This window comes from Ascidiella aspersa, chromosome 1, assembly GCF_963924565.1.
Source record: "Ascidiella aspersa chromosome 1, kaAscAspe10.2, whole genome shotgun sequence".
Taxonomy (NCBI): domain Eukaryota; kingdom Metazoa; phylum Chordata; class Ascidiacea; order Phlebobranchia; family Ascidiidae; genus Ascidiella; species Ascidiella aspersa.
Genome location: NC_139447.1, coordinates 9,047,129 through 9,172,945, shown reverse-complemented (window position 1 = coordinate 9,172,945; position 125,817 = coordinate 9,047,129). Strand labels below are relative to the sequence as shown.

The window sequence follows — 125,817 nt, the reverse complement described above, 5'->3', positions numbered from 1 at the left end:
GAGGCCCTATCCAAATTATTTTTTTGTTCGAATTCGTTGTTTTATGTGATTTAAAAAATGTTCTCAGTACCTATACTGTAATGAGCGTAAAAAAGGCGTGAAACGCATTCAACCAGAATCAAGTTTTAAAAAAAATTAAGTTTTCTTTATTTTTTCCCTAAAAATCAAAGTTTCTTTGCAAGAATATGTCGTTTTTCTCCGAAAGTGTTTAAAGTTTTGTAGCACAAAAATATCACAGTCCATAAATAAAGAAGTGGCGTTTGGTGAACGTTGTATTATTTTTTTACACTTATGTTGATTTTTCATGGTGTTTAAAATGACTAAACATTTTTTGTTCGAAAACATTCTCGAAACGCTACCATTTACTTCTACATGAGCTTTGATATTCGATCTATGTCGAACTGCAACCTCCACCCATTATGCTCCAGCCATGTAAGTTGTATTTGCTACCAAACCAAAAAGAGGTTGATTGCGATTTCAGATCAGCAGTTCCACCAGAGGCAGGCGAATTGCTTCCGGGGACGGACTTGTTAGAGTGGAGCAAACCGGTGGAGGGAGACGCTTACGAATACAAGCTCGATGTGTTCACCTTTAACAACGAAAGCCAGCCATCGTTGCTCTACCGAGCCATTGTGGAAGGCGGTTCGCCAATCGTCGAGTATTTAGTCGGTAAGCTTTGGGGTACTTACAGGGATAACTTGGGTACTCTAGAAGTCCAGACCCGGGAATTTAAAAAAAAAAAATTTTTATAGTTATATGAATGCGTATTTTTTATTGTTTTAAACAGTGTTTCCTAAATAACTCACGAATGTTTTTTTCAAAAGAACAAGCAGGTTCTACATTACCTCACCTTCATAAACGAATTATAAGATGTGATGTAACATTGAAAAATATATCGAGAGTCTAATTACATTTAAACAATTGGAAGGCAAAATCAAGCGATTGAAAGTTATTTATTCTTGAAGATAACGTACAGTGTTCCCATGTAACTTGTTTTGTGAGTTTTCACTTTATTTAATTTTACTGGTACAAGCAAATCAAGTTTTGCTTCAAATGTAATATACTTTTTACAATAGTGTGTAACTATACCGGTACTCTTCTTTTTACTTTATAGACTCAGTCCTTAGTAATAACCTCACATTGTATATGGCTGATCCCTTTTTCCAAACTTTACCGATAGAATACCTTTTCAGCTTATACATTTTCGTTGAGTTCAAAAAACAAACATATTGAATAATTGATTTCATGACTTGACAATTAATTCCAAAGCCAAAAAAGTCAAGTAGTACAAGATGATGTCGTCTACTCGACCTTTTTGACTTTGCAATACAAGCTACTTTGCAGATCTGTGCATAGTGTACCCAAGTAATTAAATGACATTTAATAACCGTTTTCAGGCCTTGGCAATGCTTCCAGCCAAATCGAGCCAGGCCGACCGTATATGGCCGAAGTGCGGTCAGTGTTCCGTGGACTGGACGGTCCAGTAGCTCGGCTGCACTCCCAAGTGATGCCAGAAGCTCCTTTTATAGTAGCCCTGAGGAACCTGACCACTCAATCCAAAGTCACCACCGGCTTATCTGTTCAGTGGGCCATCGAAAACTACAAGTACCTGGACGCCATTTTTCTTAATATTCGCGGTAAGAGGGTCGCTTTGGACATTTGATCAAAATCGTCACCTGGGTTTGGGTATGATTCTCCACGAAGTTTATGGGTTTTTTTATTAAAAAGATAGTTTCAAACGAATTTATAAAGCTGTTAAAACCAGGTTCACACAACGGTACACTTAACAAAATGGTAAAAAAATGACGCTTCTCCTATTTTAATATACCGCTGTTACCTTATCAAATTAACTTATCAAATATTAAGGTGAACATCTTGTTTAAGATTACTATCTATTTCTGTTGATAATAATTATATTCGTGACTGCAATAGAAAATAGAAAACACTGTAATAATTTTGGAGCATAATGGTTGGAGGTTGTAGTAAGACGTAATAAGAATATCAAAGCCCATACAGAAGTAGGTATCATTTTGGACGTTTCGAATAACTCTTTACTTCCATCAGTGACTTCTCTCAATGAATAAAGAGTTATTCGAAACGTCCAAAATGATACCTACTTCTGTATGGGCTTTGATATTCTTATTACGACTGTAATAATTGGAACACCTTTTTTATACAAAGTCCACATAAGGATTAAAGGTTTTCCTTTCCGTAAATTTCCAGTTCACGACTTGTGTGAAATGCCCATAATTAACAATTAACAACAACCTTTTAAACAACATACTGTGTACACCGTTTTCAAGTATTTTTAACTAGAAACACCTTGAAAATTGAGAAACTCAAGTTCGACAACCTATCTTCACAACCTATCTTCACCGATTCATATCAGGGCCAGAGACCTTCGATGCTCAAGCTTGCAAAACGCTTATTTTTGCAGAGTCATCGTCGTTAGTGACGTCACAGCACAGAATGGACGCTCACGTGACCAATCACCATCTGCTTGATCTTGAGCCTCTGACCGAATACGTGCTGGAGTTGGTCAGTGTGGCTGGAGAAAAGAATTCGTCGGGTGGATACCAACGGACCTTGACTGGATTTTCTGGAAGCCTTACTCTGGCCGTTAAAAGGTATTTTTTAATATAAGAAAATTACATCCATGAGCTTATTCCTTGCCTTTTTTAATATAAAATTCTTTAATTTTAAATGACATTTATAAGCTAATTCCTTGCCTATACTGATTCCAGGAAGCCATTCCGAAGGTATCGTCGGTTAACGGCTTCAAAGGGGTTTAATTCTAAAATATACACATGTTGTATATAAATGCTTAAGTTGCAACATATGGGCGTTTAAACTCCTTAAAATGGGATTGATTGTACAAACATGATGAAGTAGGCAGCGGTGACATGGTCGTTTCTTGACCATCAGTCCCTTAAGCCTGCGTAGCTCAGTTGGTAGAGCGACTGTCCCTATTAGGCCGGGGTCGTGAGTTCAAACTCACCGCATGCTAGTTGTTTTTTAGCATTGCTTCCCTTGCATGTGAATCCTGATCAGGCCGACTGATTTCGTAAGCTATTTAGATGGCATTTGGTGTAAGCTCACACTTCAAGTATGCAAACAATAAAGCAAAGCATGATTATTCAAGTACAGTCGAGAAACAGCCATTGCGCCAATGCGTGCTACATTCCGGTAGTATACAGCCAACTTCACATTGTAGTGGATATACAGTACCATATTATTCAGAGAAAGATAGACAAACATTGGTATTTAACAACTGCAATCTAGCCCTTCTAAAGTCGCTTACCAACGATAACTAACTCGACTCGAAAGACTGCAAAACCTATAAACACGTAACGTTAAAATCTAATTCTTTAATAAACAAATCTAACCCAACAACCCCGAATTATTTTCACCCACAGAATCGCCCCCGAATCAGTTGAGATCACCTGGGAGGTGGACAGCGACTGCCACCAGTTCGTGGTCAGCAACCAAGTGACCGCAAGTATCCAGGGGTCACGCTCCACTGCCGCCTGCAGCGCTGCGTCGACGCGAGAAGCGCAGACCGTGACGAGGCTTTGTGACGTACACACCAGGCTCTTTGTTAAGGAGATGGCCGCCAATATGTCGGTGGCAGTAAAAGGTGCAGTCGTTGTTTGGTTTATGGAATGTTTTTTAGATGATAAGCATGTTTCAAAAAACCATATCCAATGATTTAACATTTACTTTTTGAAGAAAAAAAATTATTGCTTTTCATTTCCCCAACATTTTCCACTTTTGTTTGTTCATTTTGACCTGTTTTAATTTTTAGATAGCAATTTGTTAGATAAGTCTACATCTCTTCCGTTCTCAGAGACTTTACTATTTTCTGCTTTCACGCCTGGATTTGTTTATTGTGCTTTAATTCGCCTCCACATTCTGTTATTTGACTCGTTGTGTGAATTGCAATTGCGTAGAATCAACTGAAAGCAATGTTCAGCTTTATTGTGGGTGCCCTTTTCAAAAATCCGTATCCTTTTAAAATCGTTCTTTCTTAAGCAACGACAAATTTCTGTCACCTCGCTCAATATCATATTTTTTATATAAGTTTGTAATCCGGGAGTTGTCTTCAAAATTGCTTGATTTGCGTTCTTTCCCACTATATAGGATGCTTATATCATACAACTGTTCAACTGTACAAACTCGGTCACCCCGATTTCGTTGCATCGGAGACTGTCCACAAGTACGACGTCCCCGCACCGCTACTCGTTGTCGACGAGTTGCGAGTCGAGTCCCAGGGCGAGTCAGAATTGCAAGTTTCTTGGTCGGATCCGGATCCGGCCGAAAAAGCCGATCGATTCAAGGTATTTATAAGCTGCGGTCTCGATATTTAAACGCTAAGTGGTTAGTTGGAAGGCAGCATAAGTTGTACAGCAGCGTTTCGCAACCCATGGGTCACGACCCAAAGCCGTGTGGCTGTTTAAATGGGTTGGGTCGCCGACTACAGTAGTTCGCATTGTTACATTATTGTGATTGGTTCTGGGAAAGATTGCTCCAATATCGGAGATAATTGAGGTGCAATATGAACACATGGCCCATAATTTCTCATTTGGGTCGCCGCGTAAAAATGGTTGAACAACACTTTACAGCGTTATGTTACTTTCCTATTCAATTAAAGCCTTCAGATGCCAGTCATGTTTAGCAGTTTATACTACTATTGCGACGTAATATATAAATGGTGACAGTATTTTTTAATTTTGGAATGTGATTTGAGTGAACATTTTGAAGTCTATCCTGCACAAAAATTGCATTTAACTGTTTCCTGTAATTTAGCAGATTCCCAATAAACCCTAATTACACAGCTTTTTAAGATTTCCAAAACGCAAAACTTCAGTTAAAAGCAGTATTTGGAAAACATAGAGCAAATGGAAATTATCACTCTAAAGTCGGCAACGTTGTGTATATTTTGTAATTGGATTTGAATGCTGTCAGGTGTAGAAAAATAAAGCTAATGGGGAAGTAGGTTAGCATGTTTCTCTACACTGTCAAAGGAATGCAATTATAAAATTGAAAAAATCAGCAGCAATTTTAACCATTGTATAAGAAAACGATCAAACAAACCAATCTTACCCAACGGTGCAGGTTTCAATTTCAAGAGCGCAGCATAGCGACAAACCTATGGCAAGTCACTTCTGCACTAGTTCGCCTTTCGTCTTTACCGAGCTGACTCCAGCCACACTTTACAACATTACGGTTTCCAGCTTGCGGGCTTCGGAAGAGGGGCCTTCGTTGTCGGTTACATCCTGGACCTACCGAAACGGAATGAACAGCGCCTTCGCTCTGTCATCGTGGGGCGTTTTTGAAAAGGTGGGGCTTCGGTGTGGCGTTATATAAAAATTTATATTGGACAACATTAACATTTAGTTATTATTTACTAACAAATTATAGAATTAAATACGTTAAAAACCTTAAAGAATATTGCCATTTAAACTTGAAATGGTTAATAAATTGTTTGCCAATAATATTCAAAAGAATATCCATTGCAAATTGCCATAATCGGCATTATTAATCCAGTATTACATCAATATACAGGTACTCAACAAGTAATTGTCTAGTACTCATTACTCGATACAGTAGGACTGGATAATCTTTCCACTGTACATAGTAAATCGACGAAATATATAGAAATTGAACTACAAGACGAAAAAAGTTTCAAGTTTGTACACCACGCAATATAATATAATGCTTACTCAACCATCTTTTAATTTTACTAAAATACAACCTTCCAACATTTATTTATACCACTAATAGAAATGGAGATTTTAATGCCAATGTTGTAATTTTGCGGGATTTTTGCTTCTAGTGCTCTGCCTCGTGCGGTAACGCTACGATGAAGAGAAGGAGAATTTGCGAAGATCCCTCTGGTCTTCCGTCTCCAGGAAAGGATTGCAACGGAACATCCTTCACTGAAGAAACTGTGCCTTGTTCTGAACTTCCCATGTGTCCTGTGCACGGGGGTTGGACTCCGTGGAGCGAAAACACACCGGTTAGTAATATTTAAGTCTTTAACAGGGTGATTGAGGCTTACTTTAATAACCGGGATCACCTACAATTAATTTATAGCTTGAGCTCATGGGTCGTGCGTTAAATACTTTATGATTGTTAGATTTGCTTAGATTGGTTGGAATCTGTTTGGTAAAGTTGGATGAAATGTTATTTGATTACGCTGGTTGGAATGTTGTTTGGTAAATTAATTGGAATGTTTGTTGATTAAGTTGCTTGGAATGTCGTTTAGATAAGTTGATTTAAATGTCGTTTGGATAAGTTGGATGGAATGTTGAATGATTAAGTTGTTAGGAATGATATTTGGAAAAGTTGGTTTAAATATTGTTTGGTAAAGTTGGATGGAATCTTGTTTGATTAAGTTGTTTGCAATGTTATTCGAATAAGTTGGTTGAAATGTTTTTTGGTAAAGTTGGTTTGGAGTTTGTTTAGTAAACTTGCTTGAAATGTTTTTTGACTAAGTTGGTTATAATGTTGTTTCGTGAACATGGTTGAAGTGTTGTTTGGTAAATGGCTAGAGTTGATGATTGTTTATGCTTGACGGCATAACAGCTGATTGGCTCAAGTTGTATTTGATTGTTGCATTTTCTAACTTTTTTTCTTGCACGCCAATAAAATATGTTTGTATTTTTTAGTGTACGGAGACTTGCGGCTTTACCGGCTCGACTACGCGAAATAGAAGTTGCACCAATCCCGAACCTCTACACGGCGGTACTCCTTGCGCAGTTAACAAAACCTATGGGGTAAGTGATTTACAATTGTTGCTGATGGGCGTTTATCAAGCGCACAATAAATATCGAGGGCTGTTTAGAGTAGGCAACATTGTTCTAACGCTTCGAACAACAAATATTGGACAGTTTTACCGGAAATGTATGTTTTATTTGAAAAATAGTAAATCTTTGTGCGATCTAAAATTATTCCATGCATTAAATTTTAGAAATATTAACAACTTTTTAGATGAGTGTTTATTCTTTTTCCAACCATTGTTTGTTAAATCCTTTTTCCAACCATTGTTTATACTGTCCCTCACAAAACGCCGCTAGTTCTAAAACGAACCCAACTCGTCCCAGGTTGATGTGCAAACCTGCCCCAACACCGACTGCCCTGTCCTGGGCGTCTGGTCCACCTGGTCATCCCGCTACGCTTGCAGCGCCTCGTGCGGAAACGGCACCCTGCTGCGCACCAGGTCGTGTGAAAATAAAGGCACCGAACCGACGACCGGAAGTCCGCCATTTTGTCCCGGGGAAAATGAGAAGTTCGTCAACTGCTTTGAGCAAAAGGTAATTGTGTGCGGCTTAGTAAAATTTTAATTCGTTCCGTTTGGATTTTTAATTGTTTTTATTTATTCGCGGGTTTGAAAGTTTACTGTTTTGTTCATTTGAAGATTTACCGTGTTATTTCCAAGTGGGATTCAGTAACCTAAACAATTAGTTTGGGTAGTACTTCCTTTTAGTCATTCCAAACTTGAGAACATATCTTAACAAATTGTTGTTTTTTTGTTCTGGTGAACTTTGTATTGCTTTGGGCCTAATTTAAAGCTTTGCAATAAGTATACTTAATCGTAAGGTCAAGCTTCACAAACGACAATCTTGTAGATTGAAGAAAGCATTTTCGATTGTAAGTTTCCAACTAATAAAATTTTTAATATGTTTGCTTGATCTTAATTTTATCATCAGGCGCCGAAAAGTGAGAATAGATAAAAACAATATTTGTCTTCGAGAATGTTTCTACTTTTATTGGCACCGCTACTACCCTAGTATAGATACCATCACTTCGTTTTAGGTATCTTCCTAATCCGATATTGCATACATCAATTATTTTCAGTGTCCAGTGGACGGCCAGTGGTCAAAGTGGTCGCCATGGATACCAGCAGTGATCCCGTGCGGAGCCAGGAACTCGACAAGGGTCAGGACCTGCTCAAGTCCGCCACCCAGCGACGGAGGCAAGCTGTGTGGAACCAACTTGCAGGAAAAGGTATATTTATCTTACTTGATTTACTTTAGGCAACGAAAGGATTGTTTTGGTAGATTTCGCCACAGTTTACCACTTGAACAGGGAAGTTACGTGACTGTAGTTAACTTGGTTGACAAAACCTCCTTACTATGTTTATTCGTGCATTTTGACTGTTTAATGGCGTATAACAAAAAAACAGTTAGCCTATCAGATCCATGTTTGGGGCATACTGTTAAGTGTAGCAGCACACGCCTGACAAAACAATAGTAGACAATTGAATGTGTAATGAAAGACATATTATCCTACTGTGATCCAGTTGTATGTCCGATCAGGATGCGAAACGTCTGATTAGCTCACCGTCCCCGTATGGCCGAGGTCGTGAGTTTAAACCTCGTCTTAGGCAAGATTTTTTTTGTGAGGAATTCCTGTATTTTTAATGGATTTAAGTCTTATTATAATATATGCTTAAACATAACGAGTTCAGCCAAACTGACTTTTGTTTTTCAGCAGGGAGGTTACCTTAAACTTAAATAAACTAAAATGTGCCAAAGTGTTAGAGACAGTGTTTGAATGATCATGAGACAACCGACTTTTTCCTTTGCTATTGAGATGTCCTATACTTTACTTTTTATTCCGATACCGATACCCAATATTTTGGACATAATATCGCGATCTTGTCCGATACCAACTTAGGTCATTATAATGATAAAATTAAAATATAGTTTTTCCAGGTCTTTGCTTTATAGATTTGAAAAGTCTAGTTACACCCAGCAGTTAACCTAATATTTATTGATAAATTTATCTTTTAAAGTATAGAATCGATGCGTTAGACTCAACAATCATGCCTCAAAATTATATTTTAATCTGGTATCAAATTGGCACCGTTTTCACCCCTGTATCGCACGAGTACCGTCACTTGGCATCGGGTATCGGCTACGATCCGATGTTATTGGACATTCCTACCTCGCCATTGTGTTCGCATTTGAGCAACAAATCAACCGTTTTTTTTTTCCTGATTTTATCAAAATTCGCAGGAAACGGAGGAAAAGCGGCTTCTTGGTCTTCAGCCCTGCTCCAGCGATTGGGTCTGGGGCAAGTGGACCCTCTTCACCCAGTGCTCGGCCACATGTGGGGATTCCCCGGGTGTGAGGACCCGGGTGCGCCGGTGTCACTGGGTCGACCACGAGTTTGCCGGGAAAGTCCCCTGTACCGAGAGCGAGGAACAGACGGTTCAGTGCCCGAACCGGGAATGTCCGATTCACGGTGAACTTTTTTCTCTGTATAGTAACATGATACAAAGTTATTAATGTAAGCAGCAACGCCAGAAATAAAACAAGAAATACAAGAATAAAAATCGAACACCAGAAGCCAACATTAAACACCAAAGGATTCACAGAGAACCGACAACCAACAAATTGTAAAATCGAACAACCATTAGACGAATATTTACAAGGGAATTTTTTATTCACAAGTGAATCAGATAATTTGCCTGTTGCATCCCTAGTATTCTGTATGCCCCAAGTGAAAATCGAAAGTACGATTAAACCCTTAAAACATGTTACAGAGCTGTTGGCTTTTAGATGAATCAGATAACACTAGTCTTACAAAATTTGAACAGACGGCGAATGATTTAAAACTGCAAAGGGGTCTCCAACGAAGATTTATTGAAAGTTTAGGAAACACTGCCATTTGACCAACACCACACACCAAGTACTAGCTATTAACGCTGGACACTGTATGCCGTGTTCTAAACAAGTCATTTTGACATGGTAAACTGTTAAACTATTAAAATTCCTCCGATTATGAGCAACAATTCAACTAAAAATTAACTCAAACGCAATATAAAGCAACAAAACTGTTTAATGTGCGAAACTTGTGAAAACGAAAAACTCCTAATTTAATCCCAAGTCATTTTTCCAAAAGACTTAAGTCAAGTCAAGTCAAGTCATTTGAAAAAGTGACTTAAGTGCATTAAAGTCAAGTCAATGACTTAAGGCATTATAACACTGACTGTATGTTCTTAATTTTCCTCCAGGGAAATGGGGCTCGTGGCATCCTTGGTCCCCTTGCTCACAGAGCTGCGGCCGAGGGGTCCGCTTCCGCATCCGGATCTGCGACGATCCGGCTCCATGGGGAAACGGGAAGACTTGTGAAGAAGAAGATGAGAGAGAATCTTCGTTTCAAGAAGAGATCTGCGATCTGCACGAGTGTCCGCTTGATCGGTGAGAAGCTAATTGTCTAGTGTAGGGATGGCTAACCCTCTAGCGAAACAAATAGGCCTATAGTATATTATATATCCCTTAATAAACTTGCTTCTTGTGCACAAAAATATTTGTTGTTAACAAACTTTGGAAAATTTAAACGGAAATACAATTCATATTGTCTGTACTTATGCTAAACAGAGTTTGAGGCTTGAATTCGACGATTGATAAGTGTGCTTTTTAAACTTGTCATAAAGATTGGAAATATTGTAAACATTTTTTTGGGCATTTAATGCTTAAATTATGCCTTCCAATGCACGTTTTTAGTTGCACAATTTCCCACCTCAATAAAAAAAAACTAAATAAATTAGGTTAATAATGTATTATTCAATAATACATTGTGGTGAACGTACTTTGAAGTGAATCCTTGTTAGTCATATATACCAAAAATGTTGTAAAGTAAAAGCAGGTAGGTATACTGGTGCTTGAGGTCTCCCATGGTTTCGGTACTTCCAACTTTTCCAAATTAATCGAGCTTCCAATCATATCGTGTTGCTTGTTGCTTCAAATCGCCATTAGTTTTGCTCTTTATAACTTAACATGCTTTTCACATGCACTAACAGTTATCACTTTGATCTATAGAACAAGTTTAACAATGCAAACATACGACAAAAACCACGAAAGTTGTACTCTTATTGTTGCTCCAGATACCGGTCTTCGGAGTGGTCCGCTCCTCATTGTTCTGGAGAGAGGAGCGCAAGGACTAAGATATGGTGGACGCTGGAGCACTCCGGAAGGACGCAGAATCAGAGCTGTCCTCCCGGAAGCTCAGGGATCGTCTGGAGGAAGTGCTCTCAGAATCAGCAGTGGATGAAAGAGGACCTTAGCGATTGCGTGGTTGCTCCTATTCGGGTAAGCGCTTAAACCGATCTAACATTGAACTATAATAGTTGGTGGTTGTAGCTTAGTAAGAATACCAAAGACCATACTAAAGTAGGTATTATTTTGAACGTTTCCAGTATATATATATTTATTTATTTTCGATGTTGACGAACGTTCAAAATGCTGCCTACTATAGAATGGGCTTTGATATTTTTACTACCTCAAAACTAACATTCATTATGATTTTTTTATAGTTGCAAATTATAATTTAATTTATCTTATTTCTTACTTTAAATTTAATTTAACTCTTCAGGTTTCTGCAAATCATTCGTTCTATATTTGTTTCGTTTAATATGTTATATTGGTTAAATTGTAATTCAAGTTAAAAACGGCACTATAGCCTTTCTTTTATTTTATTCTTATTCTTAATGTTTCGTTAATATAATTCACTTTGTATTGAACTGAAAGTTACAACTGATTTTTGGAGTGTTATTTCAACTAGACCTTAAAGCACTCATGCCCCTTAACTATATAAAGCAAATAGACTTCACGCGGCAATTCAATAACTCTTGCAAACGTTTAATTTAAATTGTACCAAACATCCTTACAACCAATGTTAAAAATCACCAGGGAAAACTAGTCGTACTTTGGCTTTATTGTGGTTGCTAGGCGATCGCGGACTTCGTGGATGCAAGCTCTGCCTCTCCTAATGCTTTCGTGGAAGCAACTGATCGTCTTCTTCTTCTCTTGGCAGCGGATCACGAGGGAGAAGAGCTAAACTCTGCCGGGGATTTAGTTGCTCTCCAAGGTCTGTACTATTTAGTAGCCTACAGTTTGTAATTGTTGCTTGTAAAATAACCAATCGATCTGCCTTCATGCGCATCGTGAAAACTATTGATGCTTGGTAGAATTTACTGAAAATGTTTTTTTTTAAATTAAAAAATAATCTCGTTTCGTGCGAATTGCAAAAGCATATAGTCCACAAATAACGCTAAATTTGACAAACTCGCTTGGTTATACGTACTAAAAATAATGCTTTTTTGTCTAAAATAAATAGTTATAGTACGTTATATATTTTAAACTAACTGAAGTTCTGATTTCTTTAGTTTGAAGTTTTATCATCGAATTTTACTTTGAAATAGGTGACATTATTACAGCTAAAATTATAATTCTATAAACTAATCCTAGAATATTATATATTGTAAACAAATTGATGGGTTTCATTAATTTGTAATTGGTATATTCATAGCAGTTTAAAATAGGTAATGAATGACACCGTTCAAGCAAACCAACTACTCGAAACTTGGTTGTATTCAATTTCAGGAAAAAAGTAATTTACCAAAATATACTCATTCATTAAAGTAACATTTCAGTGAGCCTCATTTGCCTGCCAGAATTAATCACTACAAGAATAGCCATCAATAACCTTGTATCTCAGGCATACTCTCCAAACTTCTCTCCTGGCACCCATTTACGTTCCAAGGCGCCCTGCGCAACACAAAGTTCACGTACCTCGATCGGATGACGTCACTTGTACAGCACACCTTGCGGCTTAAGTACGCCCCCTTGTGGGACGACTTCGACGTGCCGTCTTTGCTTAATATGATGACGGTAAACGTTTGTATTTTGTTTTACTAGATCTTAAGCTAATACAGTTCGGGTCTTATGATTTATTATATTGTGTGAGTAAGTTTACGATATATTTTAGATACTGGCTACAAGATCTGTAGGGTCACAGGTTTTAAACTTCAATCTGCTGGTAGTAATTGGAATGACAGAAACAAATTTAATGCAATGTGGATGTGGATCAGAGATAGAAGGGGAAAAAAGATTGATTTGTTAAATGAATTATCTTATATTTCACCGCAAGAATAGTAACTTGACTTTACAAGCAGGAACAGGACCTAGTGTGGTGCAATATAACTTGGCTGTATTTTTCTAATTCCTATGCACCGGTTAAGTTTTGGCCTTATAACGCACGGCTGTACCAAAGCCTATTTTTTTGTTCAAAAGTGCAACCTGAATTTCCAATTTAGTATTGTAAAGTAACTATGATTATTTTACCGCCATAATCCAATACTGATCTGATTTCATTTACTACAGACGATGTTCTCCAACGTTGATAACGCTACAAGAGGTGCCCTCGGTCTCTTGGACCCTGCTTCATTCGATTCCTACCAAACCAGCTTCAGTTCAGAGATGCATCTCGCACTAAAAGCATTCAGCGACCAGCAATCCGCCGTGAGGTACCCGGGCACCGACAGCCCACATTTGAGGTACATTAAACCAGGGCTGCGGAGTCCGTTAAAAATAACCCGAGTCCGAGTCCCGAGTCCGACTCCGGCCAACTGTTCGATTTTTTGGAGTCTGGCTGTACAGCCTGTATTTTACCTATTTACGTAACTTGAAGGTTGATATACAGGCAATACACTCGTAGGGATGTCATATAATAATTCATCACCCACAACACATGATTGAAAAATATCCAACTATATATTCTATTCCACCTTTACAACTTACAGATTGCGGCACCATCGGTTTTGAAATTTCGTACTGCGCATGCGCACGTTGTATTCAGCACTCGGGTAGTCTTACGTGGTCTTACGCGATTCCCGAGTCCCGAGTCCGGCTCCAGCAAAATAAACCGACTCCGTCGAGTCTGCTTGTATACTGTATGGGGAGTTTAAAGTTTTAAGAGTAGCGCATACAGTTGTTCCTGTGATCAGTTACAAGGCGTTAATTTAAATGTACGTTGTCTACTGAGCTGAAGTGACTTGAACTGAAGTGAGAACACACACATCTATTTCAACATTGGGTAACATTTTGATTTGGGGCAAAACTTAACTGAGAGAAAATTGAGATTTAATAGTAGGCTTATCTAATCGAGAACGACTTTAGATCAGAAATGCTTCTGTATTTGCATTGATTTTTTGATATTGATTAAATTATATGAACTCTTGTTATAAACGTTTTTTTAATACTATGTTCAATCCAAGCTCATTTTTATTGCAAAATTCACCCAATCCTTGAATGTTTTCAGCCGCGACGGAAGCTTTATCGAAATCCCTGCTGAGGCTTTTTCCGAAATCAACAACAACAACAACATCATAGAAGATAAGGACGCCAGTACCAACTTTAGCTCCTCCTCTTCCTCCCACTACTCTTCCCTCCTCCAGGAGGAGTCCTACGTCAGCTTTGTGAAGTACGACGATCCGGAGGAAATCCTTTCTTCCCTACCGATCACGCTCTTCCCCTCGGACTCTCGGGAAGAGAGCTTTGAAGGCCGGAAGCTTAACAGCGCGTTGCTAGGCGCCCAGCTGTTGCATGGCAACGGACGCAAGGCCGCCCATCGGATCAACGGGCATGTCTACATCACGTTTTATCACAAGCGGTGAGTGCTTATATACAATATTGTAATATCTTATTTGTGATGTTTCCAGGGATGTCGGATACCACAACATCTTATATCCAATTTTTTTGACACAAAGTATCCCATCCGATTCCAAAACACTACTATTCTTAAACAAGCAAAAAACCTAAAATAAAACGTTATTTCAGGTTATTTGGCCAAAATGTGCATGTGCGTTACGAAGTTTGATAACATCTAGTTGTTATCTATAACCTTTTACCTTTCAAGGTTAAAATGGCTGCGTTTAGATCGCAAATCATTGCTGAAAAGCCTAAATCGAATTAGTATTGGATCGGCACCGATAGCACCCTGGTGTATGGTGGCTAATACCGATCCAATATTACTGGACATCCCCAGTTGTTTCTTACAACTGTGGCATAACTTGCACTCGGGTTGACACCAGGCATATTATTTCGTCTGTCGCAGGTCTGTCGTGCCGTCTGGTTCTCATTAAATCTATTAACTGCTAGGTGAGTTGTTGGGTTTGCCTAAAACGTTTTGCTGATCAGTGCTCGAAGTCGCTTAAAAACAATCCGAGTCCGCCTCGACTCTACAGCCTTTATGTCACCAATTTGCGCAACTAAAATAAGATGGTTATTCAACAATACACTTATAGGGGGTGTCATACAACTTATCCACCAATTATACATGGTTAGTAAATATTTTACTACATGCTATTCCATCTTTACGGTTTCCAGTTCGCTGCCTTATCAATTTATCGGTTGAATTCGACTTCATGTTTTACTAAAACACGCTTGAGCGCTAGAATTATTTGCCACAACAATCGACAGAATAAATTTATAGTAAGGAACACAACATACAGGGTTTTTCAGCAATATCAATAAATATATAAAAGCAAGAACGTTCAACAAAATCGAGAACTACCAATAAAATTACTCAATTTTATATATTAGAATTAGATGACATGAGTCATTGCGGAAGGGTGCTGAAAATTATGTCGATTTTATCAAAGATTATACTTACAAAAATGTTTCTCAACCCAACGACAACGACCTAAAAATTGGTCTCCGTCTTATTTAGTTGGGTAGCCGACTGCATTAGTTTCGTATTGTTAGATTTGTTAAAATTGGTTCTGAACAAGATTCTTGCTTTTGCGATCGCCCTATAAAGCTAACATCTATACCTTTATTAAAACAAATTTCCGTTTATTTCAGCAAACCGAAGAACCCGAAGTGCGTATTTGTTGACCTCAAGTCGACCTCGGGTCTCTTCAACGACGACGGCTGTTCTCTTTGGCGTCTTCGTGCGGAGAGGACGATCTGCCGCTGCAACCATCTCACCACCTTCGCTCTGCTGAGTCATGATTACGAGAACGACGAGTATTTGCGCCGACAGATCACAGCAGATTTCAGGTTTTCGCTTTGTATTTTTTTGTAGTTGGCAAACTCAATAAAGTTTAATGTAAGATAATGTGGATTTGGGCATGTGAAATTTACTCGTTTTTCTTTCACTTAGTAAAATGTTAAAAATACAATGCGAAATTAGGAGAAGTAAAATAAATAATTTGGCTACAAACTTTCTATAATGGAGGTAATTTTTCTCATTTTTTCGTATCTTAAAAAAATTGGTGCTTAAGATAAAAAATTCTCTATCGTTGTTTTAAGATTCCCCAAAGTTTTGTTTAATTCGATGACATTTCGTACTTTTTACATAGAACTCTGATGACGTACACCTGCTACGCGTGCCTTGCCATCTACGGTCTTTCCACGTTTCTCGTGTTTTATCCGACCACGATTCCAATTCAACGAACCTTTATCACACTCAACACCTTGTTCGCAGGTACAGAGCGATGTATACGTTTGAAGAGTGTTTTCATCCTCATTTTATTATGTTAAATATTTTTTTATTAATTTTTATTATGCTAAATTTTGTGCCATGCAGTGCGAGTGAGAGAACAATAATAAGGTTTGACTAAAAAAAGGAACATAGGGCCTAGGAATAGCGCCACCACCACGTAGCGAATAAGCATCGAGTTTTAAAGAAAATAATTCTAACACCACCCAGCCCCAAAAAACACGAACAAAAAAAGGCCAATAACGTTGAAGCATCACTGTTAGCGTCAACAGTTGGGCCTACACTATAATCCATCAGATCTTAAATTTATAAACATGACAAAGACAAACTACGTAAACTCTCGTGCCTATACCATTTATTGATCGAAATAGAAAAGTAAAAAAGTTAATATTTAACGAAAAGTGTTGTTTGTTAACTAAGTTTTTTTGTAGTCCTGTTTAGGTACGTTGTCCTTGCGGTCTCATTCCTGATGGAATCGAGCGACATAATCTGCCTGGCTACCCTGGCTCTGTACGTATACTTTTGCACGGTTGGCTGCACATGTGGATGTCTTCGCCTTCTTGACGTTTACGTAAAAATCAACACCCCGGAAGACAATAAGTAAGTTTTAGCGATGACAATATTACTTTTTAAGTGCGTTTCTATAGATATGTTCTATTACAACTATAATCTGCAGAATTTTGTTACAAATTCGTTTGCAAAATTTCGCTCAATCAGAAGCTTGTTTTAACATATAAAATATTTTAGCTGTATATATTGCATAGGGTTTTACGATAACACGGCTTTTCGTAGCATCAACCCACATTTTAGATAACGAACGGCCGTCTCGCATAATACTAACTGTCGTAAGGAAGGTCAAATAGCAACCTTTGATATTTATTCTACGTATTTCCATTTCGTTGCAGAAAACGACCGAATTTCAGCCTCATGAGCTGGGGACATTCGCTTCTAGCTCCGGCAAACGTTGCCGCCATCTATCTTCTCTACGACAGTCAGCACGGCGCCCACGACCGGTTCCAACTGGTTTGCGCCGACCTATTCTCACCTGGAGTGATCGCTGTGGCCATGACTTGCTACTTGTGCGTTGCAATCATAAGCCTGATGCTGCTGGCCTGCGACTGCCGCGGTTTTTACAGAAACGACTGGCTGATAAAGCCAAAGGACGCAATACGGTTTGTTTATTGTAGGGCACGTGTTTTATAAGGAATATTACTTATATTATTAGTTCCACTTTCCTATCGTATAATCCAGAGCTTCTCATGGGACCATAAAGGTCCATGTAAAATATTGCGGACCAATGGCCCGCGGGTCACAGAGTGACCCATTAGAGATTTTCAGTGACCCACTTGTCTTTTCAAAATAGCCTAATAAAATATAACTGAATATTTCGGAAAGAATTATGTTATTACTAAATATTTGTAATAAGGCACTAATGGTTAGCATGCATTTCATTATTGGTCTTTAATATTTGTGCGAATGCTGATTTCGGTTACTGAAATGAATCGTTTCAATAAACGTATGGATCAGGTACCAGCCAAGGATAATATTGTTTGTCAGTGTTGTAAACAAGTCATTTTGAAATGACTTAAGTCCCAGTCAAGTCATTTGTAAAATAACTTAAGTCCAAGTCAAGCCTTTTTTAATAAACAACAAGTCAAGCCCCAGACAAGTCATAATTAGAGCAAGTCAACTTCAAGTCACGTCTTCGTCGTAAAACACAAAACGTCAAACTATTGGAATTATAAAACTCGTACGATTATGAGCAATACCTGAACTAAAAAATAAGAAAAACGCTACATATAGCAAGCAAATTGTTTTATGTGCAAAAATTTGGATGAATAGCTCAATTTTATTGAAAAAAAAATACAGAAAAACACTTCATTTCAACAAGTCATTTGACCAAAAGACTTAAAGTCAAGTCAAGTCGTTTTGCCCAAATGACTCAAGTCAAGTCATTTGAAAACATTACAACACTAAGCCCGTTTATATGCACGTTTAAGCCGGATTCGAATCTGATTCGTTAATTCATTCTCTCTCGTTTTGACGCTGGAATGAATTTTCTCTCGTTTCCTAATCTGACAAAAGGAGTGGTTTTCAATCCGTTCTCCGCTTAATCTGTTCGTTTCGCTGACGGCCGGAATTGTTTGATGTTGAATGACCTGCTTTAACGCAGTAAACATCACGCCACTTTTGGGGCATTATGACGTAACACGAACGGCTAGTCGTAAACAAAACAAGTTTAGCGCATAAGGAAAGAACATTACATACACTAGTTAGAATCAGATACTAATTTGTGACATAGGCGCTGGTCTAGAATCCACAACATATAACATTATTTGGGTTAGGATGCGGGTTTGGGTAGGTTTAAATAGTAATAGTTGGTCCACCCTTTGCTTTAATAATTGTCTCAACGCTGTGGTAGGATTCTAGGCCAGCGCCAAATACAGTTTTCATTAATGTTTGGTACATCTTATCACCTTCTTTTGTCCACTTTGCCTTGTATATAGCGTTGGCCAGCACAAACAAGCTTAACTTTCCTGCACTTACATTCTGTGTGCCAGGTAAACTGAAGCACAATACAGACAGTCAAAAACGTTCTTAATCGGCAAACCTAACTCAAGTAATTCTTGTTTTTTTTTCAATGTTAGGTTAATAAAAACGAACAAGCAGCAATAAATTGCTACCGCAAGGAGTAGCCTAAGCCGAAAAATTGGTTGTGCGTTAGAGGTTTACTGGAATATTACGTAATAATGCATAGCAGTGCAGTTTGTACACTCAAGCTGGCTTGAATTTCGCGCCATGTAATTAAGACGCTGGAACGGATTACTTTTCAAGCCGGCTTGAACCTTAATCTAATCTGCCTGAGAAAGGTGCATATAAACAGGCTTACTGTTGTTTATAGAGTAGACGAAGCAGCAAGTTTCACATTGTCATAAAAATGTAATTTAATGTATGGCCCACGTGTGTATTTTTCATTAATAATGTCTTATTTGTAACCCACGCAATGAAAAGGATTGCCATCCCTGGTCTAGGTGCTCATCGAAGTGTCTTGTTGCTTTTTATACTTAAATTGCTGTTGGCATGGAAAACAATCTACGTAAATGGTTGTCCACTAATAGTTGGTCTGCCCGGTCACAACTTCTACATATAGTGTTGATAACATATGAAAGAGCAGCTGCATATTCATAAATTTAAATATTTATGTTTAGAATCGAGCGTCAGCTCTGGCTTGGAGGTTTTGGAGCGGTTTTCGATATTATTTCAGTCGCCATGTCCTTGCCGATTCTGGTCTACACCACAACGGCCCCTGACGTCATATATCAGGTTTGTATAACAGCAGGCGTCACAAAAAAGTGCGAAAATAAGAGTGAAATATAACCGAATAAATGGTGCTTTTAGGGTGCAACCGAATCAAGGATTTTTAACGGTTTTATATTCGGTTGAAACACAGCTACGCTTTAGGTTTAGGCGCAAAGACTGTAATTCGTAATGAGTTTACCGATCTACAAGCCTAAAACGCGATATTTCAAATCGGTAGCCTACAGGCTCTTCTGGTGCGTAAACTGAAGAAAATAGCCTTGATACCTTATGAATAAGCTATCGTAACCTTTCTGGTTAAATACCGATTAAAGTTTAAAGTAAAACGAAAAAATATTTTCATTTCAGACATGTTTTGTTGCTGCTGCTCTGTTCGCCTCTCTCTACACTTTCTTCAACGAAATTTGGATGAACCTAGAAATCCGTGCTTTCTACCGACGAAAAATCGGATTCCCGACACCTGTGCACCTGATTAGACCCGAATCCAAAAAATAACTCTACTTCACTTTCATAGACAGTAGTTCCTATGTTAAGCACGCACCCTTCTTGTATTTGTATTTTCACTGTGTAGGGTTAATGTCTACTAGGACAAAGTATGGTCAACGATTGACATAATTTGGACCCACATATGTTGGGCCTAAATTCCTATGTAGATAAAATGTTAAAATTGGAGCTTTTATTGTACATTTTTAAATACGTTAAAATAGAAATGCATCACTGGTTACAGATATATTGACTTCTGGGTTTGCACCATGAATAGTGTGGAACATTTTCAAAATTGATAAAAGCAAAAAATGTATGCTAATATTTAAAACTTTGAGCTCTTGTTTGTGGCGTTGTTTATAGGAATACAAGTTAATGGCGGCCAGTATGTGCATTCCTCTTTTGTTTAGGAACCGCTATACTAACAAAACTTGTAATCTCATCCTATTATAAGCAATAAATCACATAAAAATAACATACACTCAACATATAGCAAGCAAATTGCAAAATGCACAAAAAATAGGAAAACAACCCAATTTGGTGTAAAAAAGTGCTTAATGAAGACACTACTATTTCAATTAATAAAAGACTTAATTCAAGTCAATATTAACTGAGTAAAAAGACTGTCTACAATGCAAGGAGTTAAGGACAGGTATTTTAGCGGCTTGTTATTTGGAGTCGAGTATGTACAAGGAACGTGTAAGACAATTAGGAAGCCGTCGGCTCTTGTCTTAAGAGCCAGCGTATTCTTACCTGTCACCAAGGGCGCCCGCAGAAAATTTTCCAGGGGGGGATAATCAGGGGAAAATCAAAAAGGGGGGTCCTGAATTTTCAACTTAGGGAATCCCCCTATTTTCGTCTGACTTAATGAATAATGACGTCATAAAACAGTGACAGTATGACGTCATAAAATGGTGATTGCAAGACGTGATAAAAAAACTAATCAGAAACAGTCAAATACGTCCAGCAAGAGCGACCACGTGCTTCGTCAACAATCCTGTCAGGCGCCAGCTGCGAAACACGGTAACTTCAGGCAAAAAAAGAAACCAAGACCGTGAAATATGTGTGGTAGAATCACACATAATTCGACTATCAGCAGCGCAGTTTTCAAGTTCCATGAACGGAACGAGCGCTAAATTACAAGCACGTCTTTCACTTCCTGCGATACTAAACGAAAATCGTGACTTTGAAACGCGCACGACAGTCACCATTATACCTCCTTTTAAGAATGTGCTTCAGTTAAACAAATGTCAGTGTTACACCAACATCGGATATTAGCGCAGAGACTGAACAGCGAGGAACATACTGCGTATTACTTGACGTTTTTTAGCGAGAAAAAAAGAAAGAAAGTTTGACTTAGCGTTGTCAATTGTAGAATACACACTTGCTAATCAGTCAACCTAAAAAAATAACTAAAGAGAAAAACTTCCAGCGTTTACGGTCAACCAAACAAAAGACGAAAAACGGCGTTTTGCCCTCGATTTTGGTTTCGCATTAGATTAAGACGCGTGACCCAATTACTTTAAAAGCACGCCGCTTCGAACAGTTTGTTAAACCATGACAAAAACGAACAAAAAACGATAATATCACTTACAAAAGAGGGTAAGAACTCCCGCCCCCTGGATACGCCACTGGGGGCAATGGATAAAGTATAATATTTTTAACCTTCTTATACATATTACACATATTATAAATAATACTAATAATCGCATTTTGAAATTCCAAGGGGGGGGTGCAAGTGCCCCCCTTGCCCCCCGTGCGGGCGCCCATGCTTGTCACCAATACAGTCCTCATCGATGAAATAGGCTACCTGTCCCTAACTTGATGAACTCTTAGATACCTGACTGCATTCCATAATTCGTGGCCGCCAAAGATTTACGCCAAAATTTTTTTCGGTTGAAATCCTACGCCAAAATAGAACAATATGTAGCGGTTTGGGGATGTATGAGATGTTTATTGGGACTATGTTTAGTTCCCTATGACTCCTTATATCCGATTCCTATCAGAAGGTTAACATCTACCCAAAGACTACTAGTTTATCAGTCCGATGTATTAGCATTAGCAAAGGCGACTGCTCACGAAGGCGCCCCGGTCAGACTGCCGAGGGCGTAGCACGAAAAAGGCTCTATTCCACGCTAAATGACGTCACTGGCGTGATTTTCGCAAGCATTCCAAGCCCAAGATCTCCGGCGGGAAGGCAGTGGAATGCAATCAGGCTTAGATAGACAGAGTCACTTCACTCAGTTATATATTGCTCGTTGAGTATATATTCAATAATCTAGGCCTACCATATGTCCTCTTTTAGGAAGATTTGTCCTCTTTTCTCAAGAAAAGTGAATGGTCCTCCGAGGACGCTCAAAAATTTCGCATTTCAAGTTAGTTGCTTATACTTCCAACAAGACTTTTAGGCGAGAAGTTGCATTTATTTCAAAAAATAAAATACTGTCTTGGCGGTTGTATATAATTTCAGTTCAAAATGATGGCAAAAGTTAAGGAAACGGCAGTATTCATGGGCTGAATCTGAAAAATAAATTTGATTTTTTTGTCTGCAACTACCAAGGAAAAAAACATCATCAAACTCAAGCGTAACAATTCTACTTCCGTTCAACTTGCCGGCAAAAAAGTCCTCTTTTTAAGTGCAGAAAATATGGTAGCCCTACAAAAAAGTACGGTAACACGGGGAAGTAAGCCGCTAGTCTATAAGACATATTAAGTAGAATAGCATTAAGTAGAATCAAAAGGGAAAGGCCGACAGCAAGCAATTCGGTGCTAGCTCACGCGTCAGTGGACAACGGTCACATGCATAGTGACGTCAAATTAGGCAATACAGAGTAATAATGTTTAACCATAGATAGAAATACTAGTTACGCTCTCTAAACGACGCAGCCTCAAGTGATAGGTCATTGCAAATTTGCCTTATAAAAATGTTAATATTACGCATTTTAAATGCGCCAAACTAGAAAATATATAAAATTAAAAATATATATTAGGATAACATATGAAGGTAATTAAACTTTTTAACGCTAAAGCAATATTTAACGGAATAACCTAAAAAACTATCCTTTAAAAAGATTTTATTTTAACAAAGGCTACATTTACATACAAAAAGTAAATAAGTCGACAGGATACCAGAAACTACACGCGCAAAAATAGCAAATAAACTTACGTCAAGTTGGTAAGAAGTTAATTTGCTTTGTGTTTTACATCTGTTTAATTTAAAAAGTGTAAACTTTGTTGATGTGTGCAGTTAAAATGTTCGTTACAATTTATTGAAACTTTGTTCATTGTTTATTTATCTACGAACAATTAAATCTTAAAAGTGCGTAAAATGTATTTTTTTTTCAGAAATCTTGACGTACTAGGTCCACGCCAAAAACAAATCGATCCGCTGATTTATTTTCTCTTCAAGCTGCAAACGTTTAGTTAACGTTATTTTTACAATCGCCAAGTTGTTTTTGGCCCCTATTCTCCACCATGTCAATTGGTGTTCCAATTAAAGTGCTGCACGAAGCCGAAGGCCATGTGGTCACCTGCGAAACAGCAACCGGCGAAGTTTATCGCGGAAAGTTAATCGAAGCTGAAGATAACATGAACAGTCAGGTATAAAAGTCTCGTAAAATTAAACTGGCGCTTCATACTGTTAAATTCGGAGCTTGCGCTGATGTAATTCTCGACTGCCTTTTTTGGTGCTGGTTTAAATCCTATACCTTTTGATTTGTAAGAAAGAAATAAGGGGGTGCCGCGCTGGTCTAGAATCTTACCACATTTATTTAACACCAACAAAACGGGTTGGCAAAGTTAAAATTGCATGTAGGGCATAGTTATGTATAAATAAATATAATAATAATAGCACATTTTCGTCCAGGGGTTTAGGTGGGTCAAGTATTATTATTATATTTATACATATTTGAGCTTTTCATGCAATTTCAACTTTGACAACTCGTTTCGTAAATGCTACTTTCACCAGAAATGCTGTTTTTTTATTGTCACTAGGGTTTTACAGCAAGTCAAACACCATGTGTCCCAACTGCATTGTTTGATTTGGGGGCACCAAAGGTTCACCCCAAAATTCTGTCAATACCAGGTATATTGAAGGTCAAATGACATCACTGGTGCAACACAACTCAAAATTAAAACATATACTGGCAGCCTCTTTAGTGGGACGGGACTACAATGCCATAGGCCATTGTGGAAAGTATGGCAACTGTAGCCACAAGTGTTTTTCAGACTTTTAAAACTGCACCCCAAATATGTAAAACGCTTATACGGCATTTGTTTCTGTGAAATGTTTGCAATACAGAACGCATCGGAAAATCATAAAGTGCACCGGGAATTTTAAAAGGACACCCAAGGTGCACTTGCAATTTAATGGAAGTATGTTTTACCTAATATCTAATTTCAAAGATGCAAGATGTGACAGTGACATATCGTGATGGAAGAACTGCCCAACTTCAAAACATCTACATACGCGGAAGTCAGGTCCGCTTCATGATCCTTCCCGACATGTTAAAGAATGCTCCGATGTTGCGACAAATGAAGGGAGGAATTGCCGGCAGGGGAAAAGCAGCCATTTTGAAAGCACAGGTCAGAAAACTGTTTACATATTAATGTTTAAATGTGTAATTTTATCAATCAATGAGTGTAATATTCTAAACGCACGATACTTACTTTTCTCTTCATAGATGCTTTCTAATATTTCAAATATATTTTTGAAAAGTCAAACTGTTATATAAACTGACAACATAAACTTTACAGCTCTTTAAACAACTGTACAAAAAATGTTTGTTGTTTAGACCTGTATTCATGACCACACTGACCAGAATTATTTCTAAAATTTGGCTTTGGTAACTACTAAAAAATGTTAAATGACAACAACAATTTGATTTAGGATCCTACTAGTATGTCTGCTATAGTTCCAAGAAGTAGGCCGTGTTTTTGAAATTTAAGAAACCGTGTAGTTCCCCAAAACACTATTAACGTTAACAATGGAAGCTTATATATCTTAGACCAGTGGTTCTCAAAGTATGGGTTGCGACCCAAACATGGGTCGCACAGGGTTAAAATATGGGCCGCCTTAAGGTGATTCAATTCTGCACAAACGAACTTTTTTCATTTAATTTTTAAAATATTTTCAATTCAATCATAATTGAATTATTGCATCATAAGCTTTTCACGTGGCTTTCTATTTCATGCATATGAGAAAAAGTACATATTTTGATGTTTGAGGCTTGGGTCGTGAGATGCTCATAGAACTCAGATTTGGGTCGCTCTCAAAAAAGTTTGAGAACCACTGTCTTAGACGCTGAATAACATATTTTTATTCCAATACATGTCCCTCTTAAGTTACATCCACCTGATGCACAATAGGATATTACTACTGATAATTAAAACTACAGGTAAGAGGGCGTGGTCGAGGTCCAATGAGAGGAGGACCTTCAAGTTTCCGAGGAGGATACGACAGAGGTGGCTGGGGAAAGAACTGAGCAAACAAGTGTTGGTGGGAGAAGACAAGAAACAACTGTTCAACTGCATTGTGGCAGTCTGCCAGGACTTTTTTATACCTTTTCAGGCTTTCTTATCGTGACACACAGTTTGGCTATGTAAGACCAACTACTTTTTAGCTTTCTATGCTAATAAAGTCAAAAGATTTGTTCATTTGTTTGGTTTTATTGCACTTAATTATGGTAAGATAAAAAACAATTTACTATAAGGTATGTTGATCACCACTGTCATTTCAAAGTATTATATTTGGTTGCCTTTGGTAGCTTTTAGTTGTGCCACTATTTGCTCAAGTTCTTTAACAACCTGTTCAATATCATGTTTGGTTGTCGAACGTCCTGTAGATATTCTTAATGCATTAGCTGCAACATCATCTTGGATGTGAAAATTTAGTAAGACTTGAGAAGGCTGGCATTTGTCAGCGTGACAAGCAGACCCAGTGCTGCAGCAAAATCCTTTCGAGGCACTCACTATTTTATAACCTGAAAAACATTTTTAAGGGGTCTGTGGTTCATGAAACAATTGGAAAACATTTTCTTATTAAAGTTTAATTTTATTACCTTCCAATCCTTGCCCTAAAAAAGAAAAATTGCATGTATTGGGCAGTTGATTGGTTGATTTGCAATTAAATTGTAGATTGTCCTTTCCAAAACTTTCCTGCATTTGCAATACAAACAACAGTAGGCATACAATTTGATAGTTCCACAAAAATATTACTACCTACCAGAAGTCTAATTTTAAGGTGGTCCCTAGTTTCTTGCATTGTTTTACAATATTCTTTCAGATTTTCATGTGCTAGCTTTGCCGCTGTACCTAGGCCCACAATCATGGGGGTGTTTTCAGTTCCAGATCTCCAACCTGTTTCTTGACCCCCACCCCATATAAAAGGGGTGTATAGATCTCTTTGCTTCTCCAAATCTTTAATGTACAGTGCCCCTATCCTTGGTCCATAGAACTGAAAAACAAATGCCTAGGTAGCAAATATATACCAGTACAATTTGATGGTTTAATTATAAAGTTTGCATGATTAAAAACCAACCTTATGGCCGACTATTGTAACAAAATCAACATCCAGATCAATACAATCAACTGCAACTTTACCAATTGCTTGGGCTGCATCAGTGTGGAAAAATATACGGTGTCTAATCTCTTTCTCTTTTAATCTGACTTGCTTTCCAATTTCCTTAATTGGCTGTGTCACAAAAAGAAAAGCATTACATTAAACATAGATTTATAAATATTTTAACTTACATTAAACTTTTACCAAAATGGTTCCTGTTTCGTTGTTGGCCATCATCACTGTTACGAGGATTGTGTGAGAATTAATTGCCTCGACGATTGCAGATGGCAAAATGTTTCCAGATTCTTTGTCAATACCTACTCTTGTCACATCTACAGATTGGGTATGAAAGTGTTAGGTTGTCGTTGATTGTAAACATTTTTGCATGATTACGATAATAGTGCTCTGTCTAACATAAATAAAAAGAAGGGTTATATATATCAACAAAATCTACATGATGTGAAGAGTACAGTTCAACAGTTAAAAGGGCTGTTCTAGTTCACCCACCTATTTTTCCTGATTTTTCTAATTGTATCAAAGGCATCAACACTGAGGGGTGTTCAACAGTGGTTGTAACAACATGTGGTTTTGGACTTGGAGTGCTATCGCCACCAGCCAGCTTACAAGTATGGTAGTTGATTGCCGAATGAATTACCCAGTTGTTTGCTTCCGTACCACCAGATGTAAAAATCGTGTCCGACTCGGTTGGTGCATTTATGCACTTTGACAAGTCTCTTCTTGCTTGTTGAATAAGATGTTTAGCTTTGGAACCTATTTTGTTTAAATTGTATTTATTGTACTAATATATAAAACACTTTGAATTCATTGAAATAGTAGTGCAGAAAATACATGAAATAGTAGTGCACAAATACATGTTTGAATTGTAGAAAAGGGATTTAAAACAAAAACAAAACACATGTTGCAAAAATACGTTTTAGCACAAGCAAACAAATAGGAATGTTCAGTAGTAACATAGTACAAATACAGTTGTGATGGTGCTTTTACACATACATAATTAATATGAAACAATAGGTATCCACTAGCAGGTGATGCTGTTCAGTAATTTACCAGAAGGGTATGTGCTACTTGGATTTCCCCATGCTTCAGACAAAGCTTTTGTTACACTTGAGATTACTTCCGGTGCAAGAGGGGTTGTTGCATTGGAATCAAGGTAGACTCTTCAAATTAGAACAAGTTAGACGTAAAATAAAAAAATAGTGGTAGGTTTAACATAAATACCAAAACTGAACTTTAGTGGATGAAATTTCATTTTTATCAAATCGTAGTGACAAAAATACATTAAAATGTTAGTGTTGCATAAGAAAATCGATTGGAGTAGACAACTTACATGCCGTTTTTATCCTGATCCATGTTTCCGCAATGCGACTGGGTTGTTTGGTTTCAACGTTAAGGAATTAACCTGCTTTTACGTATTAACTAAACTGTATTAAAGCAAAAAAACATCCTATAATATTAGAGCAGAGGTACGTTTACAAATGTGTTCAAAATCAAAACATCAAAAAATAATAATTGTTGATCACGTGATTAGTTTTGCTAACAAGTTGTTGGTGAATTTTCACCATATAGATAAGTTGGTTATGCTATCAGTGCAATGGTTGCATTCAATAATATCGAGTCAGCTTGTTACAAGTTATAACCACTCTTTTTTAATTCATAAACGAGTTTTTAATGAAAAAGATATACAGCTAAGTTTCTTTATTGGGAAAGTCCCTAAGAGAAGAGTACTGCAGAACGTGTAAGATTATAAAACCATATTCTATGATAAAACACTTAATTAAAAAGTTTTAGGAAAGAACTTTTGTATAAAGCATATAACCTTTAGATGCCAGAAGCGTAATACAATTAGCAAACTTTAATTTATTAGAAATACATTGGAAAGAAAATGGAGTCAACAATTAAAGAAATGAAATGTGAACAAAATGTTTTAAAAAATACTGATGGTTCTGCAATGTATTCTGAAGGTAATTGTAGGCTGTACTTTACAATCTTTATAAGTTAAGAAGTACTAAATACATGTGCATGAGTTTAACAAACAGTTGTTTCCAGATTAAAATATATAATTTTTTTGACGCAAGACAAGAATCCTACCATAGCGTTAAAATAGTTGATAAATCAACACATATTATTTGAGTTAGCGTTTGGATTGAGTCAAGTATTATTATATTTACTATTTAATAATATTGCTTAAGCCACCCAAACATTAACCCAAATAATATGCACTGTGGTAGTACTGTAGACTGGCACCACTTTTTTTAAAACGGTTTGGTTTTTGTCACTTGGCATGTGTTTTGCAAATTGTTATTGCAAAATTAGGAGATTGATAGGCAATTTAATAATAAAACTCATTTTAAAGCTGGTAATAAACCTTTCACCTCCAAAACTATCTTTTGTTTTATGATGAAATCTTTTTAACCAGTTCTCTCCTAAAAATTGAATAAGCTAAGACAAATATTCATTTTTTTTTTTTTTTTTCATTTTTTTTCTGGCTTTGGTACTGTATTTCGGCTAAACCAATTTTTAAACAGAAATGATTACTTTACCCTGGTTGCTTGTTTGTGTGTGAAATGCGAGTCATTGTCACATTTACTTTCCTGCATGGGGTACATTTTTTACCATAAAATTTTACCCTGACTTGATGTTGTTCATATGTTTTGGTTTTAATATACATCCATAATTTTTCAAGGTGAAACAATTGTCCTGGCAGGAGTATACGGGCCAGCAGATTGCAAAGAGGCAAAACAAGACATAAAGCAAGCTATTGTTGATGTCAACTTTCGGCCGAAAATTGGGATTCCAGGAGTAGCCGAAAAATACAATGAACAGTTTGTTAAGGGAATTTGTGAAGCTTGCATACAGAGAAGTTTACATCCTAGAACTTTGTTCTCGGTCATTGTGCAAGTAATGCAAGACCGGGGATCTGTATCCTTTTGCAGGTTGATTTTAACTTCTTCTGATGTGAAATATTTCAGTTGAGCCTAACCTCAGATATATATACTAAGTACACATTTTTTGCCAAGAACCCAAGAGAGATATTACTTTGATTAATAAAGTCAACCAAAATCAAGCCTTGCATTTTCATTTAAAAAAATATTGTTTTTTTATATTATATTGATAAATTTCATTGTATACAGCAAAATGTAAGTGGTAAAGTATTCATTTTACAGTCCAACATTTTTACTGGATAACTGTTTAACAGTGACAACTTTCTTAACATGTGTTTGTATAGCTTTTGTCATGTGCATTAAATGGAGTCAGCATGGCATTACAGGTATGGTAAAAAAATTTCATGAAAAATAATTCTAAAATACCTACCTGCCAAGCTTTATTGTCATTTGTGTTACAGGACGCTGGAATAAGCATGAGTTTTATGCCAGTCGCCATTTCTATTGCGCTTATAACACCACTCAATGAACATGACGAAATGGAAACTGAATCACCAGCTGACAACTTGAAAATAGTATTCAACCCTTCACAGGAAGAAGAAGCAACTGCTGTTGCCAACTTAACATTTGTGTTTGACAGTGTCAAGTCAAACCTGATTTCCACTTATGCCAAGGGCCCAATGGACAGCGAGCAATACAGCCAATGCTTAAGCGCTGCCAAAACGGCAAGCGAAAAAGTTGTACGTTTTTTTAGATCTTCTGTTGCAAAAAAGATGTTAGCAGAAATAGACTGAGAGTATGCATATAACTCCCATTTTATTACCCTTAATAAACCATAGTGAAATTGTTTGCTTTCTTCTGCTATTTTGCAGAAATTAAACAAAGAGAAAAGTGTTGTAATGTGGCGATAGCATCTTGATTAACATGTTTCTCTCCTGAATACATATTATTCCAACTGGATACAAACCCACTCACTGTATTGCAGTTTAACATAAACCTTCACACATTTCACTTTGGCCATATGGCGATTGCTTATTCAATTTAGCCTAAATGTGAACAATGCCATTTGTATGTTTAACCTGAATATCTCTTTTATTCTTAAGATTATTGTCAAACGAAACTTGATTTTAGGTGAATACTAAAGATTACCTCTGCTGTGAAACTGTCATGAAAACCTGACAACTTGTCATACTCAAAAAGCTTATTATGTCGCATAATGATACATAATAATTGTAAAAACTTATTGCAATAAATCTCAAACAAGAAGTTTGGCACGATTAAATGAGGCAAGGTATAAATAGCATTACAACAATGTGGAAAATGTCCATTCTCCATTCCCCAGTAAGCGAAGTTCTCTGTCGTGGTGCTATGAGAAACACACAAAAAAATTACAACATGCAAAGGTATTTGGAATATATGTCAAGAAACATTTAAAATGACAAAACATATTTTTAAAGGAAAGTTGTTCTAAAGATTGCTTCATTTACAAATGTGTGTAAAAAAGAATAAATGCTTACCTTGCGTAGGTTGATTCCGTGTGCAACTGTTAAGCATGTAATTTTTCTGCTCATACAAGACAAAAACATTTGGTCTTCGGTGGTTTTGCTAAGGCCACTTGTTGGTTCGTCCATAACTATTAGATATTTGCAAAAGTTGTATGAAGGGAAAATCAAATTAAACAACTAATTAGACATATTACATTTTTTGACCTATAAATAAATTATGTTTTATAAATAAAATACAGTTTGTAAATTTTAACTTGAAAATATATGAATATTAGCTTCATAAGTTTATATTCAGAGTGCCCTATTACCCAATGCCGTTTTAAACCTCTGTCTATTTTAGATGGCAGTAATTAACATAAACATACATAGCTAAATCCTACTGCTGTGAAGCATAAAAACCAGAAAAACAAAATTAAAGAATAAATTATGTAAAAAAAAAGATATTAATAGCACTACAAAAACATGTTAAAAGGTAAAAATAAGATTTTTAGGTGAAATAGAAATTTATATTTAGTTTAACAAGCATTCAATCATAAAAAATATGCTGTTAGGTACAGTGATGCAAACCAGGGCTGGGCACTCAGGACTCCGCGGAGTCATTTTGTATTGCTAGAGTCGGACTTGAGTAAGACCACATAAAAGTACCAGAGTCCCGAGTCCGATGTGCGCAGTACCAATTCTTGAAACTGATAAGGCCGCCAACTTTAATTTGTAATTGTGTCATTTTTCAGGGATGACGTCACCAAGTTATGTAATTTAGCAAGAACCATCAGGTGTATTACTGAATATGAAGTTCGTACAAAGCGCAAAAAATGTGTTTATTTGGTTTATTCATCAAAGCTTTTAATTTAGAATTGGGCGCTAAGCAATAAGTACTTGACAAAGATTCTTACATTGCTTGCTCAACAGAGTTTACACTTCTAGTTTTTGCAAAGTGGAACTCATTACATACCTGCAATATCAGGATGATGGTAAAAGAGTCGGGCAAAAGAAAGGCGTTGCATTTCTCCGACCGAGAGTTTATTGCTCCAATCTAACTCTGTGCTGGTTTAAAAAAATATTTTGTGAGTAGGATTTAGATTTTGTGAAGTACTAATAAAACCAGAGCCAGAATTGCAAAAAGTGCCCCAAAATAAAAGGGCCATGCATTGCTAGATTTTATTGTACAATATGTTGGTGAAAAACTTGTTGTTGTTTAATAGTTTTGTGTATTTTTTGGTCTTAATGTTATGATATAAACCTATCATAAAATGTTTACAGCCATGCAACTCATATGTTGATATTAATTTAGGATCCTAATTATTTATTTTGATAAGTTCCAATTAGTATCAGTATTCTGAAACATTTGTTATAATAACATAAACAATTTGTTCAGGCTCAGAAAGGAGTTTGCACGTGGTTCACTGAAGTTATTTTCTTTACAAAATACCAACTTTCCATGCAGCCCTCCATTGTTTTCCACGAGGTCTTTCAGGCCGACTTCTTCAATTATGCTTTGGACTCTTTTGTCATTTTTGTCGCCTTCAAACTCTGGATAGCTTGTGATGCGAGGATACACAATCTGAAAGAGAGCACCATTTTAGCTAAACAGACCACAATAGTGGTTTTCAAAACTGAAGTATAGAAATTATCAACTACTTAAAAATACAAAGATTTATTTTTAGCCATGCAAACCTGTTTCCCTAACATAAGTTTGAGGTACTTTTTAACCTTAACCTTACAAATCACAATTTTAACCAAGCTACTTCAACAGTTCATATGAGCTCAATTTGTTGCCCTGCCCGTAATTTAAAATTTAAATACTTTCTTAATGAAGATTAATTTACAATCTTTAAGTTTTATGACTTTCTTACCTGATCAAATAAGGTCCCATCTGTCATGAGAGGTGTCTGTGGAAGGAACATAACACCCCTTGCACCATATTGCACAAACTGTTCAACAGTGCCTTTTTCTGCTGTCCAAATTTGGGCGAGAACGCGTAAAAGTGAAGTTTTCCCACAACCAGTAGCACCAGTCAGCAGAACATTTTGACCAGAACTCAATGAAAAGCTCAGGTTGTTTGCCAATGTGAAACGACCGTCCGGTGTGGTATATGTCAGCTGAACAACATTGTAAAATATAAAACAGGAAACAACTAAAGATACAAGACATTTCAAGTGGCATCAGCAGTTTAATGAAAGCATTTGTATCACTTTAGGCATGTTAAATCCCACTTTTAAAACTACAGATAATGGGCTTAACCAGTTCCCTGCAACCTTTTTTTCACTTGTGCACACTAACAGAGCAAAACAATTTGGCGGCACAACTACAATATTTGTAAATCAGTAATAGACTATATATGCAAGGCAAACAATAGAAAAGGGATTGTCTCATTATTAAAAGTGCCACTGGAGTACTTGGCTAGACTAAAGTTGTACACACCTGTATATAAAGATTTAGCATCATATATATTAATATCTTTAACTTACACTACTAATGTCAAAATAGGTCTTTGGTTCTTCTGGGATGCTTTCTAGTTCTATTTTGTCGCCTTTCAGTCTGTTTGTTATGAGGCTGCTATCCTCTGCGTTTTCTTCAAACGAAAAGTTTTCAAATGCGCATGAGTTGGACTCTTCTGCCGCATCATTTTCATCAATCAACTCAAGGAGCTGACCAAGTCTTAAGCATTAAATAATACTTGGAATTAGTTAAGTTTGCGTATAACTGACATAACTGTGTTGTTAAAAATGTTTAAAGGTACTTAAAAGCTATAAAATAGAAAATATGACAGTATCATAGTCTAAACATGCGTTTTAAAACTAAATGCTAGCTTAAATCATAAAAACAGGGTAAAAAACTTATCCATGATACTTACCGATGTGTATGTGCAGCAATGTCACCAATGGTACCAGACATATCGATCAGTTGAGAAAAAGAATGAATAAGATATATGCACACAAAGGCATTCTGAGAAACATAGTTATTAATAAACAACCTACTGTATTCAAGATAACACTAATGTAAGATGTCAAATTGGTTAGGTTTTAAATGAAGAAAGCTTTTAAAATATATGTTTTTTATAATTATTAATATTTATAAAATACAAACTAGCCTGAAATATAATGGCAAAATTAAAGTTTGTAGGCTTTTGAAGAAAAAAATATTCCAATGCTTTTGATCCAATTGTAAATAAATCTAATTCTCACCCTGCTGATTAAAGCACTCAGTTCTTCGGGTGCAAGATGGTCGTAAGTTCCGGCAAATATTGGAATGGCGATCACAAGATAGCTCAGTATTCCTCCAATGTAATCAAAAATGTTTACAGAGGAATTGAGCCAGAATGACCAGTTGAACAGGGACATTTGCTGCTTGAGAACTTTGCCCAATCGGTTTTCACTTTTATGGTACTCGGTAGCACCCGCTTGGTAAAATGCCATTGCCTCTGCATGAGTGCGTACATTTAGATGTTGGTACCTTAAAACCAAAAACGTATTTAAATTTGAAAGTAAAAATGAGCTGAAAAAAATAATGTTTAAAAAAGTGAATAAAAATAAATGAACCAAAAAAACAAGTAAGTTTTTTTATCTAAGAAAAACAACTGTTAATAAATAAAGGAAAGCAAAAAATAGGTTATAAGAACCCTACTAACATTATATCTCATTTTTATAAGTGTAAGTTACCTATATTTTGATGATTTACCTGAAATTGCCTTCACACACCTCCTGTGCTACATGCAGCCTTACAATGGGTGCCATTATGAGGCGATTTATGATTGTGCCGATTACAAAGTAGACATAGATGGTGACGGGGCCTATCCAAGTAGTGCTGATGAAACACTGGTACGAGTAGTAAACTATGGTGAACGGTATCACAACTAAACGGCTGATAAGAATGCTCCATTCCTGAGTGAACTTGTCAACGTCCTGAGTTATCCTCTGGTCACTGCAGAGCAATATAAGATATAATATTAAACAATAAAAAATAGTAAGTGTAGATTTTTACGTTTTTTATTACCACAATTTTAAATATTTACTTTAGGGAAGGAAACAAGTAAATCATTGCTCTATACCAGTGGTTCTCAACCATTTTGTACCCGTGGTCCTTTTTTGATGTCTTCAAATAGTCGCGGACCCCTTACATTTTCTGGTCTTATATGTGCGTTTAGTTCTTTTTAATATATCTGTGTAGTGCACCGTATGTTGAGTAAATTACCAGAAACACCAAATCACTTTATGACACGTTTAATTTATTGTGATTTCTGCTGCTACATCTACGAAGCAAGTCTTGAAATGCGTGGTTGTGTTTTGACAATGCTAGACTCATGTCATCTTTGCGAACGATAGCATAAAGTTAAACCAAAATCCAGTACATGTGAACTGTTGTAACTTGTAATGTTGCATTTCATTTTACAATCTATTTATGTTACATCACAATGGAAGTGTTACGTCATATTCTATATGATTTACAACATGTTACAGTGTGATTTTAACACTTACCAAGATTGTGATTAAGCATGTATCCCAGCATTTGTTATTTAAGTAAACGTATATTTAAAAGTTTTTGCGGACCTGAGGTTAAGAACCACTGCTCTATACTTTGTACCTTTGGATGTCTAGATTTTAACCAGTTTAATAAATTTTATAAAAAAATATTGCAATACATGTTTTTATGAGAATTTATAACTTTGATTTAAGGAAAACTAACATGTTGTCTAAAGTTTTGTCCAAGACGTTAACTTTATAGAAATTCATGCCAGAAAAATAGTTTCGGTGAATCTTCGAGCACAGTGATTGTCTCCAAGTTAGATACAACATCCTGGAAACATATCTTTGTGTGCTTCTCATCTGCAAAAGAAAAAATTTAAAAGATTGCATTATGGATTGAAAGCAGTTAGGATAGGAAACCTTTATAAAGTAATCTAAAAATATATTGTGTCGATTTCGTTAGGAGAAACACTTTATACCCACTAATTTAGGTGAAAGATCAATATTAGTTTCATCAAATAAAAGGCAGAGCAAGTTAAAAATTAATACATAAAGTTTTTTTAACTTACAACAGCGTTTAACACAATAATAAGAATGGAATATATTGCCAGATCTTTAAAGCCATCAAAATCTTTACTGCCGAGAACTTCAAAGTAGCGTGAGGGAACAAGACCCGAAGCATATATCACAAATTGCACTGCAAACAAATAAATTTGAATGAATAACAAATTGTTTTGTTTAATTGTTAAATGCAAGTGAATTTGTAAGATGTAAATTTAAATCTGTTAATATTCAGGGCTTTCAAATTAAAAACAGCAGGGTTAGTGTCTATCAATTAGCACTTGCCCCGACAAAATTATACTCTAAAAATATGCCGTCTGCCCATGTCTAGCCTACTAAATTATTTTCTTTAATGATTTAATTGCCTTTTCATTTTGGTGTGTTGGCTTAGTTGGTGTATGTATAATTGTTTACTGGAGACTATTGAATGTGTAAGACTCCTTTTTGAATGCATAGGACTGTTAAAATATAGTAGGTCGGGTGAAACAAATTACACTCGCATTGGTAAGCTTGATATATGTAAATATGTTTAATTTTTCCTGTGTGCTCAAGTTGAATAAAATGCACTTAAATTATACATATTGACAAACTAATTCAGAATAAAAACTTACACAAAAGAGCCAGTGCGGTCAGCACATAAAAGATTACAGATGCCCTTGACTTGAAGTTTCTAAATAGTATTTTAAAAAGCCTGAACAGTCGCCTGAAGAACAGAGGGTCTAGGCTGGGTGATCCCATGATTGCTCTTAAAACATGAACAAGTGTTAGACGGCATTCATAAGATGTGGAAATCTATTTGTTTCTGTGTAACATACAAAGTTACTATTATCCTGACTGGATTACTGAAAAAAGTCAGGCCTCTAAAAAACTTTTTCGTTGAAGCTAGGGGCTGCAATGATTCATTAATCCAAAGAAAATGTTTAAAACTACTATTTACATGTTTTTAAAATATTTATAATATGTGATTTAATTTGTATATTTGTTTCGTAAACAATAATATGCACTGTATAACTATGATAGCAAACACTTAAATATATTTTTCCTTTTTAATTATCCAAGTTAAGCTAACTTGGTAACGTTCTGTTGCCCAGTCATTTGTGTCAATGTTTTTCTTTGACTGCGTAATGCGCTTAACTGCTTGCAAAGAGCTTATAAATGGATAAACACTTGAACCAATCAGTAAACAAGTAACCTAAGTAACGCAAACTTCGGAAATTTAAAGTCCAAAGGTTATCTTCCCTTTGAGTTACAGACGTAAATAATATTGAAGCACTAATGACCCGTCGGAATAAGATATATCTAAGTAAACAAATAAATTACGATTTAAACCTTGGAGTCTAAACCATAAACTTTTTACTTTCAGGAATAGCGTTTGTTTACTCACGTGACAAATTTTACCGCACGTGCGCCGGTAATCCTATGAAATACATCATGCGAAGCACGGTATACAAAGTACAGATAGTATTAGCAAAGAGTACTCTTTGGTTAGTAGGCTGCATGTTTGTGGGGGCAAATTGTAGCTTTCTGTTTCTTCGCTGACTCGTGTTAATAGTTTTCTGAAGTCCAGTCTCTTTTAGTGAACAAAGTTTACCCAACGTGGTAGGTAGGCTGGTATTATAGCCTATGTACTTTTATAGTCTACTGCAGAACGTGTCTGCAGACTGCAGATGCAAGAAAGTTAAATACCCATTGCAGTGTTCCACTTTACGGAAACCTTTATTTGTATGGGTCATATTTAGCTAAGTAGGATGTAAGGCCGTACTGTACTTCGACAATGAATCGAGCAAAATACCTACCGTTTGGTGGGCGACGTACCGACATATTTGGAATGGGGCAGTTAATTTTTTGCATTTTTTCTAATATGGCGTGACAAACAACTTACGTCAAAGTGAGAAAAAACTGTGACGCCGCACCATTACGTCTAAACGTGGCGTCATATTGAAGTAATAGAAAGATCATGTATGCAGTGCATTTATCTTTTTTTAAAGTTAAAAAGTTGTACGTTGATAATTTTATCGTTTATCTACGTCAGAGGTCTTAAATTTTTTTCGTAAAGGGCAAAATTACTGTACGGTATATGCCTAGGGATTTTGGACCAGATACAAAACTTTGCGTGGACTTTATTTGACCTAATTATTATAAAAATTAGTAAATTAAACAAATAAAACTGATTAGACGGTAAATTTATAATCAATTAACAACAAATTTATATAGATTCGATCGTATATCTTTAAGCTTTCTAACGTTAAATTTAGATTTGGCTTTAATAGACCGTAAGTTTTTATATCTATACGAGGATATTTTTGAACAACAAAAAAACAAAATACTGTTCACGTTTTTTAGTAATTTCAATAAAAATACTAGCGAAAATGTCGCTTTCATCGAATATAAAGCTTTTGTATTTTTATTGAAATACGTATGAGGATAATATATATCAAGAACCGGACTTCCCTCTTAGAACGAAAAATTAATTTACCTAATAAAACGGCAGTTTTTCAGGCTATAGTAAAATTGTGGTTCTTTCCCCTATGCAGGGGCACCCGCAGAAAATTTTCCAGGGGGGGGCAACAAGGGGCGTAACCAAAAAATCAAAAAGGGGGTATCCTGGATTTTCAATTTAGGGAATTCCCCTATTTTCGTCTGACGTTAATGAATAGTGACGTCATAAAACAGTGACAGTATGACGTCATAGAATGGTGATTGCAAGACGTGATAAAAAAACTAATCAGAAACAGCCAAATACGTCCAGCAAAAGCGACCACGTGCGTCGTCGGCAATCCTGTCAGGCGCCAGCTGCGAAATCACGGTGTGCAATCGTTTACTTCAGGCGAAAAAACAAATCAAGACCGTGAAATATGTGCGATTAATTGTGGTAGAATCACACATAATTCGACTATCAGCAGCGCAGTTTTCAAGTTCCATGAACGGAACGAGCGATAAATTACAAGCACGTCTTTCACTACCTGCAACTTTCACCACCTACTAATCGAAGATGTTTTTTACCGGGTGTTATTATGCCACGATTAGCGCAACATCTGCGCCAACAGGGAAGACGGGGATGTCAACATTTTTTGCACAATGTGCGCAAAAATGTGCACGCCAAAATGTGCAAAAAATGTGCGCACATTTTAAAATAGCTTAAAAAAAGTGCGCACTTTTCTTTAACAATGTGCGCACATTTTAAACTGCCTTCGAAAATGTGCGCACTTTTTTAACAAATGTGACGTTTTTCAGCGAGAAATAATATCACTTACAAACAGAGGGTAAGAACTCGATCCCGTCCCCTGGATGCGCCACTGGGGGCAATGGATAATGTATAATATTTTTAACCTTCATAAGTAATACATATTACACTTATAAATAAACTAATAATCGCATTTTAAAATTCCAGGGGGGGAGGGGACAAGTGCCCCCCCCCCCTTGCCGCCCCCGTGCGGGCGCCCATGCCCCTATGATCCTTGGATTCACTATGCTTCGCATAAACATAATTTCTAATCATTTAAGAGAGAACTCAACGTTTACTTGCAGATTAAGCGGTATTAACTTACTTGAAATCAGAAAGTGCCAATCGAACAAAAAACAGATCTTTATAAAACGGTTTTGTTCTTATTTTACGCGAAATTAACTCTTCTGCACCGTTTTTAGCAAGATTTCAAGGAACAAGCCGGAATTAAACCGAATATTTTAAAAGATTCTGATCCTTAACCGAACCCAAAGAGATTATAACCTTATAATCTCTTTGACTGAACCCGAATCTTTCAAATAAGCGGTTCACCTACCCAAGCACGTCATAATTGATATTTTAATGTCAAATTATAGCCTCATAGGTTCACATTAAAAGTTTAAAACATGGAAAATTTGTTTAGTATAAACAACGTTAACCTATTTATTCTAAGCTAGTTAGTTATATCATAAATAGGAAGTCAGAAAAGAGATAATATTAAAAGAGTTATACTAGAAAGCTATTTGTGCGGTATGGTAGGCTGAATGTTCTTTAATTAGCTAGTGATTGTGATTCACAGAAATAGATTCGACTCTTATTAAGACAAGTTATAAGCTTTTTTGAATAAACAATGTCAGCAAAATATTGCAAAGCATTTGAGTCTTATGGCGGAAGAGCGGCTTTTTGCATTTGACGCGTCTTATGTCACAGGAAGCTACAATGACATACGTCAACACATTAAAAATGCTTCGCAGGGCCATCGTCGAACCGAAGCTGAACCGGCGCCTTTAAATTTATTTTCGCCAAAACCGCAAACAAACAAACCGAATCTAAAAACCTTCAACCCGAACCCAAAGAGATTATAACCTCCCGAACCGTACCGCGAACCGGACAAGTCAAACGGTTCGACTCCTAACAAGGTGCGCTTACAATAGGAACACTTTGTTCAAAAAGTTATAGCGAAATAGTTTTTCTCCAGGTTATTTGCCGTATTAGGCTATGTCGAATAATTTACTTATATGCTGTTTTCTCGACAGTGATAAGTATTCTATAGTGCAATGCGCCATTGCCGCGAAATGCATTGTGGGCTTTTCCGTTGCGCGTGTGACGTTTTTACTTCCAAGGAGATCAACAACTCCAACGTTAAAAGTGTTTTAACTTATGTTATATTGCATTATTAGGTTCGAATGTAAAATACCCACTGTTGTTGCGTTTATTTAAGCTTAGTAACATCCCAACAACCAACATGAACATTACACGACGCGGGTACTACAGCAGCGGCATTGCTAATACTTAGTGATCTGGGATCAGTATATTTAGAATTAATCATAGCATTCCCATGTTATAATTAATCACAATTAAAAATGTAATTTGCAATTTGTTTTTACTCCAACATAAAAACATTCTAAACGTGGTTAAAAAGTTGATCAGGGTGGGTAACTTATACAAAAGAATATAAAGCTATAGGATAATTTAATGTTTCAATTCTGTGAGCCAAAGGCATCAATTACTTTGAATTCATCTTTGTGAAACTTTACTTACAATTTTTTTCTTTTTGTGTCTCGTGCTTTGCTCAGTGTGTAAAATTTGCAAACTTTCCAATGCCACGCCAGTCATCTGGATTCACGGGCGCCAATGCCATTCCACTTGGGACGCGCAACAAGGCCATCGGATCCAAACGCCAGTTTTCATCATCTCCACCGAGAAGTTATAACGATGAACCAAGCCACAAAAAGCCGTCTGCTCCAGAAGCGAGTGGCAACAGCGCAACTATCGCTCTAAAGGCTGCACAGGCTGCTGCAGCTAATTTAGCTAAATTAGCTCAGCTTAAAAAAGGTAAACTTATTTAAGCTAACGTTCTGTCGCTGGTGTAGAATCCTACCACATATTTGTCCAGGCGTATATTACTAACATTATTTGGGTTAGGGTGTGAGTTCAGAGTTTGGATATATTAAATATAATTATTATTTGTTTCTCCCAGATTTATTTCTTCCTTGCAATTTCAATTTTGACATCTTGTTGTATTAGTGTAAAGACACAAGTGGTAAGATTATAGACCAGCGCCAACATTCTTTTCAAACAAAATTTTTACTCTGATTTATGTATGCCCCGAGCTGATTTCAGTTTCTAATTCTAATAGCTTCAGGAGGTGACAATGGAAGTGCAGGTGGTTGGAACGAAGTGCCACCCCCTCCCCCACAGCAACAAGCACCCCCCCAACAACAAAAGCCCCCTGCTCCCCCGCAGCAGCAACAGGCTCGCTCAGAAGATCGCGGAAGAACGAAAAAGAGACGAAGCCGTTGGGGAAACGAGAAGACGGAGATTCCTGGAATGCCGGCTGCCGTTTCGGCAAATTTGACGCCACAGCAGCAGAAAGCTTATATAGGTGAGGAAACTGAGATATACAGCTGTTTGTGTTGTTATTGTGTTTTAGGGCAGCAATAGGATGCTCTTAATAAGGTAAGTCTGTCTTTAGCGTCACTGGGAATGGCCTCCAGGACTTCACACTGGGCAGCGTTTAAATTGTGGCCAAATTTGGTCGACAAGAGTGACTTGACTTACAAAGACCTCTTAAAAGATATTTTGTATTTTCCCTAAGTTGTTAAGCAGTAGAGTACAAATTAGTCAGCCCATTTAAATCACTTGAACCTAAGTATAATATGTTCTTAGTTTTATCAAGTTTTTCTTTCTTAACATTTTGCTTTAAGGCTGATATCGCTTACAACATTTAAAATTCTATGATGTGTAAATTTTGTGTGCTCGTTTATTGACACCTGTTTTCCTCCTTTTTCCTTTTAACCCCAAAATAAACAGTCCAGCTACAGATAGAAGACATAACACGAAAACTCAAGTCTGGAGATCTAGGAATTCCACCGAATCCAGAGGACAGGTTTGAAGTGCAGTATTTTGAGGCAAACAATCACCACCCTGCCTTTAAAGAATGGAGGCGTTTGGTTTTGTCCAATCATTTTTAATTGTTCATTTTTATACAAAAAGGGTGGTCATAGAAATAACTTGCTTCTCTTTAAACAAATTATTGACTTGTCGTCAGAACTATTTTTTTTTGGTTCAAAGGTTCAAAAATTTCTGTGGTCACCCTAATACTTGTAAGTTATTATAGAAACTAATAGTACTTGTAATTTTAAATTAATTCAAAAAAAAGTTAAACATACGGTCAAATGGGTTACATTCTAATTTATTATTGGTGTTTCTATATCATATTTTAAAAGTTTAAAACCTCTGCAAATAGTTAAAACATTTCATGTAAGCATCTAAATGTCAATCTAATAGCATTAAATAATATCTATACTTGATGGGTTTTATTATTCATTAATAGTTTTTATATAACTGTAAACAGCTATGTTAGTGCATATATTTTAAGAACCAATTTGAAAAACACACAAAGTGCAGTTATTAAATACTATATTAAATGGTATTACGTTCAAATAGTCTATGGTATAGAGCTGTTATTAAAGTACATACTTATTTCAAGAAGTTAATAAAGCCCAAATATAATAATCCAATGGTAATCCCTGAAGCAAATTCCAAGACGATTAGATTATTTATCTGAGAACTGTCTTTCAAAACACCTTTTAATCTCTAACCCTAATCAAATTTTGTCCTCTTTGCAGCAACAGGCAAAAACTAACAAACAAATTTAATCAAGTTTCAGGCTTGACTTAATTCTGTTGCAGGCTCTTTTAACCATTTACCTAACTTTTTGCTTTTAAAGTATTTGTTAGTTAAAATGCGAAATGTTTGTGTGATATATGAAATGTATCTTATCATGCTTGTTCTCCCAAAATCATGCTCAAGACTTTATTTATGCCCAACCAAAAACCCTCCTTTTAGTAAACACTGCAGTGTGTATATGATACCCTCCCTCACCTATGTTTATCCCAACCATTGTGTTCACAATATGATGTCTAATATCATATTTGTCTAAAAAAATATTAGAAAGAGAGTTTATTGGTTCTGACAACTGTTGCACTTATCCAAAATGTTTGCGTTTTCACTGTGTTCAAAGTAAATGCCACTGCTTTTCAATCTCAAAGTCTTGTTTAGTTGTTAGATTGTTATTAACCTCTCAATTCTTTCTATTTCAGATCTCCATCACCAGAGCCGATTTACAATGGTGAGGGCAAAAGGATGAACACGCGAGAGTATCGTACGAGGAAGAGATTGGAAGAAGAGCGCCACAAACATATACAACACATGCAGGAAATCAATTCCGATTACAAACCACCAGTTGACTACAAGTATGTAGGGGTGTCTGATGCCTAATATTTGTTTTTTTCTTGAACTATATTTTTGACTTTAAAACAGCGGTCCGATCCTATTATACTAAATCAAGTCATGATTGAAATCTTTGCTTTTGTGTTTCAAAGCCGAGGTGTTTTACGACTGTTAATTTCTGATTTTCTTAAACATTTTCTTTTTGAGGAAGAAATATTGCAATAACTTGAATTCGCCAATAATAAATTTGATGTTGAACAAGAACACTATCTAGTTTCAGTTGTTTACCGATATAATATCACTTGATAACAGGTAATGCCTCTGATCCAATATTATGGGACATATCTTTGCTGCTGTTATGGGACATATCTTTGCTGAACTGTTGTGTCTAAAACATTTAACTGAAGACCAGTGCACAAACCTTATTTATTCTTTCTTCAGGCCGATGTTGCAGAGAATCAGTGAGCGAGTGATGATTCCCACAGAAATTAACCCCAACATAAACTTTGTCGGATTGCTTATCGGCCCAAGAGGAAATACCCTCAAGAAAATTGAAAAAGAGGTATATAATATATGTTGCTTCTGAGTGGTATCACAGCCTATCTGATGCTAAACTTATTTGTGAATAACGTAAGGTTCTGCGATCCAAGCTAGGGTTTTCTACATAAGACAAATTTCCAAGAAAATCTTACAGATAAATTTGAAGATTAAAAGTCTTAGCGCAAAAGCTAATTCGGTCTAATATCATTAAAGGCCTATTTACACTACAGTTGAGGTGACCAAAGTGTTATGTACATTTAATTTCTATTGTGCCTAGCGTTTCACAATTTATTAAACCTAAACTCCTTGCAGCTAAAAAAAATCCTAAGCTTTAGAGCTATTTTTATGCTTTGCTTAATTGCTATTGAAGCGTGAAAGTGAGTTTACTTAAACGGTTCTGCAGCCATAGTCCAATCACAATTTTACGCTCAACGCAGCTTAGGGTTGCAAAATTCCCAGGAATTTTCAGAGCCGAAACTTTCCATGAAAATTAGGGTAATTAACAAGAATTTTGCGAAATTTATGGAAACTTTTAAAACAATCTTAGTTTGAAATTGAAACAGAAAATAACGGCTTTATACTGTTCAGATTAAAAGTATTATGTATAACTAAAATACTTAAGAACACCCAAACACATGGTTTAGTTTATTAACTGCAAAAATGAATCATCACTAGAGAGATTATTTTTTGACCTAAAAATGATAAATTTTGACCTATTAGAAATATATTGATTTAAACAACATCTTTTTGCTTGGACTGCATTAGTGTCTTGACGTCGTCACTCGTCAACCACAAGTTTTAGATGTTTTAGTGATTATACCGGTCAAACACCAATCAAATATTTTTTTGAGTTTATGCAAAACTCATGAAAATGATTATTGTTATTTTGTCATTTTAACAAGACAAACAAACAATACACTGGTTATTATAGACAAAAGTTGTGTAAACAGTTGAAAAAGGCCCACAACGTAGAAAATAATTTCAAAAAATTAACAAAGATCTAGTTATTGAACTAGCAAATGGATAATTGCAAATCACAAGCGAAAAATACAGCAAATACTGTTTCATTCGTCCAAATCAGAGATGAACAACTATAATGCAAACAAAGGTCTAGATGAGCCTAATGCGATAAACTATTCTGCAAGCTCGCATATATCCTATATTGCTCTAATGAAGACACAATACAGTTAAAATGTTGTTAAATATAACTCAAAACTAAATTTTCGATAGATTTGAACAGTTGACAAGAGTTTTTTTCAATTTACTAAACAATATATGTGCATTTTTAATTGATTTTGACTTTTAACATCTTTGACAAATTTTGACCTAACGTGTCAATTTTGACATGTCAAAAAATAATCGCCTTAATCATTACCAATCTGTTTTTTTACCCTAGCTTACGATAGCTAAATCTTTTAAAATTTGTTGTAGTTACAAAGTTGTTGTACTAGTTGCTGCCGGTCAGCATCTCCTCCTGCTCGTCTAGAAATACTCAAGATAGGTTTTTAATATTTTTTTCTGGTTCATGAAATATTTAACAAAGGTTTTAAACATAATAAATGCCAAATTCGAAAATTCCCATTATTTCCGGGTCCTTCAAAATTCCCCACCCCTTTACAAGTTACAACCCTAGCGCAGCTGTAGTATAAACGGGCCTTTGATCATTATAATTGAACTTTGCAATTTAAGCAATTTTGCCTATTTGACCAATGACCATAGTAATGCCGTCACATTTTTATGCTCAAAATATCAGGTATTGGTATCAAAATGAAATATCAAGTATCGAACATATCCCTAATACTAAGCTTTGTATGCTTCTGCAATCCTGTGTGTTTTGTATGCTTTCTGCAATCTAATCCTGTGTCATAGAGCAACTGCAAGATCATGATCAGAGGCAAAGGATCAGTTAAGGAAGGCAAGATCGGCCGTAAAGACGGCCAACCTCTTCCTGGTGAAGATGAACCTCTCCATGCCCTGGTTTCTTCAACTTCAGTTGAAAATGTGCAGAGAGCTGTCCTGGAAATTCAGGCTATTATAAAGCAGGTAAGGATTTACTCAAACTACATGGAAAAAATACAGCCAGTTTAACAATATTTATATTTTAAACGCATTGCTACATAATGATTACAATATTTTGATTAATTTTCATAATCTGTTTTTGTTTTAGGGCATTGAACAACCAGAAGAAGACAATGACCTCAGAAAACTGCAACTCATGGAGCTGGCCAAGCTAAATGGAACATTAAGAGAGGATCTAATGCCAAAGTATGTTTTGTTTATTATAAATTTGCCTGTTAATACTACATTAGCATATTGACAATATTAATAGTGTTGAAATTTAAGACCAACTCTGCCTTGTAAATCTACAAACTTCATCTCTAAATGTAAGACCTGTAAAAACGAAAATTGAATTTATTTACAACTGGCAAGCAATGTGATTCTCTTATTTGTTGGTAACTGCTTCCATTGATAACGATTTAAAATCTCATGGAATTTAAAAAAATAAACGCACATTAAAAATACTAAAGTCATAATATTTGATAGAATCTACATTTTGTTGTTTACAGACTTTACATGGCATGAGATATTGCCAAAACGTTTGTAAACAACAAAGTGTTGATTTGATTTTAGTAAATAAAAGGACAGCCTATATATTTTGAACGTGCCTCGAAATTAAAGTCTTCTCTTTTAGGGAACGAGCCTGGCTGAAGCCGGAAAACCAGACGATCACAAACACAACAGTTTGCACCAAGTGCGGGGGTAGAGGTCATCTCGCCCAGGACTGCAGAGGAATGCATCCGAGTGAAAACCTCCAGCAAGGAATGGGAGGTCCTGGGGGTCCAGGAGTGGACCGAGCAAAAATGGATAGTGAGGTATTGTCTCTGAACATTGTTATTGTGTATAGGAATGCATGATAATACAGTATTTGATCGGAACTGATAGCCAATGTCAAGTGGTACTATCGGAATTTGGCTGGTGGTACCAGTGTCTATCCGATACCAAATTATTTAGCAATTCCAGCCATGATAAGGCTCCTATGCAGCGATTTCTACCTAGATAGATAATTTTTTGAAAAATTGTATAAAATTGGAGACAGTAAACTTCTCAACAATAATGCAAGTGGTGACGTAATTGCCTTAAAAATACCTCTAAACGCTTCAATTTCATCTATTTTGCCTGTAAACATAGTAATGACATCATTTGGCATCAGATTGCAATACTAATCAAAATTAATGGCAAATATTGAACATCCGTGGTTGGGTATTAGACAAGTTTTGTGTGACTTGTCTTTTAAATGTTTTTTGAAAGAAATATTTTGTTTTGTTTTAAATACAGCACAAGACAAGTATTAAATATTGTAGTTGTTTTCATTTAGATATTTTTGCTTTTTTTTTCATTAATAGTGTTTAAGTTTGCTGCTTAATTCCTTAATTCAATTATTTAGTGAATGTTTTTCTCATTCGGAATGATCTGACTGGTGTACTTTGAGCTTGGCAGTACTCCTTTGTGTGAGACATGGAAAAAGTGGATCAAAAGCCCTTTAAACAATTACACTTTTTAAACACATTAAACACAACAAAAATCAGCAGAAAAGCATCTTATTTTTTCTTTATTTTCTGCAGTACATGTCTCTGATGGCTGAACTGGGTGAGGGGCCTCCCCCATCTCACAACCAGGGAGGGGGCCCCGGTGCCAACCGAGGGGGCAGGGGTGGCTTTCAAGGAAACCCAAGCCGATTCGGCGGAGGGGGCAACCGCCCCTGGATGGGAGGTGGGCCAAGGGGTCCACCCAGATTCGGTGGACCGCCTGGACAACGTCCAAGATTTGGAGGACCCAGGGGTGGAGGGTAAGTACCATTGTTTTATTGTTTAAAATTCCTAATAATAAGCCTTTTTTATTTATTGGAAATAATACACCAGTTTAGCAATACCTCTTTTTCTTCAAAAAATCTAGTTTGGGGGGCCTCAAGCTTTTTTAATAAATTACTGGATAAGTGTAACGTTTAATGATTGCGCGTTTTTTTTAGAAATATGCCTGGTGGCCCTCCAATGATGAACCAAGGCGGCCCGCCTCCCCCATGGATGCAGCCCGGGCCTTTTGGACCACAAGGTGGTGGCCCCAACCAGTGGGGTCCCCCTCCACAGGGACCTTATGGCAACAACCCCGGGGGCTTTAACAACAACAACATGCCGGGACCCCCGGGTGCTGGGGGCAGCAACAGTGGAGGTGGTAATGGGGGTGATAACCCCCCTGGTGAAGGGAACATGCCTCAAAACTGGGGTGGACCCCCAGGCGATAGCAATAACATGATGGGTGGGGGTCCCATGGGTGGAAATATGTATGGCGGGGGTAGTGGTGGAGGTTCCGGCAATGGTGGTTACATGGATCAGAACTCTGGGGGCAACTTCTACAACCAACCACTCCCCCCACCCCCAGGCAGCGCCGCTCAACCCCCTCCCCCACCTTCTTCGGGGTCGTGGCAAGCCAGCTGGGGTCCCGACCCAGCCGCAAAGTCTGGAGATCAAAATGCGTCAAACAATCAAGGTTTGTCTTTTTCAGTAGAAACCCTCTTGTATATTTTTAAGAGTTACACGAAACTTTTGTAAAATTAATCACAAATCAAACAATTACTTGAAATGCTAAATGAAATCGGTTATCTAACCTGTGTATTTATTGGACGCCAGCGGTCCATCCAATCTCTTTGTAAATTCTCGAACCTATTTTTTTATAAAGTAGCTGAAATGCCTATAGCAGTTTTTTAGATGGACACATCTGTCTTTTCCTTGTAATGCAGTTTTAATGGTTAGATTTTTCTAAATAATGAGAAATTGTAAGACTAACATAATATCATCAAAAAGTGAAAAAATAATGCAATAATCAAATTATTTATTTTTTTTATTATCAGTGTATTTTTAAAAGGCTGTTTTTGTACCCCGAGCACTTTTTGTTGTCTACATAAAATTATTAAGTTGAAAATTGGTTACTTAGCTTAAAAATGTACTGTATTTACCCCTAGGTCCAGGAATGATGCCTGGTATGGATAACAGTGGTATGGGTGGTCCTGGAATGGGCTATGGCATGCCTGGCTACGGGGGTATGGGGATGTGGGGAATGCCCCCTGGACCTGTTCCGCCACCCATGCCGACCGGCCCTGGACCAGTGCCCCCTCCCCCACCTGGCGGACAAGACGGGAGCGGAATGGATTATGGAATGGGAATGATGGGCGGATATGGAATGGCACCGCCTGCTCCCCCACCACCTCCCCCACAATAGATGACAAGCAAACTTGGGATTGGCTTGTAGCCTATTGTCATATGTGACAGCAAAAACTGGTAGATGATTAAGGATTTTATGTATATCTACTATTGTCGAGAATGCATCTGCCACTTGTGTCGTTTCACTTTGAAATCGAGGTTGTTTTGCCAATTGGAGTAATCTAATTTTCTTTCTGCATGCTTTGGAAGACCTCAGCTGCACATTTCTGTAAATTTTATCTTGGACAACGGATTGATGCTGCAAATGCTTGCTTGACTAATTTGGGAGAAACTATTTCAACTCACGGTCAACCTAAAACTTTGTTTTTTCGCTAAAAATATAAGACACCAATGATAAACTTTGTTTTTTCGCTAAAAATATAAGACACCAATGATCAGACAGTTCTGTTTTAAACCGCACTACTATGTGTCAAAATTCTGTTGTGTTATCGAAAATAAACAATTGTGGATATTTTATTTCGTGGAGCAAACAAACTAAGAAACCAGAAAAATAAATAGAATGAATTTAAACAGCACAACTAGTCGGTTGAATCTAAAATAGTTTGTTAATTGCATTAAACTTAAAAAAATTTCGGTCTTCACATATACTACATAGGAGTGCGAAGAGGTTCATATAGCAAAATAACTTTAAGACAGTATTGAATATAACAGAAACTGTTATAAAAACAATTAAAAAAAATAAGGAGTCTTAAAACTTCCACAAGTTTTATGCAGTACAAAATTTGTTACCTATTGTCCTACTATGCTCCGCAGAAGTTTTCTGTATTTAGTGTGAACAAGACCAACCAATTAAGAAATTGTAATAACTGTTCCTGTTCATAGTTAAAATAATGTTGCCTGAGAAATTAATCATTTTTCATGAATGACAGAGATGACTAAACAAATTCGCAAAAACTGTTCGATTTTATTACAAACATAAAAGACAACAAAAAACAAAACAAAGGTAAAAGTGTGTTACTTTCCACTTTCGAGCATGTCTTTCGCTTGGTTTATCTTGGCCGCAATGTACGGCGAACCCCCTTTATCGGGGTGATTAAGCAACATAATATTTCTATGTGCAGTCCGAAACTTCTTCTGATTGGCACCGGGATTGACTCCGAGGATAAGGGCGGCTTCTCGCTTTGTCATTTTGGGTTCAAATCCTCCTCTGTAGTATTTGTAGTCCATTTTGCTGAGCTGTTTGAAAGATTCCTCCATTTGTCTTGCCATGGGTCCAGATGACCTTAAAACTGCTCTGGCTGCCATAGATGCACCAGCAATTCCTAGGCCAACGATTATCATCGTGGTTGCCATTTCAATAAATATATTTTCCTAAGAATGTTATTATTGATCGACACACCAGGCCAAACTTATTTGGTGTTTTTCTGTTAAAAAAATATAGTAAAAATAATTGCAGGTGCACGATGTGCAATCATGTATTTCTGCATACCTTATGTTGAAAATCCTACCTTTTTTCTATGTATAAGTGCGAAATATACCTATTTAGATGTGCACCTGCCACAGAATGCAGACTGGGGTAATGGGTGCTGGACAAGAATCCTACCATACCGAACATTATTTGGGTTAGGGTTTGGTGGCTAGTCTAGAATCATACCACAGCGTTGGAAGAATTCTTAAAGCAACGCACAATATTTGGATTAGGGTGTGGGGGGAGAGGGGAGTCAAGTATTATTATTTAATGATAATGCTTGACCTATACCCAAACTCTAACCGGGTAAAACTAATTTACGGAATGCTGAATGGTCGGAACACTCACTAATTTACGGATTGGTTGGAATGGAATGAATAGGGCCGAAACTAATTTGATGAATGGTCGGAACGGAATTAACTGTCGGAATGAAAAGAACGAAGCTGTAGGAACAGAATGAACTGTCGGAATGAAATGAACGAAGCTTTAGGAACAGAATGAACTGTCGGAATGAGATGAATGAAGCTGGTAGGGCTAGGGTTGGGGTTAGGTTAGGGTTTGGAATGATCTTTCGGAATGAAATGAACTAAGCTGTATGAACAGAATGAACTGTCGGAAAGCTTCGTTCATCTCATTCCGACAGTTCATTCTATTCCGACAGTTCATTCTGTTCCTGCAGCTTCGTTCATTTCATTCCGACAGTTCATTCTGCTCCTACAGCGTCATTCATTCCATTCCGACAGTTCATTCCGTTCCGACCATTCATCAAATTAGTTTCGGCCCTATTCATTCCACTCCGACAATTCCGACCATTCCGTAAATTAATGAGCGTTCCGACTATTCCGACCATTCATCATTCCGTAAATTAGTGTTACCCCTCTAACCCGCGCTCAACTCGAATAATGTTCGTTGTGGTAGGATTGTAAGAGTCTAGACCACCGCCAAATATAGTAATAATAGGGATGGAAAATTTTATTATAAGAATCACACGAGATTGAACTGTCCTACCTCAAAAAACAAAAAGTAAAACAACGTATAATATAGCCTACTAATAAAGTAAACACTTTGCAGCATATTTCGTCATGCTGCGAGTAAATCCTGGGCAGCCCCGTCAGAGAAACCCCTTTTTCGTATCGTCGACGGCAACACACGATCTACGTAGAATTTTTATTTCCTACATTAACCAGTATTACCTTTATTTTATAACTTAAAATGTCCTGAGATAAAACGTGATTTTTGAAATGTAAATCTACTTTGAGGTTTGACTATGGGACAGCTTAACATTTGGCCAACTTTTTGTTATTAAATTTATGTTTCCAATTTGATTGTTGTTGCGCAATGCGCACAGAAAAGAAAATAGCTGCGCAACCGTAACAGAGCAGAGTTTTTAATTATTTTTACCTTACGGCGCACCTGTACACCTTAAAAAATCTGGGCGGGCGAGCGAAGCCAGCTCTAATTTTTTTGATTAGACCGGTATTTCTTTTAAAATATTAAAAGCTTTCATTTTATAACTCTTTCTTAGAGTTGTTTTTCCCGCGGCGACCTGGCAACGCTCCATGGCCTTTGTAAAACATCCAACCAAGCAATGTTGGCTTGTGACTCCCGAGTATTTCTCATTTTTAACTTTTTTCAGCGTGCGTTTAAAGCTCGTTGTAATTGTTTCATACCTGAAATCATGAATTTTCGCTCGTCAGCTACCCAACCTCTCCTTTCCCCAAAAATAATCTAACCACAATGACTTCACCGCGATACCTAACCCTAACCTTACTGGAATTACACATCGCAATTTATTCTTCAGGTTTTTCTTTATTCTTAGACTTACTTTTAACCATTTTTTAAGCGTATTGTATAAATTCCCACCCTCTGTTACTTCACTAATATTTTCCTTAATCTATGCAACCTTCTGTTGTTCACTGTATTAAATACAAGCAATACATTACAACATTGGCTAACTAAGAGCTCGTATCACTACAACCTAAAACATTTTCCTTTACTTTCAACAAACACAAAAAAGCAATACAATTTTATTGGCGGTACTCGTAGGGCGATACGTTCGGTGTGCAGACGCCGGAAAAGACCTCATCAGGAAAATCGGTCACGCCGTCCGGGCCCATGAAGAGGTCATGGCTTGCAGCAAGTGGCATCGTGATGTCGAATTCGTTGTTGTCTGACAGTAGCATGGCGCAAAACGATTGCTGTTGGCCAGTGGCGTCTAGTTGGTTGTCCACGAGGGACGACAAAGGAGCCTGGCTAAGTGCTTCCACGCTGGGTAGTGATGGCAGATAACTGGCGGCCTCAAAAGCTTCGACAAGTGGGTCGCTTGTGTTCGTAGTTGGTCTAAAAATACAGTAGGACGGTTAAGGCGATTTTTTTTGTTGCGGCCACGATATAAAAGATTTTTTTGGTTTGTTGCTTCCGTTCGAAAAAAAGGTGGAATTGCTTATGCGTTGTAAGTTCTCAGCACGCGTAGTACTTCAATGTATCGTCTCATACAAAATGCGGTAGCCTATAGAAGCGTGCCAGCGGGATTTTTGAATTAACCACATGTACGAAATTCTTTCTAGTTATTAAAATAAAGTTTAAAGAAACTTCCGAAAATCTTTTCCCCAGTTAGTCGGTTTTGGTAAAAAAATTGATATTTTTAAAAATTGACGATTTCAAACTTTATTTAGTAATTAGGAAAAGTTGGTATACCGTATGTAAATAATTAGACGAGAACTGGTAAAACTAAAGTACTGCGACAAAGTAAAAAATCTCAACCGTATTTCAAAATTGATTTGTAATTATGGTGTGTTTTGACTATAAGTGAAACCTTATATTGTTTGTTTGTTTGTTTGTTATGCTTTGATTTCTATGCTGGGTTTACTCTTGCCGTAGAAAATCACTATAAGGATATTTCTTAAGTTACACTAAACAAGACTCGCGTTAATCTCTAAACCAAATTTGAGCCTTTGTGCAATAAAAAGCCGAAAATAAAAAATATTACAGATAATAGTGAACGTACAGTGGATAAGAAGAAGTTGTTTGTGCAACGGGCACCTTAGATTGTTGTACAGTTTCGTTAGATTGTAGCACCTGTAAAACAAAAACAAGTCTTACATTTTGCGCCCTTTTAGTTCAACGTAAAGATATTTTAAAGATTTTTTTTCTGTTTTCACCCACTTTTGCTTGTACTTTGGGCCTGCGATTTGTGCACAAACTTATACTACTCGTAAAACCTAGGCAAATTTGCGCTCTTTTAGTTCTAGTAACTCACACTATAAGCGTAATTAGGAAAAAAACGCACATTGTCTTCTTCAAACTCTTGATAACATCTGCTTTTCTAGGTAAAAACCTGAACACCGTTTTTTTTTACTAAATTAACTTACGAATAAACGCTGCCTATTAAATTGCATAAGTTTTAGTAGTCGTATAAGTTTGTGCACAAATTGCAGGTTCACCGTACGAGGAAACGTGAATGAAAACAAAAACAAATTAACAACTCTTTAAAAACGTAATAATCATAACATCAAAAAAATGAAATTGAACAATCCCAAAAATCCTAAAAAAAACTTGTGCACAGATCGCAGGTTTAAAGTACAAGCAAAAGTGTGTGAAAACATTAATTATCAAACTAACAACTCCTTTAAACAGTAATAACCTTAAAAAAATAATCCTAACCCCCCCCCCCCCCCAAAAAAAAAAGAAAGAAAAACCTATAAATTCAACCTTTATTCCGGGGTGGCGTCGCCTCTTGTGCGCCCCCAGCGTCCGGACCGACTTGGCCGCGTAGGGGCAGAGGGGACATCGGAAGGGCAGGGCTGCGAACTCCCTGAGATGGCGCCGGTGGTGGTTCTCGAAGTTGGTCGTCTCATCGCACCTGAACTTACAGAAGGGACAGCTGTGCGAGGGCACCCTCGCGTGGCTACGCTCGTGGTTGACGAGAACCTGGCGCGATTTGAAGCTGCGGAAGTAAAATAGAAGTAAAAACTAGAAAAATTGGAATGTTAGACTTCATACCTTGTGTCTATATTAGAAATAAACTGCATTTGAAATTGGTAAATAGCAACTTTACATTTTTGCTATACTAAATCATAAAACTTTGCAGTGTTGTGTTTTGAAATTATTACCTGCTGTTTTGTAAAAAAAAGTGCTTTTGATGAGGAAAAATCACATGTGGACCCCTTGGGATAGCTTTAGGGGGTACACGAAATCCTAATAAAATTGATGGTGTATAAAATGAAAGATGGAATGACTTTTTTTAAACAGTAAAATTGATAAAAATGGTTGGCGCCTTCTTTCACATAGTTGGACCGAAAACAGTAGGCTCTCTAAATCTACGTGTTTTATGACTTCATCTCTAAAAAATTAGTCCCAAGAAAATCAAACTATAATCCTTTAAACCAATACATTCCTATTTTGAAGGCACACTGATCAACAAAGTACCGCCACTTGTTTTAACAGACACTGAAACCAAAAACTTTGAGAATGCGGTGCGTTATAATCCTATAGGATTTAAACCGTGAATTGGCTGCAAGCCTTATAACTTACCTCTGATGTTTGTTGTTTTTGTAAACGATTTTGACTTAAATAATTTTTAACCTAACGAATTTCGAATATTTTTGACAAGTCAAAAAAACTTACCTCTTTCCACAAGTCTCGCACGTGTGCGGCCGCTCGCTCCGGTGCGACACCATGTGGATTCGCAGGGAGCGCTCGACCTTAGCGGCGAATCCGCACGTGGCGCACTTGTGCGGCCGGTCGTCGGAGTGACGTTGACTGAGGTGCGACCTCAAAACGTCAGACCTGAAAGGCGACCAATATTAGTACTTTAAAGCGTATTAATTGCGAATGATGTTTAACGATTAGCGATGCCGCTTTGGTGTCGATTTTTGCGAGATATTTGTTTTCAGGAAAGTGACTATTGTTTCGTTTAGTAATGTTTTCACCAACGTTTGACGTCACCATTCTCGGGTGCCTTGGTTGTCCATCCGCTTTTATTTTATTTTTTTTTATATGAGGTTAGGGTTGAAAGTAAAAAAACATCAAATAGATACAACACAAAAACCATAGACCATTTTTTACTCTAATTGCATACAACAATTATAACGATATTTCAAAATATAGTTTTGTGAAGGTAAAAACACTTGCCTTTGTTTTAAAACGACAAATGATCTGCCAATATCACTTCTTTAACCGACCTGTAACATGAATAGTCGCAGTGCGGACATCGGTGCATCTTCCGAACCGCGTGCGCTTTCATCACGTGGAGACGCAGCTGGTTGCGCCACCTTGCGGCAAAGGGGCACTTTGAGCACTTGAACTTGTGAGTGGTCACGTGCTTAAGGGCGTGTAAGCGAAGCTGGGGAGAAAAACAGGGAGTTCAAGTCACTAGAACACAGTGTTGTAAACAAGTCGTTTTAAAATGACTTGAATTTAACGTAAGTCATTCGTAACTCTTTTAAATAAGAAAGTCAAGTCCTAGTCAAGTATTTTGTCAAATAGCTTAATTCCAAGGAACGTCTTTCTAAATAAAACAAGTCAAGTCCCAGTCAAATGATAATTGGAGCTAGTCAACACTTAAAGTCAAGTCCTTGTCATAAAAACAAAACGTTAATCTTTTAAAATTTGCAAACTCGTCTGATTATAAGCAATTCCTAACATTTAACGATTAATTTGTTTTATGTGCCAAAAAAACAAAAAAAAAACATAATTCTCCAAAAAAAAGCTTATTTCAACACAAGTCATTAAAAATCAGCGATTTTGTGTCCCTGCTATTTATTAAGTTGAGCCAAATATAACAAGGAAAACACTTCTTAATTTTAAACAGTGAACAACAAAGGGGTGAAAACACATACTTCCGTCTAAAGCAGTGGTTCTTAACCTATGGATAGCAGGTGGGTAATCAGATGAACCAGAATATTTAGAGATGGTTGTAACGAACAATGTCACAGCTGTAAGTGGTAATTAAGTTGCTTTATTACTTTCACCTTTTTTGATGCTCTGAGTCCCTTTAAAACAACCAAACAAAGCACAAGGAAATTTTGTCATTTTTACAATTGTTTCGTCATAGTGATCATTTTTGTGACCGGATTTACGCATTTATTTTTATGTGACGTAATAGTAAGATTTTTCTTGTATCCGCTAACGACTAGCATACCTATTTTTTTCATAATCAGTTTGCTGTAAGTGTATATTTTTGAAGGTATTCTTAGTGGAGTTGTTTGGAGTAGTATACAGTAGCTATAAGTGTGCATTTAAAGTTAGTGTTGAGACGAGCGACCTATAATTTGTTGAACAACGCTGTTTTATATTTTTAGTATGGTAAAATAGCAAAATGGATAAAATTAGATTTTGGGTAATGGGACTTTGATCTGGACAGAAATGGGTAATAAGGGAAAAAAGGTTAAGAACCCCTGGCCTAAAGCCTGTTTTGATGTTACAAAGGCGCATTTTCGCGTTTAACCAGCAAGGATTAACTTATGCATTCCTTGAAAAAAAAATACTTTTAACGTCATTCATAAGCCTCACACTTTAACTTAAGTGAGTACAGAAGCTATATTCTCACCTGATAAGCCGTACAAGCGATATAATTACAGTTCTTTTCCGGGCAACACGGAAGAACGATTCCATTGTGGGATTGCCTACGAAAAAACAGCACAATAAAAGAACTAAAGGAGAAAATATTTTGTCAATAGGTTATATATATATATATATATACTGGCTGATAGCTATATGCTGTCAATGGAAAGGCAAAGTTGTTTTATAAGAACATAAATCCAACAGACTGTTTTCATAAATAAAATAAAACCTTTTAAAACATTTACCAATATTACTAGAGGTTGTAGTGTTATGCTGTGCTGCCTTTCAAATAAAATCTTTATATATTATTATCAACATTACGACAAAAACAATGATTTAATAGAAATACTGCTAATATCGACGCAGATTTTAAACCGTTCATACAATGGTACCCCTATTCCAATAATTTTTTCTGCGACTTCGACATTTTTCTAATTGTCATAAACCTCGAATTGTCATGAGGTTCGTTACTTTGTGAGTTAGATAATTCAGTTTACACATTGAAACATATACTTGTACCAAATAGTTTGATACTGTAAGGGACGACTCCATGTTCGACAGCCAATGAAAGTCCTACATGCTTTAACCAACTGACAAATAGTTGTATACTGTAATCAAGGGACGACTCAAAGTTCAAAAGTCATGAAAGCCCTATACATGATTTAACCAACTGACAAAGAAATAACTTGTGCATGATTTCATCCTGATTTGTGGCGTAATTCAAGAGCAACCGAAACGTAAAACAAATTTAACCGATCGATGATCACCTGTGCACGATGAACTGCGAGATCTTGCCGGTGGTGAAGCGACAGAGATCACAGGAGTAGGATTGCTGCCGGTGCTCCTTGCGTATGTGAAGGTAAAGCGAGTTGTTGGAGCTTGCCACGTGCGCGCAGAAGAAACAAGCCAAGGCAGAAGGTACACTTTGCTTCCCGTCGCTTGCTGTTTGGTCGTTTTCTACTTTGTCGTTCTCTGTAGGTGGTCGTTCTTCTTCTGTTACCGGGTTCTCGCTAAATGAATATTTTTTAGCTCATTTTTAATCGGTATTTCACGCTAATAGCGATATTTATATGTTGAGCAAACTTTACGGTTTACGATTCACAGAGGAAATTGTCATTACTAAGACCAAGCTATACAAAAATTAGTCAACTGAAAAAACTGTTCAATTTTGATGAAACAAAAGAAATTAGATCGCTTTAAAAAAACGCTAATTTTAGTTTGGCATTTATTTTATTACATAGGTCAAATTGAAAAAGCAGGTAAAAATGAGGAAGATGGGTCACTTTGAGTTTTTAAGTTTTAATTTTTCTGTAATGTTTAGAAAATTCTTCGCCTCCGGTATTATTTTTAAACGAAATATGGCAGAAATGCAATCACCTTAAAAATGAAAAATGTTTTTCACATTTTCAGTAAAACTGGCCTCTGTACCTTTCGGTATGCTTTTTCATTTCGGTATGCTTTGCACAACCACTGCACTGATCACCAAGCGTAAAACGTTTCTATTAAAATATGAAATGTCATCGGGTCAGCACTACCTTTACATCTAACATAAATGTATTACACGGCCTTATATCAGATATCGGCGCCGATGTAATTTTACTGTACAAGTCAGTGCTTCTTAAACTTTTTTAGTTTTGTTCACCCCTAGCATCTAACTCCAGATTTCATTCACCCTTGTCCCAAGATATGATAAAACTATCTCGTCTATATATAACAGCACAAAATGACTTAGGTTGTTTCACAAGCTCTCATCTATTTCTGATGGTTCACCCTTATTCACCCACCCTGGGTTGAACCATTCACCTGATTAAGAAACACTGCATTGAGTAACCTTTCAATTGACGTCCTTAATTTGACGACGCCTACCTTACAAACTGCTCGAAGGATTCGGGACTGTTGGCGTCAAACCGGGGCACAGGTTCTCCTTCATCGTTGTCCAAGAGACGGTCCAAGCAGCGGTCGATGTCGGTTGCAAGGCAGACTGTTGGCTGGTCGAGGTCGAGATGCTCAAGTTCTCTTGTCTCGTGGTCGGACGACGGAGTTTTGTCTGTACAACTTGTTACGCTGCTTGGCTCTGCTGTTGTGTTTGACTGAGGAGACTCCTGAAACGACAATGAACGGACGATAGGCGTTTACTGAAAAGCAGAAGTGTTGTTGAGTGATTTTGAAAATGAAAAAGTCCCATATGAGTTATTGTAAAAAACACATGTCCAAGTCAAGCCATAATTTGCACAAACTGGCAAGTCAAGTCCTAGTCCAAGTCATCAGTTGCCCAAGTCAAGTCCCAGTAACGTCCTTATGAGATTAAGTCAACGTTTGCGAATGTATGAGTGGAACTTGCAAGGTTGTAAAACAAACAGTGAGGCGACTCTTTTGGTTGAATTTCACAAAGCCTACTACCACCAATCGCGGAAAAGTTGAAGGAAACAAAAATAAATTACCTGTGTCTTAAGCGACGCCTCGCATTTCTCAAAGTCGACGTTTGCTCGTGATTGGTGATCGTCTGGCTCACGGGGAGTCACACGAGGAAATTCACGCGGGACGGGATGCTTGTTTCTCATGTGAAGCGTGACGCCTTCCGGACGAAACGACTCGTAGGGACACTTTGGGCACTTGTGCAGCTTTTTGCCTGTCCGAAAACTTCATTTTATTTTGTGTACTCAAAAGGGACAAAAAAAAAATTGCGAAGAATAAATGAGGTTGTATGTACAAACAGAATGCAGCAGGCAACGGTGTTATGGTCGTTTCTCGACTAGATTGCACTGTGCCTGCGTAGCTCAGTCGATAGAGCAACGGTCCCGGCTTGACCAGAGGCTGTGAGTCGGACCTCACTGCAGGCTAGTTTACCGAACAGGATGTAGCAGACCAAGGTTTTATGGTTGTTTCTCTACTAGCCCCCACTGAACCTGCGTAACCAGTCGGTAGAAAGTCGTTGGTTTAAAACTAACTGCAGGCTAGTTGTTTTTTTAACCTGGCCATGCTTTTTGTCCAATTGTTTTCATTAGGGTATTTCGTATTTTTTTCTCGCTTACCCCCATAGAAAAAGTTTTTCCTGAATAGGTCGACAAATTATGCAAGATTGAGTAGTCGATTTGCAGTTCCTTAGGGTTAGTTTCGTGCCAAAAATAGTGAAAAAATCGTCTTACATGTGTTTTCAATTTCGTACAATTGTGAAAATTTATTCATGACCATAAATTTTGTCAAATACTTTTGAGCCGAAATCAGTTACAATCGTTTGTCAACGAAGATACATGAATCCTATACAAAGTTATAACATCGGCAGAATACCGTCTCACCACATGCATTAAACACATGCAAGCTAACAAACGGGATAGTTTTTAAAAATAATTCACCGTTTTTTACGATTATCCCGGATTCACGGCTTACCCGCGTGCCGCAGTCGGTGCATCCTAATCTGGCTGGGCCACTTGCACGAGAAGCCGCACTCCTGGCACAGGTAGAGTCGGGCAGGGGCGTGCTTGCGTTCGTGAAGTGTGAGCTGGGCGCGTTCTTTGCACTTGTACGGGCATTGAGCGCACGAAAAGCTCTTCTGTGTCGTGTGCATTCGCCTGCGGGCAAAAAATGAAGGTTTGTGTTTTTGTGAGCAGTCGTATGATTTGTCAAGGCTACTAAGTTGTGAGCCGTGGTCGAATTTTCCGGTGGGGAAGGACAAAAGTCAACGATTTACATGTGCACACAAGCCGCTGTTTTGTAATGACTGAATTGATTTGAGTCTTAAATTACGTGATTTGACCTAAGTCTTTTTGAAATGAAGTTTGTAATTCAACAAACCTTTAACAAAATGAGTTATTTGGACCATTTTTTTAAGTGTTTTTAATTGATCAACCTTTCATCAAACTGGGTTATTTACATTTATTTTCAGACTTGAAACAGCCTGCTTTTTATTGGTTTTGTTTTAAATGTTTGCTGTATAAAAAACACTGTTCGAAGAGTGAGACATTTTTGATGCTCGCGACCTAACTTGGTCATACTTTAAAATCACTTGACTTTGACTCGAGTTATTTCAAAACAACACGTTTACAATTACTGTTATTTATCGCGGAGTCTCACCGATGGTGCTTTTTCAGCGAGAAGGCGGCGTTAGGTGGCGTGACGTAATCGCACAGCAGACACTTGTATCTGATTGCTTTGGAGATCTCTGTTGTTGTTCCAGAAACTTCTCGGGGGTCGATGACGCGATGCTGGGAGCGGTGACGTTCCAACTCGACCTTGGACGGCTTCGTTTCGCCGCACATCGGGCAGCGGTGCGTAACGCCGTTGGCGCTGTGCAGCTAAAAAAGGCCGTTTTTTTTATTTTGGCATTGGAAAATTTGTTACCTCGCAGCGGAAAACGAGGAAAAATGAATTTTCTATCTTCAACGGCAACCGAACCGATTTTTTTTTTAATTTCTAGACATATATTTTTCGTCTTTGAAAATAACCAGCTTAACCGTGGCCAAAGAAAAGTAAATATTGAAATCATGGTAATTGCCAGGTTTGAGAACTTGACAAATGAGAACAAATAGGTCGAGCAAACATGATAAAGACGTTTCGACGTATCACGACCTTTTTGGCTTTGAGATTCATAATTAAGCTATATTACATATCGGTGCACAGTGTAGGGAACTTGAAGATTCTAAAAAATAACAAACGTGCTATTAGAAATCTTAAAGATAAGGCCGGCCTTAGACTAGGTCGTAAATGATTGGCAAATGGCTGGTGGTATGTCGACAGCGTCGCATCTCTAGGGATTTACACATGAAGGCTGCGCGACGATTTCTCCCACCCGGGATTTAGCGCGGCATTAAGAGGCGTCCAACTTTCTGTTTCTACTTTGATCATAGAATAGCAACATCAAGGACCAGGTCAATTCAATGGCCAATGCATGCCGCACATATGTTCATCTGTGACCTGACCTTTTTAAATTTGTACTCACCAATCACAATGGCACACTCATTTACAGTGCGCCGTAAAATTAGAACTTTCCGCTTTTGCGTTCAAAAACATAACCAAAAATTTTAAGATCTTTAATTATTTCACTGCCCTTTTTATTTATGGTAACCTGTACATTTAATTTATGGTAACTTGCACATTTCATTTTTGGGGACGGCATTGGGTTATTTTGGTTTGATTTTTTTAAGTCAGACATAAAAAGTGTGTAATAGGTCTAGGGGTTTTGTCGAACTCAAAAAGCAGATTTTCGATATAAATATGCTACTCCACAATCAAACTTAATTTACTGATGTAATGGCAATTAAAGTATGTTAGCTGATAAACGCTCCTGACCGTTTTTATAAGCCTACTTTGCAAATTGTAATGTAATACATAGAGTAAAAACAAGCAGTCTAAAATCACCTGAAACATGTGCTTTAAGAAGACTATCTTTCTTTCGGTTACAAACGTGCAGATACAGCAGGCGTAGTTTTTGTGAAGTCTTGTGTGCTCTTTTAGCGTCATGGCATCAGAAAATACTGAAGGACAAATTGGGCAGCTCAGTGCTTTGTAACCATGTTCGTTCTGAAAAAAATCCAAATACAACATAGATACATATTCAAATTGTTCAGGTGACAATTCTTAAGAGCATAACTAGAGCATCTTACCGACAACTGGCCTATAACATTCCTCATTAGCCAGAAGGTTTAATGCAGACCACAATATATGCTCATATAATTGGATAATTCAGTTCATTATATTGTTTGCAGTTTTTAAGAGGTGTAATTTTATTGAAAAATGAACTGTTTTTTGCAGTTCACTAACAAACTACATTTTACTCTAAGCAATCAAAGTAGTGATTTCATCATTTAACCTTGACATGGCCAATCATAGTCTTCATTTCTTGACACTCAAACTTGCAAGCGCAGTTGACTTGACATTTAACCCAGCCTGGCTTGCTTCCACCGAGAATAGATTGGCATGTCTTGGTGTGATTAAGCTTGTCATCAAAGCTGGAAAACTTCTGTGTGCAAGCTTGGCACTGATACCTGGAAAGACAGAAAATAAGGATTTAATAGCAAAACAATTTTTGGGCCACACTTTCTTCACTGGTTATTTTTATAAAATATAGACTATTCTTGGTATGATAAAACATTGACTATTTCTTAGTAAAATTTTTTTCGAAAAATTAAATTAAATTTTTGGGCCACACTTTCTTCACTGGTTATTTTATAAAATACAGACTATTCTTGGTATAATAAAAAATAGACTATTTCTCAGTAACATTTTTTTCGAAAAATTAAATTAAATTTTTGGGCCACACTTTCTTCACTGGTTATTTTATAAAATACAGACTATTCTTGGTATAATAAAAAATAGACTATTTCTCAGTAACATTTTTTTCCAGAAAATTAAATTTTAATATGTTTACTTTGCCGTTATAATTGTGTGCTTGCTCTTGGTGGTCAAAAGGCGGCATTTCACTATAAGAAACAGATAAAACATGTTTGCTTTTGGAAATATAAAGTTTGGAAAGGCGCTAAATATGTATGTTAAGCCTAATAAGAACATGCAGTTTTACATTGTAGCAACAATACCCACCTTATGTTTGTGTTGTGCGTTTGTTCCTTGTGCCTTTGCAAACTTCCTTTGATGAAAGTCGAAAAGGAGCATTGATCACAGTGGAACTCTGGCACGCCTGAATGTTAAAAGGAAATCAACATGAGGACAAGAGGTAAAACTTTATAACATCTAAGGCAGTGGTTCCCAACCCGGATGCCATTTCTAATGCTCAAGGGCCCCAACTGCCAAATATATTTGGGATTCTCTAAATATTTGAATTTTGCTTTATTGGCACAAGCCTATTAGTCTTAATTTAACTGCTTGTGTGTGTGTGTGTGATTAGAGACAATAAATCGCATAATATTTTAATGCATTGTGAAAATTTGATGCGTGTTGTTCCTGTTTAGTTTATTATTACAATTCACAAAAGCACAAAAAAATAATGCTTGGAAACGTCGCAAACTATTATTTTTTTCATGGGTGCCGTGAGCCAGAAAAGGTTGGGAACCACTGATCCAAGGGAAACAGAGTTTTAACGCTGACCTGTATGCTTTTTTAAATGGACTTTAAAGTGAGCTTGTGTTGTGCATTTCGTACCACAAAACTTGCAAGTGTAGCAGAATTCCTAAGAAATAAGAAAATCAAATAGCGCCAAACCTTTAAATGTAATGCCACTTGTTAATAACTTACAGCAAAATCAAAACCCAAATGCAAGGTCCCAGATAGGCTAAAAACTTATAATTTAAACATTGCTTTTCTATGTAGTCAAGTTTATACAGTATAATCCCAACAAACCAAATTTCACAATTACTTCATAGTGATGAGCGATATGTTGCAACATGTGATCTTTCCGTGATGTTTTATGACTACATTGGTTACAGTAAATAGTTTTGTCATCATCTATGGTCACTAGCTTCTTTGTAAGCATTGAATCAAAATCAATAGCTGTATTGTTGCATTGCTCTATGCAGGATTGGACAAAGTCATTTACCTGGAAACCAAATACTGCAAAATTAACGAAACAGAGATGCAGAAACAAAGATGCAGTTGTAATCTTGTAATGACTTGACTGAAGTACACTTTTGCAAAATGACTTGAAGTATTTTGGACAAACAAAGTGACTTGGACAATCGGTCATTGTGTCAAACAACTTGGGTTGAAATTTAGGGTTTTCATGAAACATTTTAAAATAAATTTGGGTTATATATCTCAATTTTCACACGGAATACAATTTGCTTGCAATATGTTGCATTTTTGTTATTTTTTCGTTAAGATATTGCTTAACCATTTTTTTAATTTGATGACAATGATTTGATTTGAAGTTGACTTGCTTTAATAAAGACACAGCTGGAAATAGACTTGCAAAATTGATGACAATGACTAGGACTTGAGTTAGTTTTTACAACACTGTAATGATGTAGGTTACTTGGTTTATGCATTTAATTTTGTAAGCTTTTTCAAATTTATACAAATGAAAACTAAATAATATTTTTGGAATCACAACTCAAATTTCATTAAGCCCCGCATGTTAGTATAACTAAAGAAGACACTTACTTGCTTATTTTTTTCTTCATTTGTTTTTCCGGTAAAAGTCATGCCAATGTTTCCTATGTTTCTTCCATAGGTTCTGATAAAACAAAAAATATCTTTAAATGGCATTCACTAAAAAACAACTTGGTTAAAACACTTTGGAATAACTTATATGAGTAAAGTTGTTTAGAAATTTTTTTTAGGTAAATGCAAATTTAGGATGAGTGACCTTGTGTCAAGATTTTTTAAACTGTACTGTAGTATTTTTAAAATGATTTTACAGAACAAACATTAAGCAGGTTACCTGATTTAACTTAGGGTAATGAGATGCATTCTTAAAACAATTAAATAAAATAAGTCAAGTCTTTAATTCCTTATTTAAGACACCACCCACCTTCGTTTTTTCGACATTTGTGAAAATTTCTAAATGAGTTATGATGGCACCACAGTATAAAAAATATACCTGAATAAGCAGTTAAACTATCAAAAGTTTTAATAAAATTACAGTACTACATAACATTAAAATTGTACTTAATTAAACCATTTTTTAAATTTTTACTTATACATGCTCAATTTTTAATAATTAAAAAGTGAATAAAACAGATTCTTGTTTTACACACTTTTCCAAGACATTAGTAATTAGCTTTCTGACGTTTTTATGAAGGAAGGAAATATTTTGACCAATGTTGAGTTAAACGCAGGATAAGGTATGCCGAAATTCGCAATGCAGTTAATCGCAACGATAAAAAGAATGTTAAATAATATTACGTATTTTTAGTCATTTAGAAAAATAAATACATTAATACTTTACCCTGCCCAACACAAAAGCTAACCCGCACCTTAACGCAAATAAATACCTGCAGTAACATTTGGTCAGAGTATTTCCCATAAAGGAAGGAAGTTAAAGTGGGTACTCCCCTATTTAGACAACAACTTGTTAGGGACGAAAATAAATTAGAAAACGTTGAAAGTTAAATGGACATTGCATCTTTATTCGCCTGCGGGGAATAACATATAATAAGTCAACTTAAAATTCATTCTAAAACATAAATATTTTATATTTAGTAATTAAGGTTCCCTAAATGGATATTTGGTTTAAATTTAGTTAATCAAAGAAAAAGTTAGTTATCTACAATTAAGCTGCCTGAGGAATTTCCCGCCACAACATCACTCCATCAACGCAGATAGTAATTACACGCCGTGCAGTCGATTGTCAGCACTTGGTGAAAAAGAAGTGAAAAGCAGTTTGTTTTGTTCATCAGTAGTTAATTGAACTTATATTGTTATTTTAATAGAAGAGAAAGAAAAGTTCACAAGACTCTTGTGTGAACCCGTAAGTAGGCTAACTCTGTTGCTCTGTTGAGTCCCAAAAGAAAAAGAAAAGAAAAATGCTAATCACAAGTAAATCTGGCGTAGCACGTAACTTGCAAAATAATACAGATATCATAGCACGTAAGTACGAATGCAATTATACTTAAAAAAAGCAATTAGACACCCTGCACGTTGATAGACTGAAGGAGTGTTTGTGTTAGTTTATATTACAATTTAGAGTGTTTTTAAAGTTTTTAAAACGTACATTTTTTTCGGCTTTTGACATTTTGACTGGTTTGTATTTGTCCTATTTGGCTTACGGTTTTATTTAACATATATGCCTGACTATGCCTGTGTAAGACAATTTTAGATGCATACAACTTAAGATGCGGGTTTGTGATCAAAACAAGATTTTTTGGGGGGTATTACCCATTAAAAAGTTTAAGAGAACAGAAAATCTTCACGACGTGATTCTGTCAATTAAATTCGCCCTGTTTTTTTCTGACACTTTTGCTTTAGGTAGGCTACCGCCATTCGGATTCTTTAAAAAATACCAATTCTTTAATCGTGAAACTGCATTTGCAATGTAGGCTACTTTTTCGGCAAAATTGTCTCTTTTGGGGGAGATAAAAACATTTCCTCATTACACTTTAAATAGAAAACACTGTATTCATATTTATACATGAAATAAAAATGCAACCAACAGTGTGATTAAAAAGGCAACAGATTTTTTCATAGATAAAAACTAAAGTAAACAAAATGCCGATTAAACAATATAACTGTAGGCCTAAGTGATATTTTTGAGTTATTTGTCATTTAAAATGTTTTCCATATTCTGAATTTATATAGTTCTCTTCAAACTAATAAGGTCCTATACACTACACTTACAGCGTAATTCCTAAACTTTCACCGAATCTAAACCAAATTACATTCAGGAAAATGTTTAAATTTCTAGACAAATTGTTTCAAAATTTTGCAAGAATGTCTGGATTGACCAATAAGGTACTAAAAATTAAGGTTCAAGGTCTATTTGCGTCATTAAACTGAAAATAATTATTGTGCATTTATGACATAACTATAAAAATCGACTTCCGCAAACTCGTAAAAGAATAGTTGACGAACACAATAAGAATTGATCTACTTCATTTTTTTTAACTTCTGCTGTTTCCATAAAAAAGTGATCTTAATATGTTTAAATTGTTTTAGCAGAGAAAATGCTGTAATTACAGAGTTAGACCTAAACTTTGCTTCAAAAAGATGCCTCTAAACTTGTGTTGCGTAATCCGAACAAAAATGGTATCGCGTAATATTTATTATTCCATGTATAAAACTAAAATGCTTCATGAAAACTTGGTAAATAACCCATTTGGCCCAGGCAGCGTCTTATATTTCATCCAACCTAACATACCAACGTACTAATATAGATTTTTTCTTGTTAAAATTCGTTAGACTTTTTCTCTATTTTTTTTATAGTTGAACCGACAACATTCCGCCATTGTACTGATTCCTAGTGAGTAAACCCAGAGGTGTAAGTAGAATAAATTTCTTACCGCAAAGTTGAAAATGTTTTTGCCGGAACGCATGACACGTGTTATAGATGACGTCACAAAGTTACGTCATAACCGGACCTGCTAAAATATAACCTTCGGAAACGTAAGGTTATCGTTGGATGCAGTGCTCAAATACGCAACTCAAATCTTAGTTCAATTGCATTCAGGGAGAAAACAGGGTGGCTGAGTAAAAAGGCGTCCCTAATTTTTTATTTGGAACTATTGAGTGTATAGCATATTAAAACAATCAGGTCACTAATAACCAAAAAAACCTAGCGACTTGTTATGTTGCCATTTAGATACAAATGCTTTATTTTCAACTTATTTCTTCAAATTTACTGTGGGCCTGTGATTATCGTCTTAAAGGACAGTTTATGTCTAAAACATTTGCTTCAAAAGTACATTTTTTTACCTAATGACCTTTTTTGCAAGTTTACTTTTAACCGTTTTAATTTAGTTTGTCCTGCTCCAGGTGTTATGTTCTGAATTATTTTGAAGTATGTTCAAATCTATTTTTTGTATTTGACATCCTGCAAAACATCTTATTTTAATGATAAAGTAGCCAGTTTTTGTGCAGCTTTTATTCTGTTTTACCAACGAATCTTAGCGGATTTTTTTGGTGGTAGTAAATCTCCCTTTCCTTCAGGTTGGCATCTATGACATAAAAATATAATATCGTTTGACCAACATCAGTATATACAGTATTTGCTGTCGCTCTATTGCATTTTTTGAAATAATTTAAGTTAAAAGGATAGTAAATGCAAAAATGTATTAAAATCAAAGCCGAAAGGTATTAAAAGTAGAATGTTTACCTTTTTTACTGTTCTTGATCTTCTTCAACAAGGTCCACGAAGAAACCTATATGTAAAATAAGTTTAGGTGTAAGATTAATACAGACGATCCAGAATTTATTATTCATATGAATTAAAAACAATAATCGAACGACAAATGCCTTATAAAGCGGAATACGACACTACGTTATTGAAGGGGAAACAAACTACGGCCTGCGGGCCATATCTGGCCCCGCGCAATATTTCCTCAGTGAAGACGAAGTACAGTGAAAGCTCAATACAGTTTTTGTTGCATAGTCATTCATATTTACTCCGTTTAACGAGAATCAAGTAAACAAATTTCGACAAAAAATTTTATATCCGACCCGCGATCGTTTTCCTTCGCTTTATGAAACAAGTATATAGGGCCTCTTATAAAAAAGTTTGGTGCCACCTTATTCAAGGGTTAGTGTTTTGTTAGAAATGGTTACTTGCCCACTTCATCTTCCACCTCTCTACGGACTTCCTGGTCACCATATTGTCTATGACGGCGTTCGAAGCTAGGGCGGAACCAAACCGGCGCAGGGTAGAAGCGACGACGACGTTGAAAATAGATTCGAGCTTCGCCGGTCTCAGCTGCCAGGAGAAGGATTCCCAAAAGAAGCGCCAAAAGAATGAGCTTGTTCATCTGAAATCACGAAGTACCCAAAACTCTTAACAGGTAAATTAAGCAAAACGCCTGATGTCGTATTGTGCGGATTTTATAAATTATAGAAACCTTACGTTGATTCTAGATGGACCACAGTTCGCACTCATATCCGTTTTACTCAAAAAGCTTCTTATACTGAAACAAGTCCACAAAACCTTTACAAAGTGAACAGAGTTGTAATGTCTTACTTATTTACTTCAAATTATGTAGACCTTGGTTTAAAACGATATCTGATTATTAGTTTACTTCGTAAAAAAGAGTAATTTATAAAAGTAACGCAACTTTGCAAACACAGTTAAAATGTCATCTTACCTTGATGTATTTATTGTACTTTACAACAAATCAAGTGAAGAGATGTTCGTCCAACGCCACTATTTGGACAATTTCTTGTGGCGCATTTTTAGCACCCCTTTTTCTTATCACAAGCGTAAGATAACGTTTATGTTTCCGCTTGTGATATCGCACCAACGCACGATTAATTAAGCGTTGGCTAATATGCTATTATTTTTTGACTTTTTTTTAGGTCTAGACTCACATCCGCCATTTTGTTCGTAAATATCACAGACCTATACCCCCTAACAACATATTGACAAATTCAACCACGTCTAAAAAGAAACGAATACTACCAAAAAGTAAATGTTTAAAATATTTTGTTAATGCAGCTTTGTTTTTCATTCGTATAACACAGATAAAAGTTTATTATTATCTATGTTACCCGTCTGCAAAATGTCGGCCATATTTGGATACTGATATATACCAAATTCAATTTGTGTTACTTTTGTTTGTTGAGTGGTTGAATATGTTATTTTTAACATTTTATTGTAATTTTAATTTAATTAACCATAGTGACCCAAAGGCTGTTTAATGTTGCAGTATTAATGAATCATTTCCGCCCGTGGCATGTCTAATTAGTTTTCTGGTGCTAATAACATTATACGATCTCCAGTAAAAATCGCCATAAGCTTTCACGGCGGATGTTTTGAAATTAGTCAGAATGAAAAGTGAGTAATTTCTAATAAGTTTCACACTTTTTCAATCTCTTCTTTATCTTTATTGTATCCTAGTGTCCGCAATTCCTTTGCGGCACACGCACAGATAAAAAAAGTTCGGCGACACGTCTAAGAAACATATGACGATCGACAGTAGACAAAAACGCAAATATCCTGAGGCGCCAAGAGAAAAAGTAGTTAATTATGTTTAAACGCGGCGAAAGCGTCGGAAATTTAACGTTTTACATTGTTTTATATTCTGATTTTTCAGTTTTACGGTATTCCTAAAATATCTTCAGGCGACCAAAGGGACTTCAGCCATAAGACCGGAACTAAAACCAACCCCAAACCCCTAATTTAAATTTATCATTAACTATTACATTTCACCCCCTTGTAATCCCGGACAAAGAACATTGAAGGCTTTTACTAGCATATTTAAAAAGACCTGACAATTGTGCTTACTTCTTACTTTTTTGCTTACTTTTTTGCCTAATTTTCTTTCTAAGCATCCGCCAAAATTAATTTCACAAAAAAACAAAATGCCAATAATGCATATAATCTACCTTTACACTGTGGTGTAGAATTTGAAAATAATTGCTGTATATTTATATTCCTGACACCTCCGGGAACGTCGCGGCAAACCTGGCATGGTTTCGTCACACCGGCTGTTGTACACTGCCTAGTATACAGGCAACTCGGTTAAGAGTAGCTACTCTGGTGGTGTATTGATGTTAGTGCTGCATTTACCTTCGTTCTATGGTGTTTCACAGCCTTTTTCCCGGCCACCCAAATGCTTGCAGAAAATTTGTCAGCAAGCTTTGGAGTTCCAGTTCTTTTTACTTAACGTTTGAAAATCTTAAAGTGAACAGCTTACGCAAATTTTCTTTAATTTTGAAGAAGTCTTGATCCGAACCAATCTCAATAAATGTGATCATGACCAATAGTTTCTATTGCTGTCGGCAACCCAACGAATTCAAACAGCGACACATTTTTGGGTCGCAGCCGATGAGTTGAAAAACACTTTTTAAGGTATGTTTTTCAAATGGTCTGTTTTTCTCACATAGTCATCAAATTTATCAGTTGCAATGTTTCAGATATATCTAACGCTGGCTTTTAAAATACTTGCTCCTTTAACTGCTATTTTTTTGTGTTTTTTTTTACACGGCGACCCTCCGTACAAGTCATTCCTATACCCTGTTAGTCGCTTTTGGCAATATACTATTAGGTAAATGTTATGTTAATGTAACTCAATACCAACCCTGTTCGCTTTGATGTCATGAATTAAATTATTTAATGTGAACACTGAATAGACAAATTACCGAGCAGACATTGTCGTTTCAAAAGAGCAGTAATGGTTGCCTCAAACAATGTTAACAATAAAACTTTACAAAACCAAAACCCTATTAGCACTAGACATATTGTCTTAAAAGTTTATTTACTTTAGGCAATAAAATGTGAGCAATTTTGTTGATATTTTTGCTTTTTTGGTTGTAGACCAGAGGTCGGCAACCCCCGGCACGCGTGCCTTGTTGCACGCAAGATGATTTTGCATGGCACGCCAATTTGATTTAAAGAAAAATTAGATCACAGCAGGGCTGCTGAGTCGGACTCGGGAGTCGACTAAGACCAGGTAAAACTACCCGAGTCCGACGTGTGCGCATGCACAGTACCAAATTTCGAAACTGATAAGGCAGCAAACTGTAAATTGACGGTGGAATAGCATATGTCCGTGCATACTTTCCATGATCCTAGAGTGGATTGCGGAATATCCACCTTAATTTAGTTCCGTAAATTGGTGAAAAACAGAGGCTGAGTCGGACTCGGGACGTGATGAAATCTGATATTTAGCCGGAGTCGGACTCGGGTTGTTTTTGACGAACTCCGCAGCCCTGATTGCCAGTGCGAAGCCAAACATAGAAAAATGTTTGGCACGCGAGTTGTTAATATTTTGACAATATTCATAAACTGGCACACTGCGTACGAAAGGTTGCCCAACCCTGTTGTAGACTATTTTGGGTGTTTTATAGTGGTAAAAAATTGTAATGCATTTCTTGTACGGAAATTAAGGGCTACTTTAAAGTTTTCTCTTAACTACTGTAGATATACAGTAGGTTACTGAAAGCAGAATCGAAACCTACAATAGTTTGTTCCTACAAGTTAACAGTGAAAAACCCACGCATTGATTAATACGGTACTGTTGATCCCCTTCAATGTGAAGTTGCTGCTTGTACTAAAAAAATGTAGCAAGCATTGGCGTAGGGTTGTTTCTCGACTCGCTCCTATTTGAGCCTGTGTAGGCCTACCTCAGTTGGTAGAGCGACGGTCCCGATATGACCGGAGGTCGTAAGTTCGAACCTCATTGCAGGCTAGATATTCTGGCCTGCTCTGCTTGCATCATATAGATCGACAGAATCGGCGAGTGTGCGGTGGCGTTTCGGTGTATAAGTTAACAACGTCGACCTAAACCCAGTTTTCAGCAATTACTATTCGTGAAACGCAAGATACATGTTCAACACTTTTTTGTGTAGTTAAACGTTTTATTTGTGTAGTTTAACTTTATACTTTTGTTAAACGAAAAGAGGCTACGAACAGGGGCGCATCACTTGGGACACGTTGCCTTGTCCCTCCCAAACTGGGGTTTAGCCTATGGCCAAAGAAATCGCGTTTGGCGCAGATCTACATTGTGTTTCTATACAGCTTGGTCGATTTTTATAAAATGGTTTTAGCCAAGTCGTCATTCGTCTTATCGCACTAACGAACTTAACATTTTTGACAAACTTAAACAATATAAAGAGTTTTTTTCGATTGTTGCTTTTGTGTTGAAAGTAAAAACTCCCCAACTTCAATTTCAACAAAATACGCTTTTCTAGATCAGAATAATAATGGTGTTTTTGTCTTTCTAATCTTTGTAGAATATTTCTAAAGCGCCAATATGCTTGTTTAAGTTAGTTAATCTTTTAGTGATTTCTGATTAATGCTATTTTATCTAAATATCGATATCCGATATATTTGGTAAAAAAATGGGCGTATGGTCCTAATTTTATGCTGTTTAGCAGAAAGCGATTTTATAGTTTGTTCCTGGCGTCTTTTTAACTTTAGTTAGCCCTATTGTTAAAATATGGATTATTTATGTCCCTATCTTTTGCTTTGCAAATAAGGTTGTAGTTAACTCCTGTCACTCATATTTCTAGCTTACACAAATGTGACTACGAAAATCTTAAGTTTGCTTATTATTAAATACATTTAGGAAAGCTTTTTATTCCGTTTTTTTATTTATTTTTTATTTCAGTAGCAACTCAAAGCGAATAAGTTGACAAATCTTCATTCGCTATTTGTGAGTACCTGCAAGGTGAAAAAATAAACTTTAATTCGACCAACATTAGTACATATACTACAGCAAAACCTTACGCACGATTACACATAGTTTAAGCAAAGATGGACGACAGTAAAATAATAATATTTACCTTCTTTTACTGCTCTGCTTCAATGAGGTCCTCTGTAAAACAAAATGTGATTTAATTTCAGGCGATGTACTCTGGCTTACTAATACGCAAAATTTCAAACTAGGTATCATTTCTATAAATCGTTCTAAAAAGTTACGAGGACCAGACAAAACCCTGTTTTCAAAATTATTGTAAAATCATCGTTCCAAAGCATTGCCTTTAAAGGCCCGTTTACACTACAGCTGCACTGAGCTGAGCAAAGCGTAATTTGCATTTAAATTACATTGTGGCGTGCGTTTCACGCTTTGCTAAACTCAAGCCCCGTGCAGCAGCTGCAGCTAGCTTAAAGTTACGCTTTGGAGCGATTTTTACGCTTTGCTAAACTCAAGCCCGCAGTGCAGCTATTGAAACACGTTACGTTTTGGGGCGATTTTTACGCCCAGCGCAGCTCACTGCAGTTGTAGTAAAAATAATTTCACGCCCAGTGCAGCTCAGCTCCGCTCAGTGCAGCTGTATGTGTAAACGGGCCTTAAGTGAGAACATGTACTTTACCAGTAATCGATTTTTTGATGTAAATGTGATTACTTACCACCTTCATCTTCAACCTCTTCTGGGACTTCATCGCCATCACCATAGTAGTGACGACGACGACGGAAGAACCTCCGGCGTGACCAGAAGTGTCTCCTGCGATGGAACCTGTAGCGATAGCGATAACGATAGCGGAAGCGACGAGCATCGCCAGTCTCAGCTGTCAGGAGAAGGATTCCCAAAAGGAGCGCCAATAGAATGAGCTTGTTCATCTGTAAGTACACAAAAGCGTTAAGCATAAAAACCTTTACTATACAAAAACGAAGTCGAAACGTCTGCAGTTAATTCGTGGTGCAGATGCACCAATTGCAACTATACAGTTATTCAATTTAGATTATGCATGTGGTTGTAAAAATATTGGATTAATGACTAAAAACTATCACTTTAAAAAAATATGTTTAAAAAAAATCAAATGGCCAAACAAATTTCCTCCTAAAAAGTGCATTTCTTAGACATTGACAATTTAAACATTCGAAAAGTAGTTACTACTTTTTTGATATTCAGTGAATTGAAAGAAAGCATGTTATTTGATTTTCTAAACTATTCCCCGAAGGTGGCAGTTTACCCTTCGGGGGTAACTACTCGTATACATTTTAAACAGTTTAAAAAAACGCTAGATAAGACGCGAAACTCAATTTAAATGGAAGACTAACGCCTTTTTATAGCAAACTGCTTAACACAAATATAGCAATCACAACTAGCCGTCGGAGAAGTTATTATCGCCCATAATGAAAACCAAACTGCCTCACAAATTAACCGCCATTTTGCTGTTAATAGCTACACCTTGGTTAACGACAACATTTTCGCATCGCATTATAAAAACGGTTAAAATGTCATCTTACCTTGATGTCTTTGCTTTGCAACAAACCAAGTGAAGGGATGTTCCACCAACGCCGCTATTTATGCAATATATCGGGACGAACTTTGTTTATGTTTTTTTCTCACTTCAGAATTGTTAGGAAGTTTTAGTAATCCCTTATGTTTCCGCTTATAATCTTGCATACACGGGCGGCTAGTTTAGAAGAAGGTTTGGGCAATTTGCTGCTCATTACTCGTAAGAGCTTTCGAAAAATCGTCATAAATCTGTATTATTATTAATCACCATCTTTATTGATTGTAAACGTATAATATTAAATATCCTCAAATAAAAAAGAGTACCGGTATGTAAACTTTCTAAATAAATTTTTGATAAAAAGTTAAGAAAAACGTCATCTGGTAAAACTTTGTTTTGTGTAAAGGCAGAGTTGTTTTTTTATCGTTAACATGTAAAAATAAGATATACAGCGAAATTATTCGTCCTATAAATACGAAAAACATTGCGATATTAAATTGTAAAACGTAACACATCGCAAAGGTTGAACATTTTTATATATCAATATTCCTGGCACGAGTAAACTTGCGAAGCCCTATTTTTTATTCGCCATGGGAACACAATCTGAAATATCAAGCGATTCGCAAATGACTAAGATATAATTGTGTGTTTGAAGAATGATGGGTCTATACGTTTTTTTATTCGCGTAATGCGGTGTTTTAAACAAGTCGATTGAGTCCGGTCATTCATAAAAATAACTTAAGTTTAAGTCAAGTCTTTTTGAATAAATAACAAGTCAACTTCCAAGTCCTTGTCATAGAAAATAATTGTTAAGGCTGGTTCACACTAGACGCGTCTAGCGTTAACGTAAAACGTTTTTCAAAAACGCTTTCGGTTGCGGAAAAGTTGAAAAGCCAGACGCTAACGCTAGACGTCAACGCGTCTAGTGTGAAACAGCCTTAAAACTATTAAAATGGCAAACTCAACCGATTATAATTAATAAACTTAATTAATAAACAACACAACGCTACGTTTAGCAAGAAAATAGATTTATGTGCAAAATTAAAATAAACAGCCGAATTTTACGAAGAAAAACTTAATGAAAACATTTATTTCAACCCAAGTTTATAGTTCAAATGAAGGAATTAAAGTCAAGTCATTTGAAAACAGTGACTCAAGTGCACTAAAGTCAAGTCATTGAGTGAAGTCATTGCAGCATTGGCGAAAAGATAAAATAAAATAAATTAGCAATATAACTAAACGTCTTCCCCCTTTAATTTGCGTCTGTAAGAACGCTCATGTTTAGTCATCTGAAAGGGCTGGAAGATTTTGTATATTAATGATCTGAATCATGTCTTACCGGAGGTAGGTTTTGGTATAACTTCCTATAATAGAATCAACTCACGATAAGTAAGTCGCCATACGTTTTATCAGGAAGTTATGGAATTTAGACAAAAGCGCAAAGTTGTTTGTTTACACACGTAACCCTGCACTAAAAATCTTAGTGGCGTATGTGAACACGATCTGAAATGACTAAGCTATAATTGTGTGTTTAAAGAATAATGGGTCTATACGGTTTATTATACGGTTGACCTTAGACCCAGTCCAGTCGTTTATAGAAATTACTCAATTTCACGTCAATTTTTTGTGAATAAATAACAAGTCAATTCCAATTCAAGTCATTGTGGTACAAAGTCAAATGTTAAACTATTAAAATTGGTTAATTATGAGTAATAAACGATTATGAGTAATAAACTTAACAACAAAACGCGACATTTAGCAAAAAAATGGTTTTACTTGCAAAAATAAAATAAACAACCCAATTTTACAAAATAATGTCAATAGTTTAAAAGACCTAAGTCAAGTTAAGTCATTTTGCCCTAAACACTTAAGTCAAGTTATGTCAATTGTCATTCGCAAACAATGACTTCAGTGCACTTAAATCAAGTCATCAGTCAAGCATTCAATTAAGTCATTACAAGTACAACACTGGCGAAATGATAAAATTAATATAAATTAGCCGTAACACTAAACGCCATCCACCGATAATTTGTGTCTTAAAAAGCGCCGATCATATAAAGTCATCTAAAGGTCATCTAACGGGCATCTAAAGGGCTGGAGGATTTTGTATATCAATAATGTGAATCATGTTCCTTGCCGGAGGTTACTTTTGGTATAACTTCCTATAATATAATCAACTCACGATTAGTAATTGCCATACGTTGTATTCAGGAAGTTATTGATTGGAATTTAAACAAAAGCGAAAAAGTTGTTTGTTTTTTCTCCTCTGAGTGAAGTAGGAGGCTCTCCACTGACTCTCAAAACAATGTAAATTGTCAACTAGGAAACAGCTATGTTACGGACTTGTAACGTGAAAATTAGTAATTCGGACATATAAATCTTTGACCTCCTAATTCAACCTTTATCTTGTGACATAATTTAGTTTAGTGGTTTCGTAGTAAATAAACAACCTTTCATTTCCGAAGCGTATTTACTAGTTACGTTGTGACAACTAAGAATTTTTTTTTAATTTCTCTTTACGTTCAAGGATCAGAAGATTTATAAATATATTTGAAAAGTCAATTTTAATGTTTCGATTAATGTATGTTAAAAACAACTTATTACTATCGTTAGTGGTAAGCGACCAATAGAGCCGATCTGTCTACATTATATTATGTTAAGTTTTCTAAACAATAGAAAGTTGTGTTCTATCCATAATGTATCCTATCTTGACCGAGCTAACCTTTTATGCAATTTTCTGTATTTTATAAAAGGGCGTATCCTGATGGATTCCGAAATCGTTGGCAGCAGGTTTCGTCTATCGCTGTTTCGCTAAGGCGTACATAAACAATAAAACACTTTTCACTAGGGTTTCAAAAAGTTTTATTGTTTATTGTTTCTGTGCTATAGTTATGGCACGACAAACAGATTGCCATACGGAGCAAGTACTTATAAAACTCCGCAGTTCAAAATGACAAAAAATGTAAACAAAATGACAAAATGTATGTTTAGTTTTCTAAAGTGTAGAACGATTTTTCTATCCATGATGCGTGCTATCTTCAAGGGAATTCATCTTATATTACTTCCTGTGGTATAGTTTGGGCAGGATAGGATATTTGCCATGCGGATTATCCGGGGTGTTATTAAAATGTGCAGGCGAAGTAAACGAATTAACATTTTTTTAATCAAACTGTAAAACACAACGCATACCAAAGGTCCAATATTATTATCGATGGCGATATTGTTGCTCCAAATAATCTTTCGAACTTGTTTGTCTGCTGATATACCAGAGTGTAGGATTTGTTGCTAAATACGTTATAACGTTAGGTCAATACAAAAAAATGATTCCAAAATCAGTTTTATGTTTTTTACTTGGATTTGTCTATTTATTTTGATCATGTGAATAGAAGCATACTAACAACCTATTCAAAATCTACATAAGCTGGTACTGGGATACGTTAAATTTAGATGTCTTTGGGATGGAAAGATTTCCATATAACGATAACAAGGCCCAGTGGCGATTTATTTGACATTTGTTTTAGTTTGTTGAACATTCTGACACAACTATTAGCATTGTTGATCATCAATGTTGCCTGCGAATACTGTTTCGTTATTTTCAAGATCAATATAATCGTGGGTTGAAAAACATTCTGTCATGAGCGGAAAGATATAGTTTTTAAATTTGTCAAGAAGGGGTTTATTTCCGTGTCTCCGTGATGCGTCATATATCTTGCACACATCATAAAAAGACACATATTTCCAGAATATTTGTATTTGAGAAGCTTTGTTTAATTTTGTAATTCGAAAAACACGTTTGTTTTGCGAAACACTTTTCAACACGTGGGGCATTCGAGATTCTTACAGAAACCACAAGCCGCTTTTTAAACGAAGCATTAATTACCTTTTAGCTTGACTTACTTATGTAATGTCAATAACAATCATATTGTTTTTCCACAGTGTCTTGCTCGAAGATGGCTAAACTTAGGTCTTTGGTTAACCCCCTAAAAAGGATTTGGGCAATATTACTAAATGATTTTAAGTTTTTTAATCATAGGACTTTTGTTGAATTTCTGAAAAAGCTGATGAGTGCTGTCATAGGACTTTTTCTGAATCCTTAAAAAGGCTCCCCATGGGTTAAATACAAGCCAGTTTAAGAAACTTTGTTAAATATAATCTCGGTTTTATACCAAAGGTCAAAAGAGCTGCATATTTTTTTGTTGTTGGCGACATTCGGAAAGCAAAAGTAGCCTAAGACATGTGACGAACACATAAGATTAGTTTAGTGATTAAACGTATAATATCAAAAAGCTTGCTGGGCTTTTAAACGAACGACAAAAACAGAACACTAGTTATGGATCTGTGCTGCTGTCATTTTAAAACAAATGAAGCTGACTTTTGAATGGCTGATTAATTCTCTGTTTGCGAAATAGGTCGTTAACTTAATCGCCTTTCTAAGCAAGACTTTAATTGATATACTCATACAATTGGCCGAATAACGACTATGCTTATATTTTGGACAGTTCAGACATGCAGGTTTGATGTTTTTTGTTTTCTTTGTAAGACAAATTAAAGTGGAAAGTTTGAAGGTGATAAATCTTCATTTGCTACTGATTTTTTTCTGCAACGTGAAGAATAAATTGATCAATATTAGTAAATACCGTATTTAACAACAAACACAAAAAACAACATGCGTGACGTTTTGTTAAATTTTATTTTTCGACTGGATACGCCCCTGTCTCTCTTTATTGTGATTCATGTCTGGCGATAAAGTCTTCTGTCATAACATCCTATCATAATCGCAACACTAAGGAGCCGTAGCATAAATCGCCATATGACTTGTGAGGATGTAATTAACTTAATCTAAGAAGAGTGTAGGAGGTGCAGGCCTATTTTTTTCTTCCTTATTTCGTGGATCATTTCCTGCGTATCTACACTTAGCATATTGATTTAGCATCACATATTGCCTGGCTTATTTTGCTTTGTTTTAGTTTTAGTTTTGTTTATCACATTTACACAGCAAAGTATTTTGGTCCACTGTTAGATTTCGCGTGCCTTCAGGAAGCATAGCATTACATATATATTTTCTTCGTTTTTGTTTCGTTTGTTGTTACAAAAGCACATTTATATTAATGGTCACATTTGTTTACACTTTTTTTCGAAGCTAGCATTCATATATTCTATTCCGTACTACTTGTATGCAAAGTTATAACAACCAACAACTTCTTATACATAGACATGCAGTTATTAATATCTCATGGTTTACGGCAGGGGTCCGCAACCCCGGCACAGGTGCCACTTGTGGCACGCAAGATGATTTTGCATGGCACGCCAAATGATTTAACGCGCACGACATATCACCTTAAGAAAGTGCAAGCATTACATCACTACCACATCATTAACATTACTATTACATCACTAACACTAGCGCTAACTAAATGGTTGCACACACTGCCAGTTCGTGTCACAAATAAGTGTCTTAACTGTGTTGTACTTAATATTATTTTTTGTGGGCGTTATACTTTACCTTACCAATAACCGTTCGTATTACGTCACAATGCCCAATTTTGGCGTAACGTTTACCACGTTAAAGCAGGTCATTCTACATCAGTGATTCTCAACCGCCCGTTCGCGTCTTTCCCGCCGGTCCGCCAAATTTAGTACAAATTTATATCTCAATTGCAAAAACAAGATGTTGAAGGCTTGTCCATCAAATTTAGAACTTATATATAGTTCCGTAATTTGTAGTATTGTGACGTAACATAGAGTTAATGGTCTACTTTGGACTTTATCGTCAATAGAACCACGTATAACACGTGTTATATCAATAAGACAGCAGCAAATTTCTCATTACATTGAAGTTTTCATTATTTGCTTTTAAGTTGCATACTTTTGTGATAATTTTGGGTTGATTTTAATTTTTTAAGGTCCATCGGTCCGCAAAAATTGGTTTAATATTTTACCGGTCCGTAAGCAAAAAGGTTGAGAAGAAGTCTACATTTCGAGTTATCCCGTAAACCAGGGGTCGGCAACCTTTTGTACGCAGTGTGCCAGTTTATCAATAATGTCAAGATATCAACAACTCGCGTGCCATACATTTTCCTATGTTTGGTTTTGCACTGGCAACAAGGGCTGCGGAGTAGGTTAGAATCAACAGGAATCCGAGTCCGGCCAAATGTGCGAGATTTCGCCGAGACCTTAATCTGTGTCCGACTCTACAGCCTGTGTATCACCCATTTACGTAACTAAAATAAGATGGATATTCAGCAATCCACTAATAAGACCCATGGAAAAACGAACGAACTGTAAGGAACACAATGCTGTGCCCGCTGTTTTAGATTATACTTCGACGCTTTTAGCCGATATAAGTGTTAACTCTAACTCTAACTCTAGCTCTAGCTCTAGCTCTAGCTCTAGCTCTAGCTCTAGCTCTAGCTCTAGCTCTAGCTCTAGCTCTAGCTCTAGCTCTAGCTCTAGCTCTAGCTCTAGCTCTAGCTCTAGCTCTAGCTCTAGCTCTAGCTCTAGCTCTAGCTCTAGCTCTAGCTCTAGCTCTAGCTCTAGCTCTAGCTCTAGCTCTAGCTCTAGCTCTAGCTCTAGCGCTAGCTCTAGCTCTAGCTCTAGCTCTAGCTCTAGCTCTAGCTCTAGCTCTAGCTCTAGCTCTAGCTCTAGCTCTAGAACGGTCTATACACGTTTAAAGTCTAAACACTTAAACACCTAATTTAAACACCTTTGTGTTTAATTTTAGTTTTGGTGTTTAAATTATGAACACCTGAACGATTTTATGTTAAACACCTGATATTTTAACGTGTTTAACAACGATTATTGGGTGATTTTAAGCACAATTGACGAATTTAAACATGTTTACGATTAAACACTTCATAATTTAACACGTCAATTATTAGACATGTTTATAGCTCAAGTCATTTATGTTGACGTTATAAGATGTTGATTAGGGGTATTGGTATTTTAAAGCACTGAACAGTTGTTTTATGTACGATTTCGTCAAATATTTAACTATACAAGTTTGCATGTATGATCGATTGATCGTACCAGATCACAATAAACGGAATGACTTAATTCATGGTTTCACTTAACATCTGTACGGCTTATTAGGCGTCATTTCATTTTTTAAATATAACGACAATCATAAAAATACGGGTTTGTGTTCTTGACGTGCCATTAAATCCAATATTTGATTTCATTATGTAGCTTGCGAATAACTTTGTACCACCCAAGTAAAAAGCGAAGCTGTGCGGTCTTGCGCCGCCATGACCTACTTAAATTGCGCCAGCAATAAAATGCGTGACGAACACAATCTTTGGGAAGGACTTTTTTCTAGGGCAATGCTGTATCGCCGTGAAGCTTATATATTTTTCAAGTTTAAATTGTTTAACGTATGACGAACAGTAAGTATTATTTATTAAATGTTTGATTTACGATATATTTTAGCTATTTATAGTAAATTTTGTTTTGTTATAAAACAAGTTTTTGTCATATTGTACATATTAAGTACATTCAATAAATCAACTCATGATTGAAATTATTTGAAATTGATTCGGTCGGATGAACATCAACAAAGCATATCCACTGGTCTGTGACTGTGACCAACGCGGGAATTCAAAATGCCGAAAAAAAGTTTAACTTTTAACCAGTACAAGTTATACATTACAGTTAAAGACGGTTTTGCGTATTTTTGGCTTTCGAGTTACTAAGATTGAGGTAAAACAAATACTAATGTGTATAGTGGTGATTTATATATATATTATTTATTTTAATTTGCTTTTTCATAAATGTGTAGTGATAATGTTTTGTTAGCTGTGCAAGACGCTTGAAGACGGGCAGGTCTAGAGTGTGAAATTTATGTTTAAAAAAAGTTTTCCAAGCGAAAACGAAATGTCTGAAATTGGATTTTTGTTTCAGAATTTTAGGTATTTCATTCATAAATCCAAAAGCAATGAAAGTTGTAAGACTACTTCATAATAGTTTGGTGCCATACACATGTAGACATGGAAAATTAAACGAAACAGGTTTGTAAGATATTTCTTGTCTAAAGTAGCACTTTAATTATTCTGTTAACAATCAAGTATGCTTTTATTAAATCATTATTATTAAAGGTATTTAGATTACACTGCTTTGTTTCAGGGCAATCAATGACAGCAAACCATTTGCTCTTTTCAACTTCAGAAAAACTTGGTTCACAGGAGATTAGGTTAAAAATGTAAGTAAATTTTACTTTCATGTTTTACATTAATATAGTTTATTCCCATTTGGCTTTTATTTTGTTAGTAGCAGCCAGCAAATTATTTTTTTTTTATCTCTGTAAAATTTCTGAAGTACTTTAATATGTGTTTTAGTTTCAATTTATCATTTCCATAGTTTAAATCTTACATTGAAGCTTTAAATGTAAAATTTAATATGTAGTACTTTTGGTATGCTACTGACGCTTTAATAAAATGATATAGTTTACATAATTAGAGTTTTTATTTATTTACAGGAATTTTAACTGCAGTGTAAGATGGTAAAATAAAAGTCTGTGACAAAGTTCAAGTGGAAAACAACAAAAGAGTGTAGATCTACTAAAATTGATACACAAGGTAAACAAACTAAAATTTTCTTCTTCCCAAGTTCATTTATCGAACCTTAAAATTTGTGGTAAATACATATAATTAAATAGATATTTAATTTATGTGTTGTGTTCCATAACTTGTGTATAATGTTTGATCTGCATGTCCCAGTAATGGGCGACTTTTTTTGGTCAGATTGTTTATCACTAGTTTAAGCAATTATTTTGATAAAACATAATGGTCAATGCAATATTCTGGCTCACATATTTACTTTTTATCTGAAATTATTTAAAGATTTAATTGGGTTTTTATAGTAGGGTGAACCTTTTTTTAATTTTAGTGGGTCATAAAGATATTAATACAATAAAAATGAACTTGTTTTGTAATCATTGCGATGTCTTTAGGTTACAGTGTAACATAAATAATACATTTTCTAATGCTATGCTCAAAGAGTACATTGCCACCAAACCTAGTACATGTCATAATAATATGCTTTTGTAGTGATTGGTGACAAACTAAAACATATTTTTATGACATGACATGTAGTGGTTCTGGTGAATAACTTGAAAAATTTACTATGAGCAAATGAATAAAGAGTTGTTCAGTGATAGTGTATAATTTAATCACTGCAGTGTATTATATTGATCTAAATTTTATTTCTTAGGCAGCCATGCTTAACTCGTCTTCTAAAAAGAAAAACTCTTCGAGGCCTTTATTGGGCAAACCTTTGGAGTGGACGGCACAGCAGCTTTTCTGCATTGGTATATTAGTGGATGGAATGGACATTAAATTTGTGGAAGAACAACACTTGTTGAACAAATTGTTAAATTATATTTCATTGATATTCGAGCCTGTTAATATACACGGGATTTAAGTTATCCATCCTACTGCTCTGTGTTTTTATATGTTTTCAAACAATGTACGAAAGGCCCCACCTTGAAAATTTGCCAAACATAACAATTATAAATATTAAAAAAAGGTTTCAAATTTGTAAAATATCTTCTTTTTCTCTGTTTTTCTTTTTATCACATACGCATTTTGTTTGCATAAACACCTGCATTGTATTAAAAATGCGATATTTATATTATTATTCGTTTTGTTTGGTATAATAAAATTGTATACCTCATAATATATTGTAAAATTTGTTTGGAAACACTGAATACTAGCATTAAACACCTGGCAGAATAAACGGCAAAAGCCTAAACACCTGGAATTTAAACATGTTGAATTTTAAACGTGCTGACATTTCGCCCCTTTCAGGTGTTTAATTTTGGTGTTTAACCGAATGACAGTGTAGCTCTAGCTCTAGCTCTAGCTCTAGCTCTAGCTCTAGCTCTAGCTCTAGCTCTAGCTCTAGCTCTAGCTCTAGCTCTAGCTCTAGCTCTAGCTCTAGCTCTAGCTCTAGCTCTAGCTCTAGCTCTAGCTCTAGCTCTAGCTCTAGCTCTAGCAAGGCAGTTCAAAATGTGTGTTTTAGCGTGCACATTTTTGCGCACATTGTGCAAAATAACGCCACGTGTCCCCTGTTGCCCCTAGGGGTTGCCAGCCAATTCTTACGGGTGCGCTAGTAATGATAAAATATCTCTTACTTTTTGTGTAGTCATTTCATTGGTAGGCCTACATGTTACGCTTTGTGTGAACTCTGCCTATATGCTTTCCTATGCTTTACATTAAAATTGCACACGTGTGTAGTTTTGTAGCTGCGAACTACGGTTGGCCATTTTCCAATTTCCAAGCTTGAGAAATAAACCGGATTTTCAAAGTTCCACGTGTCTAGGCCCCTTTGGGATAAGCTATATTTGCTGCTTTCACGGCCGATTTAGGCTACGTTTTATCTGAAAAATATAGCACAGTTGACAAGGATCTAAGTTTTGCATAGGGGTTGAACACAATGAACTGTCTCTGAAATAAAATATTTTACTTACATCTTCCATTTTACAGTTTTGTTTTGTTATAACTTGTATATATATTTTAGCTCAAAGTCCCGATGCATAACGTTGTATGTTTATGTATTAATGAATATAATATCGAAAATATAAAAATCCCATTCAAATTACAATTTTTCAAATAAGATGAAATTATTCAACCTTCCGCAAATGTTTATCTTAAATGTATTCTTTTTGACAACAAGCTTTCGCCAGAGGTCTGTGGTTCCATATGCGCGGGTCTATAAAGTGTTTGCAATATAACAATATTGTAAGTAACGCCATTTGACTCAAGATAAATGCAATATATAATGTTTTTCTCTGCTCGCGAATTTTGTTACATTTTTTTAATACAGCCTGACAGCAATGGAGTCAAATCACATAAAACATTTTGATAAAGGGCAAAAAGATAATCTTTATAACTTGTAATCTATGACAACAGCAATGTGTATAATAGTTGTGTGCTCACAGCGTCATGTTTCCAAAATTTAATTTTAACCAAACTAAGCCAAATAAAACGCATTTTTTGTGCTTTACGCGATAAGGATGACGCGATAAGGATGGGCTATTTTAATGTTACCCTACTGAGATGTAATCGACAAATACTAAACGCTTTTCTTATGATTATTTTTATATCCGAGGGGGCTTAAGGCACAGAACATTCACAAAAGGTTTAGAGAAAACGTTTAGAACCACGGGTCTAATGTAACAAAACTAATTGCTGAAAAAAAAGGACATTTGTTTTTTAATTTAATGTATAAAACTAATCACGATTGTTTAATCTAAATGCTTTTCTAGGATTTTATCTTGTATATTTTATACTAATTTGTTTCTAATAGACAGTCTGAATAAAACAGCATCAATGACGTTTTGTTAAATTTTATTTTTTGACGAATCAAAGCGAAATGTTTAAAGATGGTGAATCCCAAATCGCTGATTTCTTTTTCGTCTGTGAGTTGAAAAAATACAATTAGGTTGACATTATTAACTCCAATGATTACGCTACATTAAATTACTCCAGTTTAATAAATATGAATTGCACTAAAATGTATATTTACCTGCTTTTATTACTCTTCGATCATATCATCTAAAAACGCAAACAAGTATAAATTAGGCAACACTTATTTTATCGAACAGTTAAAACTAAACAGTTGAATATTATTGCTAGAGATAAAATAATTATTAAAAAAGAAAAACAAATTAGAAAATAAAAGTCTACAAATCGTGAACCAAAGAGTTTAATACAATGTTGATAAAGATTTTAGCATATATCGTTTCTATCAGATTTTGTTTATTCATACATTTTGAATTAACGGTGTGTATTGCACTTTTAGAACTTACCCTCCTGATCCTCTTCCGGAGCTTCATCGTCATCTTCTACTTCATCACCAAAATACCTACGTCTCCTGAATCTCCTCCTTCTCCAGACAGACCGGCGGCACGAACGGCGCAACCAGCATCGACGGCGACGACGGAACCTACTGTAAAGTGCGTCGCTGCTATCAGTTGTGAGGAGAAGGATTCCCAAAAGAAGTGCCAAGAGAAGGAACTTGTTCATCTAAAAATGTGACATTATTGGTGCAAAACAAATACGATAAACTGTTTAGCTCGTCGATATAGAGCTTCCACGTTATTACATCACAGCTTTGAAATTAGGTAGGCCCACAGCTATACGCGTTAGTTTGATAGAATATAAATTAAGGAGCATCGTTTTGAATTGGGTTAGCAAAAGCAAGTAAATGAGGATGTCATCTTTCCTGCGATGTAAGCTTAACTTATGAAAAACTGTAACTACAGCCGAAAAGTATAACTTATGCTACGCACGCTTTGACAGAACAAGCTGACAAAACGTGTATATGCACTTGAGAGTGCTTTTAATGAAGACTGTAGGACTCGAAAGCCTTCCCAGCCGTCGTACAACTAACTACGTTAGCAGTTTTAAGTTACTTTCATTTTCGTTTTTTAAGTTACTTTCATTTTCGCATCGCATTACAACAACGGTTGAGATTTCATCTTACCTTGATGTCTTTGCTTTGCAACAAATCAAGTGATTGGATGTTCGACCAACGCCGCTATTTATGCAATGTTAGGCATAAACATCCCGTCGATCTTCCTCACGTTTATTAGAGTGAGAGGAAGTCATAGTCATCCCAATTGCCGATCCTGGCTTGCAAAAACATATGGTGAACAAAGGGTGTTAGTTTATCACCCTTTTATACTGATCTGAAAACCAGCACATTGTGAGTGCAAATATACTGGTAATATTATAGTACAATTACAACGGAAGAACCCAAAATAACTTCAACACCAAAGTATCAGGAGTTGCACGAATTCCTGGCAACAAACTGGCCCGTTAACAATAACACAGAAATATTGCGTTTACGATTTTAACACATTTAGAATAGAATTAGGATTTGTATAACTTTGCGAAGTAAATAAGGCGGAATGTTTGTCAACAGAAAATTATTATGTATTTGTCTTTAATGGCATCCCTACAGATTTCGTGAAATGTGCGTAAAAGTCCACAGTTACCTAAAAGTAAAAAATGTACGTCAGTGGCAAAATAACTGTAGCGACTTCCATCGCTTAGCTTCGTTTTGTTTTTTCGTGCCTTTGCACATTATGCTTCGCTCCTTCCTAATTTTTCTTCTAAGAAAGAAAGATAATATCATCTCTTTATTTGTGATTCATGTCTGGCGAAAGTCTTCCGTCATAACATCCTATCATAATCGCAACACAAAGGAGCCGTAGCATAAATCGCCATATGACTTGTGAGGATGTAACTAACTTAATGTAAAAAGAGCGCAGGGGTTTATTTGTTTCTTCTTATTTTCTGGACTGCTTCCTGAAAAACTACACTAAGCACATTGCTTTAGCATCACATATTGCCTGGCTTATTTTGATTTGTTTTAGTTTTGTTTATCACATTTACACAGTAAAGTATTTTGGTCCACTGTTAGATTTCGCGTGCCTTCAGGAAGCATAGCATTACATATATATTTTCAGTTTCGTTTGTTGTTACGAAAACAAATTTATAATAATGGTCACATTTGTTTACACTTTTTTTCGAAGCTAGCATTCAAATATTGTATTCCGTATCACTTCTATGCAAAGTTATAACATCCAACAACTTCTTATACATAGACATATGCAGTTAAATAATATCTCATGGTTTACGGGATAACTCGAAATGTGGACTTGGTTTTGAGCTACTAAATATGACAATACTGCTCAGCTTTTATGTTTATCTTGTTTTGGACCATTATCATAAGATAAGCAGGAAGACTCTGTTTTAATGGAGGAACAATATAATTGGTACATTTTTATGGTGATATAAAAGCATAACAACAAGACAATACCGAAAGACTGCTCCAAATTGTATATTTGCCACAAAAATGATCAACGTATAGAAGACTAATATATTGCTTTGCGCCCTACTGAATGTAACAACTAGGCTACAGCAAAAAAGTGCATCGAAAATATTGGGCTTGAATCTTTCAAAATCATACCTTTTTCAATTTATTCTACCAAAACAGAATTGATTTTTTGATTAATTACTCACTTACTGAGTAACAAATCTATTTTGATGCAAAAAAATGTCAAGTGCTGTGTTAAAACCTGTGCGAATAAGTGAAAAGTGATTTCGAGTTTTAAGGACTGTCTGGTAAAAGTTTTTTATTAATGTAAGTATTGTTTTAGAAGTGTTTTCATTTTAGTATCACCTTCAAGGCGATCTAAGACGGAAATTAGATACATAATAATCTTTTAAGTGAAAATAATGTTAAAACCTTTCAAAAACAACTATTGTAAAAAAGCCCACTTATAAATACTTAAAAATCTGTGTAGAAACTTAGATAACTAAGCGTGTTGATTACGATGATGACATTTACAGTTCAGCAATTGCTAAAAAAAGTTTGTAAAGTATAGTGTTCGAGCCTTTGCACATATGGCGCTTAGATCAGGGGTCGGCAACCTTTCGTATGCAGTGTGCCAGTTTATGAATAATGTCAAAAGATTCACAACTCGCGTGCCAAACATTTTCCGTTGTTTGGTTTTGCATTGGCAACAAGGGCTGCGGAGTAGATTAGAATCAACAGGAATCCGAATCCGGCCAAATGTGCGAAATTTCGTCGAGTTCCTCATCTGGGTCCGGCTCTACAGCCTGTAGGCTATATTTCACCCATTTACGTAACTAAAATAAGATGGATATGGAGCAATCCACTTATAAGGCTCATTAAAAATAGAACAAAGTGTCAGAAACACAATACTGTGCCCGCTATTTCGGATTATACTTCGACGCTTTTCAGCCGATACCAAGAAGTGTTAACTATCAGTTTCGCTTTTAGCTTGGTTTCTCAGTCGCACAAAAACCCTGGTGCCTACTTTTAAGTTTTAACGTAGAATGCCCTGCTTTGACAACTGATATTTATGAAAGTTTTCCTCGTAACTTTTAATGTGGAATGACGTACTTCAACGCAGTAAACATCACGCCCCTTTTGGGTCATTGTAAAGTCGTAAACAACAAATTTGGCGCCCATAGAAAATATTGTTAAATACAAGAGTTAAGACACTATAATCACATCAAACTGGAAATGTGTGCAGCCATTTAGTTAACGCTAGTGATGTAATAATATTGTTAATGATGTGGCAGTGGTGTAATGGTTGCACTTTCTTTAGGTTATATAACGTGCGCGTTAGTTCAATTGGCGTGCACTGAAAAAATCATCTCAAAATCAAAAATCAGCGTGCCAGGGGTTTCCGGCCCCTGGCTTAGATTCTGCAGATTATTTGTCTTTATCGGAATAAAGACTATCCCTTTCTTTATTATGATTAATATCCTACTGAGGGAGCTTTCTGTTATAACTTCCCGTAATAATCAAAACATTAGATAACCAAGTAAAATTGCCATATGGCTTTTGAAGGATGTTATTGCCCTAATCCATAGGTTTTCAACCCTTTATTTCTCATGGCCCACTAAAATTAGTAAAAAAATGGCGTTGGCCTATTATTAACTTTTAATGAAAAACACCAAGTTTCAACAACGCAATAATTTATTAAAGCCTGTACATGATTTCAAATGTGTTATGTCCCCAATACTTAAATGGCGAGCCCCATGCGAGTAGCTCAATAAATAAAGTGGGGAAGCAAATATCAAGGGCAGCCATTAGAAAAGGATCAGTACATAATAAAATGCGCCGAAGTCGCCGAAAATTTTACATATTACATTCCTTTATATTCTGATTTTGCGGTTTTACAGATTTTATGAAAACTTTGAAGCCAGTCAAATTCCTAAAAATTGTACATTTCTCGCGTTAATTCGACTGATTAAAAAGTAAAAATTGAAACACAAGTAACACGGCACACCGGTTGCAGAGCAGTGGGAGCACTGTCCTAAACCAGGCAAAATTACTGTTCGCAAACAAAACAATAAACGTAACAAAGAATAATACGTTAGCAAGGCGCTTGCTACGTTTGAACAACCTTCCCGGCATCCGTACCACACGTTGGGTGGCGAGAAATCTAACATATTGTAAAAAGAAATGATGTCACAAAGATAACAATAGGTCGCGGTGTTTGGTATTTATCTTTTGTGTTCATAGTGACACGATTTCTGATGTCGATTTATGCCAAGCTCTGTGGCCCACTGAAAACAGGGCCATGGCCCATAGGTTGAAAACCTCTGCCCTAATGATTTAAGAGTAAAAGAGGTTTATTGCTCAAATTCCACATGGAGGAGAAATTTTCTTCATTTTGCCCGTTTAGGATATTTCGAGACTATAGTTTGCTTTCTTGTTGTTAAACATTATTCGCATTCACTTTGTGAAGCATGTTGGACCACAATTGGAAATCACCTTAGCATTAAGACCAACTTTTAAATTTCCTTGTTTTTAAAGCCACGAGTTTAACTTATCTTATTTTTTGGGCTACTGGCGCAAAACGCAAGTATGACAAATATAATAGTTTCTTACATTATTTGTATATTCCACTCCCATCATTATTCAGACAGGCTAGCATTCTATAGCATTATTAAATACCACATACCACAAGTAGAAAAAAAACAACCTACCAATCCAATATCTTTGTTATGCATTTTGTTTCGACTATTGTTGACTGGCGAGTTTTTTAACAAGACGGAAATTTGTGTAAGATTTGAGACAATAAAACGATTTTTGAGGCAAAAAAGTAAAACTTCATATCTAATAGAATTTGTATTTTGTAATAGAGCAAAGTGCTTGTGGAATGTGGTTTAATAGGAAAAATACTCGTTGCATTTTATTTAGGTGATGGCAAATAGTACACCTGAAAACTTAGTCTAAGTTCAAATTCAGGCCATGCCAAGTGCAAATGGCCGCCATGGTGGTCTTCAGGTAGTTTTTCGTCATCTTCCACTTCATTACCATAATACTCGAGCCTCCTGAATCTCCTCTTCCCGCGAGTAGGATTTAACATATTAATATAGGTAATTACTTATAAAAAATACACAAATACATGAAGATGGGGGTAAACTTTTTGTTTCTCATTGACCTCGTATAGATTCGGGTGGAAATCAATTCATTTCCTCATGGTCAAAAGGTCTAATGCAGTGGATGTTAACCGATGCGTAACCCCTACGTGTCGCCAGCCAATTCTTACGGGTGCGCGAGTAATGATAAAATATCTCTGACTTTATGTGTTAGGCCTACATGTTACGCTTGGTGTGAACTCTGCCTATATGCTTTCCTAAGCTTTACATTAAAATTGCACGTGTGTAGTTTAGTAGCTGAGAACTACGGTTCGCCATTTTCCAATTTCCAAGCTAGAGAAATAAACCGGATTTTTTAAGTTCCACGTATCAAATCCCCTTTGGGATAAGCTATATTTGCTGCTTTCACGGCCGATTAATGCTGAGTTTGATCTGAAAAATATAGCAAAGTTGACAAGGATCTAAGTTGTTCATAGGGTTTGACTCTAAAAAAACTATTTTACTTGAATCTTCCGTTTTACAGTTTTGTTTTGTTATAACTTAGATTTTAGCTCAAAGTCTCTATGTAGTGGGGGCGCTATCTGCACTGGCATGCATACGATAGGTAGACGTGGGATTTTTGTCACAGATGTTCATTTTGGCGTTTTATTTTAAATGTTGCCCGGACCCAACTTGATTTCGGTGTACTTCCCCCCCGTATAACCCCCTAAACCCCTAAATTTTAGTTTCAGCAAAATTAGCCGTGATTGGTCTCAAACAAACCAGAATGAAAAACTATTTTTAAAAATATATATTTTTTAATTTTATGACGTATAATTTTAAAGTTATTGCTATTTAACGTTTTGATGACATCATCGTTAGAAGTCGTAAATACGATAAATTTGTTTTTTAACCTTCATTTCAGCTTATTATAATCACTTTTTAATTGATTTAAAATAGCACTTTTTTTTCAGAATAAGAAAAATATTCCACTCAAGCCATGACGTCATAATGACGTCACATTTTTTTTCGTATTTTGCTTATTTAGGAAAAAATGAATTCATTACAGTGTAGACATCTTAATATGAAAAGTAAAATGCAATATAATGCAGTATAATTACCGTTATGACGTCACAAATCAATCAATTACGAAACAATTAAAAATGCATTTGACAGTCAAGCTTAAAATTAAATTGCAAAAAAAGAGGTGTCTTTTTAGGAAAGTTTTACTACAGGTAAGGTTGTTATTAACAACAGGTTAAAGTGAAAATTATATTTTTACTATAATAAAATAATAATATATCATGGTTTACGGGATAATTCGAAATGTGGACTTGGTTTTGAGCTACTAAATATGACAATACTGCTCAGCTTTTATGTTTATCTTGTTTTGGACCATTATCACAAGATAAACAGGAAGGCTCTGTTGGAGGAGCAATATAATTGGTACATTTTTATGGTGATATAAATGCATAACAGCAAGACAATACCGGAAGACTGCTCCAAATTGTATATTTGCCACAAAAATGATTTTATACTGTGGGCCTCTAACAAGTCAACGTAGAAGACTAATATACTGCTCTACGCCCTACGGAATGTCACAACTACAGCAAAAAATTACATCGAAAATTATGGGGCTTGAGAATCGTTCAAAATCATACCTTTTACAATTTATTCTACCAAAACAGAATTGATTTTTTGATTAATTACTCACTGACTGAGTAACAAATCGATTTTGATGCTAAAACATGTTAAGTGGTGTGTTAAAACCTGTGCGAATAAGTAAAAAGGGATTTCGAGTTTTTAGGACTGTCATGGTAAAAGTTTTTTATTAATGTAAGTATTGTTTTAGAAGGGTTTTCATTTTAGTATCACTTTAAGCAGATCTAAGACGGAAATTAGATACATCACAAACTTTTAAGTGAAAATAATGCTGAAACCTTTCAAAAACAACTATTGTGAAAACGCCCACTAAAAAAAATACATACAAATCTGTGTAAACTTAGATAACTAAGCGTGTTGCTTACGATAATGACATTTACAGTTCAGCCATTGATAAAAAAAGTTTGTAAAGTATGGCCTTTGCACATATAGTGCTTAGATCAGGGGTCGGCAACCTTTCGTATGCAGTGTGCCAGTTTATCAATAATGTCAAAATATCAACAACTCGCGTGCCAAACATTTTTCTATTTTTGGTTTTGCACTGGCTATAAGGGCTGCGCGAGTCGGGAAAATCAACCCAAGTCCGACTCCGGCCAAATGTGCGAGATTTCGTCGAGTTCCTAATCTGGGTCCGGCTCTACAGCCTGTGTATATTTCAACCATTTACATAACTAAAATAAAAAAAGGATGTGTAGCAATCCACTTATAAGGCTCATTGAAAATAGAACGAAGTGTCAGAAACACAATACTGAGCCCGCTATTTTGGATTATACTTCGACGCCTTTCAGACGATACCTAGAAGTGTTAACTATCAGTTTCGCTTTTAGCTTGGTTTCTCAGTCTCACAAAAACCCTGGTGCCTACTTTTAAGTTTTAATGTAGAATGCCCTGCTTTAACAACTGATATTTATGAAAGTTTTCCTCGCAACTTTTAATGTGGCATGACGTACTACAACGCAGTAAACATCACCTCACTTTGGGGCATTGTGAAGTCGTAAACAACAAATTTAACGCCAAATAGAAAATATTGTTAAATACAACAATTAAGACACTAATTTGTGACACGAATACTGCACATCAAACTGGAAATATGTGCAGCCATTTATTTAACGCTATATTTCTGGATATAAGTAATTACCTACAAATATTTTAAATGCTAATCGCGGGACAGCTATATTTAGAAAGGTAGAGATGAAAATCAAGAGATAAAGGGGGCGTAAGCTCACTTATGGTGATGAAGTAAAATTTATAGCTATCTTTCAAATAAATCACGCTTTGAATGATGTTCATTTCACATCCCCTTTTTGATCCGGTCATTTTTCGTCGCTAATGCGGCCCCTTGTTAAAAATAAATTGGCGACCCCTGGCCTAGAGCAGGGTTGCCAGACTGCGTAAAAGGCGAAAATAGTAGAAAAAAAGCCAAAAATGGCCAAATATGCATTTACCTGTTTGTACTAAAAATAATAAAATATCCCGATAAATAAGGGGTGAAATTATCTCAGGAGGCGAAGAAATTGTCCAACAGAAAATGGCCCTAGTGTCGAACAGAGCTGAGCGCTTTTCAAAAAAAAAGTCAAATAAGAAAGAAATCTATACTAAAATGTCGCCAAATCATGTAAATTACTACACTAATTAAAAGACTTACTTACACCATAACAAAGCATCACAATAACGGTAATTTAAAAAGCACTCAATTGCACAACCACAAATCACTTGTATTGCTCAACAACTGCATTTCTGAATGCATGCTCAACAGGTAAGTTGTGTTAGACCAGTGCTTCTTAAACTTTTTTCGTTTTGTTCACCCCTAGCATCTATTTCCAGATTTCATTCACCCTTGTCTCATGATATAATAAAACGATCTCTTCTATATTAACAGTACACCCGAAATATCCGCTCACAAGTTATCATCCATTTCTGACGGTTCACCCTTATTCACCCCTTTGTTGGTTTAACCCTGCTTGATTAAAAAGTGCCTAGTTTGAGCATTTACATTAAAATCTCAAATTAATGTCTATAATATTTATATTTATCGATATTTTATGACTTCTACTTTGTCACATTACGAGCATTAAACAAGTATAGACAATGGTAAATATGGTTTCAACTGGCAAAAGAGAAGATATACGAGAAATCTTGATTAATTATGCATTTTGAAAAGTAAATAAAAAAAAAGCAAAATTTAAAAAGGCCAAATCCGTAAAATGGCCAAATGTACAATTTCTAAGGCCAACCGCCTTAAAAAGACCAATCTGGCAACCCTGCCCTAGAGGTTTTGTAATTCATGTTGCCACATAAAAGTCACAAGCAAATGATAGAGAACAACCGTCATAGAAACGATATGCATATGTTATCGTTATAGGATATTGTGAAGCCCAATGAATACGATGGAACTACAATTGTATAGTGTTCGATTTTTACGTGCTGAGTGCAAAACGCAGCCAACTAAAGCACAACCAAATTTCGTGAAAACGCCAATAAACAATAGTCGAAACAAAATGCATATGTTTTCTACATGCGGTATGTGGTATTTAATAATGCTTAAGAATGGCCAGTCAGAACAATGATGGGAGTGGAATATACAAAAAATGTAAGAAACATTTATTATCTGTCATACTTTCATTTTGCGACAGTAGCCCATAAAATAAAATTTATGCTAAAGTGAAATCCAATTGTGGTTCAACATGCTTCACAAATTAATACGATAAAATTTTAACAAAAAGAAAGCACACTAGTCTAGCAATATCCTATACTGGGAAAATAAAGAGAAGAAAATCTCTCCTCCTTGCAGAATTTGAGCGATAAACCTCTTTTTCTCTAAACTGGTTAAGGCAATAACATCCTTAAAAAAGCCATATGGCGATTTTACTTGGCGATCTAGTGTTTTGATTATTACGGGAAGTTATAACAGAATACTCCCTCAGTAGGATATTAATCATAATAAAGAAAGGGATAGTCTTTCTTCCGATTAAGACAAACTTTCTACAAGGATCTAAGCCAGGGGCCGTCAACCACAAGTGGCATGCGAGAGGATTTTTCAGTGCACGCCAATTGATTTAACGCGGATGTGATATAAATCTAAGAAAGTGCAACCATTACATCACTGCCTCATAATTAACAATATTATTACATCACTATAACTTACAATATATCAAAAAATTGGCTAAAATGTCATGTGTTTTAATTTTAAACGTATACTCACCTTAAAGTTCAATATAATTTCATGCAAGCCATGTTTATAAACTAGCCTATGTCCCATAATGAAATAATTTACTGTTTTGATATTTAGGCAGAAAAGGTTTCCAAAAAACGTATGTTATTAATTAGTTTTAGCCTCTATAGTTTTGGACTCTATAAAAATGACGAAAAAGCCAAAAAGCCTAATGATTTTTCTGACATCAACCACGGTAAAAAATGATTTTTGTTGTCAAAAAAGCCATTCTACTTTTTCATGTATAGCCATTTTTGTCGTTTGTATATTACGTAGGCTAACTATTGAAAGTGTCGTGTAGAGCCTGGTCAGAAATGGAATCATACATTATTATATGTTATACGAAAGTGTGACTTATTTTGTAAGAATGCTTTAACTATCCTTATTTTGACAAGCTGGTAAGAATATAGCCTAGGAATTGGTAATAATGGTATACAAGTGTAATTTAGGAAAAAATGAGCCTAAACGTTTTATTAAAAAAGGCCTAAAAGTTTTATTAAAATGAGCCGAGGGCTGGGTTCAATTAAACTGTTTGGCTGGCCGGATGCCGCCTGTGGGTTTCAGTAAGTTCAATAATTCCTAGATGGGAGCATCTTTTTGCGGCAAAACAAACATAAAATTCGCATTGAAAGTTGTATTAAATTTCCTTTCCTAAACATTTGTTGTTTCTTAGGGCCGGTCCGCGATGAAATTTTAGTTTTAAACCGGTCCGCAGTGCCAAAAAGGTTGCCTACCCCTGGTCTAATGTTACGCTTGGTGTGAATCCTGCCTACAAGTTTTCCTATGCTTTACATCAGTGGTCTGAAAACTGTGGGCCGCGGCCTAAATGTGGGCCGCAGAGCCATTTTTTGTGGGTCGTAGGTTACTTTTGAATAGCCTAGTGTTATCATGTAGTTTTGGGCCACGTAATAGTCGTATGGCATACATTTATTGCACTTTATTTTAAAAGTTGGTGGTGCATGGAATTTTTAATTTGGCTCAGCTTGCAAAGGCCCAGGTACAAAATGTGATCCTGGGAGCCTGTCGAACTATATTTTTGCCAACTTAAACTTTATGTAATTGAAGCTTCGCGCGTTTATTCTTATTTTATTGCATGTTTCAAATTAGCATAGCAGTGTTTTGGCCATCAAGGCGCCGAGTAATATATCATCTTAAAAATAAATGAATCCGCCACTGTTTTCGTAGTGTTTTTTTCGTACTGGGCCTTCAATAGCAGTGCGAATACTACTTTGGTCCGCGACAAAAAAGTTTGCCGACCACTGCTTTGCATTAAAGAAGAAATTATGTTTTTAATATAATATATAAAACTCATCACGATTGTTCAATCTAAATGTTTTTTATTTGTAAGTTGTTGGAGATTTTTTTTCTTATTTGCTACGATTTTATATTATATATTTTATACTAATTTGTTTCTAATAGACAGTCTGAATAAAACAGCATATATGACGTTTTATTAAATTTTATTTTTCGACAAATCAAAGCGAAATGTTTAAAGATGGTGAATCCCAAATCGCTGATTTATTTTTCGCCTGAAAAAAAAATATATACAATTAGGTTGACATTATCAACTCCAATGACTACGCTACATTAAATTACTCCAGTTTAATAAATATGAATTGCACTAAAATGTATATTTACCTGCTTTTATTACTCTTCGGTCAAATCATCTGAAAACGCAAAAACGTATAAATTAGGCAACACTTATTTTATCAAACATGTAAAACTAAACAGTTAAATATTATTGTTAGAGATATAATTATTACAAAAGAAAAACAAATTAGAAAATAAAAGTCTATAATCAGGTGACAATCGTGAACCAAAGACTGTAAAACAATTTTGATAAAGATTTTAGGATATATCGTTTCTAGAAAAGTCAAACTATCATAAACATAGTAAGAACGGTCAGATTTTGTTTATTCATACATTTTAAAAAAACGGCGTTTATTGCACTTTAAGAACTAACCCTCTTGATCCTCTTCCGGAACTTCATCGTCATCTTCTACTTCATCACCAAAATACCTACGTCTCCTGAATCTCCTCCTTCTCCAGATAGACCGGCGGCAGTGGCGGGTCCAGCATCGACGGCGACGACGGAACCTACGGTAAAGTGCGTCGCTGCTGTCAGCTGTGAGGAGGAGGATTCCCAAAAGAAGAGCCAAGAGAAGGAACTTGTTCATCTGAAAATATCACATTATTGGTGCAAAACAATTAGGATGATTTGTTTAGCTTGTCGATATAGAGCTTTCACGTTATTGCATCACAGCTTTAACACCATAGCTACATACGCGTTAGTTTGAAGGAAAATCAATTAAGGAACACGTCGTCTTTCCTGCGATTGTAAACTTAACTTATGACAAACTATTGCGTTTAGGAGGAGTACAGCCAATGCTACGCACGCTTTGACAGTAAAAGCTGGTAAAACGTGCATGCTGTTGGAAGTGCTTTTAATAAAGAGCGATATATGGCCCAAAAGCCTTCCCAGCCATCGTACAACTAACTACGTTAGCAGTTCTCATTGACTTTCATTTTCGCATCGCATTACAACAACGTTTAAGATTCCATCTTACCTTGATGTCTTTGCTTTGCAACAAATCAAGTGATTGGATGCTCGACCAACGCCGCTATTTATGCAATGTTAGGCATAAACATCCCGTGGATGTTCCTCACGTTTATCAGAGTGAGAGGAAGTTTTAGTCATCCCAATTGTCGATCATGGCTTGCAAAAACATATGATGAACAAAGGGTGTTAGTTTATCACCCTTTTATACTGATCTGAAACCAGCAAATGGCGAGTGTAATTATACTGGTAATACAATTACAAAGGAAGGATCCAAAATAACCTCACACAACACCAAAGTATCAGGAGTTGCCCTAATTCCTGGCAACAAACTGGTCCGTTAACAATAACCCAGAAATATTGCGTTCATGAATTTAACCCATTTAGAATAGAAATAGGATTTGTATAGCTTCGGGAGGTAATTAAGACGAAATGTTTGACAACAGAAAATTATTGTGTATTTGTCTTTAATGGCATCCCTACAGATTTCGTGAAAGTTCCGTAAAAGTCCACAGTTAACTAAAGGTAAAAATTGTGCGCGAGTGACGAAATAACTGTAGCCACTTCAGCCATCGCTTACTTTCGTTTTGTTAGGGTATAGAGGTCGTTCCGTTGCACTTTAGCCTACGCTTCGCTCCTTACAAATTTCTCCTCTAAGGAAGAAAGATACTGTCATGTCTTTCTTTATTGTGATTCATTTCTGGCGATAAAGTCGTCTGTCATAACTTCCAATCATAAACGCAACAAAAGCGCCCTAGCAAAAATCGCCATATGATGGTGAGGATGTAATTATCTTATTCAAAAAAGAGCGCAGGGGCTTTATTTGTTTCTTCCTTATTTTCTGGATCGTTTCCTGCAAAACTACACTAAGCACATTGCTTTAGCATCACATATTGCCTGGCTTATTTTGCTTTATTTTAATTTTGTTAATTTTTATCACATTTACACAGCAAAGTATTTTGGTCCACTGTTAGATTTCACTTATGTGCCTTCAGGAGGTATAGCATCCCATATTTTCAGTTTCGTTTGTTGGTAAAAAACAAATTTAATCTAATAACTATTTGTTTATACTATTCTTTGAAGCAACCATTCAAATCTGCTATTCCATATTACTTGTATACAAATTTAACAAACATACCTGCCTTGACATAGACGTATATTTACGAAATTCTCATGAAGTTTACGGTATAACTCGAATGCAATGTAGACTTTGTTTTGAGCGCCTTAATATTATAATCTTACTCAGCTTTCATTTCCATCTTGTTTTATACGATTATCACAAGATAGACAACAAGGCTATGTTTTAGTGGAAGAATAACATAATTGCTATATTTTTATGCGTTGTTTTGAATAGTAACATTTAAGTCATAAGCTACCAGAGACGCACGAAGTGAGCAGGCCTACTTTAGTTTGGCTTTGGCTAAAACGGTGTTTAAAAGATTCGTTTTTAAACATTAAACCAGTGGTGAAGTAATTCGGAACGCTCTGGGAACGTCGCTCATGTAAAATAATTTTTGATGCACCGTATCGTTAAAAAAAAGTAAATTTTTATTAATTTTAATAAACTAAAAATATATTTTAACTAATTAAAAAAAAAAATACAAAAGCTATTATACTCGATAAAATCGCTATTTCGGTGTTTATAAACGTTGTGGCAACACCTCCTTCCATCATCAGTGAAAAATACAAGTCAAGATGAAACAATAACACATAAAAACGGACAAAATACTGCAAAAGAAGACTTGTATTGGTCAGTAACTACCACTCGGTGGTAAAATGCTACAAAGGTGCCCAGATGGTTTCGTTGTTTAGCTCTGCTTTGTGATGTTGAATCATCAGAGACTCCAGATAATATAGACGGCATATGTCATGCCCTGAGCCCAATATTGCCGGAAGCTGCATCGCAGTCGGAACACCACGTTGGTTTGTGGAGCAGAGCTGGTGAGTCATTAAGGGTTAACCAGAAGCTCAGCCTTACAGTTCCATGTACAAACCTTTAACTTAGGTTTGTCTCGTTTTGGCTTTGCCATTTACTATCAAGCTACATTACCGTTCCGTGCATAGTGTACCCAAGTAATAAGTATATTGGTACAAACAGCTTGCTTTGGCAAAATTTAAAAACATCTTGCTTTGGTAAAATTTTTTAAAATTTTTTTTTTTAAACTTTTTTAAGTCATTCATTACCTGGAAGATATAAGTATTAATAATTAGCATATAGCGGGTCTCCCTTTTTTCATCTAATAGGAAGAAACAGTATCGCTATATGTTTCATATGATTAATATCTTACTGAGGGCATCTTCTGGTATAACTTCCTGTAATAATCAAAACACTAGAGCGCCAAGCAAAATTGCCATATGATTTTTAAGGATGTTATTGCCTTAATCATTCAAGAGCGAAAGAGCTTTGTTGCTCGATAAAATCCTGGCAGTCTTTGCTCGTTCAGGATATTGCCGGGCTTGTTTTGCTTTCTTGTTAAAATTTGATCGCATTCACTCTGTAAAGCATGCTGAACCAAAATTGGATACAACTTTAGCATTGAGACCAACTTTTATATTTCCTTGTTTTTAAGCCACGAGTTTTACTTATCTTATTTTTTGTGCTACTGTCGTAAAAAGTATATAAAATATTATTATTGCACTATTTGTATGTTTCATTCACTTCATTGTTCAGACAGGCTAGCATTCCTAAGCACTATTTACATACCACATACTACAATGTACAAGAAAACAACTTACCAATTCTTATTTGGTTTCGACAATTGTTTATTGGTGTTTTTCACAAAACTTGAGTATGTCTTTAGTCGGCTGTATAGTTTTGCACTCGGCACGTAAAAATCGCAGCACTACAATTTATTTTCATCGTATTGATTGGTAATCACATTATCCTATAACAATAAAATAATTATGCATATTGTTCCTATCGTCCTTTCCTATAGTCTTTATTTTTAATTTGCGTGCGAAACTCATGCAGCAACATAAAATACAAAACCTTTAAATCAGAGGGTGTTTTTTTTAAAGGAAAGTTAAAAGATTAGGCATTTCTAGCGAGTATGATGCCGCTGCAAGTATAGATCCAATAACATCTACTTTTAGTTTTTGTAAAAGTTAAAGTGTTAAATGTTAAGTTAAAACAAATACGAAACGTTGTAATAATATCAAAGCCCACATAAGTAGGTAGCATTTTGACCGGTTTAAATATTTCCTTATTTATTTCACCATTTTAAAAATTGTCTAAAAAATCACGAAACCTTTAGTTCTTAAAGGTCCGTATAAGTTTTAACTATACTGGCGAGCGGGGCCAGATAACTTTAAAGATAAAAAATCGCTGGCTGAAAATAAAACTATGTATTGACGTTAAAGACCTAACTATAATAGAACACCGCAAAGATAAAAAAAATATATGTATCACATACATAGTCAACTTAAGGAAATTATTGCTTAGTTCAAAATTCCATCAAACTTTAGCTTAGTTTTGAATTTTACCAATCTGTTGTTAAATATCAATAACCGTGTTTCATGATAATTAGGGAAATATGTCGGGGGCTGGAAAAATTAAATATATCCGGCCCCAGGTTCGTAGTTTGGTGACCGCTGAGTGTTACATCTAGGGTCGTATAATTAAACGACGTAGCGCTTTATTATTAGTAAACTCTAAGTCTTATTACATAGGAAGTATAAACAATAATAAATAGATAATCTTGAAAGAATTATCTGCTTAGAATGACTTGATGCAAAATCATCTGATTTCTTCTAAACCGTTCGGCAACTTATGTTTTCTACGAGATAACATTTTTAGTGCTGGCGATGTTATTGTAAGCCCTGAGTAAAAGAGCGGTAGCTAAATTCCGTTCATAGATAAAGGTGATAAAACTGAATCAGATGGCATAAATATCCGAGCAAGTCGGTTTACGGAAAACTTTCGTTAGTAAACCTCGAATACCGCTGTGTAAAAATATAGGCCCTCGTACATACAACCTCAATTAAAGGAGATAAACAACCCGTATTCAGAAACTCAAACGTACATATACACACTGTGTGTTGTGTTACCAAGCCCTTTGTGTGTCGTACTATCCAACGATATATGCTATGGTTGTTCGACGACGACCATAGTAAATTGCGTCACCGGACTCAACTGTGAAGAGGTCACAAATTAATTATTGTTGACATTTTGTTTCGACTAATGCGTTTGGCCGCGGGAACCACCTTTCGGATACCAGCCGACTCGGTTTTCCTGGGGGGATGTCACTTTGTGTGTATTTTGCAGCCTTCGTTTGCTCAGCGCAGCATGCTTTTTTGTGCTGATTTTATTTGTATTGCGTTATATTGGGTCATTCGTCGGGTGGATACTGAGAGAATCGTACGCATTTTAAGCACGGTTTGCAATCTTGTGGTTAGAGACAAGCTGTAGCTGAATGCGGAAATTACTTTACAGAATTACTATGTTGGGATATTACTCGATCACCCAATAAAAAATGTATCTTAATAAAAAAATATAACTTGTTAATTGCACTGTTAGATACTTCTAAGTGCAAGTATAAGATAAATTTGAACCAAAGTGTTTAACAAAAATGTACGTCCTGTTCGTCAAAATTGGTGGTTTTTAGCAAAAATTTAATTTTTAGGAACGTCTGGTTAAGGTTAACTAGTTGAAGTAGCAAGATTTTTAATATTTATTATTGTAGGTATTATTTCAGAAAGGTTTTGCTTTAGTATTATCTTAAGAAGATTTAAGACAGTTGTTAGGTGCAATGACTTTTAAATAATTTTGAACCCTTTTAAAACCAACTATTGTGAAAACGCCCAGTAATCAAATACATAAATCTGTGAAAAAACCTAGATAACTACAAACATCTTGATAATAAATTGCAAAGCCAAAAAGGTCGAGTAAATCGACAGCATCTTGATTAAGACGTTTCGATACGAGCTTGTACCATCTTCAGTTAATGTGTCTTAAATGATACTAGCTCGTATCGAAACGTCTTAATTAAGATGCAAGATGCTGTCGATTTACTCGACCCTTTTGGCTTTGCAATTTATTATCAAGCTACATTACCGTTCCGTGCATAGTGTACCCAAGTATATTGGTACAAACATCTTGCTTTGGTAAAATTTAAAGCCAGTCATTACTTGGAAGATATTGGTATTAATAATTAGCATACGGCGCGTCTTCCTTTGCAGATTTTTCTCCTAATAGGAAGAAACAGTATTGCTATATGTTTAATATGATTAATCTTACGGAGGGCATCTTCTGGTATAACTTCCTGTAATAATCAAAACACTAGAGCGCCAAGCAAAATTGCCATATGATTTTTAAGGATGTTATTGCCTTAATTACTTAAGAGCGAAAGAGCTTTGTTGCTCGAAATCTGCAAGGAGGAAATATTTTCTTTTTTCAATAATCTTCAAGTAGTCTGTACGCTCAGGATACTGCCAGCTTTGTTCTGCTTTCCTGTTGTATACATTTGATCGCATGCGTGAAGCATTTTACATCACAGTTAGATATAACTTTGAAATTGAGACCAACTTTTAAATTTCCTTGATTTAAGCCACGAGTTTTACGTATCTTATTTTTTGTGCTGTTGTCGCAAAAAGCAAGTATAAAATGTGATTAATGCTTTGCAGTATTTGTATGTTCAACTCCCTTCATTGTTCAGACAGGCTAGAATTCCTAAACAATAATTACATACCACATACCATAAATACAACAATACAACCTGCCATCCAATATTTTTTTTATTCGCATTTAGTTTCGACTATTGTTATTGGTGTTTTTCACATAACTTAAGTATGTCTTTACTCGGCTGCATAGTTTTGCACTTAGGAAGCACTTAGTATTTAGTAGGCATCACACTATTCTATAACGATCGTTTCTATAGCCTTTATTTGCATTTGCGTGCGGTACTCGTGTAGCAACATGGAATACAAAACCTATAGGGCAGACCTGGACAACATACAACCCGCGGGCTGCATCCGCACGCCAAGCAATTATTTTCTCTTCGCGCAAATCTCTTCTGTCTTTCTCGTATGTCCCACGCACTTTTTGACATCTTTACAGACAAAAAGGGTGCTCTGCACTGTGGCACAAAGTTTACAAAACTTAGCCTAATATTTCTACAATTTTGCGCTGCGGTCGAAAGTATTCCGTATTTAAATATGAATGAAATACCGATTTGTATAGTCTGCAATGTGGCCGTTGTATCGCAAGTAACACTTTGGTAAGTTAAAGTCTCAAAAAGAAAAAAAAAACCTTGAAAGTGTTGTGTGCGATTTTTTTACGTATTTTAATCTTAACTTTTGGGTCAATGAGTCCCAATACTAGATAAAAGCCAATACATCAAGAAATACACATTTTTTTATTATTTGTGCTCAGTGCGTCACACCACCCATTTAAATCTAAATTAACGTTTGCATTTTAAAACAAATATAGCCGCAATTTTTTCGCGCTTCGCGCGACGTCTTTCAGCCTTCTTTAAATTCGACTTAAATTGCACATTTTAGCACAACTCCCAACGTAATAACAGTTCGTTAGTTTATTTGTTTTACACCGTCAGAGTATGACATTATATTTCGTGTATTTGAGATCCTATTTTTGACCCGGCCCGCCACAAAATTGTAAGTTTCTCATGCGGCCCGCGGTTAAAAATAATTGGCCACTCCTGCTCTAGGGGGTGTTTTTTTAAAGAAAAGTTAGAAAATGAAGCATTCCATGCGAATATTCTGCCGCTGCAAGGATAGACACAATTACCTTTTCTTTTTTGTTAAAAGTTAGCAATCGCTTTGCTATTAGTAAACTCTTGTCTTATCACATAACAAGTAAAATATAATTAATATATGGGTAATCTTGAAAGAATTATCCGCTGAGAATGACTTTACATGATATCTTTCAAACCGTTACTAGTAAAGTCGTAACAGTTGTGTTTTCTTTGACATAACCCATTTTTCAACAGCATGTATCAGTGTTCTCAACCGTTTTACACTAGTGCCCCCTTGGGCTCCATATTATTTCATATCACACACCCCCCCCCCCCATCTTGCTTTACAGTAAAGTATTATATTAATCGTTGTCTAACATGATATTGTCTGCACTTTTGTTTCGATAAGCTGTCAGTCATATTTTAGGTTTTCTAACATACATTCGCTATAGGAATTGAGAATGTTGTATAAATTGAACTAAATTAATGACGTAGGTGCCTATTAAAAAACTAAGGCATGTAGTCTGTTACATATAATTTACATACAACAGTAATTGCGTTAAGGTTTAAACACACTTGTACAAACTAATTTGCGCTACTGCAATTAAAATATCTGACGATTCAATATATTGTTTCATAATGAAATCCAGTTTTGTCGTTAACTCAACATAAAATATTAATGTCTAATATACATAGCCTACATTATTTTACAAGGTTATGTCATTACCAGGTAAATCAGGGGTCGCAACATTTTCTAGTCGCGGGCACCAACTGAACTCTCTGCGGGCCGCACAAAATGTTAACTATAATAATTGTGTTATTAAAATGTTAGAACAATTGTTAATCAGGCGAGCCTGGGTTGTTTTTTGTTTGCACTAAAAAACGAGTTTAATTACATTTTAGGAGGCAGTAACAAAGTGTTGGCGCGAAGCGCGAAAAAAACACGTTTGTTTGGTTTAAAATTCGAGTCCACAAGTCGTCATCGCGATATTTTTGGGTATATCGACATTTCTTGTTAGTTTTTATTACATTGCCGAAAAAAATATAAAAAAATGTTAAAAATGTATGTCCAATATTTTTGTATACGTTTTTCGTTTGTCCACGACGCACTTCCACGGCGCAAACGAAACAGAAGCGCTTATTTAGGTGAAAAACGGAGCTTCAAACCATAAACAAACCGGACGTAGAAAGATGATTCGCGCGATGCGCAAAAATTCTTTCCACGTACGTAGTTAAAATAGTCAAAAAGTATTTGAAATAGACTCGTGTCTAGTTGCCAGAGAGGCGGCGGGCCGTAGGTTTCCGACCTCTGCCTTAAATATTTTTGCCGCGAATAAAATGGTGAAAAGTAACAAAAACCAACAACTTTAAGTAAGAAAGCCAATTGTTACGCCAGAAGTTGTCAATTGGCGTAAAACTACTACAAGTTCGTACTACGAAAGTTGCCATTTAAGCTTAAATGCTACCAACAGTGCTGTTTGTTACGATTTTTTATGTGAACTTTTTATAAAATTTTGCGAAGATTACCTTTATGTAACGCCCCGTTACGTGCGTTTAGCGCCAAAAAAAAATCGCGTAGGACATATGAAAAAAACAGAAGAGATTTGCGCGAAGAGAAAATAAGCCGCGGGCCGGATTAAATTGATTGGCGGGGCAGATGCGGCCCGCGGGCCGTATGTGTAATATATTGAGCACAGCAATGTGTATAATAGTTGTGTGCTTACAGCGTCATGTCTCCCAAATTTGATTTTGACCAAATTAAGCCAAATAAAACGCATTTTTTTGCGCTTTACGCGATAAGGATGACTTTGCTGTTTTAATGTTACCCTTCTGAGATATAAGCGACAAATACCAAACTGCTTTTCTTATGATTATGTTTATGTCTGAGAGGGCTTAAGGCACAGAACATTTACTACGATTTTATTTTATATATTTTGTACTAATTTGTTCCTAATAGACAGTCTGAACAAAACAGCATATATGACGTTTTGTTAAATTTTATTTTTTGACGAATCAAAGCGAAATGTTTGAAGATGGTGAATCCCAAATCGCTGATTACTTTTTCGTCTGATAAAAAGAAATATAATTAGGTTGACATTATTAACTCCAATGATCACGCTACAATAAATTACTCCAGTTTAATAAATATGAATTGCATTAAAATTTATATTTACCTGCTTTTATTACTCTTCGGTCAAATCATCTGAAAACGCAAACAAGTATAAATTAGGCAACACTTATTTTATCGAACATGTAAAACTAAACAGTTAAATATTATAGTCAGCGATATAATTATTAAAAAAGAAAAACGAATTGGAAAATAAAAGTCTATAATCAGGTGACAATCGTGAACCAAAGACATTAATACAATTTTGATAAAGATTTTTAGGATATATCGTTTCTACAAAAGTCAAACTATCATAAACATAGTAAGAACGGTCAGATTTTGTTTTTTAATACATTTTGAATAAACGGCGTTTATTGCACTTTAGAACTAACCCTCTTGGTCCTCTTCCGGAACTTCATCGTCATCTTCTACTTCATCACCAAAATACCTACGTCTCCTGAATCTCCTCCTTCTCCAGATAGACCGGCGGCAGTGGCGGGTCCAGCATCGACGGCGACGACGGAACCTACGGTAAAGTGCGTCGCTGCTGTCAGCTGTGAGGAGGAGGATTCCCAAAAGAAGTGCCAAGAGAAGGAACTTGTTCATCTGAAAATATCACATTATTGGTGCAAAACAATTAGGATGATTTGTTTAGCTTGTCGATATAGAGCTTTCACGTTATTGCATCACAGCTTTAACACCATAGCTACATACGCGTTAGTTTGAAGGAAAAACAATTAAGGAACACGTCGTCTTTCCTGCGATTGTAAACTTAACTTATGACAAACTATTGCGTTCAGGAGGAGTACAGCCAATGCTACCCACGCTTTGACAGTAAAAGCTGGTAAAACGTGCATGCAGTTGGAAGTGCTTTTAATTAAGAGCGGTATATGGCCCAAAAGCCTTCCCAGCCATCGTACAACTAACTCCGTTAGCAGTTCTCAGTGACTTTCATTTTCGCATGGCATTACAACAACGTTTAAGATTCCATCTTACCTTGATGTCTTTGCTTTGCAACAAATCAAGTGATTGGATGTTCGGCCAACGTCGCTATTTATGCAACGTTAGGCATAAACATCCCGTCGATGTTCCTCACGTTTATCAGAGTAAAGATAAATCTTAGTCATCCCAATTGTCGATCCTGGCTTGCAAAAACATATGATGAACAAAGGGTGTTAGTTTATCACCCTTTTATACTGATCTGAAACCAGCAAATGGCGAGTGTAATTATACTGGTAATATATAAGTACAATTACAAAGGAAGAACCCAAAATAACCTCACACAATACCAAAGTATCAGGAGTTGCCCGAAGTCCTGGCAACAAACTGGTCCGTTAACAATAACCCAGAAATATTGCGTTCGTGAATTTAACACGTTTAGAATAGAAATAGGATTTGTATAGCTTCGGGAGGTAATTTAGACGGAATGTTTGACAACAGAAAATTATTGTGTATTTGTCTTTAATGGCATCCCTACAGATTTCGTGAAATGTTCGTAAAAGTCCACAGTTAACTAAAGGTAAAAATTGTGCGCGAGTGACGAAATAACTGTAGCCACTTCAGCCATCGCTTACTTTCGTTTTGTTAGGGTATAGAGGTCGTTCCGTTGCACTTTAGCCTACGCTTCGCTCCTTACAAATTTCTCCTCTAAGGAAGAAAGATACTGTCATGTCTTTCTTTATTGTGATTCATTTCTGGCGATAAAGTCGTCTGTCATAACTTCCCATCTTAAACGCAACAAAAGTGCTGTAGCAAAAATCGCCATATGATGGTGAGGATGTAATTATCTTATTCAAAAAAGAGCGCAGGGGCTTTATTTGTTTCTTCCTTATTTTCTGGATCGTTTCCTGCAAAACTACACTAAGCACATTGCTTGAGCATCACATATTGCCTGGCTCATTTTGCTTTATTTTAATTTTGTTAAATTTTATCACATTTACACAGCAAAGTATTTTGGTCCACTGTTAGATTTCACTTATGTGCCTTCAGGAGGCATAGCATCCCATATTTCCAGTTTCGTTTGTTGGTAAAAAACAAATTTAATTTAATAACTTGTATTTGTTTATACTTTTCTTTGAAGCAACCATTCAAATCTGCTATTCCATATCACTTGTATACAAATTTAACAAACATACCTGCCTTGACATAGACGTATATTTACGAAATTCTCATGAAGTTTACGATATAACTCGAATGCAATGTAGACTTTGTTTTGAGCGCCTTAATATGATAATCTTACTCAGCTTTCATTTCCATATTGTTTTACACGATTATCACAAGATAGACAACAAGGCTATATTTTAGTGGGAGAATAACATAATTGCTATATTTTTATGCGTTGTTTTGAATAGTAACATTTATGTCATAAGCTACTAGGGACGCACCAAGTGAGTAGGCTTACTTTAGTTTGGCTATGGCTAAAACGGTGTTTAAGAGATTCGTTTTTAAACATGAAACCAGTGGTGAAGTAATCCTGAACGCTCTGGGTACGTCGCTCATGTAAAATAATTTTTGATACACCGTATCGTTAAAAAAAGTAAATTTTTGTTTAGCCCATATATATATCTGATTGGTACACCACGTTGGTTTTGTGGAGCAGAGCTGGTGAGTCATTTAGGGTTAACCAGAAGCCCAGCCTTAAAGTTCCATGAACAAACCTTAACTTAGGTTTGTCTTTTTAGCTTGGTTGTATAAAATGTTGTAGTTCTCGTCTTATGTGCTGCGAATTAACAAATTAATGTCATTACGGTAAAGCGCACAGCTGTAACAGGCGTAATATGGAAATCTTTTTTAGGGTGGCGATTATTACGGCATTAGAAAATCGCACGGTCCACACATGTATATCCATCGGTAGACTCAGCGTGCATGGTTGGGCGATTTCTTTTGTGCAAGATTTTATTTGTATTGCGTTATATTGGGTCGCCATTCGTCGGGTGGATACTGAGAGATTCATGCGCATTTTAAGCACGGTTTGCAATCTTGTGGTTGCAGACAAGCTGTAGCCTAATGCGGAAATTACTTTATAGAATTACTATTTCGGTTTATCAGTTTATTACTCGCTTACCAAGTAAACAATGTATTTTAATAAAAAAATATAACTTGTTCGTTGCACTGTATACATGTAAATGCAAGTAAAAGAGGAATTTAAGCCGAAGTGTTTAAAAAAACTGTACATTCTGTTTGTGAAAACTAGTATTTTTTAGCAGAACTTAAAGTTTTTGGAATATCTTTTAAAAGTTAATCGTAAAGACGCAAGCTTTGTTTTTAATTAGTAATCTAAGTTATTTCGGAAAGGTTTTGTTTTAGTATCATTTTAGGAAGATCTAAAATAAATTTTAGGTACATCATTCATTTTTAGGTTAAATAATTTTGAATCCTTTTAAAAACAACCATTGTGGAAACGCCCAGTAATCAAATACATGTAAATCTGTGAAAAAACCTAGATAACTATAAACATCTTTCTTGCGATGGTTAAATTTAAAGTCAGTCATTACTGGGAAGATATAGTTATTAATAATTTGCACACGGCGCGTCCCCATTTGCATATTTTTGTCCTAATAGGAAGAAACATTATTGCTATATGTTCAATATGATTAATATCTTACGGAGGGCATCTTCTTGTATAACTTCCTGTAATAATCAAAACACTAGAGCGCCACGCAAAATTGCCATATGATTTTTAAGGCCTTAATCATTTAAGAGCGAAAGAGCTTTGCTGCTAGAAATCTGCAAGGAGGATATATTTTATTTTCTTAATAAACTTTAAGTTGTCTGTACGCTCAGGATACTGCCAGGCTTGTTCTGCTTTCCTGTTGTTTACATTTGATCGCATGCGTGAAGCATTTGAAATCACAGTTATTATAACTTTGAAATTGAGACCAACTTTTAAATTTCCTTGATTTTAAGCCACGAGTTTTACGTATCTTATTTTTTGTGCTGTTGTCGCAAAAAGCAAGGATAAAATGTGATTAATGCTTTGCAGTATTTGTATGTTCAACTCCCTTCATTGTTCAGACAGGCTAGAATTCCTAAACAATAATTACATACCACATACCATAAATACAAGAAAACAACCTACCATTCAATATCTTTTTTATTTGCATTTGGTTTGGACTGTTGTTATTGGTGTTTTTCACAACACTTAAGTATATCTTTACTCGGCTGCATAGTTTTGCACTTAGGACGTTATAACCGCAACACTACAATTGTATTTCCGTCGTATTTACTAGGCATCACACTATCCTATAACGATCGTTTCTATAGCCTTTATTTTCATTTGCGTGCGCTACTCGTGTAGCAACATGAAATGCAAAACAGATAGGGCAGACCTGGGCAACATACGACCGCGGACCGCATCCGCCCCGCCAAGCAATTTAATCCGGCCCGCGGCTTATTTTCTCTTCGCGCAAATCTCTTCTGTCTTTCTCGTATGTTCCATGCAATTTTTGACATCTTTACAGACAAAAAGGGTGCTCTGCACTGTGGCACAAAGTTTACAAAACTTAGCCTAATATTTATACAATTTTGCGCTGCGGTCGAAAGTATTCCGTATTTAAATATGAATGAAATACCGATTTATATAGTCTGCAATATGGCCGTTGTATCGCAAGTAACACTTTGGTAAGTTAAAGTCTCAAAAAAAAAATCTTGAAAGTGTTGTGTGCGATTTTTTTTACGTATTTTAATCTTACCTTTTGGGTCAATGAGTCCCACTACTAGATAAAAGCCAAATCAAGAAATACACATTTTTGTTATTTGTGCTCAGTGCGTCACACCACCCATTTAAATCTAAATTAACGTTTGCATTTTAAAACAAATATAGCCGCAATTTTTTCGCGCTTCGCGCGACGTCTTTCAGCCTTCTTTAAATTCGACTTAAATTGAACATTTTAGCACAACTCCCAACGAAATAACAGTTCGTTAGTTTATTTGTTTTACACCGTCAGAGTATGACATTATATTTCGTGTATTTGAGATCCTATTTTTGACCCGGCCCACCACAAAATTGTAAGTTTCTCATGCGGCCCGCGGTTAAAAATAATTGGCCACTCCTGCTCCAGGGGGTGTTTTTTTAAAGAAAAGTTAGAAAATGAAGCATTCCATGCGAATATTCTGCCGCTGCAAGGATAGAGACAATTATCTTTCCTTTTTTTGTTAAAAGTTAGCAATCGCTTTGCTATTAGTAAACTCTTGTCTTATCACATAACAAGTAAAATATAATTAATATATGAGTAATCTTGAAAGAATTATCCGCTGAGAATGACTTTACATGATATCTTTCAAACCGTTAGGCAAGTTGTGTTTTCTTTGACATAACCCATTTTTCGACAGCATGTATCAGTGTTCTCAAGCTTTTTACACTATAGTGCCCCTTGGGCTCCATATTATTTCATATCACACCCCCCCCCCCCATCTTGCTTTACAGTAAAGTATTATATTAATCGTTGTCTAACATGATATTGTCTGCACTTTTGTTTCGATAAGCTGTCAGTCATATTTTAGGTTTTCTAACATACATTCGCTATAGGAATTGAGAATGTTGTATAAATTGAACTAAATTAATGACGTAGGTGCCTATTAAAAAACTAAGGCATGTAGTCTGTTACATATAATTTACATACACCAGTAATTGCGTTAAGGTTTAAACACACTTGTACAAACTACTTTGCGCTACTGCAATTAAAATATCTGACGATTCAATATATTGTTTCATAATGAAGTCCAGTTTTGTCGTTAGCTCAACATAAAATATTAATGTCTAATATACATAGCCTACATTATTTTACAAGGTTATGTCATTACCAGGAAAAATGTAACTTTCTGCACCAAGGTTTTAAATCAGGGGTCGGCAACTTTATGAAGGAAAATGTATACTTATTTTTATTTTTTTATTTCCCGGCAGGTAAATTAAACTTGGACTAACTTTTACTTACTGCGACAACAAACGCGATATTTTGCGAACTCTGCCAAAATTTGGCATTGTTAAACTTAAGTCTTTACTTGAAGCGTTGCACACGCTTGTTAGCATAGTTTATAATAGTGGTTCTTAACCGGGGGTCCACAAAAACTTCTCAATATACCTATATTAAATTAACTAACGCTGGGGCTTGGGATACATGCTTAAACACAATCTTGGTAACATTGTACCATGTTGTAAATCGCATTGAGTGTGACGTAACATTTCCATTGGAATGTAACACAAATATATTGTAAAATGAATGGGCGAACATCTTGCCACACACATACACACATCTCACAAACTTTCTCTTTTATTATGTAGAATGTAGATGATGTGCCAGTGATGTAACGGTTGTACTTTCTTTAGGTTATATAACGTGCGCGTTAAATTAATTATCGTGCACTGAAAAATCGTCTCAAAATAAAAAATCAGCGTGCCAGGGGTTGCCAGACCCTGGCTTAGATCCTTACAGTTTGTTTGTCTTAATCGGAAGTTAGAGTATCCCTTTCTTTATTATGATTAATATCCTACTGAGGAAGTATTCTGTTATAACTTCCCGTAATAATCAAAACACTAGATCGCCAAGTAAAATTGCCATATGGCTTTTTAAGGATGTTATTGCCCTAATCATTTTACATAAAAGAGGTTTATTGCTCAAATTCTGCAAGGAGGAGATATTTTCTTCTCTTCATTTTGCCCGTTCAGGGTATTTCGAGACTAGTTGCTTTCTTGTTGTTAATATTTTATCGCATTTACTTTGTGAAGCATGTTGGACCACAATTGGATTTCATTTCGACATTAAGACCAACTTTTAAATTTTTAATTTAACTTATCTTATTTATTGGGCTGCTGTCGCATTATGCAAGTATGACAGATACTCATAATTTCTTACAGTATTTGTATATTCCACTCCCATCATTGTTCAGACAGGTTAGCATTCCTAAGCATTATTACATACCACATGTACCTAAAAAAACAACCTACAGATCCAATATCTTTGTTGTATGCATTTTGTTTCGATTATTGTTGATTGGCGTTTTTACGAAACTAGAGTGTGTCTTTAGTCGGCTGCATAGTTTTGCACTCAGCACGTAAAAAACGAACATTACCATTGTAGTTCCATCGTATTTATTGGGAATTACAAATATCCTATAACGATAACATATGCATATCGTTTGTATGACGGTTGTTCTCTATCATTTGCGGGTGACATGAATTACAAAACCTCTAGGGCAGGGTTGCCAGATTGGCCTTTTAAGGCAAATTCCTCGAAAGGCCTTCAATAGCACTGAGAATACTACTTTGGTCCGCGACAAAAAAGTTTGCCGATCACTGCTTTGCGTTAAAATTGCACACCTGTGTAGTTTAGTAGCTGCGAACTACGGTCCGCCCTTTTCCGATTTTCAAGCTTGAGAGATGTAAAGAATTTTAAAGCACCACGTGTCTAGGCTCCTTTAGGATATACTTGCTGCTTTCACAGCCGATTTAAGCTGAGTTTGATCTGAACCATATAGCACAGTTGACAGGAATCTAAGTTGTGCATAGGGGTTGGACACAATGACATGGCTTTGACAAATACTATTTTACTTGAATCCTCCGTTTTACAGTTGTGCTTTGTTATAACTTGTATATATATTTTAGCTCTAAGTCTCTATGCAAAACGTTGTATATGTTTGTGTATGAATGAATATAATATCGAAAATATAAAAATCCCATTCAAATTACAATTTCTCAAATAAGATAAAATTATTCAACCTTTCGAAAATGTTTATCTTAAACGTATTCTTTTTGACAACAAGCTATAGCGCCAGAGGTATGTTGTTCCATATGCGCGGGTTTATAAAGTGTTTGCAATATAACAATATTGTAAGTAACGCAATTTAAAACAAGATAAATGCAATATATAATGTTTTTCTCTGCTCGCGAATTATGTTACATTTTTTTAAATACAGCCTGACAGCAATGGAGTAAAATGCCCTAACAAAAACATTTTTATAAAGGGCAAAAAGATAATATTTATAACATGTAATATATTGAACACAACAATGTGTATAATAGTTGTGTGCTTACAGCCTCGTCTCCAAACTTTAATTTTTAAGCCAAAAAAACGCATATTTTGCGCTTTACGCGATAAGGATAACTTTGCTTTTTTAATGTTCCCCTACTGAGATGTAATCGACAAATAATAAACTGCTTTTCTTACGATTATTTTTATATATAAGGGGGCTTAAGGCACAGAACATTTACGAAAGGGTTGGAGAAAAGGTTTGTAACCACGAGTCTAATGTAACAAAACTAATTGCTGAAAAAAAGGATATTTGTTTTTAAATATAATGTATAAAACTTATCACTATTGTTTAATCTAAATGTTTTTCTTTACTTTTCGTTGAATATTTTATTTGTAAATTGTTGGAATTTGTTTTCTTATTTGCTACGATTTTATCTTGTATATTTAATACTAATTTGTTTCTAAAAGACAGTCTGAAGAAAACAGCATATATGACGTTTTGTTAAATTTTATTTTTCGACGAATCAAAGCGAAATGTTTAAAGATGGTGAATCCCAAATCGCTGATTCCTTTTTCGTCTGAAAAAAAAAATATAATTAGGTTGACATTATTAACTCCAATGATTACGCTACATTGAATTACTCCAGTTGAATAAATATGAATTGCACTAAGATGTATATTTACCTGCTTTTATTACTCTTCGGTCAAATCATCTGAAAACGCAAACAAGTATAAATTAGGCAACACTTATTTTATCGAACATGTAAAACTAAACAGTTAAATATTATAGTCAGAGATATAATTATTAAAAAAGAAAAACAAATTGGAAAATAAAAGTCTATAATCAGGTGACAATCGTGAACCAAAGACATTAATACAATTTTGGTAAAGATTTTTAGGATATATCGTTTCTAAAATGCCAAACTATCATAAACATAGTAAGAACGGTCAGATTTTGTTTTTTAATACATTTTGAAAAAACGGCGTTCATTGCACTTTTAGAGCTTACCCTCTTGATCCTCTTCCGGAACTTTATCGTCATCTTCTACTTCATCACCAAAATACCTACGTCTACTGAATCTTCTCCTTCTCCAGATAGAACGGCGACGACGGAACCTACGGTAAAATGCGTCGCTGCTGTCAGCTGTGAGGAGGATGATTCCCAAAAGAAGTGTCAAGAGAAGGAACTTGTTCATCTGAAAATATCACATTATTGGTGCAAAACAATTAGGATGATTTGTTTAGCTTGTAGAGCTTTCACGTTATTGCATCACAGCTTTAACACCATATCTACATACGCGTTAGTTTGAAGGAAAATCAATTAAGGAACACGTCGTCTTTCCTACGATTGTAAACTTAACTTATGACAAACTATTGCGTTCAGGGGGAGTACAGCCAATGCTACGCACGCTTTGACAGAAAAAGCTGGTAAAACGTGCATGCAGTTGAAGTGCTTTTAATAAAGAGCGGTATATGGCCAAAAAGCCTTCCCAGCCATCGTACAACTAACTACGTTAGCAGTTCTCAGTGACTTTCATTTTCGCATCGCATTACAACAACGTTTAAGATTCCATCTTACCTTGATGTCTTTGCTTTGCAACAAATCAAGTGATTGGATGTTCGACCAACGCCGCTATTTATGTAATGCTAGGCACAAACATCCCGTCGATCTTCCTCACGTTTATCAGAGTGAGAGGAAGTCTTAGTCATCCCAATTGCCGATCCTGGCTTGCAAAAACATATGATGAACAAAGGGTGTTAGTTTATCACCCTTTTATACTGATCTGAAACCAGCAAATGGCGAGTGCAATTATACTGGTAATATATAAGTACAATTACAAAGGAAGAACCCAAAATAACCTCACACAACACCAAAGTATCAGGAGTTGCCCGAATTCCTGGCAACAAACTGGTCCGTTAACAATAACCCAGGAATATTGCGTTCGTGAATTTAACACATTTAGAATAGAAATAGGATTTGTATAGCTTCGGGAGGTAATTAAGACAAAATGTTTGACAACAGAAAATTATTGTGTATTTGTCTTTAATGGCATCCCTACAGATTTCGTGAAATGTTCGTAAAAGTCCACAGTTAACAAAAGGTAAAAATTGTGCGCGAGTGACGAAATAACTGTAGCCACTTCAGCCATCGCTTAGTTTAGTTTTGTTAGGGTATAGAGGTCGTTCCGTTGCACTTTAGCCTACGCTTCGCTCCTTACAAATTTGTCCAAGGAAGAAAGATACTGTCATGTCTTTCTTTATTGTGATTCATTTCTGGCGATAAAGTCGTCTGTCATAACTTCCCATCATAAACGCAACAAAAGCGCCGTAGCAAAAATCGCCATATGATGGTGAGGATGTAATTATCTTATTCAAAAAAGAGCGCAGGGGCTTTATTTGTTTCTTCCTTATTTTCTGGATCGTTTCCTGCAAAACTACACTAAGCACATTGCTTTAGCATCACATATTGCCTAGCTTATTTTGCCTTATTTTAATTTCGTTAAATTGTATCACATTTACACAGCAAAGTATTTTGGTCCACTGTTAGATTTCACTTATGTGCCTTCAGGAGGCATAGCATCCCATATTTCCAGTTTCGTTTGTTGGTAAAAAACAAATTTAATGTAATAACTATTTGCTTATACTTTTCTTTGAAGCAACCATTCAAATCTGCTATTCCATATCACTTGTATACAAATTTAACAAACATACCTGCCTTGACATAGACGTATATTTACGAAATTCTCATGAAGTTTACGGTATAACTCGAATGCAATGTAGACTTTGTTTTGAGCGCCTTAATATTATAGTCTTACCCAGCTTTCATTTCCATCTTGTTTTACATGATTGTCACAAGATAGGCAACAAGGCTATGTTTTAGTGGGAGAACAACATGATTGCTTGAATAGTAACATTTAAGTCATAAGCTTCCAGGGACGCACGAAGTGAGTAGGCGTACTTTAGTTTGGCTATGGCTAAAAAGGTGTTTAAAAGATTCGTTTTTAAACATTAAACCAGTGGTGAAGTAATCCTGAACGCTCTGGGAACGTCGCTTATGTAAAATAATTTTTGATGCACCGTATCATTAAAAAAGTAAATTTTTGTTAATAGAATGTGATTTTTATTAATTTTAATAAATTAAATATATTTGAACTAATTTTTAAAAAAATACAAAAGCTCTTATACTCGATAAAATCACTATTTTTTTGTTTATAAACGTTGTGGCAACACCTCCTTCCATCATCAGTGTAAAAATACAAGTCAAAATGAAACAATAACATATAAAAAGGGACAAAATACTGGAAAAGATGACTTGTATTGGTTAGTAAGTACCACTCGGTGGTAAAAAGCTACAAAGGTGCCCAGGTGGTTTCGTTGTTTAGCTGTGCTTTGTGATGTTGAATCATCAGAGACTCCAGATAATATAGACGGCATATGTCATGCCGTGAGCCCGATATTGCCGCATGATTGAAATTAACCATATTAGGGGGTTGGCGAGAAAGCACAAACCCCCGATCTAGGCGACGATTGATGTTCTTTTATACACGTCTTAAGTTTGCTTTGCGTTTAACCGATATATATATCTGATTGCATAAGCTGCATCACAGTCGGTACACCACGTTGGTTTGTGGAGCAGAGCTGGTGAGTCATTAAGGGTTAACCAGAAGCCCAGCCTTAAAGTTCCATGTAGGCTACAAACCTTAACTTAGGTTTGTCTTTTTACCTTGGCTGTATAAAATGTTGTAGTTGCTGTCGATTTACTCGATCTTTTTGGCTTTGCAATTTATTATCAAGCTACATTACCGTTCCGTGCATAGTGAACATAAGTATATTGGTACAAACATCTTGCTTTGGTAAAATTTAAAGTCAGTCATTACTGGGAAGATATAGGTATTGATAATTAACATACGGCGCGTCTCCCTTTGCAGATTTTTCTCCTAATAGGAAGAAACAGTATTGCTATAAGTTTAATATGATTAATATCTTACGGAGGGTATCTTCTGGTATAACTTCCTGTAATAATCAAAACACTAGAGCGCCAAGCAAAATTGCCATGATTTTTAAGGATGTTATTGCCTTAATCATTCAAGAGCGAAAGACCTTTGTTGCTCGAACTCTGCCAGGGGGAGAGAATTGCTTCTCTTTATTTTGTATAGTTTTTTGCAAATAAAATCCTGGTAGTCTTTGCTCATTCAGGATATTGCCAGGCTGGTTTTGCTTTCTTGTTAAAATTTGATCGCATTCACTCTGTAAAGCATGCTGAACCACAATTGGATATAACTTTAGCATTGAGACCAACTTTTAGATTTCCTTGTTTTTAAGCCACGAGTTTTACTTATCTTATTTTTGTGCTACTGTCGTAAAAAGTATATAAAATATTATTATTGCATTATTTGTATGTTTCATTCATTTCATTGGTCAGACAGGCTATAGCATTCCTAAGCACTATTTACATACCACATACTACAAGTACAAGAAAACAACCTACCAATTCTTATTTGGTTTCGACAATTGATCATTGGTGTTTTTCACAAACCTTGAGTATGTCTTTTTTTTGAACGGTTTAAATATTTACTTATTCATTTCAACATTTTAAAAATGCTCTAAAAAATCACGAAACCTTTATTTCTTAAAGGTCCAGATAAGTTTTAACTATACTGGCGAGTGGGGCCAGATAACTTTACAGATTAAAAATCGCTGGCTGAAAATAAAACTATGTATTGATGTTAAAGACCTAATTATAATAGAACACCGCAAAGATAAAAAAAAAGATATGTATCACATACATAGTGAACTTAAGGAAATTATTGCTTAGTTCAAAATTTCATCAAATTTTTTTAGCAATCCGTTGTTAAATATCAATAACCGTGTTTCGTGATAATTAGGGAAATATGCCGGGGGCTGGAAAAAGTAAATATATCCGGCCCGACGGTCGTAGTTTGGTGACCGCTTAGTGTTACATCCAGGGCCGGATTAAGGTTACTCTGGGCCTAAGGCTATTTACCAGGGAAGGGCCTAATTTTGCAAACGAGGCTAAAAAAATAGTAAAAATCCATACATGAAAAATTGAAATTATTTAGGCTACTGTAAAATAACACAAACACAATATAAAAACATGTAATAAATGTAATTAATTGTCATAGACTCATTGTAAGGGAGCTGTGGGACCAGTTGGTCACCTTTGACGTTTTTGCATCTGCAGGTTTTTTATTTACCTCGTAAAATAAGATTTTGAGGTCGCTACCCTTCAACATACCACAGCATTTAACTCAAAATGTAAGAAGAGAAAAGTTGAATAAGTGCACCTACTTTCTTATTATTTAACAAATCAGTCGTTTTAAATTAAACTAACTTAGTTAGTCATTGCCAGGCATGTATTTGGACTCCGACGAGTTTTTTTGTATTCGACTAATGTTTTGTCACTACATTCGCCGAGATAATTCCTAGATTTTTATTTTAATAAAGCGTTACCGTACTATTGTTTGGAAAATACGCTGTGCATAAGCTAGCTCAGGGGCAGAAACTTATTTCTAGTCGCTGGCCAAATCCAAACTCAGAAAGTCCTCCGCGGGCCGCACAAAATGTTAACTAAGAATTGTGTTGTTAAAATGTTAGAACAACTGTAAATCAGGCGGGTCTCGGATCTTTTTTGCACCTAAAGATGTGTTTAATTACATTTACGGAGGAAGTAAAGCGTTGGCGCAAAATAAAATTCGAGCGCAAACCTCGTTATTCATACTACTTAAGAAAAATGTGATAAAACTACTTTCAAGAAAGGCAACAACCTTAATAGTTAATCTATTCAGCGTTTGTTAACCTTTTTTAAGCGCAGATCCAGTTGAAAAGACAGCATCAAAACGTAAACAAACCGGACTTAGAAAAAAATTCGCGAAAATTTTTCGCACTTACGTATAGTCAAAAAGTAAAAAAAATAGGCCTATTAGAAATGGACTGTACCTTACGCGTTTCACGATGGAATGTTCTTTTGCAAACTCTTTAAGAAAATTGGGAAATCTCTGCACCAGGCATTACAAGTTAGTTGCTTGCCCAACAGCATTTGACGGAAACTTAAAGATTAGGCGAAGGTTATCGTCAAGTAATTGGCTGCCCGAAAAAACGCTGACACATGGCTCCATATAAAGCAACACAGTAATGGACAGACCTTTATCCCACAATCTTGCCACTCGCAAACGTACGATTAGGCGTAAAACTTCGCGAAAAAATGTAATAAAAGAATACAACATTCTACTTTGAACATCCCTACTTGCCAGTAAATCAAAAAACGTGTCAAAAAAATGAGTATTGTTGTACGTTACAAGAAAGGTCATAACTAAAATCACAAATTTAAGTTAACAGGCAAATTTTATAACTAAATTCACTTGTGTAGTTGGGGACCGAGAGCCACGGTTGAGAAAGCCTGTTCTAGATTCTAGAACAAAATACCAATTCTATTAGATCACATAATTTTACTTTTTTGCCTCAAACATCGTTTAATTGTCTCAAATCTTCAAAAACTATTTGAAATGGAAAGAGGAAAACAGCTTTCGAGTCACTGGTCCCACATCTCCCCTATTACAATGTAGCTTATATGGAAAATTACATTTTCCTTGCCTTACAGCTAGCATACGTATAGGTTGGTTCACACTAAATGCGTTTTGCTTCTGGCGTTAGCGTCTGTCGCAAAACGCTAGCGTTGTTCAGATCACACTAAAAGCGTTAACAGCAAATTTCCTCGTTCCGAACCAAAAGCGTCAAAGTTGAAATGTTTTAACTTCCGAAACCAAAAGTTGAAAAACGTTTTACGTTAACGCCAAGTCCAAAACCCGTCAGAATAGGACCTAAATAGCCAGAATAAGGCCTAAACAGCACTTTACCTATCCTCAAACCGCACCCCTAAGTACATCACTAACTCCCCTAATAATTTTCACCCCTATCCAACCCCACCCATTACCCACCAATAACCCCAAACAGGGCCAAAAATCCAATGCAAAAACAGCGGCGCCCTTATGGCGCAGGTCAAACTAGGGCAGTGGTTCTCAAACTGGTCTGCGGTCCTTTTGGGGTCCGCGAGACAATTTTTGGGGACCGCGAAGCACCTAACTAAAAATCAACACGACGCTCCTGATGAAGAAAACTTTTTGTGCAATAAAATTTTCAGGCAACTTACTTTTTAAAACAAAGCTGAATATGGTTGTTTATTGAAGTTATTGTACGCTTGGAGTTGAATTGTCCATTGTGACGTCATAGTGTTGCGTTGTGCTAATGAGAATTGCGTTTTCACAGTTTGCTGCGATGACACTGTGGGCTGTACGGTCAGTCACGGTTTTAAAACTGATAATGAATCGCTTTAATCAAATAAAGTTATTCGTTAGTGGTTAACATAGCCGAGCTGAAGCAAAGAAGCGAGTTTACCCGTCCCATTTATACCATTAAAAACAAATGTTATTTTGTGTATATTTTTGATGGACCGTGAGCGATTTAAAAAGTTGCTGAGGGGCCGTTGCGTAATATTTTTTTAAAAGTTTGAGAACCACTGAACTAGGGCGTCCGAACGTCGACACCAAAACGACCCATGCCAGACCTCACACAGCGCCCGATCGACCCATACCCTCTCCCTACAGTTTTAGGTGTTATTTTGCCCATTTAAGGCAATATTACGATGAATTTAGGGACGTATTTTGACAGATATAGGTCTTATTCAGACGATTTTGATCTCATTCTGTACTGGCGGTTTATAATTTTTTCGGCTTTAGGTATTGTTGCTTTTTAGGTTTTATGGTGTGTTCCTCTTAAAAGTGATAGCACAGAACGTAAATAGTTCTTAACTCGTTTGCAGCATAAATAAAACGATTTATGTACCTACTCACACACAAGGCACATAATGACTCGACTCAGTTATTAGTTTTTAGGCAAAAACTGTACTGATACTGGATCTGTATCACTATCAGCCTTACAAAAATTTAACCTTAAAAATTGAGGGCCGAATTTTTTCAGGGCCTAAGGCTATAGCCTTATTAGCCTATTGGTTAATCCGGCCCTGGTTACATCTAGGATCGTATAATTATAAACGACGTAGCGCTTTACTATTAGTAAACTCTAAGTCTTATTACATAGGAAGTAAACAATAATAACTAGATAATCTTGAAAGAATTATCTGCTTAGAATGACTTGATGGAAAATCACCTGATTTCTTCTAAACCGTTCGGCAACTTATGTTTTCTACGAGATAACATTTTTGTGTTGGCGACGTTATTGTAAGCCCTGAGTAAAACAGCGGTAGCTAAATTCCGTTTCTTGATAAAGGTGATAAAACTGAATTAGATGGCATAAATATCCGAGCAAGTCGGTTCACGGAAAACTTTCGGTAGTAAACCTCGACTACCACGCTGAAAAAGACACGCGCTTGTACATACAACCTCAATGAAAGGAGAACGTACATATACACAATGTGTGATGTGTTGCCAAGCCCTTTGTGTGTCGTACTGTCCAACGATAAATCCTATGGTTGTTCGACGACGACCATAGTAAATTGCGTCACCGGACTCAACTGTGAAGAGGTCACAAATTAGTTATTGTAGGCATTTTGTGTCGGAACTGTGTGTGAATTTTGCAGCGTTCGTTTGTTCAGCGCAGCATGCTTTTTTGTGTTTGATTTTATTTGTATTGCGTTATATTGGGTCATTCGTCGGGTACTGAGAGAATCTGAGAGAAATACGCATTTTAAGCACGGTTTGCAATCTTGTGTTTAGAGACAAGCTATAACCTAATGCGGAAATTACTTTACAAAATTACTATGTTGGAATGTTACTCGCTTACCAACTTAAAAATAAATTTTAATAAAAAATATAGCTTGTTAATTGCACTGTTAGATACTTCTAAGTATAAGAGGAATTTGAAAAGTGTTTAACAAAACTGAACGTTTTGTTTATCAAAATTGGTGTTTTT

The 125,817-nt window shown here is 35.9% G+C and overlaps 7 protein-coding genes across 8 annotated transcripts; 3 read left to right on the top strand and 4 right to left on the bottom strand.

Moving 5' to 3' along the window:
• Positions 1-23,447: 23,447 nt before the first annotated feature.
• On the top strand, positions 23,448-25,752 carry LOC146167107 (small nuclear ribonucleoprotein Sm D3-like). The gene is made up of 3 exons (XM_083380375.1): positions 23,448-23,697; positions 24,502-24,681; positions 25,494-25,752. Exons 1-3 carry the CDS (start codon positions 23,572-23,574, stop codon positions 25,578-25,580), a joined length of 393 nt encoding a protein of 130 aa, XP_083236501.1. The 5' UTR covers positions 23,448-23,571; the 3' UTR covers positions 25,581-25,752.
• Positions 25,753-25,762: 10 nt separating this feature from the next.
• On the bottom strand, positions 25,763-28,138 carry LOC146167106 (selenocysteine lyase-like). The gene is made up of 8 exons (XM_083380374.1): positions 28,005-28,138; positions 27,725-27,834; positions 27,164-27,427; positions 26,861-26,988; positions 26,636-26,788; positions 26,321-26,551; positions 26,157-26,253; positions 25,763-26,078 (listed from the first exon to the last, which is right to left on the bottom strand). Exons 1-8 carry the CDS (start codon positions 28,025-28,027, stop codon positions 25,840-25,842), a joined length of 1,245 nt encoding a protein of 414 aa, XP_083236500.1. The 5' UTR covers positions 28,028-28,138; the 3' UTR covers positions 25,763-25,839.
• Positions 28,139-28,439: 301 nt separating this feature from the next.
• On the top strand, positions 28,440-30,955 carry LOC146167105 (exosome complex component RRP46-like). Its single transcript, XM_083390442.1, has 4 exons — positions 28,440-28,638; positions 29,361-29,596; positions 29,904-29,945; positions 30,021-30,955. The coding sequence occupies exons 1-4, from the start codon at positions 28,560-28,562 to the stop codon at positions 30,351-30,353; spliced, it is 690 nt and encodes a 229-aa protein (XP_083246568.1). The 5' UTR covers positions 28,440-28,559; the 3' UTR covers positions 30,354-30,955.
• Positions 30,721-37,893, bottom strand: LOC146167104 (lysosomal cobalamin transporter ABCD4-like). Its single transcript, XM_083390340.1, has 13 exons — positions 37,885-37,893; positions 36,700-36,833; positions 36,097-36,224; positions 35,748-35,887; positions 34,743-34,985; positions 34,250-34,517; positions 33,919-34,010; positions 33,533-33,722; positions 32,918-33,163; positions 32,498-32,625; positions 32,017-32,108; positions 31,077-31,192; positions 30,721-30,925 (listed from the first exon to the last, which is right to left on the bottom strand). Exons 2-13 carry the CDS (start codon positions 36,824-36,826, stop codon positions 30,863-30,865), a joined length of 1,833 nt encoding a protein of 610 aa, XP_083246466.1. The 5' UTR covers positions 36,827-36,833; positions 37,885-37,893; the 3' UTR covers positions 30,721-30,862.
• A 3,221-nt stretch (positions 37,894-41,114) lies between these two features.
• LOC146167103 (uncharacterized) lies at positions 41,115-50,051 on the top strand. 2 transcript variants are annotated; one of them, XM_083392915.1, is made up of 11 exons: positions 41,115-41,366; positions 41,677-41,916; positions 42,345-42,420; positions 43,637-43,789; positions 44,208-44,328; positions 46,176-46,349; positions 46,474-46,571; positions 46,999-47,179; positions 47,930-48,153; positions 48,334-48,851; positions 49,324-50,051. In XM_083392915.1, the coding sequence occupies exons 1-11, from the start codon at positions 41,132-41,134 to the stop codon at positions 49,578-49,580; spliced, it is 2,277 nt and encodes a 758-aa protein (XP_083249041.1). In that variant the 5' UTR covers positions 41,115-41,131; the 3' UTR covers positions 49,581-50,051. The 2 variants fall into 2 exon arrangements, with proteins under 2 accessions (XP_083249041.1, XP_083248976.1); XM_083392850.1 differs by having other exon boundaries at positions 41,671-41,916.
• LOC146167102 (mitochondrial import inner membrane translocase subunit TIM14-like) lies at positions 50,020-50,942 on the bottom strand. Its single transcript, XM_083393012.1, has one exon. It carries the CDS (start codon positions 50,873-50,875, stop codon positions 50,537-50,539), a length of 339 nt encoding a protein of 112 aa, XP_083249138.1. The 5' UTR covers positions 50,876-50,942; the 3' UTR covers positions 50,020-50,536.
• A 2,075-nt stretch (positions 50,943-53,017) lies between these two features.
• LOC146167101 (uncharacterized) lies at positions 53,018-66,389 on the bottom strand. The gene is made up of 18 exons (XM_083385455.1): positions 65,974-66,389; positions 65,604-65,676; positions 64,861-65,040; positions 64,593-64,674; positions 64,089-64,185; positions 63,361-63,535; positions 62,910-63,071; positions 61,626-61,846; positions 60,942-61,123; positions 59,996-60,183; positions 59,421-59,656; positions 58,322-58,564; positions 57,541-57,616; positions 56,174-56,334; positions 55,617-55,778; positions 54,702-54,936; positions 53,998-54,068; positions 53,018-53,330 (listed from the first exon to the last, which is right to left on the bottom strand). Exons 1-18 carry the CDS (start codon positions 65,988-65,990, stop codon positions 53,018-53,020), a joined length of 2,874 nt encoding a protein of 957 aa, XP_083241581.1. The 5' UTR covers positions 65,991-66,389.
• Between the last annotated feature and the right edge of the window lie 59,428 nt (positions 66,390-125,817).

Excerpts from the sequence above, each read along its gene's own strand:
- LOC146167101 (XM_083385455.1), bottom strand. Across the intron at positions 63,536-64,088 it reads ACGCACAACACAAACATAAG|GTATCAGTGCCAAGCTTGCA; the intron begins GTGGGTATTGTT and ends CTGTCTTTCCAG. Across the intron at positions 55,779-56,173 it reads TGCGACTATTCATGTTACAG|GTCTGACGTTTTGAGGTCGC; the intron begins GTCGGTTAAAGA and ends GTCGCCTTTCAG.
- LOC146167103 (XM_083392850.1), top strand. The coding sequence starts at position 41,132 with ATGCCACGCCAGTCATCTGGATTCACGGGCGCCAATGCCATTCCACTT. Across the intron at positions 42,421-43,636 it reads CCACCGAATCCAGAGGACAG|ATCTCCATCACCAGAGCCGA; the intron begins GTTTGAAGTGCA and ends TTTCTATTTCAG. Across the intron at positions 43,790-44,207 it reads AAACCACCAGTTGACTACAA|GCCGATGTTGCAGAGAATCA; the intron begins GTATGTAGGGGT and ends TTCTTTCTTCAG.
- LOC146167104 (XM_083390340.1), bottom strand. The coding sequence starts at position 36,826 with ATGGGATCACCCAGCCTAGACCCTCTGTTCTTCAGGCGACTGTTCAGG. Across the intron at positions 34,518-34,742 it reads GTGTGTGAAGGCAATTTCAG|GTACCAACATCTAAATGTAC; the intron begins GTAAATCATCAA and ends TTTGGTTTTAAG. Across the intron at positions 33,723-33,918 it reads ATTGCTGCACATACACATCG|ACTTGGTCAGCTCCTTGAGT; the intron begins GTAAGTATCATG and ends TTAATGCTTAAG.
- LOC146167105 (XM_083390442.1), top strand. The coding sequence starts at position 28,560 with ATGGAGTCAACAATTAAAGAAATGAAATGTGAACAAAATGTTTTAAAA. Across the intron at positions 29,597-29,903 it reads TAATGCAAGACCGGGGATCT|CTTTTGTCATGTGCATTAAA; the intron begins GTATCCTTTTGC and ends GTGTTTGTATAG. Across the intron at positions 29,946-30,020 it reads GAGTCAGCATGGCATTACAG|GACGCTGGAATAAGCATGAG; the intron begins GTATGGTAAAAA and ends TTTGTGTTACAG.
- LOC146167107 (XM_083380375.1), top strand. The coding sequence starts at position 23,572 with ATGTCAATTGGTGTTCCAATTAAAGTGCTGCACGAAGCCGAAGGCCAT. Across the intron at positions 23,698-24,501 it reads AAGATAACATGAACAGTCAG|ATGCAAGATGTGACAGTGAC; the intron begins GTATAAAAGTCT and ends CTAATTTCAAAG. Across the intron at positions 24,682-25,493 it reads CAGCCATTTTGAAAGCACAG|GTAAGAGGGCGTGGTCGAGG; the intron begins GTCAGAAAACTG and ends TTAAAACTACAG.
- LOC146167102 (XM_083393012.1), bottom strand. The coding sequence starts at position 50,875 with ATGGCAACCACGATGATAATCGTTGGCCTAGGAATTGCTGGTGCATCT.
- LOC146167106 (XM_083380374.1), bottom strand. The coding sequence starts at position 28,027 with ATGGATCAGGATAAAAACGGCAT. Across the intron at positions 26,989-27,163 it reads AGAAAAATCAGGAAAAATAG|ATGTGACAAGAGTAGGTATT; the intron begins GTGGGTGAACTA and ends CCCAATCTGTAG. Across the intron at positions 26,789-26,860 it reads ACGAAACAGGAACCATTTTG|CCAATTAAGGAAATTGGAAA; the intron begins GTAAAAGTTTAA and ends TTTGTGACACAG.